General features: G+C 46.9%; 1 protein-coding gene across 2 annotated transcripts; it reads right to left on the bottom strand.

Moving 5' to 3' along the window:
• Nucleotides 1-60,693: 60,693 nt before the first annotated feature.
• Nucleotides 60,694-139,044, bottom strand: LOC146808961 (chemerin-like receptor 1). Of its 2 annotated transcripts, none has more exons than XM_085614266.1 (2): nucleotides 138,981-139,044; nucleotides 60,694-62,713 (listed from the first exon to the last, which is right to left on the bottom strand). In XM_085614266.1, the coding sequence occupies exon 2, from the start codon at nucleotides 62,697-62,699 to the stop codon at nucleotides 61,617-61,619; it is 1,083 nt and encodes a 360-aa protein (XP_085470392.1). In that variant the 5' UTR covers nucleotides 62,700-62,713; nucleotides 138,981-139,044; the 3' UTR covers nucleotides 60,694-61,616. The 2 variants fall into 2 exon arrangements, with proteins under 2 accessions (XP_085470392.1, XP_085470391.1); XM_085614265.1 differs by lacking the exon at nucleotides 138,981-139,044 and adding an exon at nucleotides 137,008-137,093.
• Between the last annotated feature and the right edge of the window lie 5,135 nt (nucleotides 139,045-144,179).

The raw sequence follows: 144,179 nt of genomic DNA, 5'->3' as shown, positions 1-144,179 counted from the left end.
TTGTTGTCTGCTTCTGATTTGCACTATGTGATTTTTGGGGCCCACCCTCCCTCCATCCGGCTTACCGTGTCATGTGTTGGTGTCTTCTGTGGCCTGTGACTTGACATTGTCCAGCTGGGTGCATGGGGCATGGTGGCGGCAGTGGCATGTGCGTGTTCATGGAGTGTGGTTGAGTCATGCGATAGCTTGGGGTGGTTGCGTGCCTGTTTGTGAGTTTGGTTGTGGATGACGTTCCCCCCAATGTGAGGTGCGTTGTTTGTGTACTCACCCGGGTCTCGGAGTCCTCCTAATCCCTCCACTGTCTCCACCGGCAGTATGGCCATCACCCTCTCCTCCCAGGGATGGTAGTGTACGGGTCTGCGGGACGGCCCTCCTCCTGTAACGTTGGCCTGGTTGTGTTCATCCGTCATCTTGACTCGGACCCTCCTCCGCCGATCGTACCACCTGGCTTGGCATTCCTGCTTGTTCCTTCTGGTGTCTGCAACAGCATTCACAGCATCGACGATGGTCTGCCACATGGCTGTTTTTGCTGAAGTGCTGGTCTCTCTGACCAATGTTCCAAAGAGGTGTGGCTCGACTCTGAGGATTTCATCGACAAGGACCTCCAACTCTCGGCTAGTGAACTTTGGATTCTTGTTAGTGGGCATGGTGAGGGGTGTGGGTGTGGATGGTGGGGGGGTGTGGATGGTTGTGGGTGTGTGGGTGTGGTTGTGCAGGTGTGTGTGTGAATGTGATGAGGGGGTGTTTGTGAAGGTGTGTGTGTGAAGGTGTGCAAGTGTAAGGTGTGGTAAAGCTTCTCGTATGGTGCTGTAGGTTGTCTGTGGGGTCTGGCAGCAGTGAGTCTGTTGCAAAGGCTCATGGTTTGTGTGTGTGGGCCCTTTTTATTGGTCCATTGGTGGGTGTGGCTGTGTTTGAACTTTGGGTGGGTGTGTTATAAGGAGTGGTGGTGTTTTGGGCCTCTGTTTGTTTTTGGCAGTTGCAGGTCAGTGAATGTGTTGTTTTAGTGGTTGTTGGACATGTTTTGTGGCTTTGCGCCATTCAAATGGTTTATTCTTGTGTCGTTTTGGTTTGTCCTGGTTGTGTACGTGCGTTTTTTGCGTGTGTACGGTGTGTACATGGGCCATTTTGTTGTACAGTGCTGTCCTTGTGTCTGGCTTGGTACGACTCGTACATGCGGTTGTGATGTTGGGGCCTGGGGTGCGCTCCGTACTTAGAATGTTGTGGTGGGGGTACGCTCCATGCATAGGCGGGTGGGTACGACTCTAATGTACATGGGTGTAGATACACGGGGGTACGACACGTACAGGGGTGTACATACACGGGGGGTACGACACGTACAGGGGTGTACATACACGGGGGTATGACACGTACACGGGTGTACATACAGGGGGGGGTACGACACGTACACGGGTGTACATACAGGGGGGGTATGACACGTACAGGGGTGTACATACACGGAGGTACGACACATACATGGGTGTACATACAGGGGGGGTACGACACGTACACGGGTGTACATACAGGGGGGGTACGACACGTACAGGGGTGTACATACACGGGGGTACGACATGTACACGGGTGTACAGACAGGGGGGGTACGACACGTACACGGGTGTACATACACGGGGGTATGACACGTACACGGGTGTACATACAGGGGGGGTACGACACGTACAGGGGTGTACATACACGGGGGGTACGACACGTACACGGGTGTACATATACGGGGGTACGACACGTACATGGGTGTACATACACGGGGGTAACACACCTACACGGGTGTACATACACGGGGGTACGACACGTACACGGGTGTACATACACGGGGGTGTACATACACGGGGGGTGTACATACACGGGGGGTAAGACTCGAACGTACGGGGCTGGGGGGAGTGTTGGGCGCGTATGCGGCCACATGTCTCCATGGTTGCTATGGGAGTTCGGTCCGTACGGTGCATTTTCCATACGGTTGTAACATCGGACGCACGGGATGGATCGTGATTCCGCGGTCGGACTTCACATTTCACATTTGTACGGTAAATCGTCTGTGGACGTGTCGGACACATTTTCCGACCCGCGGACGTGTGGGGAATACTTCCCAATGTGATTCGTATGGACTTTTTACCATGCGAATCGTAATTGGCAGTTTGTAGGGCACTTGTACGATTCGTACAGTAAAAAGACCGGATACGAGTCGTACGGCTATTTTTTTACCGGATCGTAATCGGCACCTTAGCATTGCACTAACACTGCTTTTTAGGTCTCGCCTGGCTATCACGTAAGCAATCGCAAGCGAGACTTGTGTAGGGGCTTCATAAAATGCTCCCAAAGAGCGGATCGGGTGGCGGTTACGCACACAACCACGCGCATTCCATTTGCCACCAGCTACTTCCTGCGCGTGCGCCGCCTCACGCATTCAGAGAGATTTAGTAAGGGGCACAAGACCTTAGGAATGCAGTTTATGGCCAGTGCATGTGAGGCATTCGAGCGCGAAGCTGGCACCTGGCATCGGACTTGAAAGCAGCAGACTGCTTTCGTCAGCGCGCGCTCGGCCTCACTTCCTGCATCCCCTCTTACAACAATTAACTTTTGTTATAAATCACACCCCATATGCTCGTTCCCTCCCACCCTTCCTTTGATGTCCGCTTTTCTTATTGTTTACAAACCATGCCACACAGCTGCACGCCACACACTGCTGCACGCCGCACACTGCTGCACGCCGCACACTACGGCACGCCACACACTGCTGCATTACACACTGCTGCATGCCGCACACTGCTGCATGCCGCACACTGGTGCATGCCACACACTGCTGCACGCCACACACTGCTGCACGCCGCACACTGCTACACGAAACACTGCTGCACGCCACAACCTCCTGCACGGCACACACTGCTGCACGCCGCACACTGCTGCACGCCACACACTGCTGCACACTGCTGCATTACTCACTGCTGCATGCTGCACGACACTACTGCACGCAGCACACTGCTGCACACCGCACACTGCTGCACGCCGCAAACTGCTGCATGCCGCTGCACGCCACACAGTGCTGCATGCCTCCCACTGCTACACGAAACACTGCTGCACGCCTCACACTGCTGCACGTCGCACACTGCTGCACGCCGCACACTGCTGCACACTGCTGCACTCCACACACTGCTTTTATGCGAGTTTATGCTACTGACATTGTAAATGACAATGCCTTTTATTTGTTTTAAAACCAAAACATAAATAAAAGGCATTGTAATTTTACAATGCCAATAGCTCAAACTCTTATAAATGCGAGACCTATTGCATTGCAAATGCTTGTTTAAAGGAGGCCTCGAAACGGGTCTCTATCGGGCTCTGTTTTGAACCCTGGCACTGGTGGTCTGTGTTTTTTCCAGACTGCAGTAACAGCAGCACATGGATGTGCGGTGCTCACACTGCTCGCTTCTCACTATTGGAGAAGTTACAGCATGACGTCATGCCAGGTGAGCGTTGTATGGGAAGGGAAATCCTTTAAAGAGAGTCATGCTCTCTCTGTATTTCACTTCTCTTTTTGAAACACAGGAGAAGTAACATCTTCATGGTGTCACTGGGGCTTTAAGTGAAAACTTTTTCAATATTATATTTAACATGCCATAGTTGCTGCTTATTTATGTTATGCGATTACAATAGATGCAAAGTGGATAGAGAGTACTCCTTTGTGTGGTACGTGGTGCCCTCACACACCCTTGCGAGTGTATAGCATCATCATTGGGCAAGATTGCTCCTCGTGGGGGTGGCGCTGCAGTCCCTCACGGGCCCATGATTAGGGGCTCTCTAGCGGAGATCTTTTAGGAGTTGCCGCATTTGTGTCTGAGGGTATGTGGGTTGGGGAGTGATAGTGAGTGCAAGTTAAAATGAGACAGGAACCCTAGTTTCTTTATTCGGAGGATCCCTAGTTCAGAATAAAAAGTCCACGGGGATGGAGATGCACGGTAGTGCTACTTGGAGAGGGGAAACAAGACCAAAAAGGATTCACTAGCGCACAGTATGTGCCCAAGTGCCATGTGCATGAAACAAACAACGAACGGATGTGCGTTTCTATGTTCATGCGTATTCAAAAATAGTGCTGAGGGTGACCCAGCGCAAAGGAGGAACGCAGCGGTAGTGATAATAGGTTCCAGCCTAGTGATCGTGGCTTAAAACAGGGGTGGACGGTACAGTACACTTGAACTCACTAAAAACCTTGTGCAAATGGGCAGTGGGAAAACTATGCAAGCGAGGGTGCCTATTGTTAGCAGTGATAACAATAGGAAATGATATAAATACCTCGAAGGGTTGTATTTCATTATTAGATCCTACTGTGAACGATATTACGGATCAGTAGATATGATCCTGATCTCGGTGCCTGCCCCAGAAGGGGAGAAGGCGAGTGGCTTTTGCGCATCTCGGGATTAGTGGGGATACCGAGGGGATCCCATGGTGTGGTATTCATGCCACGCCATACAAAAGGTGACAGAGCATACGTTGGAATAAGCACAATTCAAATTTAACGCCTACCCTCCCCGAATTGAAGATGGGCTCCGTCAGCAAGTACCGCGGAGTAAGGCTATAAGTAAACAAAGACAGTAAAAATAGCAACGTGTTAGCAGTCCCGAAAAAGCGGTGCTTGCCGGAGTAGCACGGGCAGATGGAGGTGGTACTTACTTAAAGTCTGGCCTTAAGTCGCGGGAAACCTACCCGTACAGCTGTACCGTCGGTAACGATGCTGTGAGGAGCAAGTAGGATTAAGTACTGCTGCCGGGTCGATATTGGGCAGCGGGTGATGACGTCATCTCGCTGCGTAAAAAGAAGGGGGTATAGAGGGAGGTGCCCCAAGGTAACGAGCGACGCGGCCATATTGGAGACTGTCCATTGGCAGGACCCGGAGCCGATGGTCCTACGAAGCAAGACAGCAAGACCCTAGTGGTGAACCTATCCTCCTGAGCTATGACTGAAGGTGAGAACAGACTGTTGGAAAAAGGTCTAGGATTTGTACCAACACCTAAGGGAGATGACTTTATTCTGCATCAAGAACTCCATCCATTTTTCCGGAGAGTTCGCCTAAGAGCATTCTTTCAAGGCAAACCCGAGACTCCACCTAGCGGCTCAGGTCTCAAGAATAAATCTAGATTCACCCCTACCTCAGCTATGACTCCACACGAGGTATTGACCTTTGAACAAGCCGTTTTGAAAGAGGTAAATAACATCACTACCAATCGCCCATTTGACAATCTTTCTAAAGATGAAAGATCACTCCTAAAACACCTGACAGAGGATGGAACCATCATTTTAAAACCTGCGGACAAAGGAGGGGCCATTGTCATTCAAGATAAGAAGACCTATGATGATGAATGTATACGACAATTATCTAACACCAAGTATTTGTATTTGTAGGGAAATTTATATAGCACATGTATACCGACAGGTCTCTTAGCGCTGACGGAAGGAAATATGCAAAAAGCAGCCCGGCAAGATAGTCCTGATGACAAGAATCTTAGGCGGAGTCTCTAAAAAGCAAGTACTACGAATCCATTGATGAAGACCCTACCATGCGTCTCTCAACCATGATACAGCATTTGACATCGGAAGCAGAGGCAGAGGGGTGGATAACCAAGGATGAGGCGTCATTCCTTTTGAATAAGAAGCCCCGTACTCCGTACTTTTACTGCCTCCCTAAAATTCACAAGGGGATCACCCCCCCACCTGGTAGACCTATCGTGTCTGGGATTGATTCCCTACTGGAACCCTTGAGCAAATTCTGCGATGTGTTCCTACGACCCTTGGTGACGAAGACCCCCACGTACCTGAGAGACACCACAGAAGTGCTGAACCTTATAGATCAATTTGGAGCACCGGAGTCCATAACCCTGTTGGACACCTTAGACGTGGAAGCACTATATACGAACATTCCCCAAGATGCCACACTTGCAGTCCTAGACAAGGTTCTTCGGAATATAAATCCATGGCCCTCTACAACTCCGATCACTTTCATCTGTGATTGTGCAACGATAGCACTGAAAGAGAACTATTTCGCTTTTGAGGATAATCTCTACCATCAAGTACAGGGCACCAGTATGGGCAGCACCTTTGCGCCGAGTCTGGCCTGTCTGTACATGGCAAATTTTGAAGAAGAATACATCTTGACGAATGCCAACCCATACACTAACAACATCCTATTATGGCGAAGGTATATCGACGATATTATCATCTTCTGGAAATGGAATGAAGAGACATGCCGTACATTTTTCACTTGGATCAACACCCTTAACCCGTTTCTGCAATATGTGGGCACCTTGTCATCCGAGTCCATTCCATTCCTTGACCTTCTGATATCCCTGAAAGACAGCTCTCTCATGACCACAAACTACAAGAAGCCAACGGACAGGAACAGTCTCTTACTATTCCAAAGTCACCACCCCAAGTCCTTAAGAAATAACTTACCGGTGGGTCAGTTCCTCCTCCTACGTCGCAACTGTAATACCATCACGGAATTTGAGAAAGAGGCGGAGACTCTAACTGAGAATTTGATAAAGAGAGAGTATCCTAAAAGAATCGTGAAACAGGCCCGCAAACGAGCTAGGAATAATCACAGAGAAGCTTTACTAGAAACTAAAGAGAAAACCACCACAGACATACTAACATGTGTAACATCTTTCACTCCCAATTTCAATAAGATCCAGAGAATCATTAAAAAACATTGGAAGATCCTAGAGACGGGGGAGTTCCAACCAGGACCAAAACCTCTCTTTGCCTTCAAGAGAACACAGAATTTTAGGGACATGCTGGTTCATACACGCCCCAAGAACATCATCAAGACACAACCAATACTATGGAATCTACCACCGGTAGTAGGTCATTACCCATGTGGTTCATGTGCAATATGTCCACTGACGAGTATCACCAAGGAACTTGATCTGGGACTTCCCAGACCCTGGAAGCAGACACACCACACCAATTGTAACACAAAAAAATTGCGTATATATGATCACCTGTCCCTGTGGGTCACGATACATTGGCATGACAGTAAGACCAGTGAAGATCCGGATCGGGGAACACAAGAGTACTATCCGATGCAAACGCACGGCCACGAGATTACAAAGCCATTTTATGGAAATAAACCATTCCCCAGAAAGCTTACGATGGACTATCATCGAATCCAATCCACATTGGCCAGCCTCCACGTTGTTTAGACAAGAACAACGGTGGGTGTTCAAACTCAGAAGCAACAAAGGGGGACTCAACGAAGATATACCTTGGGTCGATTTATCTCGCTAGCCAAACATCATGAGATTACCAAGCTGTTACATATCACACTATGATCCACTATATGACTGCATCCTGGCCACCTATTTACCTTGAGCCCGAGCAGCACACACCAGTACTACTAGATCAGTTGTTCCCGTATGCGCTGTTAGGAGGTTCATACAGAACATTCAACTACATGTTCTATAAAGTTAATGTAAGATAATAGCATTTTTTGGCACCCCAATATTCACCATAGGCATCCCTTCCCCCCCCCCCTTTTTTTGAAACCACGAGCATACCATGCTATGCAGTAGTTTAGCAATCATTGTAGTGTATTAGATGCCTATATTGTCAGTTGGTTTTGGGCTTTTGAAATATAGGATATCTTTCCTTCGTTTATTCGAGACCAGATTTAGCACTCGAGAGTTCGGGAGTTCACCCGATCTGTCACTATCGAACAAACAGTAATCTTGTTACTTGTTCCTCCTGGGTCACGAGTAGCTCCTGTCATTTCTATCAAAAGCCACTGACTTTCATGACTGTGTCCACAAAATATAAAAAATATATATAAAAATATTTATATATAGATATTTTTTTGAGAGGGGTACCTACTTCCCCGTTTTTATCATGCCCTTATTTAAACCTTGTGGCAGTACCATGCATCTCCGTCTACATAGTGTGACATAGTATCTCATTATTGCCCACCCCTGGGACCACTCCAATATGGCCACGTCTCTCGCCACCTTGAGGCACCTCCCTCTAATTCCCCTTCTTTTTACGCAGCGATATGACGTCATCACCCGCTGCCCAATATCGACCCGGCAGCAGTACTTAATCCTACTTGCTCCTCACAGCATCGTTACCGACAGTACAGCTGTACGGGTAGGTTTCCCGCGACGTAAGGCCAGACTTTAAGTAAGTACCACCTCCATCTGCCCGTGCTACTCCGGCAAGCACCGCTTTTTCGGGACTGCTAACACGTTGCTATTTTTACCATCTTTGTTTACTTATAGCCTTACTCCGCGGTACTTGCTGACGGAGCCCATCTTCAACTCGGGGAGGGTTGGCGTTTAATTTTAATTGTGCTTATTCCAACGTATGCTCTGTCACCTTTTGTATGGCATGGCATGAATACAACACCATGGGATCCCCTCGGTATCCCCACTAATCCCGAGATGCGCAAAAGCCACTCGCCTCCTCCCCTTCTGGGGCAGGCACCGAGATCAGGATCCTATCTACTGATTCGTAATATCATTCACAGTAGGATCTAATAATGATATGCAACCCTTTGAGGTATTTATATCCTTTCCTACTGTTATCACTGCTAACAATAGGCACCCTCGCTTGCATAGTTTTCCCATTGCCCATTTGCACAAGGTTTTTAGTGAGTTCAAGTGTACTGTACCGTCCACCCCTGTTTTCAGCCACGATCACTAGGCTGGAACCTATTATCACTACCGCTGCGTTCCTCCTTTGCGCTGGGTCACCCTCAGCACTATTTTTGAATACGCATGAACATAGAAACGCACATCCGTTCATTGTATGTTTCATGCACATGGCACTTGGGCACATACTGTGCGCTAGTGAATCCTTCTTTGTCAACGTGTACCATATACTTTTGATATGTTACTATGCTCTCTCTCTTTTTTCCGTGTTCGTTTCTCTCCCCCCCTCCACCCCCCCTCTTTTTTACCCCACCCCCCCTCCTCTTTTTTGTCTCCTTTTAGGCTGTGAACAGGACTTACGTATAAGAACGGGTCCCAGACACTATTTGTCAAGCAAACCTGACCTAGGTAACATATGGGAATACGGGTTGTCTATTCCTGATTTCCATGTCTCAGTTTTCTTTATGGTCCTGATGAAGCGCTCCTGGATCCACTAGGGACCAATTCATAGCGCGAAACATGTCGACCCTTTTCTAAATCACTCCAGTTACACACTACACGGGTTGAGAGAAGTGGGATTCTATTTGGTCTTGTTTCCCCTCTCCAAGTAGCACTACCGTGCATCTCCATCCCCGTGGACTTTTTATTCTGAACCAGGGATCCTCCGAATAAAGAAACTAGGGTTCCTGTCTCATTTCAACTTGCACTCACTATCACTCCCCAACCCACATACCCTCAGACACAAATGCGGCAACTCCTAAAAGATCTCCGCTAGAGAGCCCCTAATCAAGGGCCAGTGAGGGACTGCAGCGCCACCCCCACAAGGAGCAATCTTGCCCAATGATGATGCTATACACTCGCAAGGGTGTGTGAGGGCACCACGTACCACACAAAGGAGTACTCTCTATCCACTTTGCACACTCACTTACCCTATGGAGACATTTTCTATCATTTACAGGTTATCTGCCTGCTGCAATTCCCCCTCCTTTTTAAAGGAACTGAAACCATCTATTGTAATCATGTACTACTTTTAGGAGCATTGGTTCAGGACCTCTTTCTAACTTGCTCCTTGTCCCCCTTCTGATTTTGTTTTTGATATTTATGTCATCCAACTAACAACCATTGACGATGCCAATAATACTGACTTGTTGTAGTCATGATATTACTTGCTATATCATATTTCTGGATGCAATGACAGAAACAGCAAAATGCAAGTCGGGTGCCCCATGCCCCTTTAAGAGCCCACCGGTTTTTTCATCCCACTTAAGGCCCTGCATTTTCTTTTTTGTTGTTGCATATTTATATAGCGCGAACTCGGCCCGAAGGTATTGGAGCGCTTTACATGAGCACCGTATTTACATTACACATCCAGGCACGGGGAGATGTGATTTGCCCAGAATCCCAGAATGTGGACGCGACCTCGAGGCTCGAACTCTGGTTTCATCCGCCTTTCCCGAGCCGTGGTGAGGCCTGTGTAATCCAGTGAACATCCAGCTGTGCGCGGGAACACACCTCCCCATGCCTCGGCTGCCTGCTCCAGGCTGGCTATTGTTCCACTTGGTGTGGCTCGGCACATTCCTATCAGCAGGTAACAGGGGAAGATAATATGGCGCAAACATTATGGAACCCATAAATGTTTCATTCCACGCTGCTATGTTAGTTATAGTATGGCACTGAAATACAGTAGCTCTTATATCTGACAAAAGCATTGTGCACTGAATATCTTTCAAAAGAATTCCGCACCATTGCAATTAATTACAGGATCGACAGTATTGTGACACACTGGGTCCCGCGTCTGCTGCTTCACACTGCCCGGAGCTAGAAACAGAAGAAACAAAGGACAACAGATAGACAAGCCACACAGCCCCAGTCCCGCATAGTAATTAATATGTGGCCAACATGTGGGGTGAAGCGGGCATCGTGCTAATGAAGACAAATGTGCGCGAAGAGTTCCGAACAGCTGTTCAGAATTGCAAACAAACTTGCACGGTGTGAAAGATTAAAATACTACTCCTGTTGTCTGCGATGACCGACCAGGAGGAACACGGGAGGAGGGGCCATCACGAGCGCTGTGCCAGGAGCATTAACTATTCTGGGACAGATTTACAAGCCCCTTGCGCCTCTTTTACGCCGCCGTTGCCTCACTTTTGTGACGCAGCGGCGGCGTAAAGCCAGCGCCATGCTGCGGGGTATTTACAACGTGACGCATCTGGGAGATGCGTCACGTTGTAAAGCCCTGCGCCACATGTAGGCGTTCCGGCGCGGGGGGGGCGTTCCGGCGCAGGAACGCCTCCTAAAAGTGGCTGAGTGAAATCTACAAGATTTCACTCAGTCACTTTTAAGGCCATGCTGCGTCAAAACCCTGCGCCTGCTTGAAGCAGGTGTAAGGATTGACGCAGCATGTTGGGGATAGGGCACCCCCAAGCCTTGCTGGAGCTGCGTCGCGTTTGCAACTCCAGCAATGCGCCGCCTTTCCGACGGGGGATGCGTCACGCATCAGCCTGTCCGAGCGCCACGGTGCGCCGCATTGCATCAATGGTGGCGCACGTTTGGGCAGATGCATCGCAACTCTTCTGGCTCATCTCTGCTGATTAGCAGAGATGCGCCAGAAGTCGTAAATCTGCCCCTCAGTTCGAGAAATATCTCTTTTTGTCTGATCTCTGCTCAGCCTCTTTGGCATTCACGCCCATGTGGAATGCAGGGGATGGTTAGCTATGTCTGGGGGAGGAACCTGGTCTTTGTGCACAGGAAAGGGGGATTTGTGGCAAGAGAGCGGAGAAGTGGTCTTCGTAGGCAGAGAAGGGCTGCAGCTGTTGTATCTAACTGCCCTTTTCCGTCCCTACGGTGGTTGCCGGAGCATTGGGAGATGGAGTGCCAGCTCTGCCTGGCTTAGTGCTGGAGGGGTAGGCATAGGATGGGGGCTTGAGCACATCCGCTGCTGTTCACCACAATGTGCCGGCTGCAGCAGGATAACGTGCGCAGCTAGGACAGGGGCTTTGTCAATGGCGGCACGGAGCAATGCAAAACAAACCACGCGCCACCATTGCCAAAGCCCCTGTCCTGGTTGCGCACGTCAGAGTGAGCACGTGGGAGACAAAACAAAATTAACTATTCACAGCGTGGCGCTTATAACGAGCGCCAAGCTGATGTGAAACAAAGTTCCCCTTGATAGGGCCCAATTCTTGTCTGGCCAATTATCTACAAGAACCCACTCAGGTCGACTGGAACTTTTTACTTGCCAAATAGCGTGGAGGGAGTAAACACAATTATCAGGATATATCTGCCGCATTTTGACATCATTAAAGATAGAGGACTCAGAATCTAAAGTTTTCGAGATTTTATAATCAGCAAAAACATCTGAATATAAAGGCACCTCAATACAAGGCACAAAAGATAAATGGGCACTAACACAAATGCTAACCTACGAAGAATCCGCATTCGGCTAAAAATAAAAAGAATTACAGCTTCTAAAAGCACCAAATACAGAACCTCTATAGTGACATCAAATTTCAGATTCATTAATCAAAGCTTTTCTGTCCCTACTCTATTCTAAAGTGGCATCCCTACTTAGCATTCCCTCCCAACTGAGAAAATCATAAAAGAGGTGTCAGGAGTGAAACTTCCTAAGAAGTCTTCACTTAGTGAGAGCTCGATCTATGATGCTCCTTCTAGCTTCCCGTCTAAATCTCTTCTGCTCAACCCACGGGGCACTGTCCCTAATACAAACCCCAAAAACCGTCGAACACGCCCTTCGACACACCTCTTCAGCCAGGTCTTCCTCCTGTAAATTTCCATCCAGAGCTGTTCATCTTCCATCGTATGTTAGCTTGACCTTGGGTCCCAGGCACCTTCCGTACTAGGAGTTACAATTGCACATTCCAATGCACTCCCCTCCAGTCTTCTCCCCGTATCTCAACTCCTACAACTAAGACTTATTCTAACTAACGAGCTAAATGTCCTTGCACCTGCAACATAAACATGGGAACGGAAAAAAGAAACTCTTAGCATCGTGAAATTTTACATTTCACTACGATTCAAGCCTTACTAAAAATCCTTGTCAGCCTAAAATATAGCTAATATAAGGAATGAACAGGCCTTCTCTCCTACATATGCAATTAGGCCTTGCAAATTTAAACACATTACAATTACATTCTATGCATTAATTCAACATAATCATCTTATAACTAAACATAAGTATCCTACATTCCTAATCCTTAACATAGCATACGATTTACCTAATACATGGCATTATACAAAACTAATCATTAAACTTGTTACAGATACATTTCACAATACTGGTGGCGTTAATTTCTCTCAAGCCATTATTACATCTCCAACACTTCTACGTTAAATGATTTCAACAAATGCATTTCTATGGCACTTCTAAACATACATCATATATATGCGGGTGCTGACTAAAGGTGAGTATGATGCACCCCTACAAATCTCAGAACATATGACGCTCTATCACCCTCATTCATGGGAAACAAGGAAGTAGTCCCTACGTGACTACATAACACCGAGCAGCGGAACGAAACTGTAGTTAGTCAGTGCTGCTTCCTGATTAAGGGAAGCAAAACGGAAGTGACTCATTGGATTCCAAGCCAACGATAAGCCTGCTAACAAAAAAAATGCCAGAGTTAACAAATGGCAAGTGGCAGGAGAAACTACTGGCAATAGGCAGAGTTTCAACCACAACACAGATTACATGATGCCTCGTAGAGGCAGCGCATGCGCTGCTCTATGCGAGACCTAAAAAATGGCCTCTGCACCATGGGAGAAAGCTAGTAGTAGTTTTTCATAAGCAAAATCCTGCAATATGAGTTAATTTTTTAAAAATAAAAATGTTTTCTGAGCTGACACATCAACCATGGTGGTCACTCAGCAAAGTTTCGGTACCTTCAGAGGAGCCAATGAATCATAAATGTGTCTATGACTCAGGAGGTACTATTTCACCTATTCTTTCTAATAGTCCTATATTATAAGCAGAGATTTCCACTATTTAAAACTACATTTCACCAATGTATGCCTAAATTACGCCCAAAGGTTACTAGAAGTAACTTTATGGTCATATTTTGAGCAGTCCGTGGCCCAAGTCCTCATGTACTGCTAGGCTCAAATCTCTGCCCTTCGTGAAGGGCATCTAAGGAGACCATCATGTCACTCCAGGTCATTACGGACACTTTCTCCAGTCCTGAACTTTTCAGTTATAAATCAGTGATTTACATGTCTGATAGTCGCATTAGTGCAATGGGATCAAAATAGGACTACAGTACCCAGAATGTGTGAGGCTATCACACATTAGTCCAGAGCTGGAAATTACTGTCTATAATGATCAGTGCTCCACAGCTATTTACATTAACCTAGTAAGACTCAGTGGCTTCCCAGAACTAACTATACTTTCATTAAAGAAATCAATATTTCTTACAAATCCATTAGATAGCTCAGGTTCATGGTTAAATTGCTTTCCGTTGTATTTATATAGATATGTGCCCACATAGATCCTGATTGTGAGTTGCACTGCACTGGTGGAGCAGTAAATTATAATGCAAATGTACTGTTACTATGCGGTAAATCCACACCAGTACCATGCAACTGCATTTTAAGCCCCATGGAATGGGGAATTACTGTGTGAGCCTGGATTTACCCATCATACAACCACACAGAATTCCAAATTATCTGGAGTTCACTGCAAATACTTTTAACATTTCCTTGTAAATATGCTCGCTCCTGGATTAGAGAACACCAACTCTAATTCAGGTGGAGTGGAATTCCCTATGATAATTTTCCTCTGTCTGACTCATTGTCAGGGCCAAAGTATTGAATGAATCCATGAAGTAATGAAATCCTGAATCGTTCAATTTGTACTTTGATGGGGGAGGTAGTTGTTACAAATTTGAGGATAAGACACACATGTATCTAAAAGCAATATCTCCATGAGATATTCATGCTATAATAATAAGTTAGGAAAACTTTCACAAATGGATGTCATCACACTTTTGTGCTAATCCGAGAGAAACTAAAATGATCCTCATTAGATGACCCCATGAGTCCAAATTCTAAACTTACAGGCTGAGTTGTAAAGCAATGGTTTCACTCATATCTCAGTAGACAAAGTTAAATCCTGGGCTATTGAACTAATACCCATCTGTCAAACAACTCACTGATTTCTTACACTGTGACTATTGCAAGAGCTTCCCTCCGTACACTAAAAACACTCACACCACTCTTGCCTTCTGTTGGACTTGACAGCCTTGGTTATGTTTTCCCCCAAATTTTAGCCTTCCATACACCTGTTTTTTTCTGACTTCATTTTTTCTCAACTTAAAACTCTGCACAATTCACCACTGCTAAATAGTCCTAAAGTGCTCTTGTTTTCTTCTTTAAACATGGTAACATTGGGCTACATTCACTTGGCACATTTAATTTACTTGTAAATCACTAGGACAATGGTATTGCATGTACCCATGGACTATAAATTAAATGCCTGCAATGTGTGCAATTTAAAACTGCCATTTTGATCTGGCAAAATATCCCTTTTGTCATGCCCAAATCTTCCTTTTCAGTACATATAATTCACTATTATGGTAGGCTCTAAACAGGCCAGTGGACAGGGTACAATGCATTTAAAACGTTGGACATGTAGTTTTAAATTTCCTGGTAGTGAAAAACTCATAAATTCAATTTTCCCTACTGCAAGGCCTACCTCTACCATAGGATAACATTGTGTTACTTTATTACATTTAATAAGGTCTATTCAATTGGGAGCAAGGAGTAATGTCATGTTTGGTGTGTAAAGAATCGTAATTCAAAACACTATTTAATGGTAAAGTCATATTTTAAGTCACTATTCTGAAAATTCCACTTTTAGAAAGTGAAGAGTGTATCCCTCCCTAAATGAGGATTATTACAAACAACCAGAAACCTCAGTGGTATCACAGTACCAGGGATGAAGTAGACAAAGATGTATCAATTCTTCTGATACCTCATCATACTATTGATTCAGAGCCTACAATTACCAACATTCCAGGACATTAGGGCAACATTTTTTTCGGGAGTGGTCAAGGAACAGGATGAGGCACAGGTAACTGGAGAAATCAAGACACAGAGACAAACATACAGATAGGAGAATCAGAACTGATACCAGCGTATAATTTATCCAACAGAATTCTGGATGCAAATGAGTTAAATCTGAAAAGGTATGTCATTTGTATCAACCCCACATCTGATTTTGAAAAACTAGAATGGAATTACCTAAATTCTTCCAGTAGATGTACTCGTAGATATTTTTTGCTGACAATGAGGTTCCCGAGACTCACATCACCTCTGGATTGAAAGACCCTTAACCTTCTCCCCACCAAACCAAAATTTGCCCATTGAACTTCTGACTTTTAAGAGAACTAGACAAGATTGAACATGAAAATCAATATGTCAGAAATAATCTCTATAAACAAGAAAACCAAACACTCCTCATATTCAAACAATGTGATGAGATAATAATTAAGCTACTGAAAAAATTAGGATTTTTTCCAGGATCTCAAATATACTATGAACTGCAAGAAAGTCAGTGCCCCAGGAAACTCCTGAAAAGAGCAAAGAAATGTGCTTCGTACATGCCGGGAGGAAGTCTCCTACAGCCTAAATTCAGAAAGAAAATGAACCGTCTGGTCTATGTCTCCGCCTATAATGAAAGTACAAATTCAATCAAAAAACTAATCAATACAACTGGAACATTATTCCTGGATCTACATAATTTCATGACCCACCACTCTTTGACTTGAAAAGGAACAAAAACATTCAAGATAACATAGTCTGATTAAATAGAACAAAGATATTACAAAAGGGCACCATGAGAAGTTTCTTGAAACTTCCCAGTCAAAGGACATCACAAATGTGGTAATTGCTCCACGTATAACAGCCCTATCGAAGGAGACAGATTTATATATAATAACGAAAACATTAAACACATTGAATTTGCGACCTGCAATACTAAGAATGCGGTGAAATGTGTGATCTTTTCTTGAGGTAAAGCATATATAAGACAGACTAATCAGGAAATCAAGAAAATAATAGTACAACACGAATCCAGAATTCAGTGTCAAATACAACACGCGCCCATGGTTCAACATGTTACTCAAATGAATCATCCAGCTTCAGTTATAACAAGGAATGTATTAAGACATGTTAGGGGCATGAAGGTGGAGAATATTAAGGGTGGGCGTAGTTCGCGAAGTAGCACTTCGCGAAGCTACGCAAAGTGAAGTTCGCACTACGCGAGCTACGTGTAGCACTTCGCGAACTGCGTAGTAACATGTTCGCACTGTGCAAGATGTTGTTTTCTATGATTGCACAGTGCGGACAAGCAACCGGCACTGTGCAATCATTGAAAATGGCATCTTGCACAGTGCGAGCTGTAGTTTTCTGCTGCTCGAGTAGATTTTTACTCGAGCGGCAGCTTTCTCCACGCGAACTGGTAGTTTCTCATCGCGAGCGGTCGCGAGCATACGCGACCCCTCGTAATGAGAAACCTGACCTCCTCGCGTTGGGAATCTCGACGGGAGGTTTATTTTCCATGCTCGCGATCGCCAACTTGATGTTGCTGATCGCGAACAAGGAAAAAGTCTCGCCGGGATGTCATTTTGCTTGCTCGCGGTCGCCAACTTGACGTTGAGGACCGCGAGCAAGCAACAAATGGCCGCAGCACTACGCAACACTATGCTACGCGTGTTCGCACTGTGCTACGTGCAGTTCGCGTAGTGCGAAGTAGCGCGAACTTCGCAAACTACGCGAGCGTAGCGTAGTGCTTCGCCCAGTCTTAGAGAATATACTATTAAGATTAGAGGCCTTCTTGATACTTGTCTTCGTACTAAAGAATGAAAAGTCAAAGATGTGCAACGTATTTGGGAGGATTTCCTTATATGGCCTGTAAAATCAAATGACTCCATGAAAAATGCAGAAAATTAATCCTTGAAAAATGCAGAAATCCCCAATGTGACATGTACAAATCCCCATTTCTTCAGTTTTTTTCTTTTATTTTCTGGCTTTTTGTAAAATAGTCTGTCTGATTAGTGTAAAAAAGTGAATCACCTGTTTTCTTTTATGGAAAGGCACTTCTACCTTTGAGATATATGACAACGGGTGCCCTTTCAGTCCTGTATATTAAGCAATCATAAGCCTTAGATTTAATGGAGCAACATGAGTTTTAACTACTGTAAAAATGCCACAATGGTCTGGATGTGAAATGTATCGATCCCCAAGAGTACAACTATTTCAGATTAATCTGCAGCTCTGATGGGCAGTAAACTGGTGAATGCTTAAATCACAGAGGGCCTTATTTATAAGGAATTAACGCTGAGCGATGCCACAAGCCATTTGGCTGTGGCGTTGAATTAATTCTAAAGCAAAGGGATGCGTCATATGTACAACAATATGACAGATCCCTTTGCTCTCCCATGCGCCAATGCAGGCACCCTTGCACTATGGTGGTGCCTGCAGTGAGGAGAGTGATTGCTTATGTGCAGGAAGGTGTTCATTCCTGCAGATAAACAATCTGAAATGGCTTTTTGAAACTGCTATGTGTGCTGCTTAATGTAGCACACATTGAAGTTGCAAAACGTATACTTTTTTAGGATTGTTTATGTGCAGGAAGGGACAACTTCCCGCACATAAACAATAGCTAGAGGTGAATTTTTAGTTCTATATGTGATGCAGAATGGCGCACGCATAGAAAGAGGAAAAAAACAAGAGATATGAAAACATTTCTCTTCGTCACGCCTCCCTATGCCTACCCTAGGGAGGCATAGCATTCTGATGCATTTCCAAGTTTACGATCCCTGGTAAATCTGGAAATACGGAAGATGCTATGGCTGTTGGTGGAAACACCCACCGCAACACCCATTGCACACGCCTTTCACGCAAAGTGTGTGAAGGGGCCATATTTACAAGGACGTGAAAAGCCATGAAGGGTTGCTTTACATGTCCTTGTAAATATGGGGCAGCAGGTTGCACCGCCAGTGCATCACAAAAAGTGATGCAACAGCAGCGCAAGGGGCTTGTAAATATGCCCCAGAATTGCAGGTAACGCACAGCTCCGGTCTACAAACAGACTCACCCAAACTACAAATTCCATGTTCCACATGGCCACATGACTTAGCATAACCACAGAAAGATACGAAAGCAAAGCCCTGTCCATAGGATGGGGCTCCACAAGACCCAAGAAGGATGGAGTAGGAGTGGATTGAATCCTTCTCTAACAGTGTGGTATCGCCTCATGCTGCAAATTTATTCAACAGCAAAGACAAGTGGAAACTTGAAGATAATATGTATGGACAACTCCCTCAAAAGTAGCCAAGGCAGCTCCTATTAAGGGTCATACACTGACCTGTGTCCATGTTCAATCCACAGGCACAGAATTACACAAAACAGGAGGTCCCCCAAGGTGGTACCAGGCCAAACCTAGTGAGATCTCCCTAAGGTAGCAGCATAATAAGGCGCTGTTTGACCCACCCCTACATTAGGGTAAATTCGAAAAATAGACTCCATCATGGGCTACATATACACTTTAGGAACTCTAAACAACTATCACTTTGCCATTTGGCTCAGTGGGTATGACTGGACTCAGCACTTTATTCCGAAGAAAAGAAAATACAACTTGGTGTGTCATGTACTTCTTTTAATTTTCCATAAATATTTACAAATAATTATTTATTGGGTTATTGACAGGTTTTGTCCTATTACTCTATGTTCACATACTAGAAACTCCTTGTCTTGAAGAAGACGTTCATAAAAAAGAGGCCCCAAATAGAAGGTCTAAACACATCGGCTTATAGACGTGGGTTGTGGGTGACTAGTCCCACATTGGTAAAAGCCGATGCAGAGAAAAAATGTAACTACTGAACATCCAGAAGAGACATATTTAAAAACTTTTTGCTTCAACTCCCCGAGGGCCTGTAGACTTTGTTGCTTTAAAATAAAGGGAATTGTAAAGTTTGTCATAAGGACAAATATATGTTGGACACTTTTCAATGTTTTTTGTGCGTGGAAAACTTGATGTAAACAACTGACCCTTTTGTATGTGAATGGATATGTCCCTGTGACACTCTTCTTAATTTTTCTTATATTTTATGATTTAAGTCACTATCAGCCTCATGCATCAAGCCAAAATCCAGTCGGTAAAATACCGATTCGCTAATAGCTCCCGGTATTGAGTTAAAAATACCCAATCCCAATGCATCAACCCAAAAGCAAAAATCGCTATTTAAGGAATCCTTAAATAGCGATTCCTTAAATAGCGATAGCATTTAAGGAATCCCAAATTGAGATTCCTTAAATGCAATGCATCAAAGTTAAAAAATTAGCGATTTCGCTAATAGGGGGAGCAAATTACCATGAAGATGAACTGCATGGTAATTTGCTAAAAGTTTGAAAAATGCACTTTTGTGCATTTTTCAAAGTTTCATGTTGCGCACACACATGCCCTTAGAGCATGTGTGTGTGCAACATATGTGCACATATCAATTTCAAGGGTGCAATAGGGTGTCATTTTGACACCCTTGCACCCTTGAAATTGCATGAGCAATTTGCGAGAACCTACTGGTACTCGCAATTTGCTCATGCAATCTCCAATTCATTCCTATGGGCCTGGAGGCCCATAGGAATGATTGGGACGGCATTCCTTAATTGCTACTCGCAATTTGCTAGTAGCAATTAAGGAAAGTTAAGGAATCGCTATTTGAATAGCGATTCCTACATGCATAGCCTTTTGCTATTCCTTATTAGCGATTCCTTATTTTTCGCTAATAAGGAATCGCAAATGGCATTGTTGATGCATGTGCCCCTATATTATTTGTGGCCAGTGAGTAATGTTTAAATATGTATATTCCATAAGGTAAAGTTGGTATATAAGGGAACTGAAAAAGCCCACAGGCAACTTGGTGCAATGAATGATTTTAAGCTTGCCTGCCAAAAATATGATCACATATGCTTGTACTACATGATCTCCACTGGCTTTTTCTACAAGCCAAAATAAAACACTCAAAGTTCCTTGAGCTACTCTCAAAATTTAAGGTAGCAAGTGTTGGACATGGCCCTCACTGCAGGGTCACTCCCAAACATGTTGCCTTTACCCTCCACCTTTTACTGAATTCACTTTAACTGGCCTTAGGCCTCTGTGCACTTTACCACTGCTAACCAGTGCTAAAGTGCTCTCTCCTCTAAACAAGGTAGAGTTGGCTTATACCCAACTGTAATTTTCGTGTAACACTCCAGTAAAGTGACACTTCATGTGCCCAGGACCTGCAGCACTGATTGTGCCACCCACTTAAGTAGCCCTATAATCATGTCTCAGGCATGCCAGTGAGTGCAGCCTGTGTGTGCAGTATTAAACTGCCATTTGGGCCTGGCAAAATAAACATTTTGCCAGGCCCCAACCTCACTTTTAATGCATATGAGTCGCCACTGGGTAGACCCTGACACCCCAGAGGGCAGGGTGAGGTGTATTTAAAACGTTGGACATGTACGTTTTGATCTTACATGTCCTGGTAGTTTTCACTACTGCAAGGCCTACCTCTCCCATGGGATAACATTGCAGTTATCTTATTACATTTATTAAGCTGTGATTTTCAAATGGAATAGGTATCCAGTTCATGTTTGGTGTATTTGGAATTGTAATGAAAAGTTTTATTTAATGGTAAAGTCGGATTTTTAATTACAATTTGGAAAATGCCACTTTTTGAAAGTTGGAATATTCCTGCCTTAGCTATTTAATGCCTGCAGGCTGTCCCTGTGTCACCTGACTGGGTATAGATGACAGGTGAGCTTTGTGTATTTCTAATAGACAGACACACACAATAGAGAGCTAAGGTGTGCCTTGATGGGTCATCTCTGGCAAGATGGGAGGGTGGAGCTGGACTCAGCCCTGCTTACACTTGAATAGGCCGTGTCCTGCATCCACAAAAAGGGCTGCATATCGTCTGTAGTTAGTTTGTATACAGGACAGGGAAGCAGGATGCCTGGGGACTTCAAAGGCAAACCTCTAGAAGCTTCTCCCCCACTTCAAAGGCACAGCTGGGTATAAATACTGGACCTCACACACTAACTCTTCAATACACTTCTAGACCTGTGGATACTCTGCCAGGAAGAAGGTCACTGTGCTACTGAAAGGACTGCCGCTCTGCCGAACCACTTCTCTGAGGTACTGCTGCTCTACTATGCTGACCTGCTGCCATCCTGCCTGAGGAGTCAGAGGTATTTGGACCTGCATTAGAACCCAGGACTCCCAGAGTGACTCCAAGGTCTAGTATACTGGCCTGTTCTGAGCCACAGGAACTAAACAAGCCCTGAACCACCTGCATCAGCACCCAGATCCAGCTGAAGCAAGCCCCTGACCCCCAAGCAGTGGTCCTCAGGTTCTGGACCCTTGGTATGACCTCAGAGAGGCTGAATGGAAGTCTTTGGGCTTCACAACAATGCAATAGGGCTGTTGGTGCCAAATCCTTTTAACTAGCACAGAGCGGCAATGCGAAGTTTGTTGAGACTGATCCTTTAAGCTATTACATCAACTGCTCACAGGAAGGAACACCGTGAAGCACCGGCCCAGTCGTTTGCAGCCCAGTCATTTGTGATGACAACAGGATCTTTACGCTATAGGATCAACTGTCTCTGACACCGTGCCCGGTCTGGTCTGCTCTTCGTGGTACGTTGACCACCATCCACGGCGGTTCCCTGCTCCTCCTGGGTCCCTCCAATGTGAACGGGACTCTTTGAGCTGGACTGAGAAGGCAGATTTTCAGGCAGACTACCCTGGTCCCTGTATCTGACCCATGCTCCGTTGCGGTCAGCCCGAACTTGTGAGTTTCTCACGGCCTCACCCGATCAGATAACCGTGGTTGGTGCTTTTTGCTTTTAGGTGCTATTTCACCTTAAACCTTTAAAAAAGCATAACTTGGGTTCTACTGTTTGGATTTGTGTTGTTTTAGTCTTGATTAATTTCTTTAAAAATTCTCTATTGATCTAAACTGTTGTGGGATCCTTTTGATGTGCATTTTCACTGTGCACAAATACTTCACACATTGCCTCTGAGTTAAGCCTGACTGCTTTGTGCCAAGCTACCCGATGGTCGAGCGCAGGTTCATTTTGGGTTTATTTGACATCACTGTGAGAAGAATTGTGGTTGCTGCTTGACCCGGGCTCACACCCTAGACAACCAACAACCCCAGTTTCTTACAGCAACAAGAACCTGCGAAATATTGACAAGCTAAAGAACCACGAAATTCAAATATAACAAGGCGACCTGTTCGTGGTTTTCCAGGTGCAGCCCTACCCACCTGGAATTCACTGCCATTTGAAGTAATCTGCAAAGACTAAAAGCTTACCCATTTAAAATCTATCCTGACTAGTTTCCATACCTTATCCCCAGCCTCCTCTCTGTTCCTTGGCTAGCCCCCGCCTCTCATACATCCCTTGAAACCATTGAACTCTCTCCCTTCAGAGTTAAATTGGACTTTATCTTTCTGCCTCTGTCTTTTGCTCGATTAACATTTATTTTCAACTATAAACCACAACGCCTCCTACTTCTTAACCTCTTAGTCCATTTCTGCTCTCCCCTCCTGTCCCCCCAACACTTTCCTGCTGTTATTCTCCCCTTCAGTAACGCACCATTTCAACTTGTAACAGGGCCTCTAAATGTCTCTGCTTCTCACATCACACAGCCTTTGTTTTGCCTTTATCACTGTCCGCGTGGTATGTCAACCTGGGCAACTGCTGGGCTAAATACTGGCTGACACAGTAATGAGAAGCCATGGCGCGCGCGCGCGTGCGCTCCAGCTCTCTCTCTCTCTCTCTTTCTCCCTCACCCCCTCCGCTCTCTCTCTTTCTGCCTCCCTCACCCCTCCCTCTCTCTCTTTCTCCCTCCCTCACCCCCTCCCGCTCTCTCTCTTTCTGCCTCCCTCACCCCTCCCTCTCTCTCTCTTTCTCCCTCTCGCTCTCTCTCTTTCTGCCTCCCTCCCCCTCCCTCTCTCTCTCTCTTTCTCCCTCACCCCCTCCCGCTCTCTCTCTTTCTGCCTCCCTCACCCCTCCCACTCTCTCTCTTTCTCCCTCCCTCACCCCCTCTCCCTCGCTCTCTTTCTGCCTCCCTCACCCCTCCCTCTCTCTTTCTCCCTCCCTCACCCCCTCCCGCTCTCTCTCTTTCTGCCTCCCTCACCCCTCCCTCTCTCTCTCTCTGCCTCCCTCACCCCTCCCTCTCTCTCTCTTTCTCCCTCCATCACCCCCTCTCGCTCTCTCTCTTTCTGCCTCTCCCACCCCTCCCTCTCTCTCTCTCTTTCTCCCTCCCTCCCTCACCCTCTCCCGCTCTCTCTCTTTCTGCCTCCCTCCCTTCAGAGTTAAATTGGACTTTATCTTTCTGCCACTGTCTTTTGCTCGATTAACATTTATTTTCAACTATAAACCACAACGCCTCCTACTTCTTAACCTCTTAGTCCATTTCTGCTCTCCCCTCCTGTCCCCCCAACACTTCCCTGCTGTTATTCTCCCCTTCAGTAACGCACCATTTCAACTTGTAACAGGGCCTCTAAATGTCTCTTCTTCTCACATCACACAGCCTTTGTTTTGCCTTTATCAATGTCCGCGTGGTATGTCAACCTGGGCAACTGCTGGGCTAAATACTGGCTGACACAGTAATGAGAAGCCATGGCGCGCGCGCGTGTGCTCCAGCTCTCTCTCTCTCTTTCTCCCTCACCCCCTCCTGCTCTCTCTTTTTCTGCCTCCCTCACCCCTCCCTCTCTCTCTCTTTTTCTCCCTCCCTCACCCCCTCCCGCTCTCTCTCTTTCTGCCTCCCTCACCCCTTCCTCTCTCTCTCGTTCTCCCTCTCGCTCTCTCTCTTTCTGCCTCCCTCCCCCTCCCTCTCTCTCTCTCTTTCTCCCTCCCTCACCCCCTCCCGCTCTCTCTCTTTCTGCCTCCCTCACCCCTCCCACTCTCTCTCTTTCTCACCCCCTCTCCCTCGCTCTCTTTCTGCCTCCCTCACCCCTCCCTCTCTCTTTCTCCCTCCCTCACCCTCACCCCCTCCCGCTCTCTCTCTTTCTGCCTCCCTCACCCCACCCTCTCTCTCTCTCTGCCTCCCTCACCCCTCCCTCTCTCTCTCTTTCTCCCTCCATCACCCCCTCTCGCTCTCTCTCTTTCTGCCTCCCCCACCCCTCCCTCTCTCTCTCTCTCTTTCTCCCTCCCTCCCTCACCCCCTCCCGCTCTCTCTCTTTCTTCCTCCCTCCCTTCAGAGTTAAATTGGATTTTATCTTTCTGCCACTGTCTTTTGCTCGATTAACATTTATTTTCAACTATAAGCCACAACGCCTCCTACTTCTTAACCTCTTAGTCCATTTCTGCTCTCCCCTCCTGTCCCCCCAACACTTCCCTGCTGTTATTCTCCCCTTCAGTAACGCACCATTTCAACTTGTAACAGGGCCTCTAAATGTCTCTGCTTCTCACATCACACAACCTTTGTTTTGCCTTCATCCCTGTCCGCGTGGTATGTCAACCAAGGCAACTGCTGGGCTAAATACTGGCTGACACAGTAATGAGAAGCCATGGCGCGCGCGCGTGCGCTCCAGCTCTCTCTCTCTCTCTCTCTCTCTTTCTCCCTCACCCCCTCCCGCTCTCTCTCTTTCTGCCTCCCTCACCCCTCCCTCTCTCTCTCTCTTTCTCCCTCCCTCACCCCCTCCCGCTCTCTCTCTTTCTGCCTCCCTCACCCCTCCCTCTCTCTCTCTTTCTCCCTCCCTCACCCCCTCTCGCTCTCTCTCTTTCTGCCTCCCTCCCCCTCCCTCTCTCTCTCTCTTTCTCCCTCCCTCACCCCCTCCCGCTCTCTCTGTTTCTGCCTCCCTCACCCCTCCCACTCTCTCTCTTTCTCCCTCCCTCACCCCCTCTCGCTCTCTCTCTTTCTGCCTCCCTCACCCCTCCCTCTCTCTCTCTTTGCCTCCCTCACCCCTCCCTCTCTCTCTCTTTCTCCCTCCATCACCCCCTCGCCCTCTCTCTCTTTCTGCCTCTCCCACCCCTCCCTCTCTCTCTCTCCTTCTCCCTCCCTCCATCACCCCCTCCCGCTCTCTCTCTTTCTGCCTCCCTCACCCCTCCCTCTCTCTCTCTCTTTCTCCCTCCGTCCCTCACCCCCTCTCGCTCTCTCTCTTTCTGCCTCCCTCACCCCTCCCTCTCTCTCTCTCTTTCTCCCTCCGTCCCTCGCCCCCTCTCGCTCTCTCTCTTTCTGCCTCCCTCACCCCTCCCTCTCTCTCTCTCTCTTTCTCCCTCCCTCACCCTCACCCCCTCCCGCTCTCTCTCTTTCTGCCTCCCTCACCCCTCCCTCCCTCTCTCTCTCTCTCTTTCTCCCTCCCTCACCCCTCCCGCTCTCTCTCTTTCAGCCTCCCTCACCCCTCCCTCTTTCTCTCTTTCTGCCTCCCTCACCCCTCCCTCTCTCTCTCTTTCTCCCTCCATCACCCCCTCTTGCTCTCTCTCTTTCTGCCTCCCTCACCCCTCCCTCTCTCTCTTTCTCCCTCCCTCACCCCCTCCCGCTCTCTCTCTTTCTGCCTCCCTCACCCCTCCCTCTCTCTCTCTCTTTCTCCCTCCCTCACCCCCTCCCGCTCTCTCTCTTTCTGCCTCCCTCACCCCTCCCTCTCTCTCTTTCTCCCTCCATCACCCCCTCTCGCTCTCTCTCTTTCTCCCTCCCTCACCCCCTCTCGCTCTCTCTCTTTCTGCCTCCCTCACCCCTCCCTCTCTCTCTCTTTCTCCCTCCCTCACCCCCTCCCGCTCTCTCTCTTTCTGCCTCCCTCACCCCTCCCTCTCTCTCTCTTTCTCCCTCCCTCCCTCACCCCCTCCCTCTCTCTCTCTTTCTGCCTCCCTCACCCCTCCCTCTCTCTCTTTCTCCCTCCCTCACCCCCTCCCGCTCTCTCTCTTTCTGCCTCCCTCACCCCTCCATCTCTCTCTCTCTTTCTCCCTCCCTCACCCCCTCCCGCTCTCTCTCTTTCTGCCTCCCTCACCCCTCCCTCTCTCTCTCTTTCTCCCTCCATCACCCCCTCTCGCTCTCTCTCTTTCTCCCTCCCTCACCCCCTCTCGCTCTCTCTCTTTCTGCCTCCCTCACCCCTCCCTCTCTCTCTCTCTTTCTCCCTCCCTCACCCCCTCCCGCTCTCTCTCTTTCTGCCTCCCTCACCCCTCCCTCTCTCTCTCTTTCTCCCTCCCTCACCCCCTCCCTCTCTCTCTCTTTCTGCCTCCCTCACCCCTCCCTCTCTCTCTCTTTCTCCCTCCCTCACCTCTCCATCTCTCTCTTTCTGCCTCCCTCACCCCTCCCTCTCTCTTTCTCCCTCCCTCACCCCCTCCCGCTCTCTCTCTTTCTGCCTCCCTTACCCCTCCCTCTCTCTCTTTCTCCCTCCCTCACCCCCTCTCGCTATCTCTCTTTCTGCCTCCCTCACCCCTCCCTCTCTCTCTCTCTCTCCCTTCCTCACCCCCTCCCTCTCTCTCTCTTTCTCCCTCCCTCACCCCCTCTCGTTCTCTCTCTTTCTGCCTCCCTCACCCCTCCCTCTCTCTCTCTTTCTCCCTCCCTCACCCCCTCCCGCTCTCTCTCTTTCTGCCTCCCTCACCCCTCCCTCTCTCTCTCTTTCTCCTTCCCTCCCTCACCCCCTCTCGCTCTCTCTCTTTCTGCCTCCCCCACCCCTCCCCCTCTCTTTCTTTTTCCCTCACCCCTCTCTCCCTCCTTGAGCCATGAGCTCAGCAGTACATGAGTCTGTTTGATCTCTGCTATCTGCCTCTCAAGGACAGTTGGTGATTTCCGGCTGAGATAACTCGACGCTTCCGATGTGCCTGACCCGATATGGACAAGCTTGCAGCACCAGGCCGATAGCACTGAGAAGAGAGATGTCTTGTGGTGAGAACCGTCAAAAGAACAAAAGTTAAAAGTATGAATATTATCGTTGATGGGTGAAGTTGCTGCACTAAACATTTTCATCAGTAGAAATGACACTGAACGCATACAAAGGCTTCCGTAAAAAGCACACGTTTTTAAAGACGGCTACCGACAGCTTTAGCTGTCTGGGGACTTCATGTTGGCACACGACAAAGAAGCACACAAAACGGGGCGGGGGGAGGGGGGCGCAGGCCGGCTGCCCATTAAGTTTGGAAAAAACAGGACAGACTGTTAAATAATTTCCAATGACGGAAATGCCGCTGGCCGCGTCCCACGCAGGGGGACATTAGCAGGTCAGCCTTCTAGCGGCCACCCGTCGGAGCCTCCCCCCCCTGGTTCCACCTCTCTCAGGACAGGATGCCGCACCTCGGGAGGGGAGGCCCCAATCTTTGGGCCTGCCGGGGTAGGCGGGTCACTGGGCTGGGCGGGGCTAGGCCTATTTATGCCTCCCGCCTCTGCAGATCGCCCTCTGCTTCCTGTTTCCCTCCTGGCCGCAAACGTAGGGAGTTAATGGCCGAAAAGGTAAACATGGCAGAGTTAGCAGTTTTTTATCGATTGTTCATTTATTTGTACTGGCATGCTGTAGGAAGGTGAGATTGTCTCAACGAATCATTTGCCAACAATGCTGTCACCAGCTAAGGTTTGTGGCAGTAACCATTCAGTGACAGTGACATGAAGCAGCCAGGGACAGTGAGCATATGTTTCCTGTGTGCTGGGTGAGAGTACATAGACAGAGGCTGTTGCCCCCATACTGTCTGTTGCTCACAGCTTTTAAGGGCCCATCCCCTCATTAGATACCCGTGATGTCAGCTTGTGTTTATATACGTAGGAAAAGTGTTTAACTCTCACGTTACCTTCTCCCTGCTTATTGTGCTGTAGCTGTTGGGAACACACTTCCAAGCCAGGAAGGCCCCTAATTTGGCCAGTTGAAAAATCATAATAGGATTGCAGGTCCATAAGCGCATATTTCACCAATGCCTTGTTACCCATGCCATATTTTCCAGCCTGAGAAACAGATTTAGGTGTTGCTCTTCTCGCTCAGCCTGTCATTGGAGCCAGGGAGTTGGGAAACGTTCACAAATTTGGGTCATCGAGCTGACAGATGTATTCTTCGGCAGCTTAGTCAGTCATATTGGCTTTATCCGGAGTCATGAAAAGGCGTCCATATAGCAGTTAAGTTAAATGTTTTGCCCTGCCGAGAAATCATGCAAACCTCGAAGCAGCAGCAATTCGGGAACCATGACGCTATCAATACATCACCTTTGTAGACAAAGTGGAAATTAAAACCTTCTTTGTGCTAGGATATGAAGGGTATCGATGGATTGAAGAATTTCAGCCATGGTTCAGTTCTGGCTCCATATGTAGGTGCTAGATCTTCCCATAATTACGTCAGGAAGATCTGCAGTCGCATCGCTAAGAAAGTTAGGAACACCATTCACGTCTAAGCTGAACGGCAGTGGGGCCAAAAGACATCCTTTGTTAGTCTGCCCTGGGCTCCTGAGTAATGTTGCAAATTAATGCGGTCATGTACGGGTTACAGAACAGGACCCATAATTTAGCCCAGTAAAAGCTAGCTAGCAGGGGCAGGGCATCTATAACAGCGAAGGGAGGAAGGGGGGGCTCTGGCAGCGACGGAAGCCTCCCAGAGCTGTGGCGGAGTTACAGGGCGATCTGGAGGCAGAACGGTACAGTAAGGGTTCCTCTGCGACAGTCGGTACAGTAAAGATACCCCTGTCCGGCACAGTAAGGGTGCCCGAGCCAAGGTCCAGGAGCCGAAGGAGGTTCTGGGAAGACCGCGACGGCGCCCCGTTAGTCCTTCGGGCGGTTGGGGGGCCTGACCAACCGGGGGTGTGCCATAACACGCTCCGCCCCCCGTAAAAAGGGGGCGGGAGTATTAGACAGATCACGTGATCCAAAGGAGGATCTGAAAAGTGGATCTGAAAAGTATGTGCCGCGCTGCCGGGCATCGACCCACCGTGCGTGCTGGCTCGTAAGGCGGGCGGAGCAGCGAGGGGCTGCTTGCCCTGGATCGCCCGTAAGATAACCCACTCTATCATCATACTTATGTTGTATGAAATAAACCTGCAGCAGTTCTTCACCCATAACGAATGTGTCAGTGTAATGCTTGGGTGACGTCTGTGCATGCGTGTTGAGTGGAGCGGATGACGGTGTGGTCACTATGGGGTAATGTAGCTTCCTGCACCTCGACACAACGCACTCTCTGACGTCACTCTCTTAATTAAAACCATGCTGGGGAGAGGAGTTGGCCTAACGGTAGGGCATTCGACCTCGCAGCTGGGGAACGGGGTTCGAGTTCCACAAGAACGCTCAACATCCTGTGATTCTGGGAAAATCATTTTATCTCCCCAGTGCTTAACAAAACTGAACTGGACACAAATTCTGGACAGGAAGTCAAAATTCAGGACAAAACTTCAGGACAATAGGTAAGTTTTACAGACACATCAGAGGAGGTCGCACAATAGTATATAAGTAAGCCCAGCCATACAGTGCTTAGTTTGTAAAATATGAAGTCCAGGTGCTCAAATGTTTTCAGGAGGCCACATCCACTTTCCCAGGCTCCATTCGCTTCCTTCACTGACTCCACCCACTTACTCTAGGAGCATTATCAACACTGCGGGGGTCCTCGCTGCTGGATTGCCACCTGCCAGCCGGGCAGTAAGTTAGCCACAGACACCAACTGGCTCACCTCGCCGAGCTGTGATTCAATGACCTGGACGAGGGTGGCATTAAACCAGTACATGAAACCAATAGGCCACCAAGTGTTTACGTTTGTGAAAGGGCCCTCAATTCAGCCCTCTAGTGCTGGTCATGCACATAAGTCCCTAGCCCGAACCATCCACTGGTCACACACATACAGTCCCTCGCCTGAAGCATCCACTGATGGTCACACACATACAGTCCCTTGTCCGAACCAGCTACTGATGGACACGCACACAGTCCCTCGCCCGAATCATCCACTGATGGTCACGCACGTAGAGTCCCTCACCCGAACCATCCAGTGCTGGTCATGCACATACAGTCCCTCACCTATATATTCAGTGATGGTCATACATGGCAGTCCCTTGCCTAAGGCATCAAGAGATGGTCACTCATGGCAGTCCCTCATCCGAGCCTTCCAGTGTTGGTCACACGTGGCAGTCTCTCACCTGATCCATCAAGTGATGGTTACTCATGTGCTGGTCACTCATGGCAGTCCCTCACTTCAAGCATCAAGTCATGGTCATTCATGTGATGGTCACTCATGGAAGTCTCTCCCCCGAGGCACCAAGTAATGGTCACCTATGGCATTTCCTGAGACATCAAGTGATGGCCACTCATGGCAGTCCCTCACTTGAGACATCAAGTGATGGTCATTCATGGCAGTCCCTCGCCTGAGGCATCAAGTGATGGTCACTCATGGCAGTCCCTCACCTGAGACATCAAGTGGTGGTCATTCATGGCAGTCCCTCGCCTGAGACATTAAGTGATGGTCATTCATGGTAGTCCCTGAGGCATCGAGTGATGATCACTCATGGCAGTCCCTTCCCTGAGGCACTGAGTGACAGTCACATGCACGACAGTCTCTAGTCCGAACCTATATTAACAACGTGGCCAAACTGCAGCAGTATATATGTAGCATTAATGCAGATGCGCCGAGTGTACTATGCTATTTATTTCCACTGTGAAATGTGGAGAGGGTTCATCAATAAAGAAGGGCCAAGCCTCAAGTGAGTCCTGATGTTCTTATCCGCTCTCAGCAAAGATGCCACCAAGTACCATTGATAACTGGAATAATACTTGTTAGTTACAGCACTTAGAAGCATGAGACGTTCTTTAAGGAGCATATTTACTTCATATGATAAGAAGTGAGAGGGCACAGTACTCTTTGTGGGTCAACGCATATATTGCAAGTCATGCTGTTTTATTATTAATAATGTTATGTTTACGGCTCCATACCACCCTTCTGCCCCTTTCTACGATCTGTACACAACAGGTGTTAATATTTACCAGGTCAAAGGGTCTCAATTACTCACCATGGAGGATGAAAGGCTGAGTGGCCCTGCCGGGATTCAAATTTGTGACTTAAACAAAAGCCCACAACCCCATTCCTCTTAACAGGAGGATGCCATACGAAAACACAATTTATACACAAGACAAATAGACCAGTTCTACAACTCAAGAAAAAGAAAACACATTAGGCAGCCAATGACCAAAATAGCCATTTCACAACACTAGAAGGAAAAACACCCGGTGAAACTAAATTCCCAGTTCGCTCACAGAAAACGGAAGCCCCAAAAAGCTGTGAAATACTATTTCCGATAAAGGAATTATTTTCCAGCTGTAGTATAGTCGGCCCACAGAACACCACTAAACTGTGTAATCACCCATGCCTCAAGGTGCAACTCGGCACCCTTCAAGAACACGCAACATCCACCCCCTTAGAATGTGCTAGCATAGTAAGGCGGCGTCCTATCAGGAGGCAACCGCAAGGCCTTGTTAAACTCCACATGATGTACCGTAAATAGGCATGACCCCACGTCACATGTGAAGTGTACATAAGACAGAGAGCATCTCATGGCTCATTACTCAACCACACCTCCCTCCCCCACAACATAACGCTCTCAGGTACCACTGACCGGACGTCTCAGCCGCCACAAGAGCACAGCAGAATCACATCCATCCTTACAAAAACCTCCACAAGAGTGCAGCAGGGTATCCCCTTTGTTCATGTTTTGTTTTTTAAATTACGTTCACCACCACTACCTCCTGAAAATAATTTATAGCCCCGGCCCTGACAATGAAGTGCCGGTGCTGAGCACCGGAAAGCAGCGGCACAAATTAAGCACTGCAGCCATATCCAAACATATTCAACCATTTGCTAACCTATCCATCATGTATCCTTCCATCTATCATTTCACTCATCCATCCCTTCATCCATCATTTCACTCATCCATCCATTATCCATCCATCCACCCTTCCACCCTATCCATCTGTACACTCATCCATCCACTCTTCCACCCACCCATCCATTCACTCATCCATCCAGCCATTTACCCTTTCACCCATCCAGTCATCCTTTCACTTACTCATCCATCCACCCAGTCACTCCTCCTTCTGCCCATCCACCCTTTCAGTCATCCATCCATCCTACCTTTCTCTCTCCATCGACCCTTTCACTTAGCCATCCTTCCTTCCATCCATCCATCCACCCACCCATCCATCTACTCATCCACTCATGAATCCATCCATTGACCCTATCACTCATCCAACCTTTCTCTCATCCATCTATCCTTTCACTACTTCACTCATCTATTCATCCTTTTGTCCAGCTACCCCCCCTTTTACTCACTCATCCATCCTTACATCCACCCTTTTACTCATCAGTCCATCCATTCACCCTTGCACTTATCAATTCATCAATCCATCCATCATTTCACTCATCCATCCACCCACTCACTCATCATTCACCTTTTCACTCATCCATCCACCCTTTTACCCATCCAGCTACCCTTCAACCCATACATCCAGCTATTTACCTTTTCTCTCATCCATCCTTCCACTCACTCATCAATCCATCCATCCTCTCTCATTATCCATCTATTCAATCGTTCATTCATCCATTCACCCTTTCACTAATTCATCCAGCCATCCACCCATCCCTTCACTTACTCACTCGCCCACCTTTTCATATTAATTTTGAGCTGTGCCTTTTTGAGAAGAGGCCCATCAAGAACTTCACCCTCGCTGCAGGAGCTATTCCAGGGCTGGGACAGAAGCCACCCAGAATGAAGACAAGATCCACCACAGGAAGGGGGGGGGGGCAAGAGCTATCACAGGTGGGGGGGGGCAGGAGCCACCACATGGGGGACAGGAGCCATCGCTGGGGGGGGGCAGGAGCCATCACAGGAGGGGGGACAGGATCCACCAGGGTGGGCACAGGGGTGGGCATGCAGTATTCTAGTATCATCTTTGTCTCCTCCAGGGTGGGGTAGGGCTCCTCACCCCCTCCTGGACAAGACAACGAGAAGACAGACTCTCTTTCCAAAATGTTAGTTTTGCCATCCCCCACTGTGATGTACAGTACTTAAAGGAGATACTCCAATAGAACTGATTTAACTGATTGTCCTCCATACTTTGTTTATCAGTGGGTGCGATTGTGCCATTTCTTTATTTTATTACATTATAGACTGCATGTTTGAAGAACCAAGGTTTGCTTACAATTTAGTGACAGTAATTAAGCTCTGTGAAGAGAACCACGTGCTGCATGGTGTAATGAGGGCCGGTTCTAGGGTGTTTGGGGGCCTGGGCAGAAAGGGAATGTGTGAGGCCCCTCTAAATTGCAGAGACATGACACATTCAGGGCTGTTTGCATCTGAAGAGAGGCCCCTGAAGCTGCAGCCCCTCCCTCTCAGTCACCTTCAAGCACCTCTTAACAGCTCATCAAGGGCGGAAGGTGTGAGGGTTGCCATCCCGCTGTGCCTCTCCAGTGCTGCTGGGTATCTGAGCTTTGGTACTGCATCTGAGTCAAGAAGGGAGGTGGGTGAAAGCTGTCCCGGCTGTAGGGTGGTGCGACCGGTGCCTGGTTAAAATTACGGACAAATAGCGTCCGTTAAAGAATCCTTCACGGACAACGGACGGACGGCCAAAATTACGGACTGTCCGTGAAATTTACGGACTGTTGGTCACCATATGCTCGTGTAAAGTGCTTCGACCCCCTCGGGTCAAGTTCACGCTTTATAAAACTCTGTTAAAAAAATAAATATATATATATATATATATATATATATATATATATTGCATCTCCATTTGAGAATTCCTTACTAATCTCTGATTTATTCCATCAGCACGCTGTTTTTGTTTATATAGCTCTATTACACCAATTGAGTGCTTTACATAAAAGAACCGGTCAACAGGTCAACAATTCTGTATAACTACATCAGCATGGGAGAAAAGAAACAAGGACACAGCCGAGGAGGAAATAACAGTAAGGACAAATGGTAAGGAAGCAAGGGAGTGAGGGGGGATAGAAGCAGGAGATACATTAGAAACCTGTAGGTACAACAATGAGTGTGGGGAGAAAAAGAGAGTAGTATCTGAGTGCCATACAGTAGAGAGACGCACTTAAAAACAACCTGATCGAGGTGGCATGAATTTGAATCTGGCCAGACGTCTCCTACAAAGGTCTTGAAAAAAACAGTCTTTAGACCTTTTCTGGAAGAAAGAATGTTTGGGTCTTATCTTAGATGTTGGGGAGATTGTTCCTGTAATAGTATATTTTTTTAGGGGAGCATGGCCGTCAGCTATGACCAAACATAAAATCTGTGCTTTCTAGGTGCATTCTTTCCCAAATACAACTTGTACTACTAAATAACGACCCCCGGAATATCGTAGTGCAAAGATATCGAGGACAGACTATTGAAAGGTAAGTGCATATAGGGAAGTATAGATTTACTATTCCTGACTCCACATCTATCTACTGTGAAATGTTGCATAATTACAGATATGTGGAGTAAGGTATATAAAAAATATGCTTATCTGTCAATAGTTTGGATTCAATATTCTGTCCTCGATATTGTGTGCCATCGATATTCTGGTTTGATATTCAAGTGAACACCGTGTGATTCTATGTAAAGGAATATGTTTTTGTTTTAAGAGACACATTAAAGCACACTCAATCAACTTTTCACTATCCAAATTTAAATACGATCAACTAGGTGGGATTTAAAGTAGAAGGATTCGTACCAAAGTTTGTTCATTCGCGTGTGGGGGGACGCTCCTTCCAGGTGGCAGCCTCTAAGCTATGGAATAGCCTGCTGCCCTCCTGAGACAGGTGCAGGATCTCCTTAGTTGCAGGAGAAATTTAAACACTTGGCTCTCCCAACATTAGATGAGGCACCCGCTGTTGTGTTCACTGCTCTGTCAAGGGGTCATGCTAGCGCCGGGACACTCTCAGGAGAAGCCACGCGCTCTATAAATACCCAGTAACATAACATAACATTCAAAGTTGTAAAGTAGGCTAACTCCCAACTTTGTTGAATTGCTAAATTGGTCAAGCTTTGTGCAATGTAAAGCTTATTAAGTTTTTCATGTTATTTAAAAATAAAAGCTGACCTCAGCTCAGAGCCCTCCCTTTCAAACCTCTTATCTCCGGTGTGGATGTCCAGTGCAAACACTCAAATTAACTACAACAATGTGTACCACTCCAACATCAAATGTTAGAAGCGGTACATCGACGACATCTTCGTTATTTGGACAGGCACTGACACAGATTTCAATAACTTTGTCACTCATTTGGACACTGTCCAGACGCTTCTCACATTCACATCCACCACGCATGAGTCTACCATAGCGTTTCTAGATCTTAACATCAATCATGAGAACGGGGCACTTTACACTTCCCTTCACAGAAAGACCACGGAAAGGAACACATTGCTATCATACCGTAGCCACCATCCACGGGCTTTTAGAGACGCCCTGCCATTTGTGCAGTTTCTCATAATCTGCCGCAACTGTACCCATAAAGCGGACTACATGAGAGAAGCAGAGATACTTAGAGTCAAACTAGTTACCAGAGGTTACCCTAACAGACTAGTAAAAAGATCACTCAAACAGGCCTGGCATTGTCCAAGGGAAGAACTACTGAAAACCAAAGAGAAACCAGGCATAGAGAAAATAGTATGCGTCACCACTTTCGGAACTCACACAAACCAAGTACGCAACCTCATAACAAAAACCTGGAGCATTATCAGGAGTATAGACCCGACTTTTGAAACACCGCTTTTTGCCTATAAGAGAAGGAAAAACATAAAAGACCATCTCGTAAGATCCGCTACTGACAAAAAAGAGAACTCACCCAATACTCTTACCAGTGCATGGGGCCTACCAGAATTAAAGGACACCATAAGTGTGGCAATTGCGTATCCTGCGAATACACATTTAACACCTCCACCTTTAAAAATGGCAACCTCAAACACACCCTAGAAAGCTTTTCTAATTGCAACACACGGAATGTCGTGTATTTCATTTGGTGCCCGTGTAACCTTCCGTACATATGCCAGACTCAACAACCTGTCAAGGCCAGGATCAGCCAGCATCAAAGTCGCATTCGCAGATCTGTTCCCAATGCCCCCCTGGTATCCCACTATAACGAGAAACACCACACTGCCGACGAACTGAAATGGCAAGTGATTGACATTGCCTCCCTGCCAGAGAGAGGAGGTGACATAACAAACATACTTCAGCGCACTGAATGCAGATGGATAGACAGGGTCAGTTCGATTGTAGAGGGCCTCAATTCCGCTGAAGAATGGAGAGGCTATGTAACGAACCTACATTGAGACATATGCACCATCTGTGCACCCCCTGTCTGTTGTCAAACCTATGGACGATTCTGTAACCCAGCACCCCCTCAGCAGCCCTACACCATAACGCTGTGCACACTACCTACACAACAGCTCACACTCCACTCACAACTCACCATCTGAGGCAAGTAATGTGCCTACGTAGAATTCGCCAAATGGCAAGCTAACACTCTTATATCAGTCACGGTGACACCTTCCATACATTATATACGTAGGCGCGTGCCCCACTTACCACGCTATGCATAACATAATAATAAATAATAAAATAATAATCAGGTTTATAAAGCGCCTGGTTACACTAGACAGTGTGTCCCCGCGCTGCGATGCACGTCACATTGAAGATCAGCTTCTTCCTAAACATGCCCTCCGAGGGTTCAAGTCGCAGGTTCTCGGGAAGTTTGTTCCATAGTTGGGCCGCCAGAAAACGGAAGGAGCGCCCACCCATCCTAGCTCTCTTCACAGCCGGAACGCGTACCAATCCCCTCCCCTCAGACCTCAGGTGGCGGGCAGGAGTGTAGGGGGTAAGGAGGTTCTACAAATACACAGGAGAGGTTCCCTGGATAATGCGATGACACATACACAACGTTTTAAACCATTCTCGCTCTCGTATAGGCAGCCAGTGAAGAAAGGCAAGAGCCGGTTTAGAGGCGGTTCTCCTCGGGTGCATCAGGATCAAACGGGCTGCAGCGTTCTGAACGCATTGAAGTCTCTTTATACACCTGCCAGTAGCACCCAGATAAAGGACATTCACGTAATCAAGACGAGATGTCACGAGGGCGTGAACTAGGGTCTTCCTAGCAGCAATGGGTAGTATATCCATGGTTTTACGGAGACTTTTAAGGATTCCGAAACAGGCTCCTGCGACCCTCCTGGTGTCACAATCAAAAGATAGGTGAGGGTCCATCCAGACCCCCAGGTTTTTGGCCTGGGCGCATGGGACAGGGGTAGGGCCCAGATTCTGCGGCCACCAAGCAGAGGACCATACGGATGGAGCTCTTCCCACCACCAGTACTTCTGTCTTGTCACCGTTAAGTTTCAGACAGTTTTTTTCCATCCAGGAGGCTAATTCTTGCAGGCACATCACCAGATTGGGGGCTGCCGACTGTTGTTCCTGGGTCAAAGACACCACCAACTGGGTATCGTCGGCATAAGAGACGACTTTAATCCCGAAACCATCGGCGATCTCTGCTAGGGGAGCCACATAGAGATTAAACGGAGTAGGGCTCAGAATTGAGCCCTGTGGAACCCCCTGCTGCAATCCTATGACCCTAGAGTAGAACTCGCCCTGCCTCACCTGGAAGCTGCAATTAGCTAGAAATGATATAAGCCAATCTAAAGCCTTCCCAGACACGCCTCCTTTCTTTAGACGATGGATTACAGTGTGGTGAGCTACCGTGTCAAAGGCCGCACTAAGATCCAACAGGATCAGGGCGGCCGTTTGACCAGCATCCACATACTTCCGAATGGTCTCAGTTGCCAGAAGAAGAGCAGACTCCGTTGAGTGGTGTTTACGGAAACCCGATTGAGTGGGGTGAAGGAGGTGACATTTCCCAATATGAGCTGTAAGTTGCTCATTTACCACTTTCTCTGCGATCTTAGCAAAGTAGGGAAAAAGAGAGATAGGTCGCAGAATGTCTAAACGCTCCGGGCCCAACTGAGGTTTTTTTGGGAGGGGAAGTACTACTGCCTCCTTCCAGCAACCAGGGACTGTGTTAGTCCTGAATGAGACCTCCAAGAGATGTCTGATAAAGGGCTCCAAGGTTTCTAAGCACCCCTCAAGTCTACTCGGGGAGGTCGGGTCCTTAGGGGAACCAGACTTGATGCTCAGGCAAATTTTTTTTAGGATTTCATGGGGAGGGATCACAAAACTATCTAGTCTCTCATCCTCCCCTAGAGGTCCTGACACATCCAGAAGGTCCTGGTGGACCCTGGCCGATTCAGGAAACGTGGAATAGATAGTCACCATTTTGTTAGAGAAAAAATTCTCTATGAGGTTACAGCGTTCAACTGACCCGGTGGCAGGAGCTGCCACTGTGTCCAGGGAAGAGATCTCCTTGTAAACCTTGAATAATTCCCTAGTGGAGTTCCCTGACGACTCGATTCTTTCTAGGTAATATTCCGCCTTAGTTTTCTTGATGAGTCCATGGTATACCTTCAGCATTGCTTTATACTCGCACCTGCCTGGGGTAGAGAAGTCCTTCCTCCACTGCCTTTCCGCTCGCTTACAGTCTGCCTTAGCATTTTTCAACACTGAGTTAAACCAAGGTGCAGACTTCTTAGATCTAGTAAGTGTTTTCCATGACCAAGGGGCTGTGCTATCGAGTGCTTCTCCTAGCCTCCTATCCAACTCCGAGCATCACTCCCATATTAATGTATATGCTCGCCCTACGTAAAAATGTCAATACATAGAATGTGAGCATGAATCATCCAGACGGTGGTTTGTGACAGATGCAAAGTTTATAATTGATTTGTATATTATGTACAAAGTGGAACATGTCGATATCACAAGATGTAACTACTATCCTGCCACATGTCGTTCTGTCACAGATACAATGATATGCACCTAATGTCTGGGCAGAACAGGGCATAGGCAGGCACCGAAAACACATTTACCACACACCCTTCAGGTTGTAGCCCTGAGATACATGTATTACCCAATCACACGACGCTCTGCCGTAGTGATATATAAGGTTGTGTGCCTCAAACAACGGACCGGCGGCACATTACATAATCAAGATCGGCATCACCTTGCCAGCGATTTTTCGCATTCACTCCCGTTATAGTAAGTGCACACTAATTACGTAATGCATACACTGAACCTCTGTCGGAGGCATACCAATTCGCTACCAAAGCAGACCCCCGCCGCCACGGAGGCAGGTCTGTTTTCAGTATCCATGACATCAGTACACCGATCACCGGATTGCATGGTAAAACGGTGCTCTACACTACTTCCTGCCGCTCGGCGGGCAGGGAAGGCAGGAATCATTGTTTATAACTCAGTGCCCAGCCAGCGCTCAGTGTCATTGCACCAGGAGCCCAACCGCACGGCTAGACTGCAGCAGATCCAGGCAGCAGCACTACACGCGGAAATTCGTCCGCTCGTCCCTTCCCAAGGAAGTACCTGTGTGCACTGCTCGTCAGTGCCATTCCCTCTTCCCTGCACTCCACCACCCCTCCTCTCCACCCACAATACCTGACAGAAACTCCTTCATTTTTGCAGCAATCCACCCGCTCTGTTACCACACAGAGTACCCCGGAGAAAACTTCAATTTCATACAAAGCTCCTTAATGGGAAGCACTTCGCTACGGCATTTGAAGAGCCCACCGGCCTATCCACATCCTTAAGAGTCGGCCTTCCTCACCGTGAGGTAACCTTCAAGTTTAATCATCCATTACCACTCTGACTGTATCTAATAAGTTAGTGATTCGCCATCACACATCTATGCAGCACAAACAGTGACCATTGCTTTTCTTCTTTTTTTGAACCCATCACTGAAGAACCCGACTGGGTCCTCACGTGAGTTCTTTTTTCACTTTTCACTGAGGCATTTCATGTTCACAACGGCTGCGCCCTTTTTCACAATCCAGGTAACCACCTTCAATTTAAGTCCTTAGCCATAGTTTCTCGCATCTGTGCCGGTACATGGGCCTTATGCTAAACTTAATGTAATTTATTTTAGAGGTCCCTACATCATTAGTCCTGAAGAGCCCCAACATTCACAGAACGGTCAAAACGGCGTCGACAAGCACACAGAACGGACCATTACCCAGCTTGCACAGTCACTTTTTGGTTCCAATTTTCACTTGGGGACACTATGGAGAAAGTTTTACGCTTTTGACTTAAAGAAGTGTATATACTATTCGCTGTGTTTTTTTATAAAATACTATATTGAGCAAACTGTGTAGAAATTTAATTTTGCCCTCTGACATTACCAGGTCCTTTACATACTTATTGCGATTGTGCATATTCATTTCTTAAATCATTTTCCTATTATCCACTGGAACCATTGTTTTCCCATATATAACTAGTACCCTGGTTCCGTTGCGAGTAGTGTTCCCCTGTCTTTTGCTTTGGCAGGTATAATATAGCACAAGGCTTTACAAAGTAACGCATCTACCTAGACACGCCACTTTCTAAATTTTGCGCAGTGTAGTCGATTGTTTATGCTGCCAAAGCATCACAAAAAAGGCATGCAATTGTGGCGCAAGCCGCATATATAAGGGCCATAGTGTCAAAGATTATTATCTTTTTAAAGCTGAGGGGGCAGATTTACTAAATTTTATTGCAATGTAGGGCAGCATACAAATTACTGTGTTGTGCTGCAATAAGAGGAGAGAGCAGGGTAGTGCCATAACTAGCAAGATATGACACTGCTGCTGTCATGTCAAGTGCTGGCGCACAAACTTGCTGGCTAGTGCCATGCACACCCCTTTGCACTATAGTGCATAGGATTATGTGTGATGTCTAGCATAGGTTATAGCCTTCCATTTCTAAGTAACACATTAAGCCACAGTGTAAAACCTTCAGAAAATTGTAATGTTCTGTACAGTGCAGCTCATATGCAAAGTTTGAAATATTAGAAGAAATAAAAACACTTTATCAAGTTAACACCAGCCTCAAAGAGCTGTTATTTTGTGATGCAAAGCCCTGTCTACAAATGGTAGTAGATAGGATTTTGTGTTAAGAGCTGCATAGGAAAGCCCATGTAATAACCACTGTACGCCCACTTGATGCAAAGTATGCATAGCCTTAGGGCTACTTTCCAGTTTTGTGTCGGGATGTAAATTCCAAGCCTACATTCTGCACCGGTTTGCATCACTTTTGTGATGTAAATCCAGCACAAAGTGTTAGTAAATCCATCCTGAAGTCTTCAAAGGTGGGCGAAGTTGCCTTCACTGACACTACGTTTGACAGAAACTAGACTATCAGTGGCATTCTCCAGGATCATCTGACAGCATCTGTCTGAAATAAAATAAGTACAGTCTTCATTTTTATTATGAAACTTCTCTAAAGCAAACAGCAATCATATAATTAATTGTAGATTGTTGTAATTTATCTTAAATGGTATATTCCATCCTTATCCTTCACACAAACCCCTCCTCTTATCTTTTTTAAATGTTATGTTCCACACTCCATATCAGAATGTTAATGTGAAGCTCGCATTAGAATTTTGGTGAAAGGACGACAGAAGGCAGAAGAACAACTGAGAAAGGGGACCCTGTTGTATTAATAAACTCTTGTTTCGTACCTCACATTTGTGTGGAAGTTCATCAAATTTGGCGACGAGGATGGGATTGCTGTTGAGTCTTCTCCCCTGATATTGCTCATTGCTGTCGCCTTTGGTACCTTATGAGGTGAAGCTCAGCGTCGCGTGACAACGGCATTGGATTTCCTCATGAAGGTATAACTGTGAATATTGCTGAGAGCCTAAAAGAAGTCTGTTTGTTCAGAGTCATTCTGTGGAAGAGTGCTGTGTCGTGAAGCATTTCCACTAAGGTTTAGCTATGAATCCTGTTGTGAGCCTCATAGAAATCCAGCTATACTGTGGCCATTGTACAAAAGAATGCGGACCGGAGGAGGGCTGTATCTCTGTGCAGTAGTTGTACGATTGGCTGAGGTAAAATACATTAACCCCTCACAGTTCTCCATTAATCCATTAACCTGTGCTGTGATATCCCGGGCTCATTAAGAAGACGCCGTGGCCATGTACCAGCACAACCTGATGTAGGCAGTCTGACTGAGAAGTTCCGTAGTGTTATATTGCCTGCTAAAGTAACGATGGCAGCGTGTGGGTAGGCGGGCAGCATGCGCTCCGGGATCGGGGAAGGAATATACACACACCTACTCCACGCTTACGCTTCGGTGCACTGACCCGGATCATCCGGTCCGGCCCCCATTTATTGTATGCACCTCTTCCGGGTCACAGCCCAGACCACCCTCTCTGTGAGCAGGGGGGTGTTCCCCATGAACATAACACGTAGTAGTGCATCACAGGAGGAGCCGTTCAGGGCGTGTCCAAAATGAGGCGCGGTCTTTGTTACCGTCACCTTCAAGAAGCTGGAGTGCCTATATGAATGGTCCTCAAGTGACCACCACCAGGAGGGTGGAGCTGCTGTTCGAGTCAACAAACTATCGGACTGTCTCCAAGAACCTAGGGTGCAAATACATGCAGTTCTGAAGAAACCGCCTAGAGGAAGGTGAATCTGCAGATCGCACCGCATCACATCCAGCTTTGAATCTACCAGCATTAATTCAGGGAATTATTTTGCACCCTCTCACCATGCCTACCTTACTGCTGAACTGTACTGTGGAGTCAATCTCTTGTTACTTAACGGCATCTCTACGGTTGAGGATTTCCATTGCTCGCCTCAAAAAAACAAATGGGAGGTAATTTGAAATTTGGTTCTGAAGGCAGTAAGAGGGAAATAATTTCCAGTTCTAGCTATTCGTTTTGTGATTTTTTTGTTCTCATTGCACTTAGATTTGCATATCTCATTGCCTTGTTAATCACTCATACAATTGCCCTGTTTATTGCTCATCCCAGGACCTACATTATGTGTGCTACTTAGTACATAGATTTGTTGTACTGTGTATATTTAGACATTACATGCTATAGTTGTCTTCTACCTATCTATATTGTGATAGATTTCTATTTAAGAATGGTTTCATTCACAATGTCTCAACCACCGTCCTTCTTAAATGATCTAGGGTAACCATTGAATCCTTGGAAGAGGTGGATACCATTATTTGAATCTTGCCGAACTGATGTTGGAGGGGATAGATTCTCCTCGGTACTCAAACAACAAATACTCTTACAACGTGCTGTGTGAGTGAAAGGGAGAGAACACAAATGCTCAATATTCAGAAAGATACGGTGCATGTATTCTCTCTCTTTGTGCTGGTGCACTGTGTGCAGCTTAGCAACAATGCAAGCACCCTTAAACAAGAGTACAAGTGTGTGTGCATTACGGGCAGTGTTAAGATGTCGAGGAAGGGACACTCCCCTGCACAAAAACAATTAGTAGTGGCATATTCCATTTTCAATGTGTGCTGCAGTATGCAGCACTCATTGAAAGAGGAAGTAACAAGGAAAAATAAAGACATTTCTCCTTGTCACGTCTTTGTTGGGTAGGCTCACCATTTTGGCTAAAATCCATGTCTATACAAGTCTTGGTTTGCATCAAAATACATGGATGGATGCATGAAAACACCCATGCACCACCCATCTAATTTCTATCCAATGCAAAGTAATGTAAGGCAGCTCTAATGACTGTATGTACTAAACCACACAAAGTAGCTTTGCGTGGCTTAGTAAATCTTAAGATAGTTTTGTGTTGGGCTGCACCACAAAAGTGACGCAACCCAGGTGCAAAATCATAGTAAGTCTAGGTCCATGTCTTCCTTTGCTTGCATCGGTGTACATGGTCTGCAGTAGTACTTATGGATAATTTACCTCACATGACAGTAGGGGTGTGCAAAATTGCAATTGTTTATGTAGTTCTTGCGACTACTATGGTTACTACCCATAGCTCACCATGTTTTCAGCATTTGGGTTATTGAGTTATACTCAAATCTTTTGAACCCCTTATATTTGTTTTAGAAAATACTCCATCAACCCAGTATCAACTCAGTATCAAAGTAGCATCTTTACACTGTACCTTCTCTTGGGGGGCGTCTACACTCACTGCTCATTGCCAATTGGGTTGGTCCACAGCTGGTGCATGTATGATGGTGCTTTTCCATGTGGAGCATCGAAAATGCCTTCCTGACCAAAGATGAAGATGACTTCTCCCTCCCTGATATTGCTGGATGACTCAGCTGTCTTTGAAACAGTCAAACATCCAATCCTTATGCACATCTTAGAGACTCCATGAAGTGCTCCCCTTGCCAGTCAACACCATCTAGAAAACAAATTCCATCATTTACAAAGCCAACATTACAAAGACGAAGAATTCACTATAGCAGTGCACACTGCTCATAGCACAAAGATAAAGGGCCTTGTGCAACTTTCACACATGCCCAGCAAGTGCACTGTTAGATCTGGGGGTCTCTAGTTGGCAGGGTAGGTACCACTGTCCAAGTAGGGACCCTTGCTTCTAGTCAGGGAAAGGGGGATACACTGTTAAGATAACCCCTGCTCACCCTCTAGGTAGCTTGGCCTGAGCAGTCTAGGCTATCAAAGGCAATGTGTAAAGTATTTGTACCAACACTCACAGTAACACAGTGAAAACACCACAGATTTACTCCACACCAGTTTTAGAAAAATAAGGTATCTTTACTAAAAACTTCACAAGACCAAATACTACAGAAAAACCAACATACAATTAAAAAGGTTACTTTAAAGATAGTTCAAGAGTTTGCAGAAAGTACTCCAGGATGTAAAAGTCAGTGTCCTGCACAATGCGACTCTCAATGCACAAAATGCGACACTCTCGTGCCCAACAGTACCTGTAGTTGCGATAAGGTTCCCAAAAGCCATCACAAGGAAGATGGCAAAGGCAATGCGATACTCCTGAGATCCTGGGGAGGCTTTGCAGCAGCCCTGCTTCACGCAGCAGAGGTGGATGCGCCGGCTCCGATCTGTAGGGGGAGGATGCGATGACTTTGGCTTTCGTTGCGTAGGTTTCCTAGGGGGAAGCGTCACGCACAGGTACGATGCGACGATCTTTGGTGTGGCGCGGTGCGCGGAGCAGCGCGGACTTCGGGCGCCGCAACCCTCGATGCGTCACGGAACGGGACTCTGCGTCGACACACGCAGCGACTGGATACTTTCACGCACCGGCAGTGGTGCGGCTCTCAACTGGTTCTGCGACGACCCTCGCAGCGTCAGGAATCTTCACGCACCGGGACGATGCTCGACGCACTCGGCGATGCGGGGACTCCGGGTGCTGCGATGACGCCGCGATGAAATTTTCCTCGCACTCTTGTTCTTGCGACACGCAATCTGATGATGCGTTGGGTACCAGTTACTCTTTTTCACGCTTCTGCTTCCCAGCTCCCAAACACAGCAAAACGACCTCCTGAGGCCCCAAGAATGGGCAAGCACTCCAAGGCAGGTCAGAACTCCTTCAGCAGAGTTCCAGGGGAGCTGGTGGTGAAGTCCTTTTGTTCCTGGGACTTCTTAACAGGGAGCCAGCTCTTCTCAGGCCCTTGGAGATCAGAATCAAAAGAAGGGGACACAGCAAAGTCCTTCCCCTCTCATTGGCAGCAAAGCAAAACAGCAAGCAGGCAGTCTTCTCCTCTTCAGTCCTTTTCAGCTTTCTCCTTGGCAGAGGTTTCTTCTTAGTTCCAAAGTGATCTAAAGTTTAGGTGTCTGGGGTCCTCTTCTTATACCCCTCCAAGTCTTTGTCTCTCTTTGTTCCAGTGGGGGGATTCCCCTGCTCAAACCGGTTCCTGGGTGTGCTCTGCTCTGGAGCACCTGGTTCCTTTCAGAGTGAGGGGCAGGGTCGTTAGACGCTCAGCAGGAGGTGGAGCCTTCTTTGTGCCAGCAGAGGCAGAGTCCTCAGCCTGGCCAGCAGGGGGTGGAGCCAGCAATGTGCTGGCAGGGGCAGACCTATTCAAACCCAGGGACTACTCCTCCCACCCATCTAAAGCAGATCTCCCTATTCACCCTGCTGCTGACTCATCCAGGCTCCTGGATCCACCTAGCCCATCACATGACACCAGTCAGCCAACCAGCACACAGGCACACAGGAAGGTTAAACAGGAGAATAGCTACTTTCTAAAAAGTGCTATTCTCACACAGTGAATTTAAAAACCATCTTGCTAAAAAGATGTATAATTAAATTCTGAACACAAAGATACCAAACTTGGATTTTCTATCTTGCCCTTATGGGAAGATAGGCATGTAAACAGCCTCCCCCATTCTATCCTATGGGCAAGATAGCCTCTCAGCAGTGAAAAACGAAAATGGCTGTAATTCACTACCAGGGCATGTCACTACTCAGTACATGCCCTACCTTTCAGATACACTGCACCCAGCCCAGGGGGGTACCTAGGGCCACCATAGGGATGCCTGACATGTACAGAAAGGGAAGGATAAGGCCTGGTCAGTGGGTGCACTGGCCAGGTCGACATGGCAGTCCTGGACTGCACATAGGAACTGCAAGCAGGCCTAAGACATCATTTTAGCGCTACTCCTGTGGGTGGCACAATCAGTGCTGCAGCCCACTAGTAGCATTTGAATCACCAGCCCTGGCACGCGCAGTGCACTTTACTAGGGGCTAACAGGTGAAACAAATATACCAATCATGGATAACCAATCAATATAACAATTTACCAAGGGAGCACTTGCACTTTGACACTGATCAGCAGTGGCAAAGTGCCCAAAGCATCTAAACCAGCAAAAACGAAATCCAGCATAGCATCAAAAATACAGGAGGTAGAGGCAAAAAGTCAGGGGTAACCACGCCAAAGATGCCAGGTCTAACACGTGTCCCCTCCAGCTGAAAGTGGGGAGAACTACCCACCCTCTTGGGAGTTCTCATCGCTAAGGCGGAAAAACCTGGACAGACCATCAGCGTTGGCGTGTTCTGTACCGGGGCGGTGTTCCACCGTAAAGTCCATCCCCTGTAGGGAAATGGACCACCTCAACAGCTTAGGATTCTCACCCCTCATCTGCATCAACCATCTGAGGGGCCTGTGGTCCATCTGAACCCGGAAGTGAGTCCCAAACAAGTAGGGTCTCAGCTTCTTCAGCGCCCAGACCACAGCTAAAGCTTCCCTTTCAATCGCACTCCACCTCTGTTCCCTGGGAAGTAGCCTCCTGCTAATGAAAGCTACAGGTTGGTCCAAGTCCTCATCATTTAGTTGTGAGAGCACCGCTCCCACTCCATGCTCAGAAGCGTCTGTCTGCACTATGAATTCCTTGGAGAAGTCAGGCGCCTTGAGTACAGGTGCTGCACACATGGCCTCCTTCAGGGCATCAAAAGCTTCTTGGCAGGCACTGGTCCAAATCACTTTCTTCGGTAACTTCTTGGAAGTTAGTTCTGTCAAGGGAGCAACAATGGTGCCATACCCCTTGACAAAACGGCGATAGTACCCGGTGAGTCCTAAGAAGGCTCTCACCGCTGTCTGGGTCTTGGGGGGTTCCCAGGCCCGGATGGTATCTATCTTGGCTTGTAGGGGCGCCACTTGGCCGCTTCCTACTTGGTGTCCCAAGTACACCACCGAACCCTGCCCTATCTGGCACTTACTGGCCTTGATAGTGAGGCCTGAACTGTGCAGAGCCTTCAACACTGTGCAGAGGTGTTGCAAGTGTTCTTCCCAAGTGGAGCTGAACACAGCAATGTCGTCCAGATATGCAGCGCTGAATTGCTCCAGCCCGGACAATACCTGGTTGACCAGTCTCTGGAATGTGGCAGGGGCGTTCTTCAACCCAAAGGGCATGACACGGAACTGGAAGTGACCCTCTGGCGTTGAAAACGCAGACCTCTCCTTGGCCCCATCAGTTAAGGCAATCTGCCAGTACCCAGAAGTTAAATCAAATGTACTGAGGTAGTTGGCAGCTCCCAACCGATCCACGAGCTCATCAGCTCTGGGGATGGGGTGTGCGTCAGTCTTCGTGACCGCATTGAGCCCACGGTAGTCCACACAAAACCTAAGTTCTGGAGTGGCACCTGGCGCAGCAGCTTTCGGTACAAGTACCACTGGGCTAGCCCAGGGGCTGCTGGAGGGCTCAATCACACCTAGCTCCAACATCTTAGAAACCTCCTTCTTGATGCTGGCCCTGACCTTGTCAGCCACCCGGTAAAACTTCTGTTTCACAGGCATGCTATCTCCCGTGTCCACATCATGGACACACCAGTTGGTGATACCAGGGGTCAGGGAGAACAGAGATGCAAACTGACCCAACACATGGCGACAGTCCCTCTGCTGTTCTGGGGTCAGGGTGGGCGAGAGGACCACTCCATCCACTGACCCATCTTGCTCCTTAGCTTCCAGGAGGTCAGGAAGAGGATCACTATCCTCCTCCATCCCTGCATCTGTAGCAAGCAGCATTGTTATTTCAGACCTCTCAAAATGGGGTTTGAGGCGGTTCACATGTAGGACCCTCATGGGGTTCCTGGGAGACCGCAAGTTGACCAGGTAGGTCACTTCACTCTTGCGCTCCACCACCTCATATGGCCCAGTCCACTTGTCTTGGAGCGCGCAAGGCTCCACTGGCGCCATCACCCACACCATCTGCCCAGGTTGAAATTCCACCAGAGTGGTATGCTGGTCATACCACCTCTTCATCTGATCCTGGATGGCTTCCAGGTTCGCCTGAGCGAGGGCCCGGAAGCGCTGTGTCTGGTTGCGGATGGCCAGCACATAGCTGAACACATCCTGGGGGGTTTTCCCAGGGGATTTCTCCCAACCCTCCTTCACCAGACTGAGAGGTCCTCTAACAGGGTGCCCGTACAAAAGCTCAAAGGGACTGAACCCTAGAGACTTTTGTGGTACCTCCCTGTATGCAAATAATAGGCATGGCAAAAAGACGTCCCACTTCCGTCTCATGGGCTCTGTCAGCCCCATGATCATGCCTTTCAGGGTCCGGTTGAACCTTTCAACCAACCCATTTCCTTGAGGGTGGTAAGGAGTGGTGAACTTATAAGTTACCCCACACTCCTTCCACAGAGACTTCATATACCTGGAGATGAAGTTGGTACCCCGGTCAGATACCACCTCTCTGGGGAAACCCACACGGGAAAAGATCCCCATCAACGCATGGCCCACCACCGGGGCTGTGGTTGTCCTGAGAGGGATAGCCTCCGGGTACCGGGTGGCATGATCCACCAGGACCAGGATGAACCTGTTGCCTAAGGCTGTCCTGGGGTCCAGTGGCCCCACAATATCTATCCCCACCCGCTCGAAAGGGGTGCTCACTACAGGAAAAGGCTGGAGAGGGCCTTTGCATTTTCCCCCAGCCTTGCCACTTGCCTGGCAAGTCTGGCATGATTTACAAAAGGAAGCGACGTCCGTCTTCATCCCGGGCCAGTAAAAGTGGGTGGCAAGCCTTTGACGGGTCTTGTCCTGCCCGAGATGTCCTGCAAGAGGCACGTCGTGAGCCAGACCCAGTAGGAAGTCTCTGAACCCTGCGGGTACCACCAGGGTATGTGATCCACTGGGCTCAGCAAACCTAGGCTCACTGTACAACAAGTCATTCTCCCAGTAGAGAAAGAAGTTCTTCGGATCAGCACCTGCTGCCTGGTCTGCAGCCTGGTGCCGCAGACCTTCAAGAGTAGGGCATGCCTTCTGCGCTCGGCAGAACTCCTCTCTGGAGGGACCACCCTCTTGCTGCCAATGGGTCAGCTCAGGTATGTCTCCCAGCTCAGCTACCTGTTCCCCCGTAGGCTCCAGGGCATCCCCCACGTTCTGCTCCTTCCTGGACCGTGGGAACAGTTGGGGTGGATGCACCACGCCCCTTGCCCTTCCTCTTTCTGGCAGGGACCTGGGCCACTGTTTCAGGCTCCAGGTCTGCTTCACAACCCTGTCTGGCTGCCATGGACCGGGTGGTCACACAGACCCACTCAGGCAAACCCAACATCTCCAAATGAGCCTGGCGTTCCACCTCCTTCCATGGGGAACTCTCCAGGTCATTACCTAGCAGACAGTCTACTGGCATGGATGGACTCACAACAACTCTGAGAGGACCTGAGACCCCCCCCCACTCAAAGGGAACATGTGCTACCTTGCAAAGGCGCACAGAGTTGTCAGCTGACACTACAGAGTGAAGTACATCGGGAATGATCAGCTCCTCAGGGACCCACTGACACCTGACCGTGGTCACACTGGCTCCCGTGTCCCTGAGAGCCTCCACCCTCTTCCCATTGATGGTCACCCACTGCCTGTACTTCTTAGTGTTATCAGGGACAGGGGTTTCCTGGACCATCTCTGTGTCTCCTAAAGAGACAAGGGACATAACTGCTAATCCCTCCAAATCGCTAGAAATTAAATCCCCACCAAAAGCTACACTAGCTATACCCGGTGTTGGAGCACCAGAGGGTGCCTGGGATTTCTTGGGGCACACAGGAGCTTTGTGACCCAATTCCTGACAGTGATAACACCTAATGGGACCCTTGTTATCCGACCTGCCCTTAGGGGGCCAGGTTGGTTTGGGTTTTGACTTGGGGGGCTAGGACTGGTTACCCTGGGAACTGTTTTGGGGCCCTTGTGAGAACTCCTTTTGGTTACCCTTGTCCCCCCCACTCTTCTTCTGGGGACCCTGCCCACCTTTGGCAATGGTACCCACAATTCCTCTGTGGACCCTGGTACTGGTCCAGCGGTCCGCCTCCTTAGCAAGCTTAATGGGGTCCGTCAGCTTGCTGTCTAAAAGATGCTGGCGCAGCTCTGGAACACATAGACTACTCAAGCGCTCCCAACTAATTAAATGTAACAACCCCTTATAATCAGTTACCTTGCTGCCCTTCATCCAACCTTCCAGTGCCCGCGAGTACAGATTCACACACTCCATCCAAGTCTCAGACTCTTTCTTCTTGGAGTTCCTAAACTGCAGTCTATACTGCTCTGGAGTAAGTCCATACCTGAGACATAGGGCCTCCTTCATATTGGGATAGGTCATGGTACCTGCTAATTCTAAGGGCTCTAGAGCACTCCTCCCAGAAGCCTCAAAATGTTTCCACAGGCCCGCCCCCCAATGCTGTTCAGGCACACCATTCATTCTTAATGCTATTTCATACGATGTAAACCAGGCATAGATATCTTCACTCCTATTGTAATTCTGTACTAAATCTTTGGGGATATATACTTTACCCCCCTGCACTGGCTGTGCGCTGCCACCTTTGGAACCAGACTCCGCCTGCTTGGCCTTGATGTCCAGTTCTCTGATGCTCACTTCATGAGCCAGAAGCAATTTCTTCTCCTCCACCGCCTTTTCTACTTCCAATTGCTTCATTTTAATTTTCATTATTTCCAATTCATGGTTTCTCACCCTTTGATTCTCCTCCAACTCCTCTGGAGTGAGCCCCCTACTGGAATGGGAGCTGCCAGCCCTTGAGACTGCTCTGCCCACGGGCAGATCTTGGGGAACAAAACCATCCTCTTCATTTGCACCGCCTTCCTCTTGGGCCTCCCACCAGGCCTTCAAGATTCTTTGTAGAACATCCTTTCTAGCTCCGCTTTTCACAGGGCAACCAAGGTGTTTGCAGAATTGCTTGAGCTCCTCAACTTTGTATGAATATAAATCCGCAATGGAAAACTCCAATTCTGCCCTCTCACTTGTTGTCACCTGCGACATGATGCTCTTGAAGAGTTACTCAAGAATAGAAAAATACAGTATGTGGTTGTCTATTGGTCTGCACTCCTAGTGATGTACACCAATTACTGTGGGTCAAGTACAAATACAAGTTCAATCCTCACCGCTGACCACCAATGTTAGATCTGGGGGTCTCTAGTTGGCAGGGTAGGTACCACTGTCCAAGTAGGGACCCTTGCTTCTAGTCAGGGAAAGGGGGATACACTGTTAAGATAACCCCTGCTCACCCTCTAGGTAGCTTGGCCTGAGCAGTCTAGGCTATCAAAGGCAATGTGTAAAGTATTTGTACCAACACTCACAGTAACACAGTGAAAACACCACAGATTTACTCCACACCAGTTTTAGAAAAATAAGGTATCTTTACTAAAAACTTCACAAGACCAAATACTACAGAAAAACCAACATACAATTAAAAAGGTTACTTTAAAGATAATTCAAGAGTTTGCAGAAAGTACTCCAGGATGTAAAAGTCAGTGTCCTGCACAATGTGACTCTCAATGCACAAAATGCGACACTCTCGTGCCCAACAGTACCTGTAGTTGCGATAAGGTTCCCAAAAGCTATCACAAGGAAGATGGCAAAGGCGATGCGATACTCCTGAGATCCTGGGGAGGCTTTGCAGCAGCCCTGCTTCACGAAGCAGAGGTGGATGCGCCGGCTCCGATCTGTAGGGGGAGGATGCGATGACTTTGGCTTTCGTTGCGTAGGTTTCTTAGGGGGAAGCGTCACGCACAGGTACGATGCGACGATCTTCGGTGCGGCGCGGTGCGCGGCGCAGCGCGGACTTCGGGCGCCGCAACCCTTGATGCGTCACGGGACGGGACTCTGCGGCGACACACGCAGCGACTGGATACTTTCACGCACCGGCAGTGGTGCGGCTCTCAACTGGTTCTGCGACGACCCTCGCAGCGTCAGGAATCTTCACGCACCGGGACGATGCTTGACGCACTCGGCGATGCGGGGACTCCGGGTGCTGCGATGACGCCGCAATGAAATTTTCCTCGCACTCTCGTTCTTGCGACACGCAATCGGATGATGCGTTGGGTACCAGTTACTCTTTTTCACGCTTCTGCTTCCCAGCTCCCAAACACAGCAAAACGACCTCCTGAGGCCCCAAGACTGGGCAAGCACTCCAAGGCAGGTCAGAACTCCTTCAGCAGAGTTCCAGGGGAGCTGGTGGTGAAGTCCTTTTGTTCCTGGGACTTCTTAACAGGGAGCCAGCTCTTCTCAGGTCCTTGGAGATCAGAATCAAAAGAAGGGGACACAGCAAAGTCCTTCCCCTCTCCTTGGCAGCAAAGCAAAACAGCAAGCAGGCAGTCTTCTCCTCTTCAGTCCTTTTCAGCTTTCTCCTTGGCAGAGGTTTCTTCTTAGTTCCAAAGTGATCTAAAGTTTAGGTGTCTGGGGTCCTCTTCTTATACCCCTCCAAGTCTTTGTCTCTCTTTGTTCCAGTGGGGGGATTCCCCTGCTCAAACCGGTTCCTGGGTGTGCTCTGCTCTGGAGCACCTGGTTCCTTTCAGAGTGAGGGGCAGGGTCGTTAGACGCTCAGCAGGAGGTGGAGCCTTCTTTGTGCCAGCAGAGGCAGAGTCCTCAGCCTGGCCAGCAGGGGGTGGAGCCAGCATTGTGCTGGTAGGGGCAGCCCTATTCAAACCCAGGGACTACTCCTCCCACCCATCTAAAGCAGATCTCCCTATTCACCCTGCTGCTGACTCATCCAGGCTCCTGGAGCCACCTAGCCCATCACATGACACCAGTCAGCCAACCAGCACACATGCACACAGGAAGGTTAAAAAGGAGAATAGCTACTTTCTAAAAAGTGCTATTCTCACACAGTGAATTTAAAAACCATCTTGCTAAAAAGATGTATAATTAAATTCTGAACACAAAGATACCAAACTTGGATTTTCTATGGGAAGATAGGCATGTAAACAGCCTCTCCCATTCTATCCTATGGGCAAGATAGCCTCTCAGCAGTGAAAAACGAAAATGGCTGTAATTCACTACCAGGGCATGTTACACACCTCAGTACATGCCCTACCTTTCAGATACACTGCTCCCAGCCCAGGGGGGTACCTAGGGCCACCATAGGGATGCCTGACATGTACAGAAAGGGAAGGATAAGGCCTGGTCAGTGGGTGCACTGGCCAGGTCGACATGGCAGTCCTGGACTGCACATAGGCACTGCAAGCAGGCCTAAGACATCATTTTAGCGCTACTCCTGTGGGTGGCACAATCAGTGCTGTAGCCCACTAGTAGCATTTGAATCACCAGCCCTGGCACACGCAGTGCACTTTACTAGGGGCTAACAGGTGAAACAAATATACCAATCATGGATAACCAATCAATATAACAATTTACCAAGGGAGCACTTGCACTTTGACACTGATCAGCAGTGGCAAAGTGCCCAAAGCATCTAAACCAGCAAAAACGAAATCCAGCATAACATCAAAAATACAGGAGGTAGAGGCACAAAAGTCAGGGGTAACCACGCCAAAGATGCCAGGTCTAACATGCACAATTCCCACAGTGCCTTCTACTAAACAAAGTCCTACATGCTTGATAAAAATCGATGCTTAGCGATCCTCATGCTGCTTTTCAAATAAATATAAAATCAGATAGGCACAACCCAAAAATCTAAAACAAAATAAATGTACTGTGTGAACTACCCAGGCAAAAGATCCAAGGAATTCTGCAGGTCATTAGGTTGCTTTTACCTTGTTCCAGCAGCACAGGTTTCTGTCACCAAAGGATCCATAGGTAACAGCATGTCTATTAATTCCTTAACAGACTTCTCTGCCATGACCAAGCAGAGCAGGCGCGGTCCCAGATCAGACAGTAATAATATTACATTTATAGTATAGTACCTTATTGTATTTTGAGATGAAGAACAGGGCAGTGTTACATGGCTTACACCATAGAGCACCAAGCACACCTCAATACATCAACATATAAACAACACTCTCACCACGGTCCAGTCTTGACTGACCAACAACCACCGTAAGCTCAACCCCAATAAAACTCAACTCCTCTTCATCCAACCAAAGGGAAAGTCCTATCCTATACATAACAGGGTTGACAACTTAACTGCACTAATCTGCAAACTATCCATCCCCAACTTGTTCAAATCACTCAGTATAACACCTGACAAAAACCTGAACATGAAAGACCATAATAATGCCTCAGCAAAAAGTGCATTCTTCATGCTCAAACACCATAAAAATAATCAAACCCTTCATTCTCTTTGTAGACCGTAAGATCGTAGTACAATCCTAAATCCTCTCCAAGCTGGACTATGGTAAAACAACAATCACTGGGATCCCAAAATAACTACCTTATTCCTATGAAATCCACACTCAATGCAGCAGCAGAATTCTCTCAGGAGAGAGCCGCTATGACCACATCACTCCCACACACTAGATGCTCAATTGGCTACCAGTCAAAGCGAGAAGTATGTTCAAAATGGCCTGCATAACCCACAAAGTACTTTTCACTGAAAAACCAACCTACCTTGCAAATAAACTTTCAAAAGCTTGACTAAAGAGGCCCCTGCGCAGCTCAAGCCCCCTACTCCTGATTCTGCCAAATTTTAAAAAGCAGATTCACTCACCTGTTCCTTCTCTGTGAATGCACCTAGAATTTGGATTGCTCGGTCACAGGTTCTTCGTGAAAATCAATTATTCTTACACACCAGAAAAAAACTTAAATGACTTCTTCGCTCCAAATACCTGAACCTAACCTGATCAACTCAACCTCTGAATGTAACTGTGCTAACTTTTAATAACCTACCATCGCTACCCCTGAAATATATAATCCCATACTGCTCCAACATCGTTTACATATTATTGCCATATATGCTCATTTTTTATTACTATCCTCGTATATTATCTGTGTATGTACTTTACTCTTTTTCCCTGTATATTGTCTTTAAAATTTGTTGTGCATGTTCTGTAAAGTCCTCTGGTCAAGTTTGTGCTATAGAAAACTCAAAAAATAAATAAATGAATGATTGTATCTACCTCTAGCGTTACCGCTCTAGATTACGTGTGACTGTACATTGTGTATTATGTGCAGTCTGACCAGTAGGTTTTCCGTCACCGCTATGTCAGTTTCTTTGGAATGCTTTTGAGGCATATTTTCAATTTTAGTGACGTTCCTGTGGTGATAAAGCCTCCGCCTTATCTACAAGACTGGCGTTAAGTCACTTTACTTAGTTTACGTCGCCTGGTAAATAAGGCTCACTTTCATGCCATACTTAGCATGAAAGTGGCATGCAATGGGTGTTGTGGCCATTTTGCCGCAACACCCATTGATTTTGCACTGCCCCCTATTTACAAGGGTGGAAGTAATAGGAGGCAGCACCAAAATTAAGACCAGGTAAAAACTGGTCTTAACATGGCAAAAAGAGGAGAAATGCTTTATTTCCCCTCATTTTTGCTGTTTCTCTGTGTGCTGCATTGTGCAGCACACATAGAAACAGCAAATTGCCATGAATGATTGTTTATATGCAGGAAGGGACACCTTCCCTCAATGCAGGCATGATTGCCCTATTATGCAAGGGGTGTCTGCATTGGTGCTAGCTAGCTGACTTTAGTGCCAGCGCAAGGAGAAATTCAGGGGTGCGCCATATTACTCTAAATACGGCACATCCCTGCATTTCTGATTGATGGATCATGGCGTTAGCAATTTTGGAGCTAACTCGTGCTCTGCCACTTTCTTATACATATGCCCCTTTGTGTTTTCAACTTCTTTGCAGTGACTGGATTTGCACATTGACTCCACATGCGTTGAGAGTAGGTTCCCTACTTTGACCACAACAAATGTGGCGTGCTCTAGGAGTTTGCTTGGACCACGGCACACCTTCTGGGAGAGCACTAACGACCTTCAGGTTACTTATCCCCTCACTTGTCACCAGTTGTAGCATCTTCCCCAGCCAGGGTGCCCATTAAAACTACACCACACACAAAGCTTTGTTTTACACATCGTTATTACTCTGCGTTTAACTGTGAACTCCACATTCTAAACCAACCTTTAATGCATTCCACTTTAACACTTACATCACAATTCTACAGAGTTTCTCAGGATCTAAAAGGGTTCCATCATTTTAATTCGCAAGACACTACACAAACTACTGCATCATCAGAAACGAGTGGGCATGGAGAGATGAGGGAGGCATCACAGCCATCTTCACTATCTCCCTACAATCCAGGGAGATATCCGATGGCTCTTTTTCCAAATTTTAATGTCTAACTCGAGACCTACACATGTACCATAATTCTCCTTACAGACCAAATGCAAGTTTTTTACCTACCAGTTAATAACACAGCCTTCATCAAAGAATACATGGATCTTGCAAATGACAAAACAACACAAAGCGACAGAGTGATTTTTCTGGTAGAGTTTAATCTTAGATTTATTCAGTTCACCTCTTTCCTTTCCAGCAATGAGTGGATCCAGTAGAACCTAAAACCCATTTACACCAAAGGTAACAATATTCTCTAAAGAAGACCTACCCTTAATGCATAAAGCCATACCAGCAGGATGATCTGATCATTTATTTCCTACTCATTATTACTCTCTCATACTGTGACAATGGGCCAACCCAAAAGAGTGATTACCTGGTTTCGAGTCACAAAGAACATGGACATGAGCACCATTAGTAACATCTCACAGAAAATATTACCTGCCATCATTGATATCAATGATATATCTACACACAGTCCGGAATATCTGTTAGATGTGCTTGATTAATAAGCTCCGCTAGTGGTTCAACAAGGCCTTATATGAAAAAAGCCTTGAGAACACCAGAGAAGAAACGTAGACAGTAGCCCTCCACTACTAACTTCATCTTCCTCCGAATTGCATGACTGACATACCTTTTGAGAAAAATCAAATCACATTAGATCCCTTTTTGACTCCGCCAAGTACTGACCAAAAACACTCTTTGATTTGGTCGAATGTGCTATCATTTCCTCAACGTTCCCATTCATCAAATTTGATGAACCAACAATTAAAGTTTAATGTTTGCTAACTGCAAAGTAAAATTGCTTACATGCCAAGACAGCAGTCCTACCTCTCCCATGGTGCATAGATCCAAAAATTCTGGACAACTATAAGACTTCATTAGGAAGATATTATTCAGAACGATCATGAAGACTGAACCCTAAAACCAGTTTGTGGAAACAATCCCGGGCAACATTTTCCAAGACCTGTGTACCCACGTGCTCCTCTACTGGACAAAATTGGTTAATTTCTCTCTAAGCCAAGGACTTTTTCCTGACTACTTCAAAACTGGACAAGTGACCCACTACTCAAAAAATCCTCTTTATATGAACAACTTCAACAATTACTGTCCAATCTACAACCTGCTTTTCCTTGCAAAAATCATTGAAAGGTGTGTATTGGAGCAACTCACCCAACACATCAAAAATAACAACCTTCTAGACAAATTCCAATCCGGTTTCAATCAGGGTTGCATCATCGCAACAGCATAACTATAGGTAGTCGTTGATGCACTTCAAATCCTAGACTCGGCAACTTGTATATCCTGATTCCTCTCGACACTATCAAGAGCCTTCGACACAGTCAACCACTGTATGCTACTAGACACACTCAAAAATTGAAAGGACTTTGATGGTGTGCTCCTCAAATGGTTCAAATTATTCCTCATGGGTTTGTCGCAGAAGCTAAAAATTGATGACTATCTCTCATCACCGATGGCTGTTAAGCAAATGGTCCATAAGGGATCTATCAACATGGAGGCCCACTAAGAAAGTCAGGTGTTTCTATCATCAATAATCAGAAGAACTCAAATAAATCTAAAGGCCTTTTGTCAAATGAAATCTTGCACCTCACCATTACTCTTAACCATTTTCAAGAATGGATGACTTCTCACAACTTAAAAATGAACCCTTCTGAATCTAAATTCCTCCTCTTCTCTTCATTAAAATTAACACATATGACACAATCCTGGATGGACATATTTAACATCCTTAACAGCAAACCCACCATTGTTGACGGTGCCAATTCCCTGCGATTCATCCTAGGCAAAAGACTCAACTCACATTTATTAAATCAGCACCATGCTAGAAACACATACTATCAACTATGTCTTCTCTGGGTATCCACATCTGCATTCCAGAGCAAAATTGTGAAGCTTTTGCTCAAACACTGGTGCTCTCGAAGAATAACTATTCTAATTCTCTCTTGACAGGTTTCCCCGAAACCCATCCATCCCCCTTGAATTCTATCCTACACTGAGCAGCACACTATTCTACGGGCCGAGAGAAATAACCAAATCTCACCCATGCTGGACACTCTCAGAGGGCTGCTGATTGAAGTGAGGGCTTGCACACATCCGCTCCCTATTAGCCATCAAACAAACTCAAACTATCAGGAGACTATAGACATTCACAGAATGCCAAAGCATTGTAGCTAAGACCTCAGACATTTAAAAAAAGAAATGTTTCATGGCACAATCCTTCATGGGAAACACAAACAAGATTTGGAACTCATTACCTCCAAACCTGCGCACCTCCACCTAACTGATGACCTTTAAAATAGAACTGAAAGACCCTCGTCTTCTAAGATGAGAATAAGCCCTCTTACCTTCATGGCTTACAATCACACTACATCAATTTAATTAAAAGCTTCCTGGAACATGGCAAACTAGATCTTGAACGATTGTAATTTTGTGCCTTATGAAATGATTTACTATTTTGTAACTCTGCACATTTGTTAACAATATTTAGTAATTTTGGATCTTATGGAACAGCCTATTTATATTATAAAGTGTTCTAACACCTTTGGGTAATGTCGGTTCTATATAAAAATGCACATATAAATAAATAAATTCAATGGTGCCTTGAGTATTAATGAGCTGAATAGGTTTTGACCAAAAGGATTAGTCATTAGCAACAATTTGGCGGTGGTACCAGGATTGTCTGTTACCTTGACATATTATCTTAATTTTTTAGTTTGCAAATAGAGGACCTCGTATTGCAAACCTGTTGGGAAAATCTTGTTACAACTAATTCTGTGTCTGGGAAACAAAATACACTGATTTTGTTGAAGGGATTCTGCTCATGCACAGAACTATGCGCAGGAAACCAAGACCTCAGTGAATTGTGGTGTACCAAAAAACTCACCTCAGTACCCAGAACCCCAATCCGACTAGCATCAGTGTCCCATTCGTTATCCGTATTCTTTCGGAGGTCCCAATGTATAGACAACCCAGAACAAGCGACTTAGAGTACTCTCAGGAATGGTGGGAATCAGAAATACCTGTTCGTTATTATTCTCATATCAGTCCACAACAAGAGTAGTCAGAGACACGGTAAAGTTTAAAAGGTTTATTTTATAAACTACGTGTCCTAAGATGCAGTACTTTGGCTAACATAAGCAGATAAATGATTAAAATTAAAGCCATCAGCATTGTTACAATACCATAGAAAATGAAGGGAGAAATCATATTACAAATGACAGTGGAATACAGCCACCGTCCCTTCGCTAGTAGGCTAGTATTATTATACCAATAGAAGGTCTCTAGTCTTGAATGGGGAACCCAATACCATAAAGATCAACTTAGGTGAATCACATCACAGCTCTCCGCCTGGATATGTTCTTCTCCAGAATGTGTGTCTAATGCATGCAAACTGCAATATTAAAGGCTCTCGACTTTCAGGTATTTGCAGCTGCATGCGTGTTATGGCTAGAGAGTGGGCCGATCAACCTGAACTCAAAAACATACATTGTTTGGTGGCTCAGACTGTTATTGCACACCATGTTCAGACCAAGGTCGCAGCGCACGTCTAGGGATGTGAACAACAGACAGTTCTCATGTGAAGAAAAGGCAAGCAAGCAATTTTCAAATAATAACATGTCTCTGCAGTGTAGTGTGCAAAAGCAGCAAAAGTGACAAAATGGCGTTTCTAACATCTAACGCGCTTATGCTAACATAGCAATGTATGTATCTAAATCGCTGCCTTCACTACAATGTAAAATATTTTCAAATTAGGAATTTAGAGATGAAATTGCAATATTTGTGCTTCTTTTGCATTAAATCTCGATAATGCTGTTTTTGTATTTAATCTCAGGCACAATAGATGCTTTAAAGGTACATATTGCATAACCCTACTATTAACTGTTAAGATAAAATAATAACTGATTAGAAACGGCACAGTTCTATGAACATTACATCATTGGATATGTAAGCACACCTTTCTTATAAAAAGATGACGTTGCCAAATTATATTTGAAAATCAGAATACATATATTTTTATAAAATGCCTATAAAGACAATTTTGTGCAGGGAGATTAAGAGCAGACTTTTGACAAATATCTCTGGCATTTTCTATACTGAGAAAAAAATCACACTAGAGTATAACATAATCACACATAGGAACACATGTATTGTCTGCTCATGACAGTTTTAGAGAATAAAAGATTCCATCTCAATTGATTTTTTAGGTGGGCTCCTGTTGTCCAACATGGCCAGAGTTTGTTCCTCATTGAAAGCTCTTTCAAATACTGATAAAATAGGGCGTCTGAACATATCTTTGAAGTCTCTGCCCATGAAGAAGTACAGGATAGGATTGAGGCAGCTGTTAAAGTATGCCAGACAGGTTGCAAGGGATAAAGAAAACATATGGACCTCAAAAGACCAAGGGACATATTCTCTAAACTCCAGCAAGGGTAAAGAATGGAAAGGAAACCAACAGATGAAACACAGGACAAAGATAGTGATGATAATCCTGAAGGGCCGGCTAGATGTTCGGTGGCATGGTTGTTGCCGGATCTTCACAGCAATTGCTCCATAGCAGATAATGATGATGGTGAAGGGGACTACAAACATGGTTACAAATCGAGTTATGATCATGATGTTATGGCGCATTACCATGATATTTAAGGCTTCTTCAGAAAAATGTTCAAAAGGAACAGCATAACTCCTGAAGCAAACTGTTGCATTGTACTCCCACTCAGCCACGGTGTCGTAAAATGCTGGATATGGAGAACTGACTATAACTGAGAACACCCATGTGACAAATGTCACCTTGTATGCAAGACTGGGTTTTCTGTGTCTTCGGGACCAGAATGGATGCAGCACTGAAACGCATCGGTCTAAGCTGATCACCACGAGGAAGGAGATGCTTGCCATCATGTTCAGATATAACACCATGTTTCTGATCTTACACAAGACTCCACCAAAGGGCCAATATCCATCCATTGCCTCTGACGAAATGTGAAGAGGAAGGACAACATCAAAGATTAAGTCTGCAATAGCCAAATTAAGGAACCAGATGACGTTCACAGTCTTAGCCATCTTGAAGGTACAGATACCTATCACCGACCCATTGCCTGATGTTCCCAGAAGAAAGGTGAGTGAATAAGACACAATGGAGAACACATGTATGTAGTAATATAAAGTGTCCTCAGAGGCCAGTGTAGCTGTCTCTGTGGTTGTTGAGTTTGACCATAATAGAGACAGACTGTCAGTGAAGTTCTCCATGACCATCTGACTCTGTTTACCTGAAATAAAAAAGACAAATGTTTAATTTTGTCAAATATCTGCTCTAAAGAAAACAGAAACTAACATAAAGGAGAGGAAAGCTTCAGGTTGAATGTAAATTTTTATGAAAATAGAATACAATTATTACTTGTTCTACAGTTATGATATTGATATAGTTAAGGATGTATCCTGGAAGAAAAAACCATAGCACAAATGAAAACACTTTAAAGAAGATGCAGGACCAGCATCAGACAAAACATTTTTATGTACTTTAAAAGTAGTATTGCTTTTGTAAATTGGTCATTAAAATCTACATTTTGATGCTTGTTTCAATCAAAGCTGTCTGATGGATGCTGTTTAAAGGCTAAAAATCATTAAATTAACATCATAGACCTCAGTGCGGCCTTCAAAATATCCTACTTAAGTGCCTTCTCAAAAATTGCCTCTATGGTAAAGCCTTTAAATGGTGTATATGTTTTATATACATATATATATATCATTATTTTGGATATTTAAGGTTTGCACAATGGTAAAACAATGACCCAAAATAGTTTACAAGTAAAACCTATAAAGGGTTTTTAACAGGCATGGATTTTAAGCAAATTAATTATGAATTGTTTTTAGCGTGTGTAATACGTTTTAAACTGCTTGGCATACTTTATTGCTAATTGTAAAATCATTTATATGACATACATATTTATTTATTTATGTGTGCATTGCCCATTCGAATATTTATCAAAATGTATAAATATGTATTTATATCATTCCGATTTACCTGTGCTGCTGTGAAAAACAATGAAATGTATTTGACATGTATACTGTATTCACGGTAGTCTGCAGTATGTCGTTTATGTCTAAGGTAATGGTATGTCACGTGTCTATGCTCTTGCACTTTAAAATTGTGAAGGTGCTCGGCGCGCGTCATGTGATCAAAGCCTCCTCAGGCTGAAACGCATCATGGCGGTGGTGTATGGGCTTTAAATAAATCCTTTACTTTCATCAGAATAATAGGTTTGCATTTGTTTGTTTCCTTGGATAAAACGGAAGTACAACAAGCGAAGTTTAGAGTGATAAGTGTACCGCGTTGGCTTCCTCGGTATTTGCGAACCCCCCCCCATTTGGGCCGTGAGGCAGGAAGAAATTTCGGCATTGGCTTTAAATATGTTTATTGTCTCAGGACAGAGAACAGCCGTGGTAGCCCATGGACAGTGGAAAACTCCCACCACCTGAGAATTCGATGGAACCCGCATCGGAAGACTCGAGCAACGCCGGCATAACATGGAGGTAGGGATCTACTGAGAGTCTGGTGAGGGGGTGTGTATGGCACAGGCACTGGCATTTATCATACAGTTTGTTTAACCAAAACGCCCGGAGAAATACACAATGACCGCCTACACGCTGCAGAGTAGAGAGGCAGCAGCCAATCAAATGTTTGATAATTCCCCAAGTGGGGATCAACTAGCCAGCATACAAACAAGCGCCACACAGTGGGCAAACACCAACGCAAGGGAGTTGTTTAAACATTTTGAAAAGCTCATGAAGAGCGAACAATCCAAAGGGTGGGAGCACAAATCACTCTCAATGTTGTACCCTGCACACAGAGATGCTGGTAGCCTTGTAGTATTATTCAAAGTCTTCGTTATTGGTTCCAGTTCAGGGTAGAATCAATCCCAGTTCTGCCTTGTACCAGCTCCTACATCTCCTACACCAGCCCCACCAGGAGCAGCCTGCCTAGCTGTTCAGCCCATCTCCAACTGTCACCACTCATCCACACAGGCACCCAGGCATTCCCTTCATCACAGTCACACCAACATTCCGTCACCATCTCTCACTCTGGCTGAGCAGCTAGGAGAACCTAGGCTGATTACATGCAAATGTAATACTTAGGATATAACATTATCCCTTTCCTTTTAAAATGAAAACAAAAATTACAATTCTAAAGAAGAAAACTATACACAGGAAAGTGGTAATGTTCATAACTCAGGGATGAAAATAAATTCAAAACATCACCAGAGAGTGAACAATGCAAACAAGAAAAGATGGGCAAAATACGACATATTAAAAACATGCATCAAAATCCCCCATCCTCCCTCATGAAAATGATTAAGAATAAATTATTAAAACACAAACAATGATAAAACGCAGAGAGGCCGCGTACTTTTAGAAAGGAATAAAAATTGTCAAGCAATACTAAATATCAAGCTAGCAATAACCCCATCCTTCACAAAAAAATATTAGAATAAAGTAGTAGGGGGTGGAAACACCCCACGACTAACACCTGAGGCCAAAAGCAGGCAACAAGGGCGAACTAACACTACAAATACACGTGTACCACAATATGGACCACAGAGAGGGTACACGCAGTGAGGCTCAGGGTGACTTACACACCACAACATCTGAAGCGCGGGGCGACTTACACAGGACAACATGTGATGCGCAGGGCGACTTACACACAACAACACCTGAAGGGCAGGGCGACTTACACAGGACAACATGTGAGGCGCAGGGCTTACCAACACATCAGACCAAACGTGCAGACCAAACATGCAATGCAAGACGACTTACACACATTGATCACGACACAAAAGAATCACCCTCATGTAAGGGATAACCTGTGATGTCCACCTACCAGGAGACTAGGACTTCCCAACCATAAACAGCGTAAAACTGTGGCATCATGACATAAAATTGCTGTAAAAGTTACATTTCTAACTTAAACTTTAAACAATGCGACCTACATTTCGAATACAGTGTAAATAGGCTCTGTAATAGAACATTACAACAATACAAGAAAATAAAACACTGTAGAACACCAGAAAACTGTGCTCTACGCCGGTGAGCGACCTCTCACCCGAGTACTACAATGTGCAATAATATCACCTTTTTAAATCAACATAATGTTAGGACCTCATATCTGTGTGTTACTCCAGCACCATCAGTTTCACTGATTAATTTCCCTTTATCCTTGGTCCCACGACTGTGTGCAAGAATTGCCAAAGTATAGTGCAGCGAACAAAGTACCTGTGGTTTCCTGGTGCTGTGGCAAACAAAATCATAAGACAAACAGAACATCATATTAATCCCACGACGAAAATGCCACAAACTGTTCCTCAACGCTCGCTGTAATCAGTAAGACATCGTGACAGCCCAACTATGTACTCACAGTGCCTGTAAACGACACGCGGAATCTGGCGCTACAGAGAGGGAATTTTTATAGTACCCTTACTTCGTTGAACAGCTCCTCTGCGCCTCTGTCCTTTAAAAAAAATATATATATATATCCGCTACACTGCTGGCAGAGATGAAGACTCCTGTTCCGCAACTTTAGTCCTCCTACAAAAGTCAATGCGTCAATAACTCGCGTTGTTCCCAGACTGCAAGACGTGATGTTGAAACTTTATTTAAACCCGGCAAAGAGCAACAAGGATTGCCGACATAAAAGTAGAGCTAAATAGAGCGTGCCAGCCCCAAGATGGTGGCACACTATTTACGTCATGCCGGGTGGCTCACGGCACGTTTGTGGTGCCGGATGTACATCAGCAGCATCATGCTGCGTTGAAGGAATGATGTGGAGAAGGCTGACGTGGAGAAAGCTGATGAAGATTCCAGCATGCCGAAATACCACGCGACTTCCACTGGTGCAGGTAAGCTTGTGCGTGCAGTACTAAATTTGAAAACTGAGCGCAGCAGTTAAACTGCTCTTGGGAGACACACTTGAAAAAAAATGGAAAAGTTGTCACAATCAAAGATTTCTGTTGCCCCCCTGAGACCTCTAGGTAGCAAAACCACGTATTTGTGAGTATTTGTTGTCTAATTGAAGTAAAGGATGCCAATGAAACGTTGTAATCACGGTGGATGAGGATACTGCATTTTATGAAATAGAAATGCAACTTCCAGTCATCCACTCCATGTAAACTTTACTCGAGGTTGTCACAGGAAGACCCTCAACAAAACGATATGGCTGGCACACCATGTAAGCAAGTCCCCAAGCTCTCCTCAGTAAATAACCTTATTTCCACCACAGAAAAATTCAGGTCCCCTAGATGACCACATCTGTCACAGCGTTGAGACTTCACAGGACCATTTGAGTATCAGACCTCTAGTGAAGTACATAACTTCCCAGACACACAATTTCCCAAGCTGATTTCACAGGTCCATATAGTTTTACTAAATGTCAGATGTAGTTAGAGCTTTCCATGGGTAATGAAGACACCAAACTTGGCATAACCACACCGCTCCTGTGTGGTACATGTGAAATCATTCACAGAGTTTAGTCTTTAACTCACATCTGAGCAGCCACAATTCCTTCATGCTGTAGATACATCCATACAGCAGATACTAAAGGAAGTGGTAGGGTGAATCTTAAATCAGGCATACCCTAACATACAGACCATACCTGTGCTCAAGTCCATGGAGCAAGATCAGGCAGGACACACTGAATGGTTGGGGCCGTCCGATGACATGGACACTGGTGGGGCTGGCTTGCCTGTAACTCCATTGCACTTCATGTAGTTGCTTCCTTTTCTTGTAGTTTTGCAGGTTACTGTGGTTTCTTTGTAGCCTCTTGGTTTCTGTTGAGTCATTAAGCACACTTGGGTCCAAGTCCGCTCATCGCCAAATAAAATGTTGTACCCTGCACACAGGGACGCTGATAGCCTTGTAGTATTATTCAAAGTCTTCTTTATTTTTTCCAGTCAGGTTGTATCAATCCCAGGTCAGCCTTGTACCAGCTCCTACATCTCCTACACCAGCCCCACCAGGAGCAGCCTGCCTAGCTGCTCAGCCCATCTCCAGCTGTCACCACTCATCCACACAGGCACCCAGGCATTCCATTCATCACAGTCACACCAACATTCCGTTACCATCTCTCACTCTGGCTGAGCAGCTAGGAGGACCTAGCCTGATTACATGTAAATGTAATACTTAGGATATAACACTCAAGATATCTAGAGGTTGGCAAGATACCAAGGGGGTTGAGGATTATGCTTGCACCAAGCAACGAGAATCCCGACCCTAGGATGTTGAGTGAATGGGCTGAGTGCAATTTGGAATCTTCTCGCAAGCTGGTGCAAATCCTGGTAAGGGATGCTGAAAGCGGCCGAGCAGACTTGCAAATAAAGATTTATGACTTAAATGAAGAAAATAATAAATTGGAAGACACAAGCATGCTTAACAAATATCGCGAAGACATGCTGAAAAGATTACGGAGAGAGGAGGAAGTTATCAAAAAATAGAAAGGCCTTTAAATTCCAGCGAGACAAACTGGACTATGAAAATGGATAAGTTTTACATTTTCTAAAAAATATGACTCTTTGAAAGCTTCAAGAAAAAATGCTCCGAGACAGCAGAGTCAGGCCAGTACCAGTGTAAATTTACCTTTGTCCACCTCTGCGTACGACCTCAGCTCTGCCATGGAAAGTGAATCCGAGGCTGAGGAAGTGGACTTCCTCCAGCAGGACAGACAACAAACACTGCAGTATCGTGTCCCAAATGCCAAGTAAAACAAAGACACAATAAAAAATGCCAGGAAAGACACCAGCAATGTTGTAAACGACAAGCCATCCAACAAAAAGACAAGGAACAACAGGTGGCAAGTAAATAGGATGCCAAGTGATGTTAATACAGTCATCAACTTGACTAGCATAGCCTTTAGCGAGGAGGAGAAGCAACTACTATTCTTGGGCTATCCTATTGCCCGGAGAGTAACTTTAGTTACTCACAGACCCGCATCGATGTATACAAGTTTATCCGCAAACTTAAGCTACACAAATACCATCTTTTGCAAGAAACTAGCAAAAAGAACCAACAAGTCACTGCCGTAACTATGTCAACAAGTCCAGGCATCTTAACAGCAGCAGATGTTGATCTATCAAAGAACCTCCAACACATACAGAATGAGAGCAAGAATAATGGAGTGAAGACCATTGAAGTCCAGCCTGACACAGGTGGGACCGCACTGCCCAAGTTCAAACCAAACCCTACGCTCCACCCAGCCATGCTTCACGACAGCCTCGAGAGCTTTAAAGAACTGATAACTTCAGAACTTAACAAACTGAACTATCAAATATCACAAGCGTGTAAAAAATACACTCATCACAACAAAAATGTACTTCCAGCTGATGAAAAAATTACAATCAAATGACCAGCTTATAGAACGCAATTCCGATAAAGGCGGCAATGCTGTCATTTGGCCTCGGGATCTCTACTTGGAGTAGGCTCTGAAACAACTAAACGATAGAGAATGCTACAGGAGGAGCAATCGCCAAACAGTGAAAAACTCATGCAATGTTTTTTATGCTAAATTAATTGCTCGTAAAAGTGCTGGCCTCCTCAGTAATGGCGAATTTAGGGGCATATCAACAACAACCGGCGATAATTATCGCAAAGCTCATTTAGCGCTAGGATAATTATCGCCGGCTAGCGCGAATTTTTATCGCTGAGATAGCGTGCTATTAGCAATAAAATCCCTCACGCTAACTGGCTAACGTGACATTATTGCTGGAAACCCAGCGAAAATCTCAGGTTACCTTGTTGATATGGACTCACAAACTTAGCCATGATATCCACCTTGGATGTATGATGTAACAACGCGTACCATTACAACGCGGTATGTTACATCGCGGTTTTAACAACGCAAGTCGTTACATCGACTTGCGTTGGAGGGCGCTGGACATAGGAATAGTGTGAATTACTATTCCAACTCCAGTCTACGTACAGTAGGGAAGGTGTTGGAAAGTAATTCACACTATTCCTTATCCTACAGCGCCCTCCAGTGCAAGTCGGTGTAACGACTTGCGTTGTTAAAACCACGATGTAACTATACCGCGTTGTAATGGTTGCGTGGTAAAGGATGTTTCCCATCCACCTTCCATAGGATATCAAGGCTAAGTCAGTCCTGAAGCAGGTGTTAGGAAAGTAGCGATAACAGGTGTTATCGCTACTTTTCCTGACGCTATGCTTCATAGCGTGGGGCTAAGCAACATTTCTCCTATCATGTCAGGTCAGGAACGCCCACTTTGCATCTCATTAGAGATGCAAAGCTGGGCGTTAGAAATCCCCACGCTAAAGCAAGGTTTCACGCGTTAGCGTGACCTTGCTAATATAGCGATAAAACTATTGCCGCTTTTCGGCCCAAAACAGCCGCTAAAGCGGCGATAATTTATTATCGCCTCGTTGTAAATATGCCCCTAAATTCTTAAAGAACGATTACCCTGTAATACAGGTGATATATTTCATTCCGAAAATACATAAAGACACATTAAGGCCACCAGGCAGACCAATCATTTCCGCCCAAAATAGTTTGTTGGAAAATGCATCGAGGTGCATAGATTTTTTCCTACAGCAACATGTATGACTATTACTATCATTTATACAAGATACCAGTGACTTTTTAAGGAACATTAACGATTTTAAATGGAGTAGTGATTATGTATTGATGTCCCTTGACGTGTCACCATTGTACACTAGCATTTTATTACCAGGATGGTATAAAGGCAGTTGAGCACTATTTGGGCACTAGGCCAATGCACTTGCACCAGCATACCAAGATGATTGTGAACATGATTTCATTATGTTTAGAAATCAATTACTTTTTATTCCAAAATCAGATTTTCCATCAAACAAGGGGTATAGCAATGGGGGCATGCTCTTCTGCTAGTTATGCCTGCCTCCACATGGGACTATGGGAGGAACATGTGTTGAAAGTAAAATATGACAATATTCTGGAAAAGCCTGTCTTATGCTGGCACAGATACATTCAGGATCTGTTTGTGATTTGGAGGGGCACGGAAGAGAGTGCTTTCCACTTCATTGAGCAAATCAATATCAACAGCTTAAACCAGCTTAAAACTTCACTGCAACCATTAGTAAAAAGCCATTTTTTTTCTTGGATGTTGAAACTTATGTGACCAATGACAAAATAGAAACCAAACTGCATAGAAAGCCCACGGCAGGGAATACCTTACTCCATGCTACCAGCCACCATCCTAGACACCTCATCCCTAGCATTACCTTCGGTGAAATGCTCAGTATTAGATGGATCCGCAGTAGGGATTGCAACTGTGTAAGGGCACAGCGTGAGAGTACATTGAGATTCCTGGCCAGGGGATATACTGAAACAACTATAGCTAATGCAATCAGAAAGACCACAACTGCCAACAGAATTGATCTATTGGCAAATAAAGCTATCCTTAATAATGCTGATACTGGACAATCAGAACTACCAACTAGACTAGTCCTGACATATAACAGAAAACATCAGGTATTACGGAGGATTATAATAAAAAATTGGTCCTTAGTAATATAATATATAGGAGGTAAACTGACAAAAAACCCTAACATCTCCTTTAGGAAAGCAATATCCATGGGCAATGCACTAGTGAGTAGCAGTCCAGAAATCAGACCAGTTACCAATTGGTTAAATTCTAGAAAAGGGTTCGTGAAATACACCACTTGTCGGGCTTGTAGATTTGGGGTCAATATAATGATGTACAAGACTCTGTTCAAGGTAGAACCGGTGCCAATCAGTACACTGCTTACATGGGAAACAGAATTTGCAGTTTACGTGCTGGAGTGCTCTTGTGGACTCCAGTACGTGGGCAGCACGAAACTGAAGGTCCACAAGAGAATACTCCAGCACATCATGGCAATCACGAACTCTGATGCAACTTACCCGTTTGCAAGAAATTTTAAAGATGTCCATGTTAACAGGTTGGAAAATCTGAAATATTTTGTGGTGGACGCAGTACCCACTCTTAGGCGTGGAGTCAACCGGGAAGCTCTTCTACAGAAGCTGGAGACTAGATATATAATTGATTTGGACACCAAGACTCCACAGGAACATAACTCTATTTTTATACCTGCCTTTAAATAGCTCACACTGAAAATTAACAAAAACTAACAAATATTTTACAGTATTTTACAACAATTGCTGCTAAAAATCTCTCTTTTTTAAAATCTAATACTGCACATTTGCACTTTATGAACCAGTAGGGTTCATCATGGTGACACTTTTACTTTACACTTTTTTTTCGTAGACAGCTAGACGCAGGCAAAGCCCACTTGGGCTGGATTTTTAAGATTTGCACAACGGTAAAACTCAATGACCCATAAATAGTTTATGAGTAAAACATATAAAGGGTTTTTAACAGGTATGGATTTTAAGCAAATTAATTATGACTTGTTTTTATCGTGTGTAATACGTTTTAAACTGCTTGTCATACTTCATTACTAATTTTAAAATCAATTCTATGACATACATATTTATTTATTTATTTATTTGTGCATTGCCCCTTCAAATATTTATCAAAATGTATAAATATGTATTCCTGCACAAAAACAATCTCCTCTTGACGCACCATGGTGTAAGGTTGCCTGCACCGGTGCATGGCTGCAGTTTGTGCGCCAGCCCAGGGGAGAGCACAGGAATGCAACATAATATTGTAAATATGTTGCATTCCTGCGCTTCGGAAGTGTCGCAGCGTGGCGCAGCCAAAGGGCTTGCTGTGCCACGTTGTTGCACTTCCTTGTAGATCTGCCCCATCATGTCAAAGTGCAGAACCCACTGGAGGGAAATCATTATTTGAAAATGTACTACAGATCCCAACATGCAGCACTAGTTGTACTCACCAGAGAGGCCCACTGGAGGGCAATTTAAATGGATCACACGTGGAGGAGAGTGTCTTTTCAAACAGTATTGCGCAGTTTCATGGAAGGCCTGTGATTAAGGAGCTGCTGCTGAAACATTGTAAACTGAAAGATGCCACTTTTGCCTTAATAACGATTCAATGGAATTCAGCTGCTATTGTGTGCGACTGCAATCAAGGATACATAGAAAGCATGTATATATATATATATATATATAATTGCCTAATGGCCAGTAGGTAGCTGTAGTTAGGACGTAGTTTCCATAGGAAAAGCATTTCTTGACTTGCCTATAACTTTGACATTGTTTGACTAATCTTCTTGAAATTTTCCCAAAACGTGTCAAAGTAAGTTCTGTGTGTCATTGAAACTTTTAGGGTAATCCATGCAGTGGGGACCGAGAAATCTGGGTGCAAAATCAGGGTGCATTTGTAATTCCTCTTAACGGAATTACACCAAATTTCAGAGAATGGCAGATGTTGTTGCACAGATTGTGCTTTTTGTATTTGCTGCAAATTCATTCAGTAGTTGTTTTTTGTTAAATCAAATCCTGACAATATAGTGAGATTCGTAGCTATTTCACAGTAAAATCGGGACAACATCACGGTAGATCGCAAATGCGCACACCAGCGGGAATGCTCTGATGGGCTGGATGCAACCTTTACAGAAGGTTGCGGCTGCCATGTTATCGATCGTAAACAATTCCCGGGCTGAACATATCTGTGAAATTTTTGATAAGGGGTCAGAGTAGAGGTACTCTGACCCCATGTTTGAGAAATGCGGGTGTTATTGACACAAGTTATGTGTCAAAAAGTAATTTTTTTTAATCACGTGGGATATTCTGGATGACACTTTGGCAACAAGCGTGTGTCCTCATGTCCCAACGTAGAGACCTTGTGACTATTGCGATGCCTTTCCATAAATTGGTGGAAATATAAAACAAAAAGTATCTATATGTACATACACACCCTCACTGGTCACAGACTCATGTATCTACTCACATATCTACTCATACACTAATGCACCCACTCACAGACTCACTCAGAGATCCATGTGTGTACTCACATTAGCATTCAAAGACTCATGCACCCACTCCTATACAGAAGCAGAGACCTATACACCCAGTTACAGACCCAGTCAGAGGCTCATATAACCAGTCATAAACCCACGCAGACCCTCACGCACTGACTCACAGACCCACTGAGAGGCCTATGCTTCCACTCACACACCCAATGATATATTGATGCACCCACTCACAGAGCCACTCAGAGACTCATGCACCCAGGTACTGTCCCAGTCAAAGACTGATACACCCAAGCACAGGCCCACTCAGACACTTATGCACCCACTCAGAGATCCAGTCATAGACTCATGTACCCAATCACATACCCACTCAGACATTCACACACCCACTCACATACCCAGTGAGAGACTTATATACCTACTCACAAACTCACTCATAGACTCATGCACCCACTCACATACCCACTGAAAGACTTCTGAACCCACTTATAGACCCACTGAGAGACTCATGCGGCCAGTCACAGACCCACTTGGAGACTTCTGCAACCATTCACATTAACCTGTGACTCATTAATACACACTGTAATAAAGATATTGAGAGACTGATACATGTTTTTTATAGAGTTATTTTGATAGTGATTTATCTAGTGTGATGATTAGAATGAATTATATAGTTATAATTTTTTTATGTGGGGCTGGCAATTGAATTCCTGTTTTTGATGTGCATCTCCGTGACGCATCCGTGGTGATCGCAGGTACCGATGTCATCACCACTCCTGGCAACACCACGAAAACAGAAATTTGATGTTAAAGAAGGTTTTCATAGAAAAACTCTCTAGAAAAACATGACTTTAGACAAAACAGTAATAAACCTGTAAAATACTGTAATATGTGTGCATATATGTGTTTTACACTTTCTGTAAACGGGGCGATCGTCGTGGTTAACAACGTCGTCGTGATACGCTGAATTACAGCGAAAATGCAAAATAGATTTTAAAGATGGTTTTTAAAGAAACTTAGTACAAAAACATGAGTTTAAACATGTTTTTAAAGAATCATGTATATAGTAATATGTGTAGTGCAATGTATAGAATGTTCTTTTTTTTAGTTATCATTTTACCATGTGCTGGAGGCCGTTTAATGGCTGCTTTAGTTTTGCGATTTTGCAACTTATTAGTGACCATCGCAAAGTCATTGTGAAGATTCCTAAAAAAATCTAAAAAATTTTACAATATTTTGGCGACTAGGGTGGCTCTGACAATAGCCTTTGTATTCATTGTATATATGTAACAGCTACGCATAAGACCGGATGCAGAGTTTCAGGTTACTTTGAAACACCCTGTTTCCTTTGTCTGTAAAATACACTTCATAATTTCTATAAATTCCATGCATGTCAAAACGCAGGCTGTTGTTATGAGTAATGCAGAAACAGTTGTTTTAATATGTTTCCTGGCTTTGTCAATCTGTCAGAATTGATTTGTCCACTTCCATTTCTGTCTTTGGCAAGACAGTGTGAGGGAAAAGTGACATCAGTTTTGCAAAGGTATCTTTCCTTAGGATTTCCAGTCCTATCCCAGTCAATGTGCCTAGGTCATTGCCACCACAGTACACAATTATGAGGTGAGGAGCTTGGCAATCTACAATGGTTTTAACCAAAGCCAGCAACTGATAAAACTTTAACCCTCTCTCGCCAAACCAAGTAATCTCCACATTTGCCAACCCCAAGTCCCTGTCAATACCTCTGTTTTTGCAGTCTCTTTAGCCCAATAGACAGAGCTGTGGCCACCAATCCACACTCTAAGCATTTTGAATTGAAAGAGCAATAGCAGTCAGGAAAAGGCTTGAGCTGAATGAGGTAATATTCCAAATGAAAAGCAGTTAAAATGGAGGTGTTTTTTTTTAAAGATATATTTCACTGGATACTGTCATCATGAAAGTGAATAAAGTTAGGTAGTGTGTGGGTGCATTAGCAGAAAGTCGTATTATTGACTGTTGTTTAAAAAAATAAATGTAATACAGACATGGATATGCTTTTGAATATGTGTAGTAAACCACACCTACTGTATTTAGTAGCATGTTCCTTCTCTAATATGTTGTGAACTTGTGACCTACTTGTGACCTGCTGGTTTCACTGGGTTGCTAGATACACTGAGCTAAGAGTATATTGGGGGGAAGGGTGTTAAATAGACAATTTTGTTTTAAAGGTGAGGAGTTATGACACAATTTAAGTAATGATAAACTTTAATTTCCAATTGAGGACTATGTAATACACTGTTGTGCAGTATTTAAATTAAAAAAACCTGAAGCTAAATATCGGTTAGGACTCCTGTTTTTGTTTGCAGTTACTCCACAATCATCGCAAAAACATTGTGAATATGCGGAGACAGGAAGGTCATTTTGAAAGAGAGGGGCAGAGTTAACAGATGCTAACCATTCACAAGTGGAGAAAGATTAGTCTAAAGTGAAAGACAAGATTTGATTTGCTGCCTTTCTCATTATTAGAGAGTGGAAACATGAAGAGTTGTGTACCATTGTTGTGCTTAGCTTTTACAAATCTGAAGAGTGTCAAATCTATCCAGAAAGAGCTGAAACAAAAATATAATCTATGAGTTGAATTCACTGGCATGTATATAACTGTTTAATTATTTAAAAAATGTACATTAGAAATTATTATGTATATGGGAGCTTGATAACAAAGAGTATCACAATGATATGAATGAAAATACATCAGATGAAGTGTATCTGGCAGGGGGTATGTATTTAAGATGTTAGTACTGTTGAAAGTTACCATGAAGAATGCCTTTAAAAATTACAATGGTTTAAATGTCTAAGCATCATGTGCAGAACAGACAGATCTATGTTATTTGCATTCTGGGAATTGTAGAACTTTTAGTCACATTATTAGACAGGATTAGTGTAGTCATGAATATAAGGTAAGAAAATGTGCTGTGCTTGTATATGAGTTATAAAGTATTAATACTTATTTGTGATGTATTAGGAAGTGTTTGCATATGTTTCGATGGAGAAATATGGTTTTTCTGGTTGCAGATAGTTATATGAACGATGAAACTCTTGAGTTTTCTTGAAGATGTAGATAACTATATATTTTTGGGAAGATGGCTTGAATGTGTAAATCTATCATAAATCACATATATTTGCATGGTGGTCTATTTTCATTAAGGCTTATGAAAATTCAATATATATGGTGATAGTGGTGTATTTCTTTAAACATGGTCTGTTTAAAATTAAGAAGGGTTAATAGTGCAGAATGTCTGTTGAGAGTTTTGGGCTAACTTCACTTGGTGTGTAGCTTTTCTTTGAGAAATGCTAAATATATGCTTTAAACACAGAAAAAATATTTGAGAAAGTATGTAGTTATGCCATTAAGAAGAGGTTTTGTACTTTGAAAAATGGAGAATTGTTGTTTTCAGTTTTAGAATCGTACGGATCCATGTGCATACTGAGTAATAAAGCAATATGCTCCTAGGGAAGCATGTATCCAATTATATACCAAGTGTGATATCTAGACTTCGCTCACTCATAGCTCAGTAAAAAAGGATAGATACAGTAAAACAGGTAGTTGGATACTGACAGAAGGGCTTAAATAATGAGTCACAGATATAGTCACAATTGTTATGTATCTAAAAGCAATGGAGGTACTTTTCTAAACACCCAGGCACTGCCTGTTCACTCAACCAAAAACACATTAACAACAGCCATGTACTCATCCAATCACTGAAATACTGCCATGCAATCATCCAATCTGCCAGGTGCTATGTATGCAGTTAGATATTCGCATATGCACTATCCATGCACTCTATAAATCACCTATATGCTATGTAGTTATTCCTGCAATCATCCAGGCACTAGCGTTGCACTCATGTAATCATCCAACCACTATCTATGCATGTATTGAATTATTGAGGCATTAGTCATGCACTTATCTAATAATTCAGGTACTACTCATGCACTCACCCAAACATCTAGATCGTAGTGATATTCTCATACAAACACACAAGCAGTAATTATTAGGCCTGGGCTAAAATTCCGTTCCGCTTGCGGAAATTGCGATAATTTGACATTTTCGCATTCTGCGGAGAGCGCGAAAATGTCAAAATTTCCACAATCCGCATTTTACCTGAAATTTTGTGCTTGCTTGTGCTGTAAAATAATACATTCCCGCGTGCACGCGATCACCTTACCTGAATCCCTGCGTTCGCCGACAAGTTTTCCCGATCCGATCGCATTCTCCACGAGACATTGGATTGTTGGTAGCCATTTGCGCTGTCTCGCGACAGTTTGTGCTCGCAGTAACGTCATTCGTCGCGCGATCACAAGTGAAAACAAGATGGCCGCGCCCGCTAGCAACCACATGGGTAAGTTGGCGAGCCGCGACCACGCAGAAAATACCACGAACGGGCGGGAAGAAAACTTCTGCATCTTCGCGATATTTCCGCGTGTTTGCGGAGATTTTTAACATTTTCGCGATAATTTGCGAAAGTGAATTTCGCAAATTCCGCCCACCCCTAATAATTATGCAGATATGTAACCACCCATTGAGTTCTCACATAGTCAAGAAATCATGCAGGCTCTATCCGTATCCTCATGGAATAACCTAGGCACAACCTACTCACTCATCCAATCTTCCAGGGAGTATTCATGTATTCAACCACAAATATATGTATTTACAAGTTTTAGTAAGGAAAACATTATTTTTTAGAACCCTGTGGTGAATTATATATGAAAGCTATCATTTACTCTTTGCAAGTCCATTATTGAGCTATTTGATCTGATAGAGTTTAATGTGCAAATTGACGGGCACCACCCCACCTAGGGGGCGTCGTGCCTTTAGTGGCATCACGGGCAGGAGCCAGGTCAGGGGCTCTTCCGGGTCAAGCAACCCGGAAGAGTGCGTTGCGGGAATTCCCCGGAAGCGCGTCACCCAGGGGGCGTGGGAGACCCCGAACTGCTGTAAGTTTTAAAAGTCTGGGGACAGGAAGGGGAGCCCTCTTTTGTCCTCACGCCTCGGGAAGAACTGGATCGGAGTGTCGCGAAAGTTATGGAGCATGACGGGCTGTGGGAAGGCACGGCAAATCCTTTGTCAGGCGCACGGGCGGTTCAGCCAGGTGAGAGGGCCTCACAACGTAGTCAGGGGTTTCTTAAGCTAATTATTTTATTTTATTTCATGTGCACTTAGCTGGGTTGAGTGTTAAAAAATTAGCGCGATTGCAGCGAAGCGGGTTACAGGCCGGCTAAAGCGCACCTCGGATGTAAGGCGGGCCGGGCGCTTTACCGGTACCATGTCAAGAGCACCCCAGGCCTCAGCTAAACCGCAGGTAAGTGCGCTGAGGGCCCGGTTACATCGGCTTCAACGTCTATCTGGCAATTAGCTCAATCGGTATAGCGTCCGCTTAGCATGCATGAGATCACCGGTTCTATGCCCGCATTCTCCAAGAGAATTACCTTGCAACGAGTGGGGTTATCATGATTGTGGGATAGCCGAGCAGTGAAGAGGTGTGGCTCACTGGTTTAGAGGCGGCAGATCCGTAAGCAGAGAATCGGCCAGGGACCAGGGTTCAATTCCCGACGTGGCAGGGTCGTGGACCAGGGTCAAAACGGACTCGATAATTCTCGCCTCGGTACCTACTCTAACCAGGAACACACTCGGCAACTCTGGGCATTAGCTTGCCTCATCTCCACAACGGCCCCCCACATTCGCTGGGGATGCCTGGTTTCACCTTGGAGATACCCTGGAGGGACCATCTCACAGGGATAGCCAGGACGGGTTCCCCAGCGGTCTACAGCGCCAGGACGCCTCAGGGCAGCAGTGCGCTTTACAAGACACATACACACACATACAGAGCCACAGGTTCCCCCACCCTGTGCATGCCTCCTAACCCATCTGCAGTCCAGGGCACTGGGGATACTCTCTACCCCAGTGCCCCCCTCGTGCTGGGGCACTGGCGATACTTACCCCACCACCGTCCCCATATTCCTCAACTCATGCGTGCATGCCGCGCTAGAACACAGTGACTTAATACCACACGCTCATTCGTACATGCCATGCAAACACAGTGGCTAAATACCACCCCCTATTAATGTTAAAAGTTAAGCCATGCAGTGGCCGGGGAACTGGAGATACCCACAACCCCAGCGTCCCCATATTACCATCCCGGTAACATGCGCTGCTAAGCCCCATGTCTCCCCTCGAGGGCTCAGCATACTCTCTAGCTGGGCCCCTGATAGTTTCCCCAGTATACACTGCCCACGGTCGCTCGCAGCCTTTCTGCAATTATGCGGAGCCCCACCTCGCCTCGCTCACTGCTCGGCTATCCCACAATCATGATAACCCCACCGCATTGATTGGGCGCTATGGATGCTGTCGCAAGGGGCCAGATTGAGCGCGCACCAAGACGCACCATGGGCCAAGCGCTCAAGGTTCAAAGATGCTCATCTGGACAAACGCAATATGTCCGTGGACTCTCAGGCTAATACCTCAGGTGAGGCAGTGGTAACGGGCCAGCCTATCATGGCCACAGACATTGTACATTCTACCAGTGCGGCTGGGCAAGCGAGTCACAGGGCCACGGTACAGTCAGGCGGGTCAATTACGCAGGCGGCAGAGCCCCCAACACTAGCCAATGTAATGCAGGCTGTTGGGCCACCAGTGGCAATGGGGCAAGGGGGGATGGTGGGGTCAATACCATCCTTTACAACAGCCGTTACCCAGGGGTAGCACAGCAAGTTGGGGTAGGGCCGCCAACGCCACCCACTGCACAGGCCACCGCCCCAGTAGTTGCGCACCAAGGTAGTGGGATAGCACAAGTATGGGTCCAGTCTGGGGGCGTGGCACAATCTCCGGTGGTAGTGGCGGCAACATCTCAGGGGCCGGCCAATAGTAATGGGATGCCAGGGAGGGGGTTTCCCTTAGCAGCGCCACCGTTAGCCTTGGGGGCAGTAGTCGCGGGACAGCCCCTGCTGACACACAGTCCGCTAATGTACGGGTCCGCGTCACCAGCGGTAGCCCCATCGGCAGGAATCACATGGCATGTGCCAGAAGTGACCAGGGAGAAAATATTCAGGGGGGAGTTCGTAGATGTCTTAGACCTCATCGACTCTGGGGTTGGTCCGGGTAAGAACAGAACGGGGAAAGTGGGACAGGGGACAGGGGATAAGAAGCAGGCCTGTTGACAATTCAATAAGAACGAGTGCAACAGGGGTACAGCATGCAAGTTTAAGCACATATGTTCCTTCTGTGGAATGCAAGAACATCCAGAGAGTAAGTGCTACAAGAAGGTGGGGAGACCCAAAGAGCAATCTGCACATACCCAACCCCAGGGCAGGGGCTACAGTGCACAAGCACCCTAGGAACTTACCCACCCCCATCCAGCTCCACGTCCTGACGCACCTACTCAGTAAATATGACAAGATACAAGAGGCACATTTTCTGCACCAAGGTTTTAAATGTGGCTTTCACATCCCGTGCTACCCCGTCCACGAGTCTGCCGCATAACCAGCTCTCAGTCCTGCAGAATCCGGAGGTGACTAGGCAAAAGATCATGAAGGAAGTATTCTTAGGGAGAGTGGCAGGTCCTTACTAACAGTTGCCAAGGCAGGACCTAGAATGTTCGCCATTGGGGTTAGTGCCTGAAAAAGAGAAGGGAAAGTATCCCCTGATCCATAATTTGTCAAGTCCACCGGAGTTGTCAGTTAATGATAAACTGGACCCAGAACTGTGCGCAGTGCGTTATACCACTTTTGACGCGGCGATACAAAAACTACAGAGGTTAGGCGAGGGAGCGTTAATGGCAAAATCTGACATTGAAGCCGCTTTCCGCCTGCTGCCAGTTCACCCAGATGACACCAGGCTACTGGGTTTCACTTTCGAAAGGGAGTTCTTAATTGACCTTTGCATGCTCATGGGGTGCTCTATCGCATGTGTGGTGTTTGAAACATTCAGCAGGTTTCTGGAATGGGCAGTGCAGGAACTCTTAACATCGACTGATGTGGTACACTACTTGGACAACTTCCTATTTTTGGGTCCGCAGGGGTCGCCGGCGTGCAGGATGGCCCTGCTGGGTTTCCAGCGTCTGGCAAAAGCACTGGGGGTACCTTTGGCTGAGGGAAAGACAGAGGGGCCCACGACACAGCTAACTTTCTTAGGTATTGAAATTTACACCATAGAGGGAGTGTGCAGGCTCCCCCACGAGAAAGTCACAGCTTTTGAGGCCGCCATAGATGCCTGTTTGGCGGCACGCAAGGTGACGCTTCACCAACTGCAGGTCCTGGTGGGGCAGCTCAATTTCACGCTCAGGGTAGAGCATTCTCTAAGAGCATAGCAAGGGCAATGTCCGGCTTGCGGGCCAAGCATCATCACACCAGGCTTTCCAATGAGGTGAGAAATGATCTGGCTGTATGGAAGGAATTCTTGAAAAGGTTCAATGGAGCAGTACTGTGGAAACAACCTAGTCAAGCAAATGTGGAGTTAGAACTATTCACTGATGCAGCAGGCAGCATAGGATTTGGGGCTGTGTTGGGCACCAAGTGGTGCATGCAGCATTGGCCGGTTGAATGGGCAGTGTCAGGGCTAACTCGCAACATTACCTTTTTAGAGCTATTCCCGATCATTGTGGCTCTGCATCTGTGGGGCTCCGTGTTGGAAAACAAGCATATTGTATTCTGGCCTGACAGCATGTCGGTGGTAATGGCGGTTTACAACCAAAGAGCGAAATGTCCTTGGGTCCTTCGCTTGCTGAAGGAACTGGTGCTAGGATTCCTGCAGTGTAATATACTCTTTACTGCCAAACATGTGCCAGGAGTGGACAATGCAGTAGCTGACACCCTGTCCCGTTTTAAGTTGAGCTTCGTGCCCGATGGACGCAAGCCAACAAACAGATGACGAACTTCCCGGAGGGGTTATGGAAGCTTGGGGCCCCACTGCCCCTGAGCTGATAACCGCGTACCTGGCACCCAAGACCAAGAGTATGTATGAGAAGGCATGGCAGTCATACTTGACCGTCATCAGGGTGCAGGAGCAATAGAGAGGCTGTCACCACAAAGTATCCTGGTGTTCATAGTGCACCAGAAAGAGAACGGCAAGTCACTACCCATGGTGAGGAGACAGCTGGCTGCAATAACCTTCTATGCTGGGTTGGGGGGGGTGGCAGACCCCACAAAAGACCCTAGAGTCAAAAGGGTGGTGAGAGGGTGGGAACGATTGGCACCAGGGGTGAAAGACAATAGGAGACCCGTTGATGCAAGTAGACTGGCCAACATCTTGGAAGTACTGCAGCACGTCTGCTTTTCCCCTTATGAAAGACAATTGCTGAGACTAGCTTACTCATGGGCTTTCTTTGGGGCGTTTAGAATTTCTGAGCTACTACCGGCCTCTAAGTCAGATAAGGAAGGGGGCATCCGCTTGGAGGACTTGATATTAACTAGGTATGCACTGCAGGTTAAAGTAAGGAGGTCCAAAACAGACCCTTTGAGGAAGGGGACATGGGTCCAGTTAGGGGCAGTGCAAGGGGCCACGTTCTGTCCAGTAACTCTAGCGAGAATCTTTTTACAGATTATACCGAGGGGAGGGGACGGCAGAGTGTTATTACATGCTGATGGTACCCCTCTCACAAGATTTCAGTTCACCAGGATATGTAAACGTTCGATGGAGTGTTTGGGGTGGAGACAACACATTTCACATCCCACTCGTTCCGCATTGGGGTGGCTACAATGGCAGCAGCATTAGGCCTCTCCTCGGGTACTATTAAGAAGGTGGGGATATGGAAGTCATCGTGTTTTGAATGTTCTGTAAGAGCCCAATTAGCATAGTCCTGAGATTATTACGACCCCTCCATCCATTCACTGATCCTCTCTATTTCTAAATTTAATCCAGGTGGCTCACATCAGAGAACGTAGGTATGCTGGTGTGGCCATTCATTCATAGGCAGAGCAGGGTACTTCTTCAACAAAGCACGGGAAGACAGAGCACAGAGAGTGAAGGTAATCGATCACCACTGGGTAGGGATTGGCGGACAGCAGCTGGCAGATCTACCAGCCGATTTCCGGGGCGCTTTGGTCAAGGGCAAGCTCGTCCCAGAAGTGCTGATGATTAATTCGGGGGGCAATGATATGATGCCAGCGGGAAGGAGGGGAATAAAAGAAGCGCTGTTCTCCGCACTTTCAGTGGTTAGGAACACCACAATATTTTGGTCAGAGGTGATCTCACGTCAAGTGTGGGCAAAGAGGGAGCTGGCTAAAGCGGTAATTAAATCAGTGAAAAGATTGAATCAGGCAGTGGCTGAAATCTTAAAAAGATCTCGCATCCGACCCATGAGGCATAAACTAATACAGGTGACAAGGACGGAGTTGTAAGCGCTGGATGGGGTTTACCTGTCCAATGCAGGGATGGAGCTGTTTATACATACCATTTTAGGAGCCTTGGCAGTGGAGCTAGAAGGTACAGGGGGGGAGGGTGAGTGCGTCAGTGAGCTCCTCACCCTGTGGCGGGGTCTGGGCAAGAGAAATGACAGCGACTCCCTTTGGGTGCAGTTAATTGGGGTCTCCGGGCTGGCGGGAGAGGGGGCTGACCTGCTGGTGGCCCTGGACTCTCTGGCCTTACCCGAGAAGCCGGCGCTTGTCCTAAGCAGTTGTGAATCTACCTGCAGCTCTGTTGGCTGGTTGGCGGATAGCACAGAAGAGAGCAGGGTATCTTGGTTGTGGCCTGCTGGCCGATTCCGATCCTGTATTTTTTTTTTCCGTACGACTCGTATCCGTAATTTTTTTCCGTACGAATCGTACAAGTCCCGTCCGACCCGTGAAGTACGATTCGTATGGGAAAAATACATTCGGATCGGCCTGATCAGTACGAATCGTATCGGGAAAAGTTGTACGAGACGGACCGGGACACTTTTCCGTACGAATCCAAAAAATACAGTCCGACCGAACAAGTACGATCCGGACCGGCTTTCCGATTTATGAAACGTACGTAAAACGTCCCGTACACGGCGAATGACTTTACCCGCTACGAAGCGAACTTTGTACGACTGTAACCTGGGAAATGATGTTCCCGGGTTGCGAGTCGTACAGGGGTACGAGTCGTACAGACACCCCCCCATGCATATGTACGCACCTTACAACAACATCGCGTATGTATGCACCATGCATGCGCAATGTTGGTGTACGCACCCTACATATGCAATGTTGGTGTACGCACCGTACATATGCAATGTTGGTGTACGCACCGTACATGCGCAATGTTGGTTATCCACCGTAAATGGGCAATGTTGGTGTACGCACCGTACATACGCAATGTTGTTGTACGCACCATACACACGCAATGTTGGTGTACGCACCGTACACGTGCAATGTTGTTTATGCACCGTACATACGCAATGTTGGGGTACGCACCGTACATAAGCAATGTTGTGGTACCACCGTACATACGCAATGTTGTGGTACGCACCGTACATACACAACGCATGGGAGGTGTATGCCTGTACAACTCATACCCCTGTACGACTCGCACCCCTGGGAACGTGTCGGAGTACGACTCGTACCACGGAGAACGTCACATATGACCCAGTCGGACACACAAAAAAACAGAAGCAAATACAACTAAATGAGTCGTACTGAACCACGGACACTGTAAAACAGCACAGGGAGGGTCTATTCGACTCGCACAACACCACAAAATACGTCTACAGTGCACAAAACATCAAAATGACTGACCTGCCCACATCCAAACAGGCAAACAGAGGGGCAAACTTACAACCACCCCTTATAACACACCCACCAAAAATTAAATCTGAGGCCCACCCACAAATGAACCAATAAAAAGGGCCCACACACACAAACCATGAGCCTTTGCAACAGACTCACTTCAGCTAGAGAGCACACACCAACAACTGCACCCATCCACCTTGACATATACACCTTCACACAACCTCCTTCACACATACCCCCTCTTCACATTCAGACCCACAACTTCACATTCAGACCCACACACCCACAATCATCCAGACCCTCATCCCACACCATGCTCACAGACAAGAATTCAAAGTTCACAAGGGAGGAGCTGGAGATCCTTGTCAATTAAGTCATCAGAGTCGAGCCACAGCTGTTTGGAACATTGGTCAGACAGGCCAGCATAGCTGAAAAATCACGACTGTGGCAGAGGATCGTCGATAGGGTGAATGCTGTTGCACCCATCAGAAGGACCAGGACTGAATGCCAAGCCAGGTGGCACGATCTGCAGAGGTCAGTCAAGCGAAAAATGAATGACGACTACGCCCAGAGCAACATTACTGGAGGTGGTGTGCCCCGCAGACCAGTACATTTCCATCCCTGGGAGGAGAAGGTGATGGCCCTGCTTCCGCCGGTGGGAGTACATGGACTTCAAGGAGTTCCAGAGCCTGGTGAGTACTCAAACAACTTATTTAACATGGGGTAATGGCATCCACACCCCAACTACACAAAATGCACGCAACTGCCCCCAAACACTCACTGGCCAGAACCACAGTCAAAAACAACGCTAATGCCACTAACATGTGTATGCCCCATTGACAAAGCAAGGCCATGCTATGTCCCATGCTACACGAAGCACTAACCCAAGAATGGATGTCCGGTATGCTGGGAGGGTGGGTGTCACAAAACTCATTGTTGAACTCCAAATCAAACACAATTGCCCTCATCCCATATGGCCCAGGTACATACCCATGCACCATGCTCAATGCACAGGGACTGTGAAAGTACTGACAAGATAGCTGACACTGGGCCCTGGTGTAGGTAGCACAAGGCCCTCCTGTGACCAGTGAAAACACAAACACCAAGACAACAAGGTCAGATATCTAGGACAGGAACTCACACTCACTGTCATGGCAGCATGCTCCATGGGGGGGAGCTACATCACCTGGGATCCCCAGTGCCAAATCACACTACACCCATCAGCAGGCCCTGTCACACACACCCCTTACACAAGCAGACACCCCCGGGACAGGTAATGGATTTACCCACTGTCACAATGGACATGTAACACAACAAGGCCAATACATAGCCGAAGAAGCATCCAAGCCAAAAATCAACAATTCAAAGACTCAGGAACACATATCAATCTGTCCCCCGCAACATACCCATCCACAAGTGAACATTGAGGAGAATGCTAGGCACATACAACTACCTGGAGGAACAGTGCCAACTAGAATGTGTATGAAACATGGATGTTGCATGAAACAGCATTAACATTGTCTGTCTCACGCACACAGGGCAATGTGATGAATCTCCCCCCAACAATGGGGGTGAACAATCACAGTCCCAGGCTCGGGAGGAACCTGATCCCACCGGCAGCGACGCCTCTCAACACTTCGCGGATTACCCCGACCGACCTGGACCCTCTGCTGTCCAAGCCCCTGCAGCACCTGGTTCAGAAATATCTGTGCCAACCACCACCCCCATTCCTGCCACATCCCAGGAGACACCGAGGAGCCCTGTCCACAGTGAACAACTGAGCAAGTCTGACCAGGAGGGACAAGGATCGCCGGGCAACCAGGAGGAGGCAGACACCACCACCACTGCCATCCCTCAGGGGTCCCGTAGACCCAATGTGCCCACAACGGCAGGCCAGGCTTGTGTGGGTAGGGGTTGTGGGAGTGGAGGCAGGCGGAGGTGAGAACCTGACCAGCCAGCTGAAGAGACCGGTATGTCACACATACACAACATCATGGAGGCATACCGGCGTGACACCAGGGAGATCAGCCAGGTAGTTGGGACATTCACAGAGATAAAGGGGACCATCACAGAGATGAAGAACCAGCAGGCTGAGCAACACGCCAGTCAACAAGAACACCAAGGACAGATGGAGGCAAGACTGGCTGAGCTCCTGGCTGTGCAAAGGGACATAAGCCATTCACTCCGTCGGATCGCAGACAACATGGGCAACCCTCCCTGTGCCACCAGGCGAAGACCACCACCAGCCACAGGGAGGGAGGAGGAGGAGGATTTGTCCGACGGAGCGTCCCAAGCATCGTCAAGGCCTGCATCTGAGGGTCCCCTGAGGAAGGTGGGTCGTCCACGGAAAAGACTGGGAGAGGCAGCGGCCCATCCATATCTCCCAGGTCACCTGGCCTGGCACCTGCCCTTCATGTGCAACATCATCACCTCATTGACTGACATTCTCTGCCACATGGACTTGCTGGTGACAGTCTGACCAATGATGCCAAACACTGTGGTCTGGACTCTGCTGCTTTCAAATGCCGAGGATCCCATCTCCCCCTGGAAACTTTGGATTCTATGGTCCCTGTATTGCACCTTTTTTCCTGCACAAATCACGCCCCAGACCTATATAAAAAAAAAATGTAATTTGATATTGCAGTCATTTAGCATGAGTCCACAACATACGTGTGGGGATATGTCAAAGTATGCCTGAGTGTGGATCTAACTCCAGCCATCCATACACTGGGATCTGGGTCTGGTCAAGGACACACATGGGTCACAATGTATCATCAAATACAGACATGGAGCCCAATACTCACCTGTGATGGCCTCAAGCTGCTGAGGGGGGCTTGTAATACTGCTCGGATGGACCAATTTGGAAGAGTACCATGAAGGCGAGAGGTCATGGGTCATGTGGAGGTGCCCGGGGAGGGAGTCCCAGGTCTGTTTGGCGAGGTGGGAGAACTATCTGCTGCATGCAGTTGTTCTGTGGATGTGATGAATGGTGGCCAGGGCAAGGTTGGCTGCATGGAGTTGGGCCAATGGGGTGTTGGATGACAGACTTCCAAGGTCGGTTTTGGGTCTGGGGTTGTGGACTGCCTCCTGAGTGTGGGTGAGGAGTCTGAAGGTGATCCTGCAGCAGACAGTGAGCCATTGTAGCTATCTCAGATGTACGGTGATGTGGCTGGGGTGGGGGATGTTGAAGAATAGTTGTGCGGATGCACCCTGGATGTGGACAATTCTCCTGCAGTTTTGCTGTTGTTCCTCTGTAGAGGGCGTTGCTGTAGTTGACCCGGCTGGTGTCGTGGACCTGGGGGACGGTCTGTCTTGCCTTGGAGTGGATATATCTGTGGATCATTTGCAGTATGCGGAGGGTGTTGCAGCATGAGGTACAGATGGTGTTGAGTTGCATGGTAATTGTCAGCGATGAGTCCATGATGAACACCAGCTTGCGTGCGTGGCCACTGGGTACTGGTGCGGTGCCCAGGCCGGTGAGACACAAGGAGTTGACCCAGCCGTAAGGGGACAATCCTCAGATGATGACCTCAGTCCTGTCCAAGTCCAGCTTCAGGTGGCTGATGTTCAGCCATTCGTCAACGGATCTCATGCTTTCTTGAAGGTTGGATCTGGCAATGACTGGGTCTTTGGTGAGGGTGAGGAGCAGCTGGGTGTCAATGGCATACGAGATGATGATGAGGACGTGTGCGCATGTGATGGTGGAGAGGGGGGTCATTGAGACATTGAAGATCGTCACGCTGAGAGATGAGCTCTGGTGCATGGGCCAGATGACCCCAGTGTACCACATGCTGAAGGGTGGAGGCTGTCTCCCTGGGCCGTGCTGGTGAGCTACTTGGTGATTTAATCCTGGGCCCTCCTCTGGATACCAGTGTTGGAGATGTGTGAGCTGACAGTGTGGTAGCACATGGTGTAGAATGCCGTTGAGAGGTCAAGGGGATGGTCTCACCATTGTTGAGCATGGCAAAGTTGTCATTGGTGGTGGCAATTATGACGGTTGCAGTGGTGTGATTACTGTGGAAGATGGTCTGGTGCCTGTTGCCTGGAGCTGTTTGTGTGGAGGAAGTTTGTCAGTTGCTCGTTGAGTGTCTTCCTGATGACATTTGCTGGGTAGGGAAGCAGGGTGATGTTCCAGGAGATCCTGCGCTACTGCTGTCCGTTGTTTAAGAAGGGCCTGGGTCTCTGCATGCCTCCAGCTCCCATGGAATGTGGCAAGCTCAAAGGAGACATTCATGACGTGCTGGACGTGGGCTTCAAGGATGTGGAATGATGTGGTTTAGATGTTGTGTGGGAAGGGGCCTGATGGAGAGCCAGAGTGGATGGTGCACATTAGCCAGGTGGTGTATTTGCTGCTGAAGGGAGTCCAGAACCTGAGGGGGGTTTGTCCCGTGGATATTAGTGCTGTCTGCCTCTGTGTGCCAAGGCTGCCGTGTATGTCCATGAGCTTGCAGTGGTAGAAAGTTGCAAGGGATTTGATCTGCCTTGCAAGGGTGGGGTGTCTTTTGGATGGAGAGCTGCTGTCAGTTGACTCACAATGCTGATGAGCTCCTTGATGTTGTGTGTTTTGGTGCCTCGGCCCTGTCTGAAGGATTTCCACTTGTCCTTGCTGATGATATGGTGATGGCTGTGTGTGGCGTTTTTCAGGGCTGTAAGGTAACTGATGGTTCTTTGTGTTGCAAGGTTTGCACAAGAGTCTGGCTAGATCTGTATGAGTCCAGTAGGTCTGCCTTGTCACAGGTGGCTTAACTGTTGTTGTGCTTCACAGGAAAGTCCGTCAATGTGGCAAGATTGTTGGATCAGTTGCTGATCCAGTGTGTGAGGTTGCAGGGTGTGGCGGGGGTGTTGGTTTGAGTGTCCCACACAGCTTGTCTGTGGTGACTTACATCAAGCATCTTTGGGGGATCGGTAGCGGGGTGTGGGGCAGTGTGTTGCTTGTCGGAGACGTGGATGCAAATGTTGATGGACCAATGATGGATGGTGGTGTGGTTCTCCTCCAGCAAGAAGTTACTGGCCCCCAGCCACTTGTAGCCTGTGGAGGTGAGGGCGTGCATGCAGATGTACGTGTTGATGGCTTTGCAGAATTGTGGATGTAGGCCTAGAGATCTGTAGATGAGTGTTAAACCGAGGGTTGCCAGGGGGTTGGTGCAAAACCAGACTTTTGACTCTGAGGGTGTACTTGTGAATAAATTGCAATTCATCCTCCGGGATTGTTGGTGCCGTCCCTGCGGGTGATCTTGTATCCGTCAGAGATGGCAATGAAGAAGTTGTGTGCTGAGGATGCTTTTATCCAGGTTACTGTCATGAAGGTGATTTGTGGGGCTGTTGTGTTGAGGAGGTAACAGAGTCCAATGGTGTGCTGGTGGACGGAGCGGGTGTGGATTAGGAGGTACATGACCTCCTTGTTCTGACAGGGTCTGGTAGGCGGGGCAGCGCTGTGTAGACGGTTGGAGTTGCACACTCAGCATGCGAAGGTGTCGTGTGTGCGCTTAGGGGTTGCCTGATGGCAGGCGGTTGATTGTCAGGTGGACATTGCTTGGAGGGTGGCTGCAGCATGAGCCTGTTGTGTGACGTGGGTCATGCAAGGACCAGAGGGTCGTGCACTGTGCACGTTGCAGGCGCAGACGGTCCTGCCTTTGACAAGACGTTGGCGCAACAGTGGCACAGACAAGCTGCTGGCTGCATTAAGAATGGGTGGAGGGGGGAAGGGAGGAGCATTTTGGAGGCGTGTGGGTTGCAGAATCAGGGCACTCGGAGGGGTGGTGCCGCAGGTGAGGCAGCAGCAGGCGGAAGGGGTGAGAAACTAGGCAAAAAGTGGCACACAGAGACAAGGAGGTCAGAAAGGCACAGTGCAACAGGTGTATGTAAAGGAAGGAGTGTCAGGTTACTCATGGGTCACTCCAAGAAAATGTATGAAGAATCACCAAAAATGACGGCCACAGGATCAGGCAACAAAATGCGGAGCTGCGCACAGGAGACACACCGTCAGCAGGAATTGACGTCCCGTTGTGGGGAGCAACCTGCACAAATACATACACAACCAGGTACTTCATGCACAATAGAGATTATTAGCCATGAAGAACTGCATGCATGTTGCCAAAGTACACATACACTCATATGCTCAATCTTTGACAATTATGCTATAGATGACGCATGCAAACTGGCAAGAGATCTGCAGTGACATAGATGAGGCACTTTGGATTGTGCTGAACACCTTTATTACACAAACTCACACAAAGGGACATGCATCCATACGAACAGACTCACAGGTCAGTTGACAGAACATGTGGGACATATGCTGGACCCCCCCACAGATGTTGTAAATCCCAATGAACTGGCACACAAGTTAAGGGGATGAGCCAAACACATCCTGCTGCACACGGAGAGGCTGCAATTCACCATAGAGCCTGTTGTTGTGATGCCCCACACTATGTCCACCCGTAGCATCCGCAATGTTTCAGAGGCAAGATTTACATTGATGCCTTCATCGGACTCCATACTCCACTACAGATGACTGTCAAGAAGGGTGACTATCATGTCATGGGAGTGATGCTACATGTTATATGCTCCATGGTGAGAAGACATGAATGCATGGTACCACAACATGCACAGAAGCAGTCCCCACTCATTCCCAACCCGTACCACCACCAAAAAGCCTTGCTGCAATCCTTACCCAAACTGACATTTCCACATGTCCGTGCATGGAACGCTGATTCAGCACACGTTGCAATCCTCATGAGGAATAGCAGGAGGACAAAGATGACACAAGCAGACAACAGGCGCAAAAACCTGGGAATGACAGACACACAAGAAGTCACCTAAAACAAATCTCGCCGCACACATGGTCAGTTACGAAACATGAATAATGTTGGACACATGCAAATTTCAAAGAAAGTCTCTCCGCAAAACTGTGTGGCATGACATCATCACTCAAGTGACACATCCGTACACACATCAAAGTCACTTTACAATCAATCAGCTGGACACACACATTGCACCACATGCCACTCAATGCTACAAGCTTGCACACTCATACCCAGTGACTCACCATTATGAGAAGAAGTTGCGTATGAGCTGACTCCAGATATCATCCTCCTCCTCATCACTTGCCATGTGACCAAGCCCTGGATCCTCCACGGGTGGATGTTGCTGCTCATCAGGATCAAGGATGAGTGGCACTGCCTTCTCAACGGCCATTTTGAGAAGGCAAACCCTACAGCCGTGGGAATCCACATGTGGCATGGTGTGCGTAGATGTGTGCCATGCCCATCTCCACACAGACCCATGTTGGATGCACAAACAGCAGATGCAGTTGACGGAACACTAACAGCAAGCTCATGGGAACACATGACACACACCTGACATAGTCACATAGGGGCACGCTGATCGTGACATGTCAGTTGATAGAGTGTCCCTGTCCCTGGCATCAGGAGACGTGCGGGTGGTGATGACTGTGCCATCCCACTGCTGCTGTGCATGACACAGTTGGACTACAGACACACATGTGGCAAGTGTCAAGGTGATGTGTGCCACACAGTGCCCCATCACACATGACATGTGTACACAGGTCATCACACATCAATTGTGCAACTAGATGAGATGACCTGTGCAATACCACTGGCTGGCACACCTAGGGCCTGCACATGAAAGTATGCAATGACAAGTACTTGATGGACATCCTTGTGCGACTCGTAACCCTCCATTCCTGGCGTGTGTATGGTCCGAATCACTGTTCTACTGGTGCCGTAAGGGTACGTGTGAAACGCACCATACCCCCGCATTCATTGCGTGTGTACGGTTCGTATCACTGTTCTACTAGTGCCGTAGGGGTATGTGTGAAATGCACCGTACCCACGCATTCATTGCTTGTTTACGGTCCGTATCACTTTTCTACTGGTGCCGTAGGGGTACGTGTGAAACGCACCATACCCCCGCATTCATTGTGTGTGTACGGTCCGTATCACTGTTCTACTGGTGCCGTAGGGGTATGTGTGAAATGCACCGTACCCCCGCATTCATTGCGTGTGTACGGTCTATATCACTGTTCTACTGGTGCCGTAGGGGTACATGTGAAACGCACTGTACCCACACATTCATTGCGTGTGTACGGTCTGTATCACTGTTCTACTGGTGCCGTAGGGGTACATGTGAAACGCACCATACCCACGCATTCATTGCATGTGTACGGTCTGTATCACTATTGTACTGGTGCCATAGGGGTACCTGTGAAACACACCGTACCCACGCATTCATTGTGTGTGTACGGTCCGTATCACTGTTCTACTGGTGCCGTAGGGGTACGTGTGAAATGCACCCAACCCACGCATTCATTGCGTGTGTACGCATCGTATCACTATTCTACTGGTACCGTAGGTGCACATGTGAAACGCACCGTACCCACGCATTCATTGCATTCATTGCGTGTGTACGCATCGTATCACTATTCTATTGGTGCCGTAGGGGTACATGTGAAAAGCACCGTACCCACGTATTCATTGCGTGTGTATGCATCGTATCACTATTCTACTGGTGCCATAGGGGTACGTGTGAAATGCAGTGTACCCACACATTCATTGCGTGTGTACGGTCCGTATCACTGTTCTCCTGGTGCCGTAGGGGTACGTGTGAAACGCACCGTACATGTGTGTGGATTTCAAAATTACATAGGGGACACATAGGGGACAAGTATTAGGCCCAAAATGCATGCTGGTTGTCATGGATACAGAGTTTTCATTTGCAATGTATCCATCAGGTGTCCTGGAACAGTCAGTTGGCCAAATAATACAATGTTGCAATGTGGTTGTTGACTTTAAATGATGCTCAAAATTTGAACGATGCAAATGCGTGTCATTGGTGTATGTTTAAAGGGATTGGAATAAACGTATGATGCGAATGAGTCTGACCAATCACTATGTACTCCTCTAAATGAATGCCCCTCAGCATGTCAGATATAAGGCAGCCAGAACCCATGAGAGGGCACTTCCCTGCACAACTTTCGAGTCGACCACACTGCTGCTGTCTCTGCTTCCTCTGGAGCATGTCGTGTACCGTGGAGAGGGCCCAGCCATTCACCCTAGAGGAGAATGTGGCGTTGCTGGACTGCCTCCTCCCACAGTACCCCAAACTGTATGGGAGACCAGGGCAGCAGGTGAGTGCTGACTCCACTACCTTTGCCTATTCACCTGTTGTGTGACTGTCAATATTGTGTCCAGGTGGGACAGACATGCTATGTGAAACAAAGCGTACACCTGCATTCATTGCGTGTGTACACATCGTACCCATGGTGTAGCTTAGAATCGTATCACTGTTGTAATGTTGCCATAAGCGGTGTAAAACACTACCTTTGACTGTGCACCAGTTGTGTGACTGTCACTTCTGGCATTGTGTCCAGGTGTGACAGACATGCAATGTTGTTTAGAGTGGGTCCCAGAGGGGAGACATGCTTATGTCTCTCATGCAGAGCATGAGGTAGTTCCTGTGTGCACTCCTCACTTGCATTGTGCTTACTGTGACATTCACTGCATAGTACATGACACATTCAGCCTGGCAAATCCTTGGTGGCTTTTTTTCTATTGTCCTGAGGTGATTCAGTGGTCCCCCCGGTGTGACTGGTGACTGTACCCACAGATGTGTATGAGTTGAGTGGACCTGTGGTGCGAGTGTCCAAATGATGTGTACGACCTCATGGACATTGATGTGTGTGAATGTTCCTTGTCATGTGGGTGAGTGTCTATGTGAAGTGTTGCACCACAGCTGCATGGAGGAGGCAACAGCTCTACCCATCTGATGTGACAAGTAAGCCATGCTGTGTGCCTGACTTGCAGAGCTAGCACGACACCTGTGACACCCCACAGGCAAGTGGCACATGTGCAGAGTGAGGGTTGTATCCACTGTTGTCACTGACAGGCGAGTGATCTGTGCTGACTTTCAATGCCATGTAGTGCATTGGGGCTTGCACACAGGCCAATTTCTCATTGAGAATGATGCAATTCCTGTCAGCATCCTATGCCCTGTTCAACATATCAAAGATGTTCAAATGTGTGTCTCTGGGACATGGAGCAGGTGTAGTGATTTTGTCTCACTTTCTCATCCTGACAGGTAACTGCCTACGAGAAGATGATTATCTGGCAGGACATCATCAGGGACGTGAGATCGGCGGGGGATCGGAGTCGGCGCCTACCACAGGTCAGAAAACGGTGGCAGGATATCCGGTGCTGGACCCGGCGGATCGCCCGGGTCCAGCTGGGGCTCGACCCTCCTCGCCCCCATGGCGGGCACCGATGCCTGACCACCCTCATGACCCGTGTCCTGGCGGTGGTCTTCCCTGACCTCGATAGGCAGTTACAGGAGAGACTGCAGCAAAGACGGGGTAGGTACATGGCTGTTTGTTGTGTTATGTGTCACCAGTTTTTGGAAGTGCTCTGTAGCCTGGATACACTCCCAGAGTTTATATGTGCAGTGCATTTTCTGTTCCCCAATGTCACCTGGTGCTCTTTTTCATCCCTTCCCCTCCTTGACATGTGTCCCCTGGTCTGTGTGTAATCACATTTGCAAATGGTCATCTAGGGTGCCAGAAACTCAAAGTGCACATTGCTTTCCGCATCATGTGGGAGGGTGGTCTGTGACATGTGTTGGTACCTTGCCTATGCCATGACCTGTTCACTATGTTGGGGGTCTATATTTGTTGGCACTGATGATGAGTCTCAACATAGGAGTGTGAGGTTTCAACTGAACACCCTTGCACCATGCATGACCAGTGTTGTGGCCTCAGACATGATGTGCATGAGTGGGAGATATACATAGTGCCATGAGGGTTGCTCATGGTACAGTCAGCTCATTCCAGGAACACGGAGCAGTGTGCCCACTACAATCCCGTGAGACACCCTGGCCTCCTAATCATGTATGTCATCCAACACTGTGCACATTCTCTGTGGGTTCAGCATAGGTCTGCCTCTGTGGGATTGTTCCCTGGCCTAGTTTGTATTTTTCCAATGTGTGCTACATGTTTCCACTGGACAGGGATACACCATTTGGCTTGTGCATACTCACACTGGGTAGTGCCTGTGTGGCTATTCACAACAATCTGTTGATGGTTGTTTGTCACAAATATGTGTTGCCAGCCCCACGAGGTGATGTTGTGGCAATTTACCAATTGTTGCTGCACAGTTTTTGAAACCCTGATTAAGAGGTGTCACTTCTTGATCTGTATCAATCACATTCACTTTGGTATGGGGGTTGTGCGGGAGAGGCCTACATGCGCACCCCTGATTTCTCCTTGCCAGGTCTGACCTGTGTGTGAGAATTGGCTGTACAAAGAATCACCATGCAGTGCCCCTGTGATGGTGGCCAGTGCTTAATGTTCGTGCTTTGCAGCCTGTGTCATTTTTTTAAAAACATGATTACTGCTCATACATTTTTGGCACATGTGTGTGGTTCAGATGCAGCGCAGTTTGGTCTTTGCGTGCTGACATCTGTGTGGACATTCTGGCTTGCCATGAGGGTGTCTCCACAGTACAGCATTAGCTTATGCATTGTCCTGGGTTTGGACATGTGTGCCACTCTACATGACAGGCAGTGGGTCATATGTGTAGCCAACTGTGTCATCAGGTAACGGATGGCCATGTGACAACTGACATAATTCAAGTTGTTAGTCAAAAATGTTTGTACCTTGGCACTCACAGCACTTGTCGACAGTTCTTCATGTTTTATATGTGGTAATTTGATGATTTGTGTTAAGAACACTAATGTGCCTGCATGAAAGATGTCTCCCAAGGAAGTGCACACCAAACAACATTTCCACTTTCATGGAACACGCTGGCACCTTTTCAAAGAAGCCACTGTTAGAATTAAATGGTGTTGCAGATTCTCCGTATACATGTTCCCACAGTGGTCTTGATTTTGTGAAACTCCTTTGTTGTTGGTTGTTAGAAGGCGACCTCAGAGGGGCCCGGAGGGGGCCCTGACTGTCCTGAGACCCACCCTCAAAGTATCGTAGCCGGGCACTGGCGGGAGACTCCTCAGGGGAGGAACCTCGTATCTAGGATCGTACACTCGGCACCACACGACAAAGAGACACCACACCGAGAGTTCTTAAGAATCAAGCTTTATCAGATCGGAGTTGTAGGATCTTTATGATCGGCAAGGCAAATATATACAAGTGGAGCGCGGGCTCACAAAGTCTCGGAGGGGGGTTAGGAGGTAGCGGGACAGTCTCTGGGGATATGGATCAGATGCAGGACCGTACCCGGTGCACAGCTCACAATCCTCGAGCTGGGGGATACGCTTGTCGTTGTGGGGTCCGGCGGGACCAAGAGAGTCTGTGGGAGCCGCGAGTCACTCAGCAGGGCTCAGGTACAAGTTCGGAGGTCTTACGATCTTCGGGGAGCCGCGAGTCACTCAGCAGGGCTCAAGCACAAGGTCGGAGGTCTTACGATCTTCGGAGAGCCGCGAGTCACTCAGCAGGGCTCAAGCACAAGTTCGGAGGTCTTACGATCTTCAGGGAGCCGCGAGTCACTCAGCAGGGCTCAGGTGTTTCCAAGGCGAATCTGCCAGACAGTCCCAGAGCACCCCTTGTTATAGGGCGACTCCTCTTTGATGTCCGGAGTCTGTCCAGGCAGGGGTCTTGTCACCTGGGGGTCGCTTGTTGGGGGTTTCCTGCCATTGTCCTTTGATCCTTTCAGGGCCGGGTCGGGAGGAGTCCCAGACACCCAGCAGGCGTGGAGCCAGCCCTCGGGGAGGCCAGCGGGTCGATCGAAACCCACCTTCCCAGGGAAGCGCAGAGGTGTGATGGAAACTGCTCCTCCCTTTCTCATCCCAAGGGGAGCGCAATGTCCTCCAGCCGGAGTGGCGCCTCTAGGCCAGGGTCGCGCTGGGGCCGGGCGGCCATCTTGGTGCATGAAGTGGGCACGCGGGCCCGGTGTGGCCGAAAGGAGGAAGGCCACAGATGGGGAAGTCCGGGTCGGGTGTGTGTTCTGGTGGGAAGGATCGGCTAGGCCGTGGGCTCGGGGCTGGTGTGAGGTGCAGGGGTCAGGTCTGGCTATGTTACGAGGGCCGGGTCTAACACGCGTCCCCCCCAGCTGAAAGCCGGAGAGAACTACCCATCCTCTTGGGGGTTCTCTTCGCTGAGGCGGAAGAACCGGGGAGGCCATCGGCGTTGGCGTGGTCCGTACCAGGGCGATGTTCCACGGTGAAATCCATCCCCTGGAGGGAGATTGACCACCGCAGTAGCTTGGGGTTTTCTCCTCGCATCTGCATGAGCCATCGCAAGGGGCGATGGTCGGTTTGGACCTTGAAATGGGTGCCGAACAGGTAAGGGCGTAACTTCTTGAGGGCCCAGACTACGGCGAACGCCTCGCGCTCGATGGTGCTCCATCTCTGTTCCCTGGGCAACAGCCTTCGGCTGAGGAAGGCTACGGGCTGGTCTAGGCCTTGGTCATTCACCTGGGAGAGGACTGCCCCGATGCCATGCTCGGAGGCATCAGTTTGTACCACTAACTCCTTGGAGTAGTCGGGGGCCTGGAGGACGGGGGCAGTGCACATGGCCGTTTTCAGGGCATCGAACGCCTCTTGGCAGGCAGGGGACCACTGCACTTTCTTGGGCTGTTTCTTGGACGTGAGTCCCATGAGGGGACCGACCAGGCTGCCGTAATTCCGGATGAATCTCCGGTAGTAGCCCGTGAGGCCCAGAAAGGCTCGGACCTCCGTTTGGGTAGTGGGGGGTTCCCAGGCTAGGATGACGTCGATTTTGGGCTGTGGAGGGGCGACCTGCCCGCTTCCGACCTGGTGCCCCAGGTAGGTTACCGAACCTTGCCCAATCTGGCACTTGCTGGCTTTCACGGTGAGGCCTGCCTGGTGCAGGGCGGTCAGCACCCTCCGGAGGTGCTGGAGGTGCTCACTCCATTCCGAGCTAAAAACTGCGATATCGTCGAGATATGCAGCACTGAATTTTTCCAGCTCGGCCAGGACTCTATTTACCAGTCGCTGGAAGGTGGCCGGGGCATTTTTCATCCCGAAGGGCATCACGCGAAAGCGATAGTGCCCATCCGGGGTGGAGAAGGCGGACCGCTCCTTGGCTCCTTCTGTGAGCGCAATTTGCCAGTAGCCGCAGGTGAGATCGAAGGTGCTGAGGAACCGAGCAGCCCCGAGCCGGTCAATGAGCTCGTCGGCTCGGGGAATGGGGTGGGCATCGGCTCGGGTGACTTCATTGAGTCCCCGGTAGTCCACGCAGAAGCGGAGTTCTGGGGCGACACCGGGGGCAGCTGCTTTTGGGACCAGGACCACGGGGCTGGCCCAGGGGCTGTCTGAGGGTTCGATCACTCCTAGGGTCAACATCTTCGCGACCTCGGCTTGAATACAGGACCTGACCCAGGGACTCGGTAGGCTCGGTGTCTCACCGGTGGGCTGTCCCCGGTATCCACGTCATGGACACACCAGTCGGTGACTTTGGGGACCAGGGAGAAGAGGTCGGAAAACTTCCCTAGGAGCTGGCGGCAATCCTCACGTTGCTGGGGAGTGAGGGATGGGGAGAGGTTCACTCCCTCTACGGAGCCGTCCTTCTCTTTGGTGCACAGGAGATCAGGGAGAGGATCCGACTCCTCCTCGGACCCGTCATCAGTGGCCAGTAGGAGGCTCAGCTCCGTCCGCACAAAGTGGGGCTTGAGGCGGTTCACGTGGAGGACCCGGAGGGGGTCCCGGGGTGACTGGACGTCCACCAAGTACGTGACCTGGCTCTTCCGCTCAACCACTTTGAAGGGCCCGGTCCATTTATCCTGGAGGGCGCAGGGTTTCACGGGGGCCATGACCCATACCTGCTGGCCCGGCTGAAACTCGACCAGAGTGGCGTTCTGATCTTACCAGCGCTTCATCTCCTCCTGGCTCGCCTCCAGGTTGGCCTCGGCCATCTCTCGGAACCTCCTAGTCTGGTTTCGTAAGGGTCAGGACGTAACGGAACACATCTCGGGGGGGGGCCTCGGGGCGCCACCTCCCACCCTTCCTTGACCAGGCTGAGGGGCCCCCTGACGGGGTGTCCGTAGAGTAACTCAAAGGGGCTGAACCCCAAGGATTTCTGGGGAGCTTCTCGGTAGGCGAATAGGAGGCAGGGGAGCAGGACGTCCCACTTACGCCGGAGGGGCTCCTCCAGGCCCACGATCATCCCCTTCAGAGTCCGGTTAAACCGCTCTACCAGGCCGTTTCCTTGGGGGTGGTACGGGGTGGTGAATTTATAGGACACCCCGCATTGTTGCCATAAGGACTTCATGTATCGGGAGATGAAGTTGGTACCGCGATCGCTCACGACCTCACGGGGAAAACCCATGCGGGAGAAGATTCCCATCAACGCCCGGCCCACCACGGGGGCTGTGACGGTGTGCAGGGGGATGGCTTCAGGGTATCGGGTGGCAAGATCCACCAGGACGAGGATAAAACGGTGCCCTTGGGAGGTTGGGGGGTCCAGAGGCCCCACGATGTCGATCCCGACCCGCTCAAAAGGGGTACTGACGACAGGGAAGGGTTGGAGGGGAGCCTTGCGCTTTCCTCCGCTCTTCCCACTGGCCTGGCACGTGGGACAGGACTTGCAGTGGGCTTCTACATCTGCTTTCATTCTGGGCCAGTAGAAGTGAGTCACGAGGCAACTGTAGGTTTTGTCCTGGCCCAAGTGGCCTGCGAGGGGAACGTCGTGGGCCAAGCCCAGGAGGAGGTTTCGGAAGCGTAGGGGTACCACCAGCACCCGGCCGGACCCTAGCTCCACCGACTTCTGCTCGCTGTACAAAAGGTCATTCTCCCAATACACCCGGTGCGTCCCAGTCTGGTCACATGCGGCCTGGGCCTCTGCCTGTTGCCGGGGCCCGACCAGGGAAGGACAGGTAGCCTGCTCTCGGCAGAACTCTTCTCGGGAGGGGCCCCCCTCGTGGCGCCACTGGGCCAATTCGGGCAGCTCGCCTAACTCGGTGACCTGGGCGGAGTCGGAAGGCGGGGGTTCGTCACTGGCGACCGACCCTTCTTGTGGGGGGATGTGGGGACCCTCGGCGGGGACCATCCTATCTTCAGTGGTCAGGGCGTCGTCGACCTCCGTCAGGGGGGTCAGTCGGGCCGCCATGGATCGGGTGGTGGCGCACACCCACTCAGGGAGGCCCATCATCCCTAGGTGGGTCTTGCGCTCGACTTGTTTCCAGGGGGAACTTTCCAGGTCGTTCCCCAGGAGACAGTCGACTGGCTGGGAGGTTCTCACTGCGACTTTCAGTTTACCGACCACCCCCCCCACTCAAAAGGCACCAGGGCTACCTTACATAGGCTTTCCGTGTTGTCGGCGGAAATGACCGGGCAAAAGACGTTGGGGAGGACCTGGTCTTCGTGGACTAAATGACTGAGGACACCGGTGATGCTGGCCCCGGTGTCACGGAGGGCTTCTACTTGGTGGCCATTGATCGTTACGAGCAGCCCATATTTCTTCGTGTTGGAGGGTAGGAGGCTTCCAGGGACCATTTCTCTATCTCCTAAGGATACTAGGGCCATGGCTGCGGGTTCCCACTCTTCGGTCTCCTCAACCTCCTCCCCCAGTGCTACATTGGCTATCTGTCTAGCAGGGGGTGCTGCCTGGGTGGTGTGTGGGGCCATGGAGCATTCAGGGTCGTTGGCGTAATGCCCGGGCTTCTGACAGCGGAAACAAGTGATGGTCACCCGGTGCCCCCGTCTCAGGGGGGGGCCGGATACAGCTGGTGGGGGTGCCGGGAAAGGCGGAGGTTGGGACTTCGGGGGACTAGACTGGGACTCTCTCTGCCCTCCCTGGTTTCCCCCCCCTCTCTGGCGGGGTGGTCCCTGACTGGCTCGGGGGTACTCTCCTACAGGGCCCCGGGAGACCCGGGTGTTGTTCCAGCGATCCGCCTCGACGGCCAGCTTTCTCGAATCCGTGAGCTTGCTGTCGAGCAGATGCTGGCGCAGTTCCACAAAGCAGTTCGCAGCCAGGTGTTCCCACAACATAAGGTCTGTTAGTTCTTCCAGGGTGGTTACCTTGCTGCCCTTGATCCACCCATCGAAGGCACGGCTGAAGAAATTCACATACTCCACCCAGGTGGTACCCGGGATCTTCCTGCAGTCCCGGAACCGTTGGCGGTACATCTCCGGGGTGAGGCCGTACCTTGTGAGGAGGGCCGCTTTCATGTGGTCATAAGAGGTCTGCATGGAGGTTGGTAGGTCGAGCAGGGTGTCTCTCCCTTCGCTCAGGAATCGTCCCCACAACCCGGCCCCCCAATCCTTCTGCGGGACCCGATGGGAGGTCATGGCGACCTCGTAGGCCCGGAACCACTGTTGAATGTCATCGTTTTTGTAATATTCTTTGACCACATCCTTGGGGATGTGGACCTTCTGCTCCGCCGGGGAGGCCGCCTCTCGGTTCCCCGGGGGCCGCGCTTCTTCGCTTTTTGCTTTCAGCTCCATTTCCTTCAAGCTGCGTTCATGTTCCAGTTGAAGTCTCCTTCCTTCGTGTTCCCGTTGGAGTTTCTTCTCTTCTAGTTCTCCCTGCACTCGCAGCTGTTCCACTGCTAGCTTTTTCTCGGCTAATTTCATTTCGCCCTCAATTTTGAGTTTGGCTAATTCGAGCTCGTGATGGTGACTTCTTTCTCTGTCTGCGAGTTCCTCCGGGGATAGGCCCCCGTCTGGTACGAAGCCTCGCACCTGGTTGCTGCTGCGTTCTCCTTGGGAAGGTCCAGCTTCGTCGTGGGGCTCCACCGCTCCTTCTGGGCGGGAGGCTCCAGAATCCACCCAAGCTTTCAGTGCCTTTTGCATATCTTCTTTGGTGTTGAGACCAGTGGTAGCGATTTTGAGTTCCTTACAGAATTGCTTCAGTTCTTTGTGTGTGTACTCTTCCAGCTGTTCCACCTGGAACACGGTACTGGTGTCGTTTTCTGTGAGAACCACGGCATTTCCTTCTGCCATCTTTGTCGGTAGTGCGTCAGCCGTTCACGGTACGATCTCTAGATTTATGGGCCCGAACCCCCTCGCTTGCCACCAATGTTAGAAGGCGACCTCAGAGGGGCCCGGAGGGGGCCCTGACTGTCCTGAGACCCACCCTCAAAGTATCGTAGCCGGGCACTGGCGGGAGACTCCTCAGGGGAGGAACCTCGTATCTAGGATCGTACACTCGGCACCACACGACAAAGAGACACCACACCGAGAGTTCTTAAGAATCAAGCTTTATCAGATCGGAGTTGTAGGATCTTTATGATCGGCAAGGCAAATATATACAAGTGGAGCGCGGGCTCACAAAGTCTCGGAGGGGGGTTAGGAGGTAGCGGGACAGTCTCTGGGGATATGGATCAGATGCAGGACCGTACCCGGCGCACAGCTCACAATCCTCGAGCTGGGGGATACGCTTGTCGTCGTGGGGTCCGGCGGGACCAAGAGTGTCTGTGGGAGCCGCGAGTCACTCAGCAGGGCTCAGGTACAAGTTCGGAGGTCTTACGATCTTCGGGGAGCCACGAGTCACTCAGCAGGGCTCAAGCACAAGGTCGGAGGTCTTACGATCTTCGGAGAGCCGCGAGTCACTCAGCAGGGCTCAAGCACAAGTTCGGAGGTCTTACGATCTTCAGGGAGCCGCGAGTCCCTCAGCAGGGCTCAGGTGTTTCCAAGGCGAATCTGCCGGACAGTCCCAGAGCACCCCTTGTTATAGGGCGACTCCTCTTTGATGTCCGGAGTCTGTCCAGGCAGGGGTCTTGTCACCTGGGGGTCGCTTGTTGGGGGTTTCCTGCCATTGTCCTTTGATCCTTTCAGGGCCGGGTCGGGAGGAGTCCCAGACACCCAGCAGGCGTGGAGCCAGCCCTCGGGGAGGCCGGCGGGTCGATCGAAACCCACCTTCCCAGGGAAGTGCAGAGGTGTGATGGAAACTGCTCCTCCCTTTCTCATCCCAAGGGGAGCGCGATGTCCTCCAGCCGGAGTGGCGCCTCTAGGCCAGGGTCGCGCTGGGGCCGGGCGGCCATCTTGGTGCATGAAGTGGGCACGCAGGCACGGTGTGGCCGAAAGGAGGAAGGCCACGGACGGGGAAGTCCGGGTCGGGTGTGTGTGTTCTGGTGGGAAGGATCGGCTAGGCCGTGGGCTCGGGGCTGGTGTGAGGTGCAGGGGTCAGGTCTGGCTATGTTACGAGGGCCGGGTCTAACATTGGTGATACAAACTAACGTGTGTCAAGACATCAAGACCTCCGTGGGCCCATGTATATGTACTTTCTGCAACACCATTTATTTCTAACAGTGGCCTCTTTGAAAAAGGTGCCAGCTTCTTCAATGACAGTGTAAATGTAGTTTTGTGTGCACTTCCTTGGGAGACATCTTTCATGCAGGCACATGAGTGTTCTTTTCACAAAATGTCGAATTGCCACATTCAATACATGTCGACTGTGTAAAGTATTGTGAGTCCCAAGGTAACAACATTTTTTCGTTTTGTGCTACAAAGTACTTACAGGTCTCTGAGTGTGGTGACACCTTGAGTAGTGAGGTGTGTTAGTTTACCTTGGGTGCACCACTACTGTTTCTTTCAGGGTAAACAAGAGGTGGCATGACTTCATTGTATTGCTGTGCTCACCTGTTCACAGACACTAGCTTCTCAGTGTATTTCTCATTCAAGTTGTGGCCTGGTGTGTTCTTTTTTTCCTTGTGTCCAAGTGGCATAGAGGGTCTACCAACTGGGCAGTACAGGCCTTACATATGTGCGGAGTAATCTAGCTGTTACTCATGATGCATTGCCTGATATGCACTGTGACCTATTGTTTTTGTGCTCATGTGTCAGATGTATACAGGTGACTGATGCATTTCTGTTTCTTCTCCTTGCCCACAGCACCATCATCCGAACCAGAAGGAGACACCTGCATGGACCTGGAGGAGGGACCCAGCGACAGTGCCACCATTGCTAGTGAGTCCGAGGGAGCCAGTGGCACGGAGGGCGAGGGGAGTCAGTCAGAGGACCTGTCTGTAGGCGATACCACCTACGACGCCGACGGGTCAGACGCTGACTTCCTCGAGGAGCCGGAGGCTGCTACACCACCTGGCAGCATCCCCACATCTGTCCCCGCCTCCTCCATTACCATCTCCGCCCTCCCAGTTGCTCCTATCCCTTCTGTCCGTGCAGAGGCCCACCATGTCTCCTTTGGCTCAGGCACCGCACCCCCTGCCCCTGTCACCCCTGCTGTCCTCAGTGAAGAGTCTGTGGACATACTGCAGCAGTTGCAGGTTGGGCAGGCATCGGTGCTGAATGTCCTCCATGGCCACACTAAACTGCTCACACAGATGGTGTCGTTCATGGAGGGCATGTCAGCAACGATGTGTGACCAACGCAAGATTCTGCGGTCCATGGACTCTTCCCTGACGGCAGCAGTTACTCTCCTGCAGTGCTCCGTCCCACCCTCTACACCGGACCCATCCACACTTCCCTCTCCCATACCTGTCCAATGCACACCCAGACAGTCACGAGCATGCACCCCACCAGACACAGGCAGCACACCCCCAAGTAAGGCGAAGCGCACACCTCCTGGCACGCACACTCAGCGGGATGTAGGCACACCCACAGGTTCTGGGGACAAATGACATACACGCAGCCACAGTCGCAGTCCGCAGTCCTCGAAACCCAGTACCTCCAAAACCACTCCCCTTGGCTCCCCTGCCAAACGCTCACCCAAGCAGCTCTTTCTGGGTGGGCTGGACCTCGCCCCCGCTGAGCCACCACCCCACAAGTGGGCGAGGAAGTCCACGGGCACGGGAGTTGAGTCCCCCACCACGTCAACCCCCTCCCCCAGGAGCACTGCACCCCATCCCTCGCCCACCACACCCTCCCTTGACCCATGGGAATCCTCGGGTGCAGGGGTTCAGATGGATGTACTAGCAGCGGTGTGCAGCGCCGAGCTCGCCACCACCTTCAGTACTGCTCCACCCCCTGTGGTGGAGACGTCCACCCCTGCACCCACCACACCTACCCAACCATCTCCTGTCCCTGCGGTGCCTGGTACTGCCACATATGATGCCCCACCCCCGTCCAACAAACCTGGAGGTTCTTTTGTGCAGGCAAGCTAGGGGTAGACGCGGTCCCCTACGTCCCCCCTTGGTCTTTACGTATGGACTGGCCATTAGCCTGCGTAAATAGTACATTTTTAGGAGAAAAAAAATTGTGCTGAATAAAGCCTTTATTTTTACTTGCATTTCAGTTACTTGATGTTGGTGATGAGGCTCCTGGAGTTGGTGTTCTGGTAATGTGTTAGGGTTCTGAGAAATGTTTTTGTATGATGGTCATGAGGTGGACCATGGTATCTGTGTGCCATCACAATGTCTCTGTAAAGAATCATTGGTAGTGTGTGTTCATTTTGTTTTGTGACATTGTCCCAAGGACTGTTCCTTCCTCTGTGGCACCTGACAGCTTCCCTGCAAACAGTTGCACAATTGTTGTGCTGACCTGTGTCAACATTTCCTTTGTTGGTGACAGATCCCTTCAACAATGGCCATCCCTGCTCACCGATGTCTCCTGCTGAATCGTCTGTGCCATCCTTGCTAGTCACTGTACTTGTGTTTTGAGTATGTCGAAATGCCTTCAGGGACAAATTCACCCTTTTCAGCACTATGCATGTGTGTAATCACAGCCTACCACACAAATGGTACTTGTTATGCAGGGTATTTGGGCACCTGACTCACAATTGTGGGCATAGTATCTAGGGGAATTCCACCCTATTCCTTCCATGAGAGACAACATCTTGGTGGCTGGACCAGCACCTGGACATTCCTATCAGTCCTGGGATGTGCGTGACCGTGTGTGTTCCCTTTGGCTATCTTAGTTTTGTAGGCAGTTACATGACTATACAGTCTTGTAAGAAAGAGCAACAATTCTCAACAGGTATTATTACGCTAGACAATTAAAATTGTATGTCCAAGACATCAGACCGGAAGGAAAAAGGAAGACTCTTTGAAGAATTTTAAAGAATGTATTTAAGTCAAAACATCATTTAAGCGTCATTCGTGGAAACACGAGAAAGTAATTTTACAGTTGTATCAGCACTGTAGAAATGCATATTTGAAAAAAACACAATAACAACCCAAATTGCACTTGGTGCTGGATGTGAAGGTGAAAGTGGCGACACAAGTGACAATTGTGAAAAACAGCGACGGCGGCGCAAGAGAAGTGACAAATAATGTACAGTGAGAACAATTTATATAAAATATACTGTGGTCGAGGAAATAAATTGATTATTATGGTAGTTCAAGACAATCGTTTGAAAGGAGAAAACCACAGGAGAAATGTTGCGCGATTAATGGCGCTGAACGGTCGACGGCGTTTCGATCCTCTAGGTTAGGATCATCTTCAGGACCGGGTTGTTTGATTTACAAACGGTGCTGTACAGGGGGCAAGAACAGGAGGACGTAAGGACAGAGAGGGGGAAGGTATGAGAAGAGGGAAAGGACCACAGTGGGCCCGAGTGCAAGGCGAGTTGTATTTGAAAAAAGCGAGGTAAAAGGGAGAAAAAGAGGAAAGGGCGTGGTGGAGTAAGGAAGTAATGAATTAACCTGAGGGGGCGTCGGACAATAACGTAGGAGGGTCCGCATCAGAAGGAGAGCGTTGTGTGCTGCAATTAAAGGGGGACAGAGGATAAGGTTAGGGTGAAGGAAGGATGAACGGGGGACGAGGTTCAAGCGGACCGGAGTGAGGGTTACCTGGTGGTGGTCGTCAAGTTAATCTAGAGACGCGGGGCGCGTCTGTGGATGAACGTCGCCGGGCGGTCAAGGGATCTTCGGGGTTTAGCCAGGTCCCGTCAGGGGTACTCCTAAATACAAAGGCCAATGAGAAGCGATCCAGGGACAGGAAGTGGTGAACCAAATTGGAGGCCATCCACAAGTAACGAAGCACTTACTGGAAATGCGGAATGAATCCGGAGCATATCGGGGGTGCAGCTTGTCTTCGTGTGGCAATTCGAATGAGGAGGCCTTAGCGGGGAAGTGTTGAAGTCAAAGCCGGTGGGATCACGTGAGCGCGACTAGGGGGCGGGGCTTACTGGCTGAGTTAGCCCGGTGGAAGACTAGAGAGCGGAAAAAGGGAAGAGGGGCGCGCGGGAAGAAAAGGTACAACTCAGAGAAGACAGACTAAGGTAGAAAGATAGATCATGTGTAAAAAACATTTGGAGATGATAATACATTTGGAGACAATAATTTTATAACACAATGCACTATATTAATGAGAGTAATTCTACATTGTGATTAGTAAAGGGAGGAGAAAAAAGGAAAGAGGAGGGGGGGGGGGGAAAAAGGGGGAAAGGAACGGGTGGAAGAAGGGGGGGAAAAAAACAACAATGAACACAATATCTCAGTTATGGAAGTTAGTCACAGGGGTGCGAAGGGTCAGGACAAGGTTCAGAGTAGAATGGTGCTATTCCATTCATCAAGTGTGTTCAGGCCAGCATGGACTGAGTTACAAGTGGAAATCCATTTACATTCGCATTTATTGAGGAGTGCTTTGATGTCGCCCCCTCTCAGCGGTAGTGTGGGTTGCTCTATTACTTGCCAAATCATATCAGTCTCGCAGTGGTTTTTGAGAATGTAATGTGCAACCAGGGGCGCAGTAAGGACCTTGCAGTGGATTCTACTTTTGTGTTGGATAATCCTTTGTTTGACCATTTGGGTGGTTTGTCCGATATAAATGAGGTTGCAAGGGCAGCGGATGGCATAAATCACATTTTGAGATTTGCAGTTGGTGAATGCTTTGAGTTTGTAGGTGAGATTGTCGGTTTTAAACTCTTTAGTATTGACTGTAAGGTCGCAGACACTGCAAGACGAACATTTATAGTGTCCGATGGCAGGAGGTAGGCCCCACATGGACGAGATGGTGTTTATTTTGGGGTCTGTAGTGGGCCATGTAATAGCATGTACCAGATGGGTAGCCAAATTACTCCCTCGTTGGTATGAAAACAGTGGAGGTTGGTCAAAGGTTTCAAAGGGTTGAAGTAACTTCCAATTACGCTTGATGATCTTATTGACTTCGTTACTGCAGGGACTGAACTTAGAGACAAATGGAATCCTCGTCATAGTTTTTTTGGGTTGTGGCATGAGTAAATGTTCTCGGTGGCAGTACCAAGCTCTCTTGCGGGCTCTGGTAACGAGGCGTTTAGGGTAACCCCTATCGAGAAGTTTCTGGATGAGAATGTCTGATTCTCTGAAGTAATCTTTGCGCCACTTACAGTTCCGGCGGATCCGTAGGAATTGCCCATATGGGAGGCCATCTCGGAGACTGCGGGGATGATAGCTGGAATATTGAAGTAAAGTATTTCTTTCAGTCGGTTTCCTGACCGACTGAAAGAAATACTTTACTTCAATATTCCAGCCGGAACTGTAAGTGGCGCAAAGATTACTTCAGAGAATCAGACATTCTCATCCAGAAACTTCTCGATAGGGGTTACCCTAAACGCCTCGTTACCAGAGCCCGCAAGAGAGCTTGGTACTGCCACCGAGAACATTTACTCATGCCACAACCCAAAAAAACTATGACGAGGATTCCATTTGTCTCTAAGTTCAGTCCCTGCAGTAACGAAGTCAATAAGATCATCAAGCGTAATTGGAAGTTACTTCAACCCTTTGAAACCTTTGACCAACCTCCACTGTTTTCATACCAACGAGGGAGTAATTTGGCTACCCATCTGGTACATGCTATTACATGGCCCACTACAGACCCCAAAATAAACACCATCTCGTCCATGTGGGGCCTACCTCCTGCCATCGGACACTATAAATGTTCGTCTTGCAGTGTCTGCGACCTTACAGTCAATACTAAAGAGTTTAAAACCGACAATCTCACCTACAAACTCAAAGCATTCACCAACTGCAAATCTCAAAATGTGATTTATGCCATCCGCTGCCCTTGCAACCTCATTTATATCGGACAAACCACCCAAATGGTCAAACAAAGGATTATCCAACACAAAAGTAGAATCCACTGCAAGGTCCTTACTGCGCCCCTGGTTGCACATTACATTCTCAAAAACCACTGCGAGACTGATATGATTTGGCAAGTAATAGAGCAACCCACACTACCGCTGAGAGGGGGCGACATCAAAGCACTCCTCAATAAATGCGAATGTAAATGGATTTCCACTTGTAACTCAGTCCATGCTGGCCTGAACACACTTGATGAATGGAATAGCACCATTCTACTCTGAACCTTGTCCTGACCCTTCGCACCCCTGTGACTAACTTCCATAACTGAGATATTGTGTTCATTGTTGTTTTTTTACCCCCCTTCTTCCACCCGTTCCTTTCCCCCTTTTTTCCCCCCCTCCTCTTTCCTTTTTTCTCCTCCCTTTACTAATCACAATGTAGAATTACTCTCATTAATATAGTGCATTGTGTTATAAAATTATTGTCTCCAAATGTATTATCATCTCCAAATGTTTTTTACACATGATCTATCTTTCTACCTTAGTCTGTCTTCTCTGAGTTGTACCTTTTCTTCCCGCGCGCCCCTCTTCCCTTTTTCCGCTCTCTAGTCTTCCACCGGGCTAACTCAGCCAGTAAGCCCCGCCCCCTAGTCGCGCTCACGTGATCCCACCGGCTTTGACTTCAACACTTCCCCGCTAAGGCCTCCTCATTCGAATTGCCACACGAAGAGAAGCTGCACCCCCGATATGCTCCGGATTCATTCCGCATTTCCAGTAAGTGCTTCGTTACTTGTGGATGGCCTCCAATTTGGTTCACCACTTCCTGTCCCTGGATCGCTTCTCATTGGCCTTTGTATTTAGGAGTACCCCTGACGGGACCTGGCTAAACCCCGAAGATCCCTTGACCGCCCGGCGACGTTCATCCACAGACGCGCCCCGCGTCTCTAGATTAACTTGACGACCACCACCAGGTAACCCTCACTCCGGTCCGCTTGAACCTCGTCCCCCGTTCATCCTTCCTTCACCCTAACCTTATCCTCTGTCCCCCTTTAATTGCAGCACACAACGCTCTCCTTCTGATGCGGACCCTCCTACGTTATTGTCCGACGCCCCCTCAGGTTAATTCATTACTTCCTTACTCCACCACGCCCTTTCCTCTTTTTCTCCCTTTTACCTCGCTTTTTTCAAATACAACTCGCCTTGCACTCGGGCCCACTGTGGTCCTTTCCCTCTTCTCATACCTTCCCCCTCTCTGTCCTTACGTCCTCCTGTTCTTGCCCCCTGTACAGCACCGTTTGTAAATCAAACAACCCGGTCCTGAAGATGATCCTAACCTAGAGGATCGAAACGCCGTCGACCGTTCAGCGCCATTAATCGCGCAACATTTCTCCTGTGGTTTTCTCCTTTCAAACGATTGTCTTGAACTACCATAATAATCAATTTATTTCCTCGACCACAGTATATTTTATATAAATTGTTCTCACTGTACATTATTTGTCACTTCTCTTGCGCCGCCGTCGCTGTTTTTCACAATTGTCACTTGTGTCGCCACTTTCACCTTCACATCCAGCACCAAGTGCAATTTGGGTTGTTATTGTGTTTTTTTCAAATATGCATTTCTACAGTGCTGATACAACTGTAAAATTACTTTCTCGTGTTTCCACGAATGACGCTTAAATGATGTTTTGACTTAAATACATTCTTTAAAATTCTTCAAAGAGTCTTCCTTTTTCCTTCCGGTCTGATGTCTTGGACATACAATTTTAATTGTCTAGCGTAATAATACCTGTTGAGAATTGTTGCTCTTTCTTACATACCTACCCACCTCTCAACGTGGTATATGGGTTATACTCCTGTTGTTATATACAATATACAGTCTTGTGGCATGATATCAGGGTGTGTATTGTGCTGCATCCGCCATGAGTGGGTATCCATGTGTTATTTGTCCTCACACCCACATGTGGTATGTCATGCAGGGGGTGATAGACATCCATCCTCCTGGGAGTGGGACAATGCTGTCAGTGATGTGTTGTTATAGCACTGTCATCATAGTCCAAAGTTAGGGATGCGTCCATATCACCATGTAGGTGTGGTAATCTGATAATGATGTAAACCCCCCATATCTCTGTCCACTGCTGGGAGTCCTCTGCACCCACCCCCATGTCTCTGTCCACTGCTGGTAGTCCTCTGCACCCACCCCCATGTCTCTGTCCACTGCTGGGAGTCCTCTGCACCCACCCCCATGTCTCTGTCCACTGCTGGTAGTCTTCTGCACCCACTCCCATGTCTCTGTCCACTGCTGGGAGTCATCTGCACCCACCCCCATGTCTCTGTCAACTGCTGGGAGTCCTCTGTACCCACCCCCATGTCTCTGTCCACTGCTGGGAGTCCTCTGCACCCACCCCTCATATTGCAGGCCACTGCTGGTAGTCATATGCACCCACCCCCATGTCTCTGTCCACTGCTGGGAGTCCTCTGCACCCACCCCTCATATTGCAGGCCACTGCTGTTAGTCATATGCACCCACCCCCATGTCTCTCTCCACTGCTGGTAGTCCTCTGCACCCACCCCCATGTCTCTGTCCACTGCTGGGAGTCCTCTGCACCCACCCCCATGTCTCTGTCCACTGCTGGGAGTCCTCTGCACCCACCCCTCATATTGCAGGCCACTGCTGGTAATCATATGCACCCACCCCCATGTCTCTGTCCACTGCTGGGAGTCCTCTGCACCCACCCCTCATATTGCAGGCCACTGCTGTTAGTCATATGCACCCACCCCCATGTCTCTCTCCACTGCTAGTAGTCCTCTGCACCCACCCCCATGTCTCTGTCCACTGCTGGGAGTCCTCTGCACCCACCCTTATGTCGCTGTCCACTGCTAGTAGTCCGCTGCACCCATCCCCATGTCTCTGTCCACTGCTGGGAGTCCTCTGCACCCACCCCCATGTCTCTGTCCACTGCTGGTAGTCATCTGCACCCACCCCCATGTCTCTGTCCACTGCTGGGAGTCCTCTGCACCCACCCCCATGTCTCTGTCCACTGCTAGTAGTCCGCTGCACCCACCCCCATGTCTCTGTCCACTGCTGGGAGTCCTCTGCACCCACCCCCATGTCTCTGTCCACTGCTGGTAGTCATCTGCACCCACCCCCATGTCTCTGTCCACAGCTGGGAGTCCTCTGCACCCACCCCTCATATTGCAGGCCACTGCTGGTAGTCATATGCACCCATCCCATGTCTCTGTCCACTGCTGGGAGTCCTCTGCACCCGCCCCCATATGTCTGGACACTGCTGGTATTCATCTGCAGCCACCCCTATATGTTTGTCCACTGCTGGTATTCATCTACAGCCACCCCTATATGGCTGACCACTGCTGGGAGTCCTCTACAGCCACACCTACATGTCTGGACACTGCTGGTATTGATCTGCAGCCACCCCCATATGGCTGGCCACTGCTGGGAATCCTCTGCACCAACCCACCCACCCCCTTGGAGCAGTACACTGCTGGCCTGGACCTACACACACACCAATATGAAGGTAACATGCAGGGCCAGACGGTAACCCCACATTCGTGGCGTGTGTACACCTTGTATCTCAAATGTACTGGTGCCCTACAGGTATGTGTGAAACGCACTGTACCCCCGCATTCATTGCGTGTGTACGGCTCGTATCAGTATTGTACTGGTGCCGTACGGGTATGGGTGAAATGCACCGTACCCCCGCATTCATTGCGTGTGTACGCATCGTATCACTATTGTACTGGTGCCGTAGAGGTACGTGTGAAAAGCACCGTACCCACACATTGATTGCGTGTGTACGGTCCGTATCACTGTTCTACTGGTGCCGTAGGGGTACGTGTGAAACGCACCGTACCCACGCATTCATTGCGTGTGTACGGCCTGTATCACTGTTCTACTGGTGCCATAGGGGTACGTGTGAAACGCACCGTACCCACGCATTCATTGCGTGTGTACGGCCTGTATCACTGTTCTACTGGTGCCATAGGGGTACGTGTGAAACTCACCATACCCACGCATTCATTCCATGTGTATGGTATCACTGTTCTACTGGTGCCATAGGGGTACGTTTGAAATGCACCGTACCCACGCATTCATTGTGTGTGTACGGTCCGTATCACTGTTCTACTGGTGCCATACGGGTACGTGTGAAACGCACCGTACCCACGCATTCATTGCGTGTATACAGTCCGTATCACTGTTCTACTGGTGCCGTAGGGGTACGTGTGCAACGCACCGTACACGTCCACTTCCGTTGTTGCGGTACACAGGGGTTGCTGGACACGCCCCCCCAAGTGACCAGACCCTGGTGGTAATGTATGGCCTCAATATTATAGGTTTGCATTTGGGTATAGGGTATGTTTCCTGCCCCTCACCCCCACCCTGGCCCCTGGGTGTTGTTCTCACCTTCTGCAGTGTGTGCGTCGGGTCCGGTGCACCAGGTCGTAGGCTAAGAGGTCCGGGATGACGTGTACGATGGGGTTCATGGCGTGTAAGTCGTGTACCGGGGCTCCGTTGCGTAGCGGTTCGTGTAGGACTCTGCTTTTCTGGCTGTGTTTGGTTCTCGTAAGAAAAGAGCCGTACGGAGTGACGTAGGGACGAATCGTACTTGCTGGGCCAGAAACCGCTGCTGAAATACGTCCGGACGTCGCGTACAAGCTGTTCCGGATCAGAATCATTGTTTTTTTTTACCCGTACGGTCTTTTGTACGATTTGTACGGAAAAAGGCTTTCTGTATGAATCGTACTTCCTAGGTTGTAAGAAAAGTTTACCAGGTACGAGTCGTACGGAGAAAACGCTCCGTACAATGATTCGTACAGCCGTTTTCCAGGATCGGAATTGACCTCCAGATGTGGTGTTTAGCTTGGAAAAATTGATTATGAATTGTTCCATGAAATTTCTAAAACAATAAAATGTTTCTGAACTTGTGAGACACTCACTGGTATCTAGCGAGAGGTCTGGGAAAGGAACGTCACCCTAAGGGAAGAATCTGATTGGTTCATATGGATGTGTTTATTTAGAAGAAGATGATTCCATCCTTCTAGCTTCATTTTGGGATTTGGTGACAGTTTAAATATTTCGCTTTCTGTTTGCCTGTCTTCACAAAGACGTCTTCATCAGATTCAGATGAACAGCCAGGGACAGCTGCACTAGCTCAGCCACCTCAGTCTCCCAAGGAATCCTTGGTGTGACTGTTCTTTCAAATGCAGCCAGGTAACAAGAATGTTTCTGTGAAGTACATTACCTGCAAACTTTACAGTAAAGATTTCAGCTGACGGAGCAGAAATATACAATATAGCATGAGTATCACAGGAAATATGGAGACACCTGAGGTCAATAAATTCTTAAAGACTTGCAGAGCTAAACAACTGTACAGGGGCTTCAACGCAATTTTCTCCATGATATTCTCTGCCTGCATAGGTTCGTAGTGCACAAGCAGATAATAACCTTGTTTTTGTAAATAAAACACTTTTTTGCTGTTTGTGAAGTGGATAGTTTTTTTTATTAGATGCAAGCAGGTCTGCAAGAACTACTTGCCCAATTGCACAAGTGCCCGCCCCCCCCCCCCCACCAGGCAGTAGTTTTTATTTTTGACCATTTTCTTTAATGCTTTTTCCTTCCTTAAGGAGATGCTGTTGGTATTTTTTTAACACCTCAAGTTGTATGTTTTTGTTCTCGCCTATTTAAAAAAATTAAAAAATACAAAAAAAGTCAAACAATGATTAAAACATCAAACTTCTTTATAGTTGTTCAACACTGTTAACAAAACTGGTTATTTTAGAACTCCCTAGTAGTTTCATGACCTATATTGTTTCTACCATATTTCTCTTTTTTCCCTTCTCCAAAGGTCTTGCGAGACTCTTGTTAGAGCCAGGCCGGCAATCGTGTTCAGTCCGAGGGGTTTGCTCTTGCGACTCACTCGCGAGTTCGTACTTTTTATAATTGATTTTGCATTTACACTGAATATATCATGATAGTATGTATAATTTATATACACCAGAATAGTAACAGTGTGTTTAGTTTAAATGAAATGCAATCCTTTATATAATTTTGGCGGAAATAAAATCACTTAGATTTATGAAAAACCACATGTTTTATGTGCATGAGACCAACATTGATACATAGCACACATTGATATTTATTTACTTTAAGCCCATTTCTTAATATTATAAAAAGTAAAATCACTACTTTTTTATGATCCGCCAAGAGTCTCACAATATCATAACTTTTTTTACAGGATAAATTAACACTTTTCTTTCTTACAGTGCTTATGACTTATAGTCCCCATTAGTAGGGTGTGGAGGGAAAGCAGACTCTCAACAGTAGGGTGAAACAAGCCACTGGGATCTCACTGACATTTTTCCACAGCCTAACAACTGTGTAAAGTAGATTATGGGGAAAGACCGGTCTCTCCAATGAGATCTCCAGTGAGTTGCATGGCAGTAGGGTGTAAAGAAACACTGCTTCTCCACTTATACCTTTCCCCAGGCTCAGCAGTATGTATAGTAGGGTGGGGAAGGTACACACTTCACATGTAGGATCTTAGTATTCCATAGCGAGTTTAAGCAGTATTGGCCTCTCCACTGAGACCTCTCTCCTGGAATAAAACCATATATATTAGGAGGTGGGAATTAATTTGAATGCCCAGTCACAGGTCCCCCATGGTTGACAGACATATACAATAGTGTGTAGGGAAACATTCTCCTCTCCACTATCACCTATCTCCAGAACAATATAGATGTGCAGTACAGTGTTGGCAAGACGCGGCCTCTCCCTAGACCTCTCCCTAGACCATCAGGGATATGCAGTGGTGTCTGGGAAGGGAATGACCTGTCCACTAGCACATCTTTGCAGGGTGAGAGGCATCTGTAGTAGGATTTGAGAATAATTCCTCTCACTGCTCATACCTCTGTTTGCTGGCACCTTTCTCTTGCATGATAAGTCTTCCTAGTACTGTGTGGGGAAAGATTGGCTCCTCCTGTGACCAATGTCTTCAATGATGTGTGTGCATATTAGCCTTTGAAAACAAACTTACCTCTGTGGTCACAGCACTCCCAAGGATGACAGATGTACAAACAAGGTGTGGGAATTAAATTACATCTATGCTAAGAAATCTGTTACAACTCTGTAGTAATATTCAAATCCATAACAACTAATAAGCAAATAAATTAGTAATAACTTTTTTATTGCAAACAAAAACAATTTAACATTGCAAAACAAGAACAACAACTACATTAACAAACTATATCAGCAATTTTAAAACAAACAAAACAACCAACGTTGCTAATTTATAACTTCTTCATAACATTATGTTGAGCAGCCTGGTGTAGCTTCATCCCCTCAGCCACTTTAACCTGGCAAAAATTATTTGGTATGCCAGTTTTTTGTTTTGAGGCCAGCTTGCAAAAAAGTGTCAGTATAGTTTTTAAAAAGATTTCACAAAGGCTAGCTCAGGAAGAGTAAGCTTGTGCTACTGAACTACAGAGCTCGCCATGTGCTTCCACATCTTTTCAACCTGGATACACTTTGTCTGCTCAGGTACTCAGTGCTAAACAAGGCATCAATCCTGCTTGTCTTAACAAGGCTCTTTTTTACTACTTATATATGCAGATAGATTTGTCCTCAGAGGCAAGTTTCAAATTTCCTCCTAAAAAAGGACAATAAACCCCAAAAGATAAAAGTTACATACTGATCAATCAATGATAACAGTGATACATCACTATACTGTCTTAGCTTTACAACGTTTTTTACTCACAATCACATATTTATATCTGGTGAAACAGCAACTTGTTATTCCTTTCTCCTGACAAATTCTACACCCTCAAACACTCTATTTTCATATTGCCATATTGAAATTCATGAACTCTGCTTATTCATCTCATAGAGCTAAAGTATATGTGCAGTGAGGTCCATAAAAACAATAGGGCTTGTATTAGCAAATTCTACAGTTCTTTTTATAGTTTGAGAAACACAGCTTCTATTACTTAAAAGTACTTACAGTTGGAACACTTCATTTTTCAACACAACCTGCAATACTTGCTAATATCTCTCTACATTCTAAAGTCTACCTCTCAAAAGCTACATTAAGAGATCTACACCTACCCAAACAGCTTTTCACTTTGTAAACTTGGTGAAGAATATGTTTACTAGCATCAGTACAATTACTAACACTACACAACAAAGTTTATGTTAAATATGGAGGAAATATCAGTCTGACAATAATGTTATATAAATCACATTTTCCTTTATTCGTCTTGTTTAATCACATATTTCAGAATTTTCCCTTGAAATCCTCTCTCTTCCTCTCCTCAGGTATCTGAAGACCATGACCATCATTATGCCATATCCCCCTCAAACAAAAGATAAGTGTTTAGCTTTTTCTTCTTTAAAATGTTTTTTTTCAGGGAATGATCATGAGGAAGGACATCTATTCATGCCACCACCCCATTACAAAGTGCTGAATGTACTTTTAAATCAAAACAAATTGGATTTTATATCTAAATAACTTCTCCTTTGTTTGGGGAATAAGCTGAATTGAAAAATGCCTAAGATAAAACAAATGTAAAATGCCTTTACTATATCCTCTGTCCTCCTACATATATATAGTTTAGTGAGTAGGCGATTTTGATTCAAGTCTCTACTTTGCAATATACATTCATTCTGGTTCCCTCCCTACTCTTGATATTTTACTACCTCTTCCATGCAGCAAAAGAACATGTACCTGTGGTACATGCTGGGTACATGTTAAGATAATTTGTTGGGGTGTTTCCCCTCCCCCTTGCTCCAGAGACATACTGTCACAACAGTTTATAAGATATGTTATTTAATTCCTGAAATTGAAGTTCTTTTTTTGATACAGATGAAGACACCAGTCTCTTTCAGCTCCATATAAATTCACTTCTGCTGACCATGACTCAAAAAGACTTCTTTCTCCTCCAAAGCACCAAGGGCAAACAGAGCTTTTTCTTGTTCTCCACCCAATTCCATTACAGCATTTCTCCAAGACTGCGCCTTGGCCCTTTTTTTACTTTTCAGAGTATGATCTTTTGTGAGACTCTTGTGCGGTTGTAAAACACCTCATGGCAGGCTGAGTAATATTCCATGCAAGACTCGTATGAGGCTTACGAGATCGCACAAGCCTCATGCAGCAAGCCACACTTCCTCAAGCTAGCCCTAGACTCTCTTGAGAATTTTGCGGAATAGCAACATACTTGTAGAGAAACATTAGTATGTGGCATGGAATATCCTTTTCACTGAGACCCCTTTCTAGGATAATGGGTGTGCATACTGGGGTGTGAGAAGGGACTGCCCTCTCCTTTCAAACCTTTCACTCCAATGACTAGTATTCATAGTAGGGTATATGAAGGGACTGGTCTCTCTGCTGAGACCTCTCTCTTAGATGACAGGAGTGCATAATAGGGTGTATGGAGGGACTGCCACCTCCAATGAGAACTCTCTGTTAGATCACAGATACGAATAGTAGAGTGTGTGGTGGCACTGGCCTCTCTGCTGAAATATCTATCTTTAATGATGGGTGTGCATGTCAGGGTTAGGGCAGGCAGGATGGGCACTAGAAACAAGACACACCATGGAGAGCAACAGTAAGACTATGATGGCATACACACAGACCATGGAGGGAAGGTAGGAGGGGGTCAGGGGCAGATAGCTGACCACACAGGGAAGGTGGGAGGGGCCATGGCAGCACAGAAGACCATGCATGGCAAGCGGGAGGGTTAGTGGCAGCACAATGGCTATGATGGGCAAGAAGGAGGGTGCAGGGGCATGAACAAAGGACCATGGAGGATACAAGGGAGGGTCAGGACCTGGGCACAGACAAGAGAGTTCAGGGGAAGGGGCCTCACAACAGACCGCATGGGGCAGGGAGGAGGAGCAGTTGCAGCACAACAGACCAGGGAGGGCTGAAGGGTGTTGCAGTAAAATGGACCATGGAGGACAGGAGGAAGGGGATTTGGGCATGGCATGTGGACAGGCAGGGTGGAGGTGGTAGGGACAGGTTACAGTCATCTGACAATGCTAGGCAGGTGGGAGGGAAGTGGCAGCTCAACAGAACACTCAGAGTAGATAGGAGTGGCAGGTCCATGGAACATGGTGGGCAAAAGGGATGGAGCAGGGGCATGCACAAAGACATCGGAGGGCAGGGGGAAGGAGAATAGGGGCAGCAAGCTAAGCACAGAGGCTAAGCAGGAGGTCAATGATGGGCCATAGAATTGGGCAATGGAGGGCAGGTGGAGTGGACTGGTACATCATGCTAAATAGAGGGCAGTGGCAGCACATCAGACCATGCATGGCAGGAGGGAGGAGGCTATTCCATGGATTCAGACAACAGAGGATAGGGAGGAGGTGGATGGGGCAGCAAGCTAACTGTTCAGAGAAGGTGGGTATTAGGAACTTTCTTGTTTTTAAAATGTGTGTCTGCGCGAACTACTTAAAATATGAACAAGTATGCAGCATAATCTCACTTTTATTCAGGAAGAAGACGACGTTTGTGACTGTGACTCCGGGCTCACTTGGCAGAAACAACTCCTGACCCTCCACCCCCATCGCAAAATGTAATGCCCGTGAAAAGGGTAGGTGGACGCAGTGTTATATAGAACATAGTCCTGAGAGCATGATTGAAAATAAATGAAAACTAGATATAGTATATTGGTATAAACTATGCACCAAAAAGTGTCATATAAGATGAACCAGGGTGTGAAATATAATATGCAATACATTGTGCGCAATGACAGATTCATTGGAGAGCGCGAGATAGCACAGCCACTAGCGAGTGCTATGCGATATGCGCCTTGGAGTGTAATATGCACAGGGCAGTGTTGTGTAACCTAACTAGTCTCTAAAGTTGTAATATAAAATATGTGCTGGGGAGTGTAACGTTGCATATGCACTGTGACAAAGATATGGATCCCAGATTGTAATATGTATGGCATAGCGCTGTGCGTTATAACATACGCATCGAGGAAGGCACGTTAGATGGGGCAATATAACCCGTGCGGAGGCAAGTGTGGCATGACATATTCACGGGGTGGTGTTACATTGCACATGGGCTAGAGAGTGTCATAGCATACGCACTAGCTGGTGGAATACAACACAGAGGTGTGTGGCACTCAGCGGGCACTGGTGGGTGTAACACAGCATCGGGCTCAGCCAAGAGCACGCTGTGACTCTCAAGTGAGGTTCGTCTCCTTTCCAGAGAGTAAAATAAAAAGTATTACACATCCGGCGGTGGATGTGTGTTTTATTAACCGTGAGGGGGGTTTCTTGCATAGTTTGGTCAAAGTTTTGTCGATTCCCCTTTGAATGGCTTGGTGTGCGTGTGTATTAAATGTGCCCGTCAATAGCTACCCATGTTTGTATAAATAAACGACAAGGGTGTCTACTTGGAGAGTACCCACCGGCGGGGGCGCCGGGATTAGGCACGGTAGGGCGTCAGACACGTCAGAGCTTCACTAGTGGTGTAAATACATTCCACGTGGATTCATTGTATGCATAGTCGCCTTTTAATGAATATCACGCAAATCGTCATGGTGATAGGTACATACGGTTTGTCCATCATGTCCTAGGTGTTTCTATAAATATATATTATTTTTAAAATAATAAAAAACAAAGGCCGGCCCTGGGGGATGGGGTCCCCAGGGCAATAAGTGGCCTGAGGAGGGGGGCAACGAAGCCCCGCTCCTAAAGGAAAAAAAAAAATGGCCATGACCCGGGGGCTGTGCAAACACGCCCGATGGCGCATTTTAGGTTGGGGAAATAATTCCCCTTCAATCCTGAGGGCCCCTGGGGGCTAACTAGCCTACCAGGTGCTTCCAGTAAGCGCCACTGAGCTGCGTTGCAGAGAGTTGGTCCAGGCCCGTGCCACTTTTTACTCCTCTCTGCAACGCAACTCTGTGGCGCTTACTGGAGGTACCTAGTGGGCTAGTTGGACCCTAGGGACCCTCAGGATTCAAATGAACTTAATCTCCCAACTAAAAACGGCCCCAGAGCGTGTTTACACAGTGGTGAAGGGAGGGGCCTGAGTTAACATGTGTAAACACGCCCTGTGGCGCGTTTTAAGTTGGGAAAATAATTCCCCTTCAATCCTTAGGGACTCTGGGGCCAACTAGCCCACCAGGTGCTTCCATTAGGCGCCACTGTGCTTCGTTGCAGAGAGGCGCTTACTGGAGGTACCTAGTGGCCTAGTTGGACCCTAGGGACTTTCAGGATTCAAGGGGACTTAATCTCCCCAACTTAAAACGGCCACAGGGCGTGTTTACACAGTGGGGAAGGGAGGGGACGGGGCCTGAAGTGATGTGTGCAAACACGCCCTGTGGCGCGTTTTAAGAGGTAGTTTTAATCCCCTACCCTATTATATACTAGGGGCTTACAGAGGAGGTCATGCTAATCACAGGGGGACCCCAACACATAGTGTTCCCTAGTGTATGTAGGTGTTTTCACTGTATTCTGATGTCATGAGTGATGTCACTGACCATGTCATGAGTGATGTAATATGTGACATCATCAGCAGTGCATTGCGGGCGTGCGAGGTATAGTTAGCTGAACTAACTATAACGGGGGAATTTCAATGGTTTTGTATGAGTGAAAAGTTCAGATAACTATAACGCCCCTGAAACCTATGGTTTTTTCAGTGAATATATATATATATATATATATATATATATATATATATTCACTGAAAAAACCATGGGTTTCACACACGTTATAGTTAGGAATTAGCATTTAAAAAACCTTAGAAATTCAATGAAAAAACCAAAGGTTTCACACATGTTATAGTTAGCTGGACATTTCACTCGTAAAAAACCATTGAAATTCCCCCGTTATAGTTAGTTCAGCTAACTATAACTCGCGCGCCCGCAATGCACTGCTGATGACGTCACATATTACATCACTCATGACATGGTCAGTGACATCACTCATGACATCACTGATGACATCTCAAATGACATCACTGATGACATCACTGATGACATCATCCAGTGAATGTGTGTTTTTCTGAAAATTAAATATGTTTTATATATGTATATCTCAAGGTCGATGGAAGAATAAATGGGTATATAAGTGTCTAAATGGATGATTTGTTTTTGAAAAATTGATTGTGTAACTGACTGATTAAGTGTATCATAGTGAATACATGGCTTAGTGAGTAATGTTTAAATATGTAAATATCTGTATCAGTCTCTCACTTTGTGTATAAGTGGCTGCATGGGTTGGTGAGTAGCTACATGGGTGTCTATATAGGTTATTAGTTGTTTTTTTGAGTATCAGTCTGAGTGTCTGCATGGTTCGGTGGGGGGTATTACGTAGTGCATAGGTGCATGAATGAGTGACTCACTGTTTGTATGTGTTGAACACAGCATATGTGCAGGACTGTATGGGTGGATGAGTGTGTGTATGGGTGTGTTAGTGAGTGAATGACTGTCTCAATAGTGTCTTTATGAGTAACTACATATGTTTTAAACTAGTATATGTGACTATTGGTGTATATATGTGAGTATATGTGAGAGTGAGAGATTGAAAGAGTTCCTGTATGAATAAGTATGTGTTTCTATAATTGATTGTTTAAAAGACTAAGTATGTGTAAGTTTCCGTAGAAGTAAGTGTGGTGGTGTGTGTATAACTGTATATGCAAGTAAATGTATGTTTGATTCTTTATTAGCATGAGTGACTATGTGTGTGAGTAACTCTATGGATGAGTGGCATTGTGTAACAGGATGTATAGGTGCATGAGTACATATGATGAGTGAGTACATGTATGAGTGACTGTATAGGACTGTTGGTGAATGAGTGGATGTGTATGTGGATCTTAGAATTACTGAAGAGGTTGTTGTAACTGGTATTGGTATGTCCATTGTTTTGAAAATGTTAGTCTCTATTTTTGAATGTGTGTATCAAAGGTTATATTAGGGTGAGAGGAGGTCTGCCACTCTATCACAAGGATGATGTCATCAGTGATGTCATCAGTGATGTCATTTGAGATGTCATCAGTGATGTCATGAGTGATGTCACTGACCATGTCATGAGTGATGTAATATGTGACGTCATCAGCAGTGCATTGCGGGCGCGCGAGTTATAGTTAGCTGAACTAACTATAACGGGGGAATTTCAATGGTTTTTTACGAGTGAAATGTCCAGCTAACTATAACATGTGTGAAACCTTTGGTTTTTTCATTGAATTTCTAAGGTTTTTTAAATGCTAATTCCTAACTATAACGTGTGTGAAACCCATGGTTTTTTCAGTGAATTTGCAAGGTTTTTTAAATGCTAATTTCTAACTATGCCTACAGAGATAGGACATGTGAAGAAAGAAGAAAAAATGCACAGAAAGAAACAAAAGAAGTGCAGAAAGAAGCAACAGAAGTCCTCAAATACGAAGATAAGTGCAGGAAGAAGGATAACGTGCAGAAAGAACAAAAAGAAGAGCAGAAAGAAGCCTTGTTGCAAAATCATCCTGTACCCTCAACTTTTTCAGACGGATACTGGTGGTAACTGAGTCTGACTAGCCAGTGCTATGTTAAAAGACACTTAGAATACAGTGAAAACACCTACATACACTAGGGAACATTATGCGTTGGGGTCCCCCTGTGATTAGCATGACCTCCTCTGTAAGCCCCTAGTACATAATAGGGCATGGGGATTAAAACTACCTCTTAAAACAGGCCACAGGGCGTTTTTGCACACGTTAACTCAGGCCCCGTCCCCTCCCTTCACCACTGTGTAAACACGCCCTGTGTCCATTTTTAGTTGGGAGATTAAGTTCATTTGAATCCTGAGGGTCCCTAGGGTCCAACTAGCCCACTAGGTACCTCCAGTAAATGCCACAGAGCTGTGTTGCAGAGAGGTGTAAAAAGTGGCACGGCCTGGACCACCTCCTTGCAATGCAGCTCAGTGGCGCTTACTGGAAGCACTTGGTGGGCTAGTTAGCCCCCAGGGGCCCTCAGTATTGAAGGGAAATTATATCCCCAATTTAAAACGTGCCATAGTGCGTGTTTGCACACGTCACCTCAGGCCCCGTCCCCTCCCTTCACCACTGTGTAAACGCGCCCTGTGGCTGTTCTAAGTTGAGAGATTAAGTCCCCTTGAATCCTAAGGGTCCCTAGGGTCAAACTAGACCACTAGGTACCTCCAGTAAGCGCCACAGAGCTGCGTTGCAGAGAGGTGTAAAAAGGGGCTTGGCCTCAGAACACCTGTCTGCAGAGCAGCTCCCTGGCGCATACTGGAGATGCCTGTTGGGGGCGCGTTTGCAGAGTGCTGCACGGAGGGGGCATGGCCTCCGGCACGATGCCAGTCTTTTATTTATTTTAATTTTTTAAGAAGGGGGGCTGTGTGGTTCCCCTTCTTATTCTAATTTATTGGCCCTGATGACCCCATCCCCCAGGGCCTGTCTCCTAATTATATTTTTTTGACCCCAATCCCTAGGGCCGGCCACTGTTTTTATTATTTTAAAAAAATATTTATTTATAGACACACCTAGGACATGCTGGACAAACCGTACGTACCTATCACCATGACGATTTGCGGGATATTCATTAAAAGGCGACTATGCATGCAATGAATCCACGTGGAATGTATTTACACTACTAGTGAAGCTCTGACATGTCTGATGCCCTACCGTGCCTAATCCCGGTAGACACCCTTGTCGTTTATTTATACAAACATGGGTAGCTATTGACGGGCACATTTATTACACATGCACACCAAGCCATTCAAAGGGGATTCGACAAAAATTCGACCAAAACTATGCAAGGAACCCCCCTCACGGTTAATAAAACACACATCCACTGCCGGATGTGTAATACTTTTTATTTTACTCTCTGGAAAGGGGATGAACATCACTTGAGAGTCACAGCGCGCTCCTGACAGAGCCCAATGCTGTGTTACACCCACCATTGCCTGCCGAGTGCCACACACCTCTGTGTTGTATTCCACTAGCTAGTGCATATGCTATGACACTCTCTAGCCCATGTGCACTGTAACACCACCCCGTGAATATGTCATGCCACACTTGTCTTCGCACGGGTTATATTGCCCCATCTAACGTGCCTTCCTCGATGCCTATGTTATAACGCACAGTGCTATGCCATACATATTACAATCTGCGATCCATATCTGTGTCACAGTGCATATGCAACGTTACACTCCCCAGCACATATTTTATATTACAACTTTAGAGACTAGTTAGGTTACACAACACTGCCCTGTGCATATTACACTCCAAGGCGCATATCGCATAGCACGCGCTAGTGCCTGTGCTATCTCGCGCTCTCCAATGAATCTGTCATTGCGCACAATGTATTGCATATTATATTTCACGCCCGGTTCATCTTATATCACACTTTTTGGTGCATAGTTTATACCATACACTATATCTAGTTTTCATTTTCAATCGTGCTCTCAGGACTATGTTCTATATAACACTGTGTTCACCTACCCTTTTCACGGGCATTACATTTTGCGATAGGGGGTGGAGGGTCAGGGGGTGTTTCTGCCAAGTGAGCCCGGAGTCACAGTCACAAACGTCCTCTTCTTCCTGAATAAAAGTGAGATTATGCTGCATACTTGTTCATATTTTAAGTAGTTCGCACAGACTCAATGTTTTAAAAACAATAAAGTTCCTAATACCCGCCTTCTCTGAACAGTTAGCTTGCTGCCCCATCCCCCTCCTCCCTATCCTCTGTTGTGTGAATCCATGGAATAGCCTCCTCCCTCCTGCCATGCATGGTCTGATGTGCTGCCACTGCCCTCAATTTAGTATGATGTACCAGTCCACTCCTCCTGCCCTCCATTGCCCAATTCTATGCCCCATCATTGACCTCCTGCTTAAACTCTGTGCTTAGCTTGCTGCCCCTATTCTCCTTCCCCCTGCCCTCCGATGTCTTTGTGCATGCCCCTGCTCCATCCTTTTTGCCCACCATGTCCCATGGACCTGCCACTCCTATCTACTCTGAGTGTTCTGTTGAGCTGCCACTCCCCTCCCACCTGCCTAGCATTGTCAGATGACTGTAACCTGTCCCTGCCACCTCCACCCTGCCTGTCCACATGCCATGCCCCTATCCTCTTCCTCCTGTCCTACATGGTCCATTGTACTGCCACACCCTTCTGCCCTCCCTGGTCTGTTGTGCTGCAACTGCTCCTCCTGCGTGCCCCGTGTGGTCTGTTGTGAGGTCCCTTCCCCTGAACTTTCTTGTCTGTGCACAGGTCCTGACCCTCCCTTCTATCCTCCATCGTCCTTTGTGCATGCCCCTGCACCCTCCTTCTTGCCCATCATAGCCATTGGTCTTCTGTGCTGCCATGGCCCCTCCCACCTTCCCTGTGTGGTCAGTTAGCTGCCCCTGACCCCCTCCCACCTTCCCTCCATGGTCTGTGTGTATGCCATCACAGTCTCACTGTTGCTCTTCATGGTGTGTCTTGCTTCTAGTGCCCATCCTGCCTGACCTCCATGGCTATCTTGCTGCTCCTGCCCTGCCCCCTTGCCCCCAGCCCTCTGTTTACATGTGAAGACCCCTACTCCCTCCCTCCTGGCTTGTCTGTTCCATTGTAATGCCCCTGATCCGTCCCTACTGCCCTTTATGGTCTGTAATGCTGCAGCTTTCTCTCCTGTCTGTCCATTATGGTCAGCTAGCTACCATTGCCTCTTGCCCCTCTGTTCTCTGTTGTCCATGTGTATGGTCCTGTCCCCTCCCTCTTGCTTTCTATGGATTGTTGTGCTGCACTCCCGTCCTGCATGCCCTGTGTGGTGTATTGTGCTGCTGCAAACCCTGATGCCTGCCCTGCAGGGTCAGTTTGGTGCACCTCTCCATGCCCCTCTTGTCCTCTGTTATCCAAGTCCATGTCCCTATCCCATTTCCTTCCATGATCCAATGTACCATACTTGCGAACATTTTGAACTTGGTAAGAGGGAGATTTTGAAAAAAAACTGGGGTATTGATTTTCCCCTTTGAGTTACATTGAAAAAGAGGATATTGTAGACAGGAGACAGATCAAATGAAGCCCATTTGAGCTTAAAAACATTGGACGTTTCCTGGCTGAATCGGGTCTGTTGGCATGTATGGTTGTACTACCATTGCCTCTTCCTTCTGCCCACAATGGTCTATTACATTGCCACAGCCTTGAAGGAGGGTAGATTTTGTATCACAGGGGGCCCCTGGCCCGTTCTGTCCACACCTGAAGTATGAGACCCTTGTCCTTGCCCTGCCAGCCGCATTTGTAGGCCGTATTAAATTGACCAGCGGGTCCTGTGTTGCTATATAATTATCCTGAGACATCCTTACCACTCAGCCAGCATAAAACCCCTGTGTAGGCCCTTCTGTTCAATATGTAGGCCTCTTTGTTAAATTGACCATAGCTCTGCAATTTTAGTGTATAGCAGTCTGAAGGCAGGTCTGCGAGGCCTTCTGCTCCAAACTAGTAGCCCCCACCCTACCCGAGTGCTCCGTGCTCGGTATCAAAGTTCAACATCCCACTGAAGCTGTCGACATACAGTAGGCTGCATCCTGGACTGGTACTTGCTTCCTGGGCAGGTTTCCCGCTTTTAAGGAAGTGGCAACCGCAGAGCGTCAAGTTAGGAGAACTGAGGAGATTTTGTACATGAATATATTGAATTCCCGTACAATACCCATTATTTTCTGCTTGCTCTATGGAACTTACGATAAGCGATTGGCCTGAGAGACTGACCTTTTCACCCAGTCCATTGTCAGCATTAAGTGGGTAAATGACGAAATGTCTGGTAAAATCTGCAGACGAAGCTTTTGGGTAGCATACGTAGGTAGATGTAGCGTGCAAAGGAGCCCACAAAATGATATAAAAAGGGAGCACCCACAGATATCGACGGACTACCTCGCCGTCTGTATGTAGGTTAACAGGCTGTGCAGGTTTTCCCCAAGAGCTGGGAGCTCTTGTCTTCCTTTGCTTAAAATGTCTTGCTCTGCTTTGCTTGAAGTATCTTATTCTATTTTACCTATATGAAATGTCATGTTATGTTTAACCATTGTTCTCTTTACTTTTGCATTTAAAAGATTTTGTATTGTAATTGCAGGAATGCTTGCTCTAAGAGTAAACGTGAGTGTTCCTAGGTAACATTTTCCTTGGTGTAACTTGTTTCTCATGATGCATTTATAGATGTGTTTTCTCTCTCTCTCTGTCAGTACATTAATTAAGATACAGAGAATATCATGACAGCTGTATGATTATCTGGATTCTGTATTTTGTACTTTATGTCTCTATTCTGCGGTTTCTTTGAAGTTGTATCTTCTCATTAAACTGCCATTGTATTCTGCCACCAATTCCATGTCTCATATGTCTGTTTTCTTCATTTTTGGAGCAAGCGTTCCTAGGCACCCCGGCTCAAATTAAGGTGCCCCTTTTGTCCCTGACTCACTCTCCTGCTCAGTTCTGTGGTGGCTCCCGGGGCTCTGGGGACCGCCTCTAGTTTCCTTGACCCGTAATAGATCTTCCCTCCAACAGCCTCTCTTGCAAGTCCTGTATTGTTGGTTTGTTGCCCCTGCCCCCCTTTCCACTGCCCTCCATAGTCTGTTGTGCTTCCACGGCCCTTCCTGCCTGCTCAGTGTGGTTAAATTGTTGCCTTTGCACTCTCCTACCTGCCTTCAATTTTCAGAGTCCGTGCCCCTGGCCTTTGCCTCTCAACAGTATCCCAATGAACAACTAGATTGCTAACATTCTATATTTATTACAAAAGTGTGGAACGCCTGACATCATCTTGATGTAATCAAAACTGTAATACCTAGAGCATTTCCTTTAGAAATTACATATATGAGAGGGTCTTATTGGCATCAAAATTATGGTTAGTGCTCTAAAAGACTAAAATAAGGACATTTTGTCTGAGTTTTCAAATAGCGACAAAGCACTTTTAAATTATTTGTTATCTTTATGTTTTTTTTATCCAGTTGACCACTTGATTAAATGTTGCACTTAGGGGAGAGGATGTGGTGTTACTTCCAGAACTGCAGACTTTGCATTTTTGGAGCAAGCGTTCCTAGGCACCCCGGCTCAAATTAAGGTGCCCCTTTTGTCCCTGACTCACTCTCCTGCTCAGTTCTGTGGTGGCTCCCGGGGCTCTGGGGACCACCTCTAGCTTCCTTGACCCGTAATAGATCTTCCCTCCAACAGCCTCTCTTGCAAGTCCTGTATTGTTGGTTTGTTGCCCCTGCCCCCCTTTCCACTGCCCTCCATAGTCTGTTGTGCTTCCACGGCCCTTCCTGCCTGCTCAGTGTGGTTAAATTGTTGCCTTTGCACTCTCCTACCTGCCTTCAATTTTCAGAGTCCGTGCCCCTGGCCTTTGCCTCTCAACAGTATCCCAATGAACAACTAGATTGCTAACATTCTATATTTATTACAAAAGTGGGGAACGCCTGACATCATCTTGATGTAATCAAAACTGTAATACCTAGAGCATTTCCTTTAGAAATTACATATATGAGAGGGTCTTATTGGCATCAAAATTATGGTTAGTGCTCTAAAAGACTAAAATAAGGACATATTTTCTGAGTTTTCAAATAGCGACAAAGCACTTTTAAATTATTTGTTATCTTTATGTTTTTTTTATCCAGTTGACCACTTGATTAAATGTTGCACTTAGGGGAGAGGATGTGGTGTTACTTCCAGAACTGCAGACTTTGCAACTGGGGAACCAGGTTGAAGTTTCTGCTTCAGCTCGACATTCTGTGATTCTGGACAAATCACTTAGTCTCCCCATGTCTACAACCAAAATGAATTTGTGCTTGTGTGATGTAACCAATGCTCATGTAAAGCACTCCAATACCTGACAAGTCTGCACTATATAACACTGCAAAAACACTAAATAATAAGTGTTTTGCACACTTCTGTCATTGGGCTATATTTGGGCTACATCTGGGTGATTTTGGGCTACATTTGGGCTCTTTTGTCTCCGGTGGCCATCTTGGGAGATTTATTTGTTATGAAGTTTCCTAATTTCCTCATGTACTGCAGTCTCCTCAGTAGGAAATGCTTTCAGTTTTTTACGTTGATTCCATCATGAAGGTATTCAGATATGTCACACATTTGCCATAAATTCTGAATGTTAGCACTCTAGTTGCTCATTATATCACTGTAGTAAAACTACTGTTCACCATGGAAGTCTGCTCCTGGTATTAAAAGTGCATGTTTCAGTCTGCATGTCAGAATTTTTTAATGAAATAGAAGAGGATTTGAGAAGTCACTCAAAATGTGCCCTCATTTTCTTTCTTCAGCATTAATGATAATTTCTATGGCAAAATGAACCCCCTCATTGTGTTCCTTTTTAAATTAAATGTTTTAAGTGTTACCAGTTTATTCCAATCAAGATGGCTTCAGGTGTGCCATACTTTTGTCATAATGAAGACAGTAAGCGCTCTAGTTGTTTTTAAGAACATTCTGGGACATTCTGTCATTGGGCTATACTTGGGCTACATCTGGGTGATATTTGGGCTACATTTGGGCTCTTTTGTCTCTGGTGGCCATCTTGGGAGACTTATTTGTTATGAAGTTTCCTAATTTCCTCATTTACTGCAGTCTCCTCAGTAGGAAATACTTTCAGTTTTTTACTTTGATTCCATCAAGAAGGCATTCAGATGTGTCACACATTTGCCATAAATTCAGAATGTTAGCACTCTTTTTGCTCATTAGATCACTGTAGTAAAGCTACTGCTCACCAGGGAAAACTGCTGCTGGTATTGAAAGTGCATGTTTCAGTCTGCATGTCAGAATTTTTTAATGAAATAGAAGAGGATTTGAGAAGTCACTCAAAATGTGCCCTAATTTTTCTTTCTGCAGCACTAATCATACTTTTTATGGAAAAATGAACCCCCTCATTTTGTTCCTTTTGAAATTAAATGTTTTAAGAGTTACCACTTTATTCCAAGCAAGATGGCTTCAGGTGTGCCATACGTTTATCATAGGTAGGACTGTTAGCGCTCTAGTAGTTCTTTGGAACACTCTGGGAAGCTGCAGTAGAACACAAAGGAATCAACTGACAGTCTCTGCCCTTGTTGGATGTACATGTTTTACTGAGAATGTCAGACTTCATTCTCACATGACTGAGAAAGATAATGTGAATTTACAGAAAATAAGCTCTCAGTTTAGTTTATAGATCACCTTCCAAACCTCTGTGGTAAAAGCATGAGAACATATTTTTCTCTCAATCATGATATCCCAGCAGAAGGCTTTTTCACATGGTGAAATCACCTTAGAACATACCACAATTCCTAAAATGAGTATGGTACCATCAACAAATGATTTATAATGTAACTAAAGTCTTAAAACCTTCTATTAACTGCAATGCTTTTTAATGAGGTGCTATCATGTATATTGGTCCCAAGATGGCTGCCAACACTTCTTGGATGAAGTGCTGACAGCCAATCAGATCTCAGGATGAGATGTGTGGTTAGGCTCCGCCCACATATATATATGCTTTTAAATGCTATTTTCTCAGGAAATACTGAACAGATTTACACCAGACCTGCAAAAGGCACTTCCTTGACCTTATGGCTACCTCTCTGCCAAATTGCAAGTAATTCTGTTCAGCCGTTCGGGCTGTAGCTGTGTCTAAAGGTCCTATGGAAAAATGCATGGGAAAAACGCGTTTTGGGACCCCCCTTTTATCTCAGCCCCCGCTTGACGAATCCCCCCGAGACTTTCAGGGTAGGAGCGGAGCGTAGCGCCCCACCTATTTTGAAAAATTCGCGAGGATTCGTCGACCGGCGCCAAAGTTATTCAAAATAGAATGTTGCGGATTTCCTATGGAAACGTGGTCCTAACTATAACTACCTACTGGCGACTGCCAGTAGGTAATATATATATATATATATATATATATATATATATATATATATATATATATATATATATATATATATATATATTCACTTAAAAAACCATGGGCCCGATTCACAGAATTAACTTAAGACTAAATCCTAAACTTACTACTTTGTGGTATTCACAGAATGCACTTACTACTTTTGGTATTCACAGACTGCACTTACTACTTTTGGTATTCACAGAATGGATTTACGACTACTAACTTTACGTCCGCACTCGGGCCGGAATTTCCGGCCCGGAGGCGGCGCTTCTGGCCCGGAGGCGGGGCTTCCGAGACGGAGGCGGAGTTTCCGGCCCGGAGGCGGAGCTTCCGGCCTGGAGGTGGGGATTCCGGCCAGTGGCGGAGATTTAGCCATGGCCAAAATCTCCACCTCCGGGCCGGAAGCTCCGCCTCCGGTCCGGAAGCCCCGCCTCTGGTCCGGAAGCTCCACCTCCGGGCCGGAATTTCCGGCCCGAGTGCGGACGTAAAGTTAGTAGTCGTAAATCCATTCTGTGAATACCAAAAGTAGTAAGTGCAGTCTGTGAATACCAAAAGTAGTAAGTGCATTCTGTGAATACCACAAAGTAGTAAGTGTAGGATTTAGTCTTAAGTTAATTCTGTGAATCGGGCCCCATAGGTTTCACACATGTTATAGTTAGCTGGACAATTCACTTGTGAAAAACCATTGAAATTCCCCCGTTATAGTTAGTGCAGGCAACTATAACTCACGCGACCGCAGTCCTCTGCTGATGACGTCAGATATTACATCACTGTATTTAGACACTTATTTACCCATGTCTTCTTCCATTAATTTTTAGCTATACATATATTACAAATATATTTTTTTTCAGAAAGACACATATGTCATCAGTGATGTAATATCTGACGTCGTCAGCAGAGGATTGCGGTCGCGTGAGTTATAGTTGCCTGCACTAACTATAACGGGGGAATTTCAATGGTTTTTCACGAGTGAAATGTCCAGCTAACTATAACATGTGTGAAACCTATGGTTTTTTAAGTGAATTTGCAAGGTTTTTTAAATGCTAATTCCTAACTATAACATGTGTGAAACCTATGGTTTTTTCAGTGAATTTGTACGGTTTTTTAAATGCTAAGTTATGGATGTATTTATTTATTTTTTTAAGGTTTTTCACCGTGCGTGCCACCACGTTACGCAGTACGCGGAATTTTTCCGTTTCTACCGTACGCGCACGCTACGCGCACTCCGCGATTTTTTGAAAAAAACTTAAAAGAAATTTTGGCCCTTGGGGGTCCTTCTGGGACCCCCTGACAAAGGCTAGGGGGTCAGGAACTGTCCACCCTGCCCCCTCTTTACGTTCTCCACCTTTGTTTTTCACTAAGGGTGGGCGTAGTTCGCGAAGTAGCACTTCGCGAAGCTACGCAAAGTGAAGTTCGCACTACGCGAGCTACGCGTAGCACTTCGCGAACTGCGAAGTAACATGTTCGCACTGTGCAAGATGTTGTTTTCAATGATTGCACAGTGCGGACAAGCAACCGGCACTGTGCAATCATTGAAAATGGCATCTTGCACAGTGCGAGCTGTAGTTTTTTGCTGCTCGAGTAGATTTTTACTCGAGCTGCAGCTTTCTCAACGCGAACTGGTAGTTTCTCATCGCGAGCGGTCGCGAGAATACGCGACCCCTCGCAATGAGAAACCTGACCTTCTCGCGTTGGGAATCTCGCCGGGAGGTTTATTTTCCATGCTCGCGATCGCGAACAAGGAAAAAGTCTCGCCAGGATGTCATTTTGCTTGCTCGCGGTCGCCAACTTGACGTTGAGGACCGCGAGCAAGCAAAAAATGACCGCAGCTCTACGCAACACTACGCTACGCGTGTTCGCACTGTGCTACGTGCAGTTCGCGTAGTGCGAAGTAGCGCGAACTTCGCAAACTACGCGAGCGTAGCGTAGTGCTTCGCCCAGGCCTATTTTTCACCCCCTCAGACTGCGAGAGACAAAATGGCGGCTGACACTTCCTGGTTTCCACCGATTCGAATGTTTACTAAGATCTAACAACCAATCAGAATCGCGCTCGCGCACGGCAGCGTCCGCGTACGGTACGTTTTACCGTACGCGCACGGAGCGCACCTATAGATATATATATGCTTTTAAATGCTATTTTCTCGGGACATACTGAACAGATTTACACCAGACCTGCAAAAGGCACATCCCTGACCTGAGGACTACCTCTCTGCCAAATTTCAAGTAATTCTGTTCAGCCGTTCGGGCTGTAGCTTGGACTAAAGGTCCTATGGAAAAATGCATGGGGAAAACACGTTTTGGGACCCCCCCTTTTTCTCAGCCCCTGCTTGACGAATCCCCCCGAGACTTTAAGGGAAGGAGCGGAGTGGAGCGCCCCACCTATTTTGAAAATTTCGCCAGGATTCGTCAATCGGCGCCAAAGTTATTCCAAATAGAATGTTGCGGATTTCCTATGGAAACACGATCCTAACTATAACTATCTACTGGCGACCGTAGATAATATATATATATATATATATATATATATATATATATAATACCCTTTCAGGCATTTTTTAGACTTATACTGGGTGCTCCTTTGTGTCGGGACAAAGCTATACCTCTCTGAAGAGCTCTAATTAGAGCGAAACACTGTGTCAGGGGTTGCTTTTACATATTTCAGGTTGGCTTGGTTGGTATTTTACCAATCAAAGCTGTAATACTGTGCCTGGAGTGGTAAATGGCTTTTGTCATTGTACAGCTCGGCAAGGACAACACTGTGCTAGTCCTATGCTTAAAGACTTTGCTGTAGAAATGGCAAAATACTTTGTCCATTTCTATCACGGTGCGGATGGCTCTGTGCTAATCCTACGCTTAAAGACTTTGATAGAAAAGCAGACATTTGAGGTGAGCAGATCCAGAGTGTCGCTGGAGTTGAGAGTGCTCTATAAAGGAGCTGCTTTTCACCTTAACTTGAGAACTACCCAGAGTTCTCTGCTTCTTTTTTGCATATATATATATGTGTGTGTGTGTGTATGGGTGTCTGTATGGACAGTACATTTAGACTTAGACTTGACATAAATCTAGGGAGAAAAAAAAGGAATATTACAGCACAAGATACATGTATGTATCAGACCATATGGATGTATTGCTTTTATTGACATATGGCTATTTATATGGAAGGGTCATGCATGGTACTGAAACTTTACTACGTATCATGTGTTTATATGTATGCATACGCTAAATTCTCTGCATACTTCACCACAAGATACTTGTGTATATCAGACCATATACATATTTCTGCTTCTATGTACAGCCTGAAGTCTATATAGAGAGGTTTATTTCAGCCCTTAAAATCTTAACGAGTGACATGTCTATATATGCATGTATAAATTGATTTCACTTTGTGTCATAAAATATCTACTGCATCCAACCTTTGTCCCATCCCTCACATGCTTTACTAATCCCAAACGCTTCTGACTACTATGAACTCCCAAAATCCTTTCTCAAACTTCCACCTCCTTTTTAGCCATATCACCCAACTAACAGGTGGAAATGTCCTTGATTCCCAGTGACAACTTACTACCTTACCTTTTTAATCCACTCCCATAATTCTATCCTTACTTCAAAGCAATACTAAATACTTAAGAACTCAAAAGCACAAATTTAACACAACTAATCCCGAAGCAACGAAACACATATTACTAATTTTCTAAGCATTTAACTCTAATCTTGGGTTTCAAAGTAGTGTGCTACCCACCGCAAATCGCTTCAACGCCTCCTCAGGTGTAGTAAGCGCTATATAAATACAATATATACAATTTATAATTGTTGAAGCCTATATGTAACTTTGAACAACTTAGACATGTAGATACAACTCATACCTTAGTTGCAGACAATCCTATTTCACAGATCCATACTACAGACTTGCAAGCAGGGGGTTTATGCTGCAGAGGACTGGGTCTGCTGCTCCAGTGAACACAATAAACATGAAGACTAGCGGTAATAACTCCCTATTCCTGCCAGAACACTCATATAAACTCCAGAATGCTGGAGCTAGGGGCAGAAACCAAATGTGGAAGTGATGGAGTGCCATGAAAGGGCGGCAGGAAAATCTGAGGTGTAACAGCTGTGTAGTTGTGGGTCCACAATGTCAGTTTTGCCTATGGGACCACCTGTGGAGCAGAAGCTATGCCTTACCATCCCACAGCCCCAATCCCACTCTCTGTACCTGTCAATCAGGGAGACAGCCTGAATCCTTCTGTCTCTGGGATCTTCTTTCACTTCACTCGGTCAATGTCCTCTTCTGCCCTTTCATGTGAATGGTTCAAGTCCTTCTCTCGGTGTGTCCTGGGCCCTCCCATCCCCTGGGATGGTGAGATCAGAAACATACCCAGATTGGTCCCGTCTGTCTGCTGCAACATGAGACGTTGACGATTTCCATCTGAGATATTGTTGAGTATCTGATGCTCTTATGCAAACTTTGTCTGGTTGGGTATCACGAGGCTGATCACCCTGGAATAGACCTGGGCTAAAATTTCGTTCCGGTCGCGGATATTGCGATAATGTGACATTTTCGCGTTCCGCGGAAAGCGCGAAAATGTCAAAATTTCCTCATTCCGCAGCTTAGCGATAATTTGGTTCTTGCTCGCGCTGTAATATAATACATTCTCACGTGCGCACGATCACCTTACCTGAATCCCTGCGTTCGCCGACAAGTTTTTTTGATCCGGTCGCGTTCTCCATGAGATGTATTGTTTTTAGGCATTTGCGCTGTCTCGCGACAGTTTGTGCCCGCAGTGACGTCATGCGTCGCGCGATCATGTCTTTCTTCTCGCGATCATGCACCGCGAGACAACTGAAAACAAGATGGCCGCGCCCGCGAGCAACCACATGGGTAAGTTGGCGAGCCGCAACCATGCAGAAAATCTCACGAACATGCGGGAAAAAAACTTCCGCATCTTCGCGATATTTCCGCGTGTTTGCGGAGATTTTTAACATTTTCGCGATAATTTGCGAAAGTGGATTTCGCAAATTCCGCCCACCCCTACCCTGGAACCAGTGGGGAAAACTGTCAAGCAAACCTATGAGCACTTTGGTAATCACAATAATAATAATATTTATAGTCCTAAAATGCATATGATTAGGATAAGAAAAACTAAACATTTATAAATGTGCACAACTGCAAGTGTGAAATGTGTGGGCATTAGATGTACATTTATGAATCTGGTCTCCGCAGCAGAAGCACACGTGGAACATGTACTCACTTAACACCAGCAGCATGCAAATGACCTGTAATTTTTGTGAACACTATCAATGCTACCGGTAGTTAAATATTCCTTTATGTGGGTTTATGTGGGTTTTCATGCTTAAGTCTCAGCTATTGCATCCCTTTAATTTTGTTTTGAAAAAAAATCCTACCTACATCTATCCAGAATAGTTTTTAAGCTATTTCTTGAGAGAATGGCACACCCATTTTCGGCCCCAACTAACAATTATGAAGAAATATTGTCGATTGTCATGAACATAGGAATGGACATTGGAATAGGAAAAGAAGGAAACCTTGTGAACTACATTTAGCACAACAATCATGTTCAATGCGAGACTAGAAGTGTGTATACCTCTACCTATGACAGCTTCCTCTATGCTGTAAGTATAGGAAGGGTAAATGCATAAACATACCTGTAAACCTTCGTCTCAATCAGACCCCGGTTACATATCGCTGTGAACTCTAGGGCTCCCATGTTGCATGCTTGCAGCCAACATCCTGTGGGATCTGCTGGCCAGGAGCTCTCATCCCTCAAGGCTGATAAATATTTACAACCTTCTCAAGTAGATGAAATATATACTGAGCAATTGTGTAATGACACATATGCCATTTACAGTGCTTCTAAGCAGCCACAAACTGGTATTAAGTACTGTATACTCCTTCAGTGGCTCCTCTTTACTGGCCATCCGTTTAAAGAATATTTAACCCCTGGTTGCTTATATCCAGGTACATGAATGTTTCACCTTCTCCAATGATGATGGTACCCAGGACATTCTTCATCAAACCAACATTCTCTTGGGTCAGCAGTGCAAACATAAAATTGCCTTTGTGTCTTCAGCATTGAATGTCCTGTCATTTCTGACAGGTAAATGCAAATAAGCTATAAATGGTGGCGGTGGGTAAGAAGCTAGAAAGATGGGCAGATGAACACTGACCTTCAAGGATGGGCCCGGCGCCATGACCAGCTAGATCTGTGAAATCTCTGTGAGTTCTTCTCGAGATGAACTTTTCCTGACGCTGCACTTAGAATCAGTGGTTTCACACTGTGTTTTGGGTTTTGCCGTCTAATCTACATGGGCAAGTGACAGTGTCATGAGGCCTGTCAAGATTAGATGACTCGAATCTTCTGTACTCAGGACTTCCTGGCATAGCCCGGTGTCATCTTCAACGGATCCACAATGTTGTCATAAGAGCGGCTCATCCGTTAAGTAAAAGCGATCATATCACCAACACCCACATTTGTTTCCATTGGCTGCCTATGAAGCAGAGAATCTTTTTTAAGATTGTATGTCTTGTGCACAATCTTTTTTATGGCCTCCAAGGTCTCTATGTGCTTGTGGTGCAAAGCGCTTGTCTTTCATCAGAGAGATCTAGGGTGGGCTAGTTCTGTCTACACAGCCCACCATTGTGCAAGCGCTTCTGCTAAATCTGAAGTCCATTTCCTGTCATTTAAACTTCAGGAAGGCTTTAATGACCTAACGTTTCTGTTAATATTCCTGCAGCCCTCCATCAACTTCTTGAGTTTCCTGTTTTGAACGTAGGCAGTGCCAAGATGCCCATCTGCTGACTGTCGCGTTTCACCAGTTCAGTTTTTCATTCATTTATTCATTCATTCATTCATTCATTCATTCATTCATTCATTCATCGATTCCTTTATTCATTCATTCACATAACTATTGTTTACATATTTCACTGGGACTAATTGGTCCTTAATCTTCTTGCACCGATGTTCCTAGAACAGTGTTAATGCCACTATCACCATTACAGAGTTTGACCTTGAATGTATCATGATTATTCTAATTTGGAAGAAACAGTCTTATGCACAAAATGAGCGCAATCTAACACGTATTCTTATGATACATGTTCATGTCATTGTGGTCGCGGTCTCACAAAACTGCTCTTTCTGTACCATTCAGCACACCATGTACCGTCCACGTGTATTGTCAATAGTATAAGGCCTCTGTTGGAAAATGGCCCTCTCCATGGTGGGATACCCCAAGCTATTTGCCTTCCTCCTCCCCTTTTTCAGACCTTGTCTTTGTTGGCTTTAGGACTCTGGGCACTTTACCACTGATAAAGAGTGCTAAAGAGTACGTCCTCTCTCCCTAAAGTGTGGTAACATTGGCTTATTCACAATTGAAATATTTAATTTACCTATATGTCCCTAGTAAAGTGCATGTGCCCAAGGCCTGTAAATGATATGGTACTAGTGGGCCTGCAGCACTGATTGTGCCACCCACACAAGTAGCCATTCAAACATGTCTCAGGCCTACCAGTGCAGAGCCCGTGTGTGCTGTTTTACTGCCTCTTTGACTTGGCATTTAAGACCCTTTGCCAAGACTAAAATTCCCCTTTTGTTACAAATAAATTGGGTGCTGTGAAAGTAAAAGGTAGGACCTGTAGTTTAAAGTTTTGAATGTCCTGGTAGGGAAAGCACTTAAATTCATTTTTCGCTACTGTGAGCCCTACTCCTCTACTGCTTTATAATTTTTCATTGAAACCTGTGAGTTTGTTGGACAACATAAACGTCAGAACTGTGCAAGACTGAGTCCGTGCTCACCCTCTGGATATGTTGGCCTGTAGTTCTGCTAGCTCACAGTGCACCATGTGTACACCAAACCAAATCAGGGGATAGATGACAACATACATGACAACCCGTTTCAATATTTTATTGAAATATTGTGATTCTCTAGTAAAACACAAAAGCATAATTAAAATTACGAGATTAGTGAATGATATGAACAATTCCATCATGGTGCTATAACAGTGAAGATATGCGTGAATATAAGTACAGTACTATAGTGTTCTCCTATCTTGCAGATCCTAACATAATTTTCCTAGCATGGATATTTCTGCCAAAATCCCTGTTGGGTGATCTAACTCCGAATTACCTGTGAGTAAGTGAAATCAGGCTGCCCGTCTTGGTTGAAAGCTGGGCATCCCTTCTCGCAGAGGTAAACAGGAATCATCTGGGCTGGAATTCTGACATGCAGTGACCATCTGGTGTCAGTGAAATACTCTTCTAACTAAACAAGTTGACACTGTTTATATAATACACACACCCATGCTTCCATGCCTTAATCAGGCTACTATTGTTTATTCTGTTGTGATAGCTATGTCGCCTACCGGACAATAAAAAACAACATTATTTGTGCAGTGAACTTTATCCCTTGTACTCAATGTTCAAGTTACTGTGATAGTGTAGTTACAAAGTGAAAATGTAAGCAATGCAGTTTCATAGAATATTATTCTGCACAGACACACAAGCAAATGTATGTCAAATGTCAATGTGTTTAAGCAAGAAGGCAACTTAAGAAACGTGAGCATGCAAAATGATGGTGTTTCTACCATGGCCTCTCTTAACCATGTGACACTCTCATAGGTTAACATTGGGAATTCCTTAATACACTTTTAAGATGCAATTCCTGATTAGAAAAGAATGGCTGAGTCACGTTTCATATCTTTGAAATGGTAATCACACATCCTACTTACAGCTAAAGTTGGATTTAACATTACTACTTTTGAAATACCACTTTTAGAAAGTGTACATTTCTCTGCTCTTACAGCTCTGTGTGCCTACAGCCTGTCTCCAATACACATCTGGGGTGGGTGACAGCTACACTTTGTGCATTCCCTCTAGAAAACCACAAACACAGGAAGGTTAGGTATGTCTGAATATTTATCTGCATTCTGATTGCCCTTCCAGTGCCATAAGGGATTGAGGTGCTGATACTTACACCTGACTAGGCAGTGCCATGTCCCCTCACAAAGGGCTATTTATTCTCTACTGATAGTCTGGAGCCGGGCTGGGAAGAAAGGACCTTTGTGCACTTCAAAAACCCTTCTTTAAAGTCACCTCCACTTTAAAGGCACAACTGAGTATAAGTACTGGGTCTTTGACCCTACCAAATCAGACTCTACTGGATCTGTGAAGAATTCTGCCAGAAGGAAGGACTGCTATACAGGTACAAGGACTGCCACTATGCTGGACTGCCAGCTTTTCTCATTTGCTGTTCTGTCCTGCTGCCTGCTATTCTCTGTCTTCTCTGTTCTCTGTCTTTCTAAGGAGAAGGGACATGACACATCTCACTTGAACCCAGAGTGACTTTAATGGCATGCTGACTTGCCTCCAGTTCTGAAGTCTCAGGGACATCAAAGACTTACCTAAACCCTGCAACAGCCCCTGGCCTCTGCTATCTGTGAGTCCTGCCAATCTAGTCCTGGGCCCTTGGAAGTGAAGTTTTCTGTGCTGCAACTCTTAATGCTGAATTGCATTGCTGAAGTTGCGCCAATTGGAACCAGAGAATTTCACCCAACGACGATGCATCACCCATCTCCTGTGCAGCACAATGTTAAAGCTTTCTCTGAGTGTGCAGCTCGACGACAACATATTACTCATCTACAGTGCCGCTAGTCGACACTGAAGCTTTACCAGAGTTTTCAGGTCGACAACAACGCATTGCCTACAAAGTCCGATTTCTAACAGCCTCGTCTGACGCATTACTCACTATCTCTGAACACTAATATACTGCAAATTCAGGCTGCAGATAATTCAAAGCTCAGCAGCCAGAAAAAGTTTCAACCTCCCATGTTACATTCCCATCACACCTCACCTGAAGGAGCCTCACTGACTCCCCATTTACAAACAAGCAAAATTCGAAATTCTGAACTAAACTTTCAAGACTCTAAATAACACTAGCCCAGCATATCTCAACAATCATATCTGCTTTCACAAATCTTTCAGACACTGCCACTCTTCTGGACTCCTACTTGAACACATCTCACGCGTACAGAAATTCAAATCCAGTGGTTGAACCTTCTCCTATATCCCTCCTACAGCATGAAACGATCTGCTGCTACACATAAGAGACATCTCTTCATTTCTTGAGTTCTGCAAGAAGTTGAGGACCTGGCTTTTCAAGTAGTCCTACTAGGCCCTAGTATTGGCTCTACTCACACTTGCTCAGTGCCAGGATACGACCACAGTAATAGCACACTCAACAAATCTGCATAACATAACATAACATAACATGGATGTGGTCTGGACGCGCAGTTTGGTGGCCACATCTTCACTGATCTCCGGGCCCTGACTGCCTAATCTGTGGAAACCATCTGCAAACGTGAACCTCGGCATTAATGGAGGGGAGTGCGGGGTAATGGCAGAGGGCCTTCCAGCAAGGGAACCCGGACCCTCGGCAGCTCGCGCTCATACTGCCTGTGCTTCCTGAGTCCCAAGGGAGTGTGGATCAAGCTCACCAGAGATGGGCTTCCTTTCACCAGGCTTGGTATTAGCGGCATTCTGGGACCCACAGAGGAGGCAAAAGGCATCTGACAGGGGGTGAGGGTCTCCAAGGTGCTGCAGACTATGCATAGGAGCACTACCTTTTGCCATGTCAGGGGCTTGGGACCTTGTGGAGGTCATGGGTGGGGTCATGACTAGCACTCCAGCGGCAGTGGCGTGGCACTTGTGCCTTGGCCCTTGCCTCTGGACTTTGTCCTTCCTGCTCCCTGGGAGTGGACATCTGTTGGAGTTATTGGAGCCTGCGGGGAGTCTACAATTTTGCAGGTGTGGTGCATTGCCATCACCGTCCACATCACAAGCTGTTGAGGTGCTGGCCTGGAAGCTGTGTGCTTTTGGGGTGCCCCATTAAGATTAAGGAGAGGGTGCTCAGTTTTTTTTTCTGCCGCTCGGGTACTTAACTTCCTTTGTCCCAAAGCCAGGACCAGGACTTTCCTGGCAAATCCTACAAACTTGATAAGCAGGATGTAATCCTGGCTGCCGTTGAGACTTTGTGTCTCAGCCTGGAGACGAAAGTGGACGTGATCACAATAAATGTCAATCTCATCTAACAAGATCATAGAAAGTTGGTTGAATGTGTCACCCTCATAGAGTGCTCCCTAGCAGACCCACAGCCTCAGGTGTCAGATCTTCAGAAGCAGATGTGGGCCCTCAAAGATAAAGTACAGGTACTAGAGGTGAGGGCTGAGTAAGCAGCGGGTCGGGCATGGAGCAGAAATGTCTGCATTATTGGTGTTCCTCAGCATAGTAGTTTGAATAGCTGATCCCTGCAGAGGATCTCACCCTGTATTTTTCCATCAAAAGGAACCATTGGTCTTTGCCCCACACCCCTCCT

Source organism: Triturus cristatus, chromosome 7, assembly GCF_964204655.1.
Source record: "Triturus cristatus chromosome 7, aTriCri1.1, whole genome shotgun sequence".
NCBI lineage: Eukaryota > Metazoa > Chordata > Amphibia > Caudata > Salamandridae > Triturus > Triturus cristatus.
This window is presented reverse-complemented; position numbering and strand designations above follow the sequence as displayed.

What these genes read in the sequence shown, in the direction of transcription:
- LOC146808961 (XM_085614266.1), bottom strand. Translation starts at nt 62,699, where the DNA reads ATGGTCATGGAGAACTTCACTGACAGTCTGTCTCTATTATGGTCAAAC.